Genomic DNA, 144,179 nt, shown 5'->3' on the forward strand with positions numbered 1-144,179 from the left:
CGGAGTAAATTGCTCCTCCTCTAGTCTATCAGAGCATTTCCACAGCCGGCACATCAGTCCAGCAACGGTGCACGCCTGGACCAACACTTCGCTCCACTTCGTTCGAGATACACTGCAGGTCTATTTTCAGCGCCAGCTGATGCCAGACTGCATTAATACCCGTCGATCAGAAAGCTCCAGAAGAGAAAGCCACAAGCGTGGTATAGCTGGTTCTTTCAAAATACAACACAATAAAATCATCACAAGGCTATACCAACATTACGTCTCATCCTGCAGCGAGAGCAAAGAGTCACCAAGAGGTCAGTGAGTCACAGAGATACAATGGCACCACTGATGAGGAAAAGATTACATTTTTGTGTTCTTTTGCATCACTCTTAGCTGTTTAAAGGGTGACTGATTTTTCCGTACAGTGGCTGCAGCTGCCCTCTGCCTCACTCACACTGAAACGCAACGTTAGACACCTACATGATTTTATGTGGCTATGAAGAATTAAAGATAAAGGCCAAAGTTCGTACTTACGGCCATCACTGAATTGGAAAGTTGTGCTCCATCTCTCCAACTTGGCATAATGACGTGTGAACTGGTGCCATTTGGAGCTCTCCGCCAGTATGGATGGACACAGTGTTTTTTCAGGGAATGAAAGAGGGACGAATTTATCTTCACTGCTTTTCTCTCTTGCAAGTACGAAACCATGTGCTACCTTCTACAAATTTTGCTGTGAATTTAAACAAAACTCATCAGACTCTGTGAAGCATGATTTTTAAATCAGATTACCTCCCCTATACATGCGTATGTGAGCAATGTCCATAAATCTGTTCAGTTTATTGTTATCCAGTTTGTTGTTGTTTGGAATATGTTTTTGGGTAATTACTAAGACAAACAGTTGGTCTGTTTGGGATTTCAGAATAGCCAAATGCGCTAAGCTAACTTGTCTTGTCATTCAAATGTGTTTCAAAGGACCTGTTTAAATACATTTCAAACCACCAAGACAATTTGACAGCACTCCAGATCAACGGATGAATCACACCGTTTCATATCAAAGTGGTTAAACTGACTGCATTTAATATCCAGCCAATGAATCTGATGCAACATCTGTTAGCTAGATAGCAGCTTGTATGCTAGCACACTGCCATATGATCACAAAATATTATGGAGGGGAGGGGTTTTACAGGCATGTCGGATATCACGGATATTCCTGTAGGAATGAATAGAAATCTGGTTGACTTGCATCCGTAACCATTCATATGCGGACAACAAGGCGTACGGAGTTGAAAAACACATGCAAAAATGATGTGCAAAGACCTTTAGTCTTCAGGTCAAAAAATTCTTAAATTTTAGTCACATTTTAGCCTCTTTAACCTTTAAAGTTTTGGTCTAGCTTTAGTCAAAGAAAATTCAGAAACATTCTAGCCTAGTTTTAGTCGATAAAAGTCCTTACGTTTTAGTCTTTAGTTTTAGTAACAGCTTTTATCATTTGATTTAACATCATGAACCAAATTGTAATGCACTCTTAATACTTAGATTATTTTAAGATATACCGATGAAAGAGCTGACATACATTATATAGCAGAGGTATATCATGATTTTGAATGTTTGTCCAGCACTAACATTTCTATTATCTATTTCAGTCTCGTCATCCTTATAGGAAAAGGGTGTGACTAACATTTTAGTCAGTTTTGGATAGGTGGGATGCTGAGTTTCATTGACCCACCTTGACCAAACAAGATAAACTTTGGAAATCCATCTTTTTATTCATGGAAATGTCCTGATAAGTTGCATTTTCATTTGTGCTGAAGGGGACAAAAACAGTCTTTAATGTAGGACAATAAAGGGTATAAAATGTAAAGTCATTGCTTCATTTTTCTTGAACTGTGATGCTTTGGTTGAGAAGTGTTCTGCTGTTGCACTCAACTTCCCCAAACTGGAGCAGACAGAAGTATTGACAGCATGCAGAGTTATTGATTTTGACAATTTTCTTGTGTTTTCTTTCATTTCCTTTCAGTGGCTGAATAAACATTCAGCTTTTACGTGTGGACTGAGGATTTATGTTGGTACAGACACAAATATGAGCTTGGCAATGAAACCTACAGTAAACATGAGGTGTGTGTGCTTGGTTAACACGCACTCTTAGCTCTGGACCGCCATGTGGAGTGTCTGTGCGAGAGGTGGCGTTGCTAGGAGCACCAGGTTGTGTGCAGCAGACAGCGGTAACAGAGTAGAGACGGTGGCGGTGGCGGCTTCAGCAGCAGCAGGCTGGCAGTGGAGAAGAAAGGAGTGGAGCAATGCCAAGAAGATTCCCCCTGAGAGAGTGTAGGACGGGGGAGAGAGAGACAGACAGACACAGGGAGAGGGCACGCTCATGATCATGTGTCCCATAGAATCGTACAGGAACAATTTAACAACACAGACTTGGACATAACTCTGAAATGGTCATTAAAAGAGAGGGATAGTCTGACATGGATGCTGGTGATGGAACAGCAGGAGGGGGGAGGAAGAGAAAGAAAGAGATGGAGTCAATCTGTTGGGGCTCATGTCACCCATCCGTCAGATAAACTGTTACCCTATCTTCAACTGGCCCCAACGTCACTTCCTCACCTCAGCACGTCACCCCGCTGCGCCTCACCCTTATCTTTCCATCTGATGTCTCCTCTCTTCCATGCTCTCCTTCTTCCCTTATTCTGTCTTTAAAAACGGGGCGTCGTGTGAACACGCTATGCAAATGAGATGGTTATTACCCCACTGCTCATCAAGCCGCGCAGAGGAGACATTAATAGGCTGATGAATATGCATGTGAATTTGTTAATTAAGTTAATTATTCTGCTGAAAATGCATTCGTCTTCCAAGGACATCTTCCCCAGGATTTCAACCTGCTCCACTCATTAGTCATGCGATATTTCATACACAGAGTGAAGAAGAAGAGAAAGAGGGAGACAGTGGGAGGGAGAATGAAGGGAGGAGGGGGTGTAATGCCGTTTTTGGAAAGTGGGTGCCATGAACAGTTGGGGCTGTTAAAGTGCGGGGTAAAAATAATGTATTTTAATGTCATCAGTGCTCACAATGGGATGCAAAGTAACAACCCATAATAGCAAACCACATCCTGCTTTCCAGATATGGCACATTATTCCCAAAGTGCTGCACTTTCAGAGTTTCCTGCATCTTTTTTTTTTTTTTTTTTTTTTATTTGTGCTCGCTTCTACCTCACTGGTTACTTCCCCCTAATTGCTTATTAAAACCCTCTTAAATGAACTTTTTGTGCCAACTTTCCAACACATTAATTAATTGTTGTAGCCAATTAAGTGCCGTTGTGCAAATGAGCCTCATCACAAATGGTCCTATAGGGCCGACCCCTCCTTTCTCTCTCTCTCTCTCTCTCCCTCCACCACCCTCCCAGCTAGTCTTCCCAGCTGCCCTTGCACTTCAAGGCACTCGGCTGCCAAAGAAGCAGAAACTGTGTCCTGATAATGCTTCACTGTTTTTCTGGACCGCTTCCAGCCTACGGGCTCACTGATCTCAAACTTGTATGAGAGGTGAAAAGCAAAAAAAAACAAAAAAACAAAAAAAAACCCTCCATCTTTTCCTTTTGTTTTGGCACATTTCACAAGACTCGGCATTAGAAAAAAATAGCTTGTAAATCAACCGCACAAACCATATAGCAAATCTGTGATTTGTATTGCCTTTTTAATTCGTCTAGCAGTCGTGGATTGCCAAGGAGGCATGTATGCATCAAATAGGCTCTCTTTATTCACAGCAGGTAAAATGTGAGTTCACCTAGAGAGATGGTGAAAAAAGGAGGGTAGTTGACTTCAAAGCGCGCAATAAGGTTGCCAAGCTGTTCGCACACCTCCATCCCCCGTGTTAAAACTGAAAACATGCAGAGGAAATCAAATACATTTGTGGACATTTTATAGTTATCTTCAACTCAATGTGATTTTGACAATAGAAGAAAGGTTGGAAAAGGGATTAGAATGAAAAGATTTCTCTGTCATGTGCAGTAATGTCTATCTGCAGAATCAAGCTGAGTGCAAGGTATATTATCCCCATTGTGAATCATTGTTGTTGTAATATTTCCTCCATGTCTGCCATCTAAAATGAAAAAAGAGAATTACATAAGTTGATCTGCTCCTTTGGGTGAGTTTGGAATTGGGCTGTCAGCAATAAAATCTCTCAGTTGCAATTAATCTCAGAATTTCTAGAGTCAAACTCAACTAATCCCCATTTCAGTTGCATTTTAAGATTCCACTGTTGTGCATTTGAACAATCTGTTTTATTTTGGATTTTTGTACTGTCCTAAACTAAAGGTAAGTTGATTCTTGTTTGAATACAGACCTGCTTTTATTTTGAAAAAAAAAAAAACAAAAACACAACTTCAGGTAGATTTAAGATGATGGCATTCATTTAACAGTGTAAAAAGTAACTTGCTAATTAAAAAGAGAATAAGGGAACTGAAAATGTGACTTGTTTGACATGGACATGTAAGGCGTGGACTTATTTTACATCTCTGACTGCAGGAAGATGTTGCTGTGGCTTAACCAAAATGTGCTGAAAGGCACAATAAAGCATGTGAATAATGCAATATAGAAAAACAATGCTCTACTTATGGACCTTAACCACATCATGGTTAATGCAGACAGCCCTAGCTTAGAATCAAAAACCTGTGGAGAGTCAGTCCTCCTTATAGAGGAAGTACAAGTCAGGAAAAAATAATGGGACTCTATGCATAGAGCCATGTAGACATACCCATAATTCACATTATAAAAATCCTTCAATGTTAAACATCTTGTCCTGTTCAGAATTTGTGACAGCAGAGGGTGAAGTGAAAAGTCAACCAACTTACTTTTATGATTAGATCATTCTCTTCAGAAGTTATAAATGACATTTTGATGATTGTTGTCAATTTTTGCCGAAACTACATGTGTGTTGAAGTGTTTAAAAGTTGGCATTGTTATTGATGAAAAGTGTAGTTAATTCTAAGGAATGACAATCAGAGAATTAAACCAAATGTGGTGACATTCTGCCTCTGACTTTTAGAGATACTTACAAGAAGCAGAAGGTATCCCTTTAGAAGAAGCCTTCATTTAAACTATTTTGATAAAACCCAGACATGTTAGAGTTACATCAATGTATAGCTGTGTTTTGTTCTACCGCGGGTAGAGGTATTACAATTTCTGGGGGTCCCAAGTTCCTCCACTGATGGTGTATTATGTCTTTATGGAAACATGTTGAGCTAGAGAAAAAGTCCATTTAATAGTAGGGATGTGAAAATACCTTGTGACACAATAACAAATCAGCACATTTATGAACCATTTAAATTGATGAGCAAAAATCTGCAACTTTTTTGCTGAAAAAAAAGGGGAAGTTATATACAGCTGGCTTCTCTTGAATGATACACGTTATATTTGTGCAACATGTATTTCTACGATTTAGAATGGGTTTTAAAATTCCTTAAATATAAAACTAAAGTTCCCCTTCGAAAACAGTTATTTTGTAAGTTATGACGAATGTCATTTTTTATGAGGAAAAATAAGCAGTAACTTTCATTAACTTCTTAACCTAAAATGTAAAAAGTAGACTTATATTTCTATTTGTAAATAAATAAAAGAAATTGATATTTAGGATTTTTTTGAAAGGGAATTGCAATAAAAGAATCATATTTATTCATGAACTGACTTCAGTTTCAAGTCTTTAAAAAAATGTGCCAATCACGATACAGTTATATGGCGAACCCAATATCGTGATACGTACCGTACAGTGAGATGAGTGTATTTTCACATCCCTGTATTCTAATCATCTATTCATGACAATATCTTAAAACGATATTCAGACATTCCATATAAATCTGATAAATGCATAAAGCAATATTCAGTAAATGTGTTTTTTGTAGAAAGATGTAGCTATATAAGTTGTATCATTTTATGGTATTGATGGCATGAGAAAAGAGAATTGTCTCATATAGTTCAAGTGGATTATTGCGATGTAACTCCAGTGTTTCCTATTTGCAGACAATACTTGGATGCCACTCAGGTATACTTACAGCCACCCAAGTATATCTGCTTACCATTTTGTCTTAAAAAAAAAAAAAAAAACACCACCATCTGCACATGCAAGACAGACATCCACTGGTACTTCCCTCCCTTAAATGTACCAACTGATGTGTGATGTCTCGTGTTAAAAAATAACTTTTTCTTCAGCTTCTTGCTGCCCATACTCTGTACTCATTTCCAGAGGTTAGGGATGTTTTGAGTATACAGTGTACTATTAATGCATGCATTTAAAGTAGAAAAACAACGAAATTAAACATTCAGAGCATACAGGATGGCCATCCCAATAATCAAGTACAGTGTCATTCTGTGGGAAATGCTGAACTCCAAACTGGAGCTGACAGAAGCATCAACAGCAGGCAGTGTAACTGATTTTTGTTGCTTCTTATATTTCATTTCAAAGTCAGCAGAATAAACAGTCAGCTTATGCTTGGACCAAGACGAGCTAGACAAAGAAGTTCAAATGTATTTCTTAAACATTAATGTAGTTACTGTAATTACGCAGTGCTGTTTGTATCATTTGAATGTTGCTTTGTGTATGGATGGTAGATGCAAGTATGCACGTTCCTACTTAAAAATCACTAGTTTATTCAAATTCTGAACAGGCGTAAATATGACACAAATGTGCTTCTTTTTTGAAATCAAGCCACACACACAGTCAGTGTGCTAAGTATTAGGGACAAAATAGAAAAAAAAAACATGCAAATCCAAATACTACAGATTAATCAGCATGGGTTGCCATTTTAAAAATACTTCCCTTGATTACCTAAGAAGAGCTGGAAGTTTTTGAAAGTCTTGGGGAGCTTCATAGTGCTGCGGCACAAACATTTGAAAATAGATTGTGGACTGAGGTGGGGGCAGGGCAACCACTCGCCTGCTGTGCAATAGTTGTAATATACAGAGCAGGTACAGGCTTAATATTATGTGCAAAACTGCATTTTATTTAACTTTTAATATTTTAGAATATATATTTTGTGTAGGTATTATGTGCATTTTTATTCGTATTGGATTTAGCATTTTATGCCTCCTCTCACATCTCATTGTGCTTTACCACTTTGCTTTAGTATCATGTGGAACTGTGTTTATTATTATTATAATATTACAGAGCAATACAAAGTGTACTGGCATAGTCACTACAAAGAGCCAACAAACAGGGCCGTGGTCCGTGTCTGAAATGCCAAAAACACCATCTGTAATTATATGTTGTACTATTTTACTCCGTCTTACCCTTTTAAGGTATGGTCTCTTTGAATTTAACCCTCATCAACTTTATATTTCCGTGTACCTCTGTTGCCTCTTCTTTTATTCTGTCACAGTCACTTTTCTTCTAGCCACTTGACAATTAGGCAATGTTTGAAAAACTTCAAATTATTTTTAGAAAACCCTGATTAAATATTTATTTTTCTGCAAAATTTTCTGGATTTTTTTTTTTCCAAAAGAGAAATATGAATGGAAGTTTTATTTAGTAAGTGAAAAGCTGTGGCAAGTTTCAGTTCATTTCTGTACTTAGTTGAAATAATACAAACATTTACAGGCATAGCGATGTTAACAACAGGCCCTGACACCGTTCTGAGAACAGGGAGCTGAACTTTCTTTTCTTTCCCTCGTGTCTGGCTCCGTCAACTCTCCTGCCATTCGGACGTGGCACTGATACACCCACCAGGAGGATTAGGGAAGGTTTAGCAAGTGTGCCAGCCTCGCTCCCTGTGCCACCCCTTCCCTCGGCACAGAGGGGGGTCCCGCTTGGCATGGCAAGGTGAACTAGCCTCTGATTGATGGGCATGGTTTCAGCCCCGCTACTGTGCTCCCAAAGGCCCGTGCCTCCCTTTCCCTTTCTCCGACTGCTGTCTTGGCAGCGGTGCCCACCTCCTCTTCCATGCCAGGCAGCCAGCTAAAGCTCCTGGTGGGCACATCAATTACATAGCGGCACCTCCCCTCTTTTCTCATGTCTATCTGTGGGTCTGTCTACTGTCTCAGACGATGCCAATCTGGTTCCTCTCCATCTCCTCTGCTGTCTATAGCTATCTCCTGTGTGTTAATGGTCCGTGTGTGTTTCTGTGTGTGGTTTTATGCCTCTGTTCTCAAATATATCTTTGCATATGCACAAACGCACATGTATTCATGCACACACGCTCCTGCTCTCTCTCTCAGGCAGGTCATAATGGTTGGTGGGAAAATCCTCCCCAGAGAGCCCTCATTGCCACAGGCTCAGCTGTACAAAAGGCTCAGGTGTGCGTGTATACATGTGAGTTAGTGTGTTTGGCTGTGCAGGCGCATGACTGCATTTGCTGCTTAAAATGTCTTAATCTACTGCTTCATTATCCATTGTTTTGTAAAACTGAATTATAAATAAGGGTGTGGAAGGTAAAAATAGAAGGGAAGGCACAATCATCGTGTCAAGACTAAAGATTGTTCTGTTTCTGTAGTCGATTAACATGAATATTTCAACCTTCCTTTGGATTTTGGCTGTCAGCTGCTCTTGGCAAACCATGAATCATTTACTCGTGGCGATTGTACGCCATCTGGAGTCTCTATCAGACATTGTTTTTTATTTTGAACTGAAGAGTCGAGGGATTTCGATTGATTTTGAGGCAAAAAATACACTGGAATTTTCTTGTTAAATCATGCGAGTAAAATCCCATTAATTAAGGTAGGAACAACACAAAGTGGCACATCAAACCGGTCAAAACCACACTTTTATCCTTAAAATGCCTGTCCTGCTGACTTTTTTTGCAAAGGTTAATATAGAGAACGAAAATAAAACACAAGCAGAAGACAACTCATATGCAAAAAGTAAAGAACTGGGCGCAAAAACAGGGAAACACAAAAGCTTTTGTCACTTACCGGCTTACTGTGTACAGTGAGTACGGAAGCCTGGATGGTGAAGCGGAGAAGTCGAAGCGCGGAAACTGAAACAGCAACCGGGGGGACAATGGCGGCGGGGCCTGGTGTTTCCGTGCAGAGCAGCAGCCCTGCGAGGGAACTTTCTCTCTCTGTTCAACCAGGGGGGAACCAGTCTCATGGGGACCGACTCAAGCCCGAGGAGGTTACAGGTAGGGATGTGCCCCGGGATTTAGTTAAAACTATTTTTCATGTTTCATTGTTGTTACTGTCTGGCTCTCCGGACACGAAGGCTTAAGCTAACCGCGGCTAATTGCTAACATACTGTACAGCACAGCCGCTAAGCAAAGTTTTTCGCTTATGTCGTACTAACTTGGTAATTTAAAGGCACCTTTAATACCTTCACAGTGTTAATAGTATTTATTTGTGTTTTAGGAGCTAGGCACGGTGTTCTGTCTGTCTGTTTGAGGCAGCAGCTGGCTAGCTCCTTACTGATAAACGGCTACTGTTAGCATTTCGCCAACTTTATTTAAACAGTCCAAACTTACATAAACGGTCACTCAAAAGTCACTTAAAAAAAGTAACAAAAAAAAAACCTTGCCTTTGTTTTAACAACTGTTTCCAATATCAGTGGAAATTGGAAACTCACCGTTTTAAAGTATGAAGCAGCGGGACTGTTAAGATTGTTATGCTTGATGATGTTATCAAAACATCTGTTCGCGTGCCAGTAACACCGTTTGACCAAACGGACACCGACACAGGTGGACCTCATTTATACTATAACATGATGTCACGTGATCTGGTTGAACGACGTTTTAATTTTTTAACCCTCCATTTGTTGTTTAGCCTATGCTTTGACCAACCTCACTGATAGGAAACTTCCTTAAAAGGCAAATACTTCTGAGCATAGGTCAATTACGTTTTGTGATTTGTGACTAAAATGTGAATGAATACCTGTCACATATCACTTTAAATCACATCTGATCTTACCAGCTGACCAGTGTACAACATTTTAGACAAAATAATATCTCAAACATTCTAGCTCTCAGTTTCTTTGACCATTTTTATTATCACTGTGACAGAGTAACATATTTACTTTTGGACACAACTTTTGTCTTCACAAAAATCTGTACTGCACTGAATTCTATTTTCATGATATTTCTAGTGTAGTGTACGATGTTATTTATTTTAATGACTTGTTGACTCTACTCGTTTATCTTTTGAAACCTGCAGTTTGCAGCATGTTGAACAAAATGACAACTAGGCATGCAGCAATGCATCAGTATAACATTGTTTTCAGCCAGGGATGCACAACATTTGATTTTTGCCCATATCCAATCTAGAGGTACAAATAGATTTTAGCTGATATTGATACCGATCTTTAAATGTAGTTCACACCTAAAACTTAAGTCCTCACAACACAAAATTTAAAGTTTTAGGATGAACAAATTAACAAATTGCAGTCCTTAAAACTCACTTTAGAAATGTAAGGAATGATGACGGGAAAAAAAGATTAGAATTCCACAAACTTAATTGTCCATACAGCCAAAATTTACAGCTGATGTAGGTAGATACTTATAGCCTGAATATCAGTACAGATTTTTATCTCTGTTGATATGATAAAGCATTTTTTAAGATTATTTTTCAGGGATTTTTGTCTTTATTCAGATAGGATAGCTGAAGAGAGACAGGAAGGCGACCAGGACTACCGCCTCTGAATATGGGTACCTGCTCTAGCAACTGAGCTAAACCAGCCCACAACATTTTGCACCTTTAACAGATGAATTAGAAAAACATTATTATTGGTCAGAAGATGTGACCTATTGGAAAAACTCTGATTTTTTATAATGGTCAGGCATCACAGAGATGCAGCCAGACTTTCTTGTGCAGGAGTGCCACACCAACAGAAGTAATTTTAAACAACATTGGCTTTTGCCTTTGACCAAATAGTTAAATATCAGTATCAGCCCTGATTTTTACAACCTGTGCATCTTAAATGACAGTCTGTCTGCAGCTGAGAATGAAAGTAAACAAAAAATATCTTAATGTCATATATTGTTAAATGTTGCAATCCTGTTTACTTTTTCAGTTATGTGGGTCCTGTGGTTGAGAAAGGATGTTTATGTGATACAACTGTGTTGCTGTAATCAGATTAGATTTTCTCATATTTGAAACTTGTGACAGTCAAATGATGATTTGCTGTTTTGGCACAGTGCTGTATCAGTGAGAAAGAGAGACAGAGCAAACAGACTGTTGGGAAAATAACAGAGGGCATGGAATAGCTGTCATGAGGCTGTGAAAATCTTTTACAGCTACCAACAATACATTTCCCCTACTTTCATAATGTTTAACTGTCATATATCATCATTTTATAGAAGCCGAGAAGCAGAGTCGCATGGCTGCTCTGCTGGAGAGGCTTCATGCCAAACACAATGCTTCACGGCCATGGCAAGAGACCTCCAAGGTTGTGCGTCAGGCCATGGTAAGACAGTAATGTTTTTTCTGCATAAATATTCATATATGTACCTGTTTAAACCAGTGATTTCCTAAAGGTCTGCAACTTCTAGACATGGATCTATACTTCTGGTGTTGCCCTAGTTAGATGAGGTTAAGTTTAAGGAAACAATAGGCAGGATATGACTGTTGTAGTCAGAGGCTTTCAAAGGGCAAGTTTGCAGAGGAAGCTTTTTTATCGTATTTTTACATAAGCAATAAGATTCACTCAAAAATTTCTACTGAATGACCATTCTCACTCAACCATTAGTGAGAGGCCAGATGCATTTCAACATTCGGTCATCTTCAATTCTGCGCAAAGGCTGAAGTTACAGGAACCTTTTCATGATAGCCCTTAACCTGCTGTGAAAATGATGCTTCAGTATTTTAGCTTTTAGTTCAGGGATACTTTTAAACTTGGAATCCTAAAAACTCAACAAAAGTACATATAATCTAGAATGACACAGTACTGTCAGCCGTAAATCTTACAAAGTATATTAGAGGATCCCTCATCTGATCACTCTGCAGTTCCAACAACTAAAACCAGGGTCAGAAAAAAACGATCTCTTTGTTACAGTAGTCACTGTGTTATATTCTGTACTCACAGAGCCATGACTTTGGGCCATGATTTGACTGACAGGGGGGTGCATGATTAATAATGACAACCAATATGATGGCATTGGAAGGAAGAGGGGTTAGACAACAATATGAAAGAAGACTGTAAATAAACATGTATTTACTTCATCTATCCAGACACTATGACGAATGGCATAATAGCTTAATGCTAAAGCTAATAACGGTTACTCACCAGGTTGATGAAGTACATCCCCTATTTCTCGCCAGTGTTTCTGTCTTCAGTCTGTCATGACAGTCCCTCTATGACACATCATGCAGACATGGATGTTTTTGCCAGAGCTTGACAAACTCCCACTGTCTCAGAGATCCATTTCACTTTGCCATTTGGTTTCCTCACAATTGTGACTTTTGCATTTGCAGAGCTCTCTGTGCTCTCACTGGTCATCACTGCTTTGATGGAAAGACTTTATGTCTAAAGGTTGTGAAATATCCCAGGCATAGTCTTGATTGTCATTTACCATGACACACTACATGAGATAAATCATTGATTCTAAGGGATGACTGGTCCCAAAGCCTTACAACTGCTGGACTGGGCTATAATCAAGCTTAGAATATGTCATCTGTCCTAGACTTTGGATAAACTCCCAGCTTGCCTTTAGCAGATTTATTGCAATTAATTCATTTTTTCACTGATTTTTTTCTACCTAAATAACTTAAGCAAAAGTACAGTAGTGACCTTTAAATGTCAAAAACATTTGTGCACACTAAGCAAGCTAAATAACAAACCTGAAAGTCAAATCTTGTGGATAAAGCACTTTATCTGTTTGCTTCTATTGTCTTATTCTTGTTTTCCTTCATGCTGTGTCCCAGGAGAAACGCGGTGTGATGAACGCAGCAGGTCACCAGCTCCTGCTCTCCTGCTTAGAGACCCTGCAGAGAGCGCTGAAAGGTGAGACTGTAAATGTGAAGGACAGGAACACAAGAGACAGCAGGGCAGCATTTTCCATTACAGATTGCCATTTTTCTATCACCTAGACTAAAAATTAACTGTTGAATATTCTAGTTTATGTTAATCAAAATGCTAGGGAAGGGCAAACTTAAAGTAAACATTTATACTCTTCTAACTGCGCCATCTTTGATTGCACTTCATTTGACTTTTGCTTTAATGTTATACAGATATGATGTGTGCTAACAGAAGCTGCACTTGGCAACTTTTTGAAAACAGAGCTTTATTATTACTTATTTAAAAATTTCACCTATCCTCTGTCTTTTTTCAGTCTCATCCTTGCCCTCTATGACAGACCGCCTGGAATCCATTGCTCGGCAAAACATGTAAGTTCTTAATCCCTTTTGCTTGCATTTTGTCACTTAGCATCCACCAACTATGACTGATTAAGAGACTTTCACTGGCTGCAAGTAGAAGCCTATAGAGAGTGTAAGGAGGTCAAGTTGAGGATTTGATGATGACTTTTTTCCCTAGCAGAAAAGGCGTACTTTCCCTCTACTTCAGTTATGGGTTTCTATAGCTTCATTCTTCAATGTGATTAGCCCATTTTTCAGTGTGACTAACATTTTATTTTCTGTTGTCTCGATTTGTCTGAACAGGCTGGGCTCACACCTCAGCCCATCAGGGACAGAGTGTTACATCACATCTGACATGTTTTATGTGGAGGTGCAGCTGGACACCAGTGGGCAGCTAGTGGATGTCAAGGTGGCTCACCAGAGAGAAAACCCAACGGTTAGTTTGACTTCAAGAAGTTTGGCCAAAGAGGAGTAAAGTTGATCATTGTGTAGTAGGACTTTTATGACTGTATAGGCATTAACACAGATCCATTTCAGTCAGGATCACTTTGCCAAGAAATGCACTCGGCACACGGTTTATGAATTATAAGGAAAACCTGAGGAAGAGAGAGAAGCAGCAGTAAACCCAGAGCAGGCATTAATGACAACAGAACGACATTGATTAAGTCAGATAAAGCATAAAGGAGGAGCTGGGATGGAGCGGAGTTGCAAAAAGCAGCTTGCAGAAGGAGCCCCAAAGCATAGCTAGGCTACAGCAGTTTAAATATGGCAGCATGAGTGCAATTAGCCAAAAGTGTGCGTGGAGCAAATCAGCTGGTTGTCAGCTGACGAGGAGCCAGCTGATCTCAAATATATGGTGGCACTCAATTATGTGGCCTGCTGGAACTAACGCCATACACTCAATTTTTGGCACTTGGATGCCAAGCTGATAACCTTTATACTTTGTGTGGTTGCACCTCTGTGAAGATGATTTCAATTCCAGTAGCTTAGACTGTACACAGAGGTGGTCTAGGATGTCTTCCTCACTCATACTGTCCTGGATTGTAGCTATTAAGGGTACATTGAAGACTGTTCTGTTCTACAGTTTTCCAACTTGTTCACAGTGATGGGAATTCTGGTGCTTTTTGGAAATCCGGGTTACTTGGCTCAGCTCATTAATCAAAGCTGGCCTTGTAGCTGCCATATGATATTTTTATATAGTACCATTTTGGTTTCTATTATGTTCTACTACAAAAAAGAAGAGAAAAAGGAGAAGAGCAAAATGTGACGACGCACCATGACTTGCTCGTAACTTGTCATCTTAAATTTAATGGTCATGTTTATCAAATCATTACCCCACAAGGTTAAATTGCTAAATAATATTTTAAAATTTCTTCTAAAAGCATGTTTATGACAAAACGGAGGGGAAAGCTGTTAAAAAATAGCTGGTAGCCACTTAACACATGGCTAATTCACCCCTAGTAATTTCTGTTGTCCCTAGCCTGAATACATATAGTATTCAGTGTCACCTTCATCAGGGATGTATAGACTGTTGTTTGCAAAAGAGGCAGAAAGAGAAGTCTGATTGACAGTCGTCACTGAAAACGGGTTTGAAGGTTAATGCATTGCATGGCGGTATGTACTAGGTGCAATCAACTTGGTATCTTAATGCAACTGTACCTGAATAGACAGTGCTTAACTAATTTATTAGACCACCACCCAAAGTAAGGGTTTATGCCACAGTTGCTCTAATTTAACTGCATCGGTAATTACCAAAATCATTTTTTATGTTTCTGCAATGGTTAATACACCAATATGAAGAAGCTCTTTAACCCAAATGATATTCTAAATGCTAAAATGTAATTATTGTTGTTATCCATTAATTTTCAAATTGACTGATTTACAAACAAACTGAAAAAATAGTAAAGCACATTATTATTTCTTGATTGATATGTCAAATTTTAGTTATTTACTTGCATTCCTGAACAGAAGAATGAGTTTTAGTGGTTGAATGTTATGCTTGATTAATTTCTGACTTCTCAGAGAAGACCAGTGAACCAGCTCAAATTTGGGTATAAAAAGGTGGATTCAGTTTGAAATTCCTCATTCCTGTTCAAAATGGTAAAATTGTTTTAGTTTTAGTTTTTGGTTTTAAACAAGTCTTTGAGAGATTTCTAAAATATTTATGTTTTCCCGTTTTTATGACAGGGGGTCTAATAAATTTGTTAAGCACTGTATATCCGCTGAATGTAGTAAAGCTTACTACCTGTTCCTCTATTTAGTTCTGCTCTTTGAATTTGAAGGAGGCAATGCCATAGAAGTTTTTGTGATGTTTTTTTGATTTTTTTGTTACAGAGTTGTCCTGAGCTGATTCAGCATCTGAGGTAAGAAGAATCCACATATGTCACTATGTACTCCCACGTGTTGCTATAATGAAGGGTTTTGTTTTTTAGAATGAGGCAGATGCTTATGAGAAATATTGTTTTACTCTGAAAGCCGTTTAAACCACCTCTCTGCTGTTTCACACCAGGGAGAAGAACTTTGAAGAGTTTTCCAAGCATCTGAGAGGATTGGTTGAACTTTACAAGCTCCCTGGAGACAAGTGAGTTGGATTTAGGGCATAGGGATTTTACTGAGCTAAAATTGCGAAGAATTGCTCTGACTTTTTTCCTCCCACAAATTCCAATGGAAGCCACTCTTGCTTCTGTGTTTTGAAGCCAAATCCTTCTTCTGTTCTAGATATTGAGTTCTCTGAGGCATCTGTTAAACTCAAAACAGTACATTTCAGTTTTGATTTGACTGAAGTTAGTGCTACAAATAGCTCAGATTCTTTCAAACAATTTCCCCAAATCTAAGCATTTCAAAGGACACACATGCCCCATTGACTTCTTTTTTTTTTTTTTTTTTTTGATCAGCCTTCTCATATAACTTTAATTTCTCTGTTCCAGTAAGCTTAAAACCAAGACGTATCTTGCGCTGCAGTCTTTGGAGCTGGACCTTACCAAGATGATGCACATGTTCAAGTAAGTTAATTTGCACACATACATACTAGCTTTGGGCTGCAAATTTATGAGCAAAAAGTAGGTGGTAATTCCATTCATACTTTGGGGAAATGAGGTCCATGGACATTATTTAAGAATCCTTTTGCATTGCAATTGCTGGAACGCAGTTGTAGAAATAGTATGTCATCTGTATTTTTTCATTTAAATTCTTTTTTTGTGTCTTTTAGATTAGCAACCAGTGCTACTGCAGTGGAGACTATCCTCCATGGCAGTGTGGGCTTGCTGACAGCAAGAAGTGGTGGCCATCTTGTTACTCTGCAGTGTTATGTGTCCCCTTATGACGTATTTGAGGAGGGGGTGGGCTCACAGCTCAACTTAACAGACAATGGTAAGATTAGAGAAAGCTTTTGTATCTGTCTAAAGGTGATTCATTATTTGTTAAAAAAAGAAAGAAAGAAACCTTGACCATTGCTGTCTGACTGCTTTCTCCTTTCTCCTTGTGTGAACACTGACAATATCCTTAGTCCCACGCTCTCTGGGTGTGAGTGTGTCGGTGACAATCGAGGGAACCTCTGCAGTGCACAAGCTTCCAATTGCTCCACTCATCACTGGATCCCACCCAGTGGACAACAAGGGGTAAGAAAATTGTAGCTCTCTTTTCAAGGTTCCTGACCAAGTCCTGCATAAAGAGGATAATCGAGATTCATCAAATAAGCATTCTTGGCTGTGTCCTTAATTAAAATGGACATTTATCTGATGGTTCTCCTGGTTTAAGAATAGAGAAAGCTGATGACTTCTTTTCTGGGATGATTTTCAGGACACCCTCTTTTTCCAGTGTGACCAACTCCAACTGTGTGGACCTGCCAGCATGTTTTTTCCTCAAGATGAACCGGCCCATGCCTTTCTCTCTGTCCTTTATTCAGAGGATGAGCAATGCCACTTGTGAGTTTAATTCATTCATAATCTATGCTGAAGTCAGAAACTTTTACTTAGAGGATTATGCTTGTTTTGTTTGATAGTTTTGACTAAACTTTTTTCTGCCTTTTTACAGCCATCCCAGTGTTTGAAACTCCCCCAAATCTCTCACCTCTTTACCAGCTGATTGTTCAAAGCCAGCGGCAGCTTCTGGAGGAGGACAGCTCTGTGCCACCGCCACCACACAACATGCACTTCTATTCTGTAGGTGGAAAAATACAAAACATAAATGCTGACTTTCTCTAGTTGTATTCACTTTGTAACTACATGCAAGTACTAAGTGCATTCTGTTGTATTGTTTTATCATAGTTGTATAATAGGTCAAAGAAGGTCACCTACTGTAGTGTAAACCGGCTGAATTGTCTGGCTTATTGTGAGCCATTTTAATTGTTGTTTAAGATGGCTTCATTCATCTTACATTTTTCTAAAGGAAAGGGGAAACAATTAAAAAGTGGCAGTACCAGTGTTTTGTCATTACTGCTTTTGGTATAAGACTCCCAGTATGCCAACATTTTCTGTCATGTCTGACTACGATGACAGATCACAGTTTGTCTAACATCTTATTCCCTATAAAAGTCTCTCATATTGTCCAGCAGCTAGATATACCAGATGTCTGCATGGAATTGATTGGAAACCACAAATTAACATTGAAATCTGTTCATGCCACATCATGAAGCCGATGGACTATGTTTGTAGACCAGGCCAATATCAACTAATACTGTTGCTAAGCCAATTTGTGTATCTCAAAATAAGATAGAAGAAGTAGGTTCTAAACCACGCATTACCAAAGTCAGGACTCACAGTTGGATCGCAGGACATGTATTTTTTGGGGTTGCCAAATGAGTTCTCAGAATTTCTTTGCCATAGTAGTAACTGTGATATTTATGTTTGCAGTACACATTATAGCCACATGGGGGGGGGGGGGGGGGCTCCCTATAACACTCCCCTGCCTTACCATAATAAAAACACAAAACAAGACTCTACCAGCCACTGGATGACAGAATGGCTATCATCACATTTATTACTGATAAAAAAGTTTCAGACCAGACAGACAGTGAAGGCCCATGGGGAAAGCCTATGTAATGGAGGTGAAGTGACTTCTTCCAGGCTTGTAGAACAGAAGGCACCAGGTCAGAGCCAAAGTGAGTCTGGGATTAACGTTAGCTAGTACCAGTCATCAGTTCAACCAGTTAGCCAGGACAGCACAGAAGACAGACTTCATAAGCAATAACCTACGGAAAACAAAGTTGTTGGGTCGCAATGGCCTGTATCTTGTAAAAAAGTGGGACAAGAGTATATAAAAATGTTTGGTAAACACTGGACTAAACAACACTTATTTTAAATACTGCTGTCTTTATGCGTCGACAGGTATTGCCTGATCAGCAGCACTGCTACTTTCTGAATGGTGATGCCCCTGTCCAGGACGGTCGTTCTCTTCAAGGAGCATTAGTATCCAAGATTCCCTTCCGTCACCCAGCGCAAGTGCCAACCCTTTTGGACATAATTCGGCATCAAGCAGCTTATAACACCTTGATTGGCAGCTGTGTGAAACAGACTTCTATCAAAGAAGGTAAGTATCTGGTTTCTGATTGACTGTGTTTGTAAACCTTTTTTTTTTTGTAGACAAATTTTAAGTGTACTTTTTTTGCCTTTGTTTATTCAGACACAGCAGGCCTTCTGCAGTTTGAAGTATGTCCTTTGACTGACTCAAGTTTCAGCGTCTCATTCCAGCATCCAGTCAATGAGTCATTAGTCTGTGGTGAGCACTTTGATTTTGTAAAACTTAACATTTCATCATATGGTGTGATTGATTAGAATGATTCTTGAGCAAAAGTCATTAAACCATATTTTGGAATCAGTTGCAATATCTATCCTTGACTGACCTGAGTCTTTTCTTCACTCTGGCCTCCTTCCCTTAGTGGTAATGGAGGTGATTGACTCCAGACAGGTATCCTGTAAATTGTACAAAGGACTGTCAGATGCTCTGATCTGTACTGATGAGTTTATAACTAAAGTGGTCCAGAGGTAGGATTTTTAATTCCTCCTGAATGCATTACTTACTTTTGGCTGTGCTGATACTATATTAAAGCAATTTCTCCACTTCCCAGATGCATGTCGATCCCAGTAACCATGCGGGCCATTCGAAGGAAAGCAGAGACCATCCAGGCAGACACTCCAGCCTTGTCATTAATTGCACAGACTGTGGAAATTATGGTGAAGAATAACCTGCCTCCCTCTGGCAGTCCCACCTACAACATGCCTGCAGGTGAAGGAGCTAACCCTATGGGATTACCTGGGCTCACTGGGGGCAACACACCTACAGGAGGAGGGCCCCCTGGGGGACCAAATTTTTCAGGTCCAATTACTTCCTTATTTGGGATGTCCCGAGCTGAAAGGCAAAGTCAAGGAGAGTGTCCAACACAAGGAGGGGTGGCTGGCCAGCAACAGTTGCAGCAGCAACAGGCTGGTCAAGGCCACACAGATGACTATAACAAAGTGACCCAGAATCCAATTCTGACAAGTCTGCTACAAATAACTGGAAGTGTGGGTTCTAGTCCCAGCTCCCAGAATGCACCACAGCCCCATCAGACACCACCCCCAACATCCTCTCCTGCTAGCAACACTAAAAACCATCCTATGTTGATGAACTTATTAAAAGACAACCCCACACAAGATTTTGCAACCCTGTATGGTTCAAGTCCCTTGGAGAGGCAGAATTCATCATCTGGCTCTCCACGTACTGATAGTATGAGCGGAACCTGCCCTGGAGGTAAAGGGAAGAAAAAGCGTCTGAGAGGGGCAGAAAAAGGTGGTGTATTGCCAGGCGCAGGTGTTGGTGCTGGTGCAGGCACTGGTATGGGAATGAAACCACAACAATCATCTTCCATGCCACTGCACCACCAGCACCATCAAGTCACCCATGAGGATGACTTTCATCGTGAGCTCCTTTCTATGGATGTGGATGCATCTCAGAATTCTATCTTTGATGTAAACCTGGCTGGAGATGGGCTAGATACACCCCATAGTATCACTCCAGCACCTAGCCAATGTGGAACACCACCCTCTGGCCCTGGCATGCCTTATTCACAATCTCATTCCCAGTCACAGCAACAGCATTCACAAGGTTCTGTACCACCCCGTATAGTTCGGCTCTCTAGCTCTGATAGCATTGGACCTGATATCACTGAAATCTTGTCAGATTTGCCTGAGCAGACAGGGAAAGGCAGCCATGGGCAGCACCCAATTGGCAGTGGTGGGGATGATGGAGGCCCTCTAGGTACCCCAATCCGTGACTCCTCCAGCTCAGGTCAGGGTAGCGCAGTGTTCGACTCTGCAGACATTTTCAATACCAACAGCAATGAGAATCCTTTCACCGATGCTGCTGATCTGATAGCCGAGGCAGCTGCAACTGCCGCCACTCCCACCAGCGATTCTTCTTCCACCAACTTCTTTCCTGATGCTGCTGACTTCAACCCTGACCTTCTCACTTCAGGCCAGGGCTTCTCCCAGAACTACTTTGACGACAGCTCTCCAAGTGCAGATGGAGACATGGACTTGGTCAAAAGTTTTGGGGGGAGTAGCCAGCAGAATACCCCAACAGGAACACCTCAGAATCCAACTCCGCATGGACAGAGTACCCCAGAGCCCTCACTTAAGGACCCTTTTGATATTGGAGGGATAGTCTTTGGAGGGAACAATGGTGGTGGTAAACCACTTTTGGGGCAAGCTCCTGATTTAGGAGACACACATGGTGGAGGGTCTCAGAGCCCTCTCATTATGGGTCTTGGTGACTTCAAAAGCTCTGAACCCAAAGTAAAACAACAGGGACTCAGTCGGTCAAAGGACGAGAATGGGGGAAGTGGAGGAAGTAGTTCTGGGATAGGGATGGGAAGCAGTTCATCCGAGGGCAAACAGGTCAAACGTAGCAGGACCCCTTCCAGTGAGGGAAAGTCCAAAGAAAAGCCTCCAAAACGTAAAAAGCTGGACCCTGATGGAAAATCACCCTCTCACAGTTCAGGGGGGAGACCTTATACACCCCCTAGTGGTGGCTCAGGCTCTGGTGGAAGCATAAGTGGAGGGGGCTCCAAGTCTCCTGGCAGTTCAGGACGCTCACAAACTCCACCTGGTGGTGCAACCCCTCCCATTCCCAAAATCACTATTCACATTGAAAAGGGGACCATAACTGGGGGAAAAACATCGTCCCATAGTGGGTACACTTCTAGCAGCTCAGCCTCTAGTAGCTCAGGAGGAGCCGGGGGGACAAGCAGTAGCAAAAGCCATCACTCTCACTCATCCTCCTCTGGGAAGATCAAGTCCAAGGAAAGTTCATCAACACAAGGGGGCAGCTCCAAGCCCGGGAGTACAGGAGTAGGAGGAGGGACTTCCCAGTCTAAAGGTTCCTCCCAAGGAATGGGTGTTGGGAAACCAGGATCCTCCTCTGTTACTAAACATGGGTTGTCAGGGTCTGGAGTTAGTGGAAGTGGACTTGGAAGTAATAAGGGCAAGCCACAGGGCGGCAAGCCTCCTGGGTCTCTAATGAATCCCAACATAAAGCCAAACATATCCCCTTCTCACTCCCGCTCCAGTAGCTCTGGAGATAAATTATCCTCTCCTATGAAAATGCAACAGTCACAGGTTCCAGGAACTCCTCCTTCCTCAAAGGCTAAATCGCCAATGGGCTCCGGAGGTGGTAGCTCTGGAGGGTCCAAGTCCTCTGGTGGAGGAATGAGCTCCCAGAAGCCAATGGGTGGGGGCTCTTCTTCTGGTTCCACATCTTCATCATCCTCCAGTTCCTCCTCCTCCTCTGGTTCCATGAATGTCTCAGGAGGTTCCCAGTCTCAGTATGGAGGTGGAGGTGGAAGTGGAGGGGGAGGAGGGTCAGGAGGGGGCAGTGGAGGTGGAGGTGGAGGAGGCGGAGGTGGAGGAAGTGGGGGCGGAAGTGGTGGAGGTGGCAGTCAAAATAATGCAAATAACCCCAATGCCAAAGGGAAGTCTCCCAGTCGGAACAAGAAACCCTCCCTTACAGCAGTTATAGACAAACTGAAGAGTGTAGGTGGGGGAGGAGTGGGGGAAGATGGTTGTGAGGGAGGGCCACCAGGGGGTGGAACTGGTTCTGGATCTTCTTCTGGTGGTGCTGGTTCTGGAAATGTTTCTGGTAGTGGATCATCAAGCCAGTCCAAGCATGGCTCATCTTCCCAAAGCGGGGACTATAAGAGAGAGAAGTCTGATAAAGAGGCAAAGGCAAAGGTTTCTGTTTCTGGGGGCAACAGTGGGGATAAAAAGATGGACTCTAAATCAGGAGGAACAACTGGTCTGGCCAAAATTATCATTAGTAAACCAGATGGTGGTTCACCAAGCATCAAAGCCAAAGTGACCCTTCAGAAAGGGGAGGGATCTGGTGATTCTATGCGACCCCAGATTTCAAGCCTCAAAGCGTCCCCCCTCTTCAGTGGCTCCACCCCCAAGCATGACCGCTCCTCCCCGAGCCACAGCCGCTCTCCAGGATACACCCCACTGAACCACGACAGCGAGAGTGAGTCTGGGAGCAGCTCTGTAGCCGAGAAGTCCCACCAAAACAGCCCAAGCTCGGATGACGACCAGGCCGTTCGCCCGCTTCCCCCTCAGGACTACATGAGCTCCATTCCCCTTAGCTCAGGCGAGAAGCACAAGAAACACAAGAAGGAGAAGAAGAAGGCAAAAGAAAGGGAGCGGGAGAGGGATAGAGACCGGGACCGGGACAGAGACAAAGAGAAGAAGAAGTCCTCTATGTCTATTGGACAGTCCTCTCATCAGATAAAAGCAGACAGTTGGTCTCGGTCGCCCATCTCTGCATCAGATTCTTCTATGTCTATGCTTGGCTCAGAGCGCCCATCACGGTCCAGTCCAGTGTACATGAGAAATGAAGATGATGACCTCATGGACTCTGCATTAACTGGCAACCTTTAATTTTGTTTTGAAACATAAACAACTATTTTATTGACCCCAACCATTTTAACATGCTTTTTAACATACAAAATAACTTGTATTTATTCAACCCTAAATGCAAATTGGAACTGGATTAAAGAAATGTTTGAGTATTTTATGATCATTGACTTGTTTTGTGTATTTTAAAATCAGTGTACTGACTGGATATGTTGTATGAGACAATTTGGATGCCAATGTCATTTGTTTAACATACTGTCATGTTTTTTCATCCTAAATTGAACTTCAATGGACTTCATTAAGGACATGTCTTGTGAAAAAAGCATTTTCAGTTGCTCCAATTATGTCAAACTTTACAAATGATATTCAGTTTTTCTCTCAGTGAAGCAGTTGTTATGCCCTTCTTGTTATAACATACAGTTAACATATCATGACTGTATCTTTTCAAAATATGTATATCATCTTTTATTTAAGAAATTGGAGTATTGTAAAACAAGAAGGGTACAGTGTTGAGCTGCCTTTTTTTCCTTTTTTAAATTTTGATACATTTTAAACTGTAAAATAGTGTAGGTACAACTGACTGCAACAATAATAATGAGAATGGAGGTAAAGTAAGAGCCCGTAATTTTTTAACTGTTAGAGTGTAGAAATAAAAATATAATTTCTTGCAAAATCTGATTGTCACTTTTGGATTTTGTTGATTTAGCAGTAGTAGCAAAGATTCTCATTTTGATTAATCTTCTCTCAGCATTCACTGAATCTCAGGACCCACCACTGTCTTCTTAGAATTGCAGCCTAGGATTTTTCTTTTTTGGTAATGTTTTAACCATTCAAATCTATTTACTGAAAAAGTTTAGGAAGGGCCACTATCTGAAAATACATCAGCGTCTTTCCTGGAACAATTTGCATTACAGAATAGTGACAAATTGTTTAAAAGCATTTTTTTTTTGTGCTGTTAGGTTGGGGATTTGTTACTGATATTGACTTCTGGCTGTCAACTACTTAATGATTAAGTCCTTACCTTTACCACTAATGATATTTTCCACAGTTTGTTAGAAATGTGAGATGATCTAACATTGTTATAAAAAAGGGGTACAAACTAAGTGAAGCTTGTGTGGAGATGTTTGATATGGGCATAATTCCATTTTTAAGGAATTTGCCACAACGTTTGGGAGCACTGCCCCAAGTTTTTGTGCTTACATTAATGCCTTTAGAGTTCTGAACTCTTCAGCAGTGGAATCAGCAGTGTTGGCAACTTTTATGCAGCATGCATCTGAGAGGTTGTTGACCCCGGTTTTTATGTAGTGTTCCGCTTCATGGCTGAGTTGTTCCTAAACGCTTCCAATTTCAGATCAGATTAAGACACCTGAATTAACATGTGTGGCCAAATACCTTGCCCACATAGTGTAGCTTGGGTCACACTGATGATGGACTTTAAGTGGTTTCCCCCCAGCAAGAATTGATGTACCAGATTTTCAGATTTAAATAAAACTTACTAGCAAATAGCATGAGATCTGGAAAATATCAGAATGTGTTGGCTGATGCAGCAATTATCCATGTTTGTAATTTTTCCAATATTATGATAAGATTTATTTTCTATTTCAGGTATTGAATAAGTTAAAACAAGTCACATAGGAACTACACAAAGCAGAGTAGCTTAAGCATCACAGATTTTGAGTAAAAGTTATCTGTAAACACCACAGGTACTATAGCTTTTAGGTTCTGAAAGGAATGAGTTGAGAATCGCTGTATCTTTGTTTGAGTTGACAGCTAGTCCACAAACCAGCACTAGGTGGCAGCAGTGGATCAAGCAGCTCCATTACTGATGGCAACATTGCTTGGTTTTTCTGTACTAAGCCGCTCACTTCAAGAGGTGATGTGTAGAGGTTAAATGAAATTTCACACCTTTGTCACAGGTTTTACTGAAGTAGCATTGTGAAATTGTGCTACAGTCAGGGGAATTGGGAAACAAGCAGCCAAAGATGCTTGAAAACATCACATGATGCTGACAACGACTGAATGAAATAAGAGAAAAAATGGATTTTAAAATCTCAAAGGCCAGATGCATAATCCAGAAAACTAAACAGCATTAGATGAAATTACATGTCAAACTTAAAGCACAAAGATTATCACTACAGGAAGGTCAAGGAGTTTTGCATTTTGATACCTGACTTTCAAAATTAAGAAAGAAGGACTGCCACAGTGGCTGAGTTAAATATGATTAAAAGCAGTTATTTATGTTGACTGGAAGTGCGGAAAATAACTGAAAGTAATGTGTAAAGTCAAACCAATAAGGATACGGTGGTTGTATTTAATGGCACGGGCACTTGGTCTTTTAATCACAGAACATTTTACAACACATTTTTAGTCTTATCCAGCAAATGAGCAGATTTGAGGGGCAAAATGTCACAGAACACACAATTTGATGGAGCACGGGTCGATATTTTCAGCCTCTTCTTTCAGTTAATTACAATGTGACCTCTCTGATTTCTGATTTAAAGCATGACGCATTTTTCTATGCAAGGAAGAAAAAATGTCAGCAAGCAGTATGATTGTAAATCAATAGAAGATCTTCCCCTTTCTGGGCAAAAAATTGATACATTTCTAACCTTTTGTCCCCTTTCTGTCCCAAGTGGCACCATTCAAAACCTCAGAGCTCCCAGTCAGCTGATCTTCTGTCCAATCACCTCACTTTTCTCTATCTTCTGCTGACAGGTCTGTTTCTTTTATTATCCCAGAGGCCCTGATAAAGTGCAGAGCCCTCACAAATAAATGGAGTCTCTGTATATTAAAATGGTTTCTCATTATGGAGTGAGTTGCTCTTAAGAAACATAACACTCAGTTTAAATGGTGCAGGTGTATCGTCATCTATGCAAGCTTTAATAGGCAGGTGCTTCCTAAGGGCCGCTGTTTCATAGTTATTATGAATCTCAATGAGGTCAGGATGCTCCAGAGAACAAACATAAGGACTACAGCAAGGTCATCTGACCCTTTGTTGAGTGCATGCAACTTTTAAAGGTGTATAAAGGAAATTAGGCTTTCTTGAAAGTCATCATAACCATCAGATGCTAGGGATCATTTTATATTGAGGCAAAAATGTTCTACAATCCCAATTCCCAAAAAGTCGGGAGGCTGTGTGAATTGTAAATAGAAAACAATGCAATGATTTACTAATGTCAAACTTATATTGTTATGTATTAAAATTATAAGCTCATTTTGAATTTGATGGCAGCAACACATCTAAAAAAGTAGGGACAGGGCCATGTTTGCCATTGTGTAGCATTATGTCTCCTTTTAAACACAGTCTGTAAACGCATTGGAGGTGAAGAGGCCAGATGTTGGAGTTTTGGGAGTGGAATGTTGTTCCATTCTTGTCTGATGTAGGATGCTAGATGCTCAACAGTCTGTCTGGGCTGCAGGCAGGCCAGTTCAGCACCTGGACTCTTCTATTGTGAAGCCTTGCTATTGTGATAGATGCAGTATTTGGCCTTTCTTGAGAGAGACGTTGACTGGATTTCGCTCTAAAATCTCTATATACTTTTCAGCATTGATAGTGCCTTTCCAGATGTGCAAGCTGACCACAACAATAATGCAACCCCATACCATTAGAGATGCAGGCTTTTGAGCTGAGTGCTGATAACAGGCTGGATGGTCCCTCTCCTCTTTGGTCCACAAGCCACAGTGTCCATGGTTTCCAAAAAAGAATTTCAACTTTTGATTCAACTGACCACAGAACAGTTTTCCATTTTGCCTCAGTCCATTTTTAATGAGCTTTAACTTGCATTTGTGGATGGCACGACAAACTGTGTTGACATCCCGTTTCCTAAACTTCACATAAACACAGCCAAATGTCTACAAATGGGACATGGGTCAAACTGGCTAAGACTTCATTCTGCTGTCTCATTTACTGAAGGATCTCTGATGTTGTATTGGTAGGTAAAATATCTGCTGCACAGGAGAGGTCTCAAATTGTGTCACCAGGGCACAGAGGGAGATAAGAATGTGCTGTCCATACTGACCTAAAGTCAGAGTTATCCCACTTAACCTAAACAATCTTATGTTTATTATACTACACTTGTCTACAAATGTTTTGGACATTGAGTGATAGATTTCTTGCACCAACTTCCATATCCTCAGTGTCTTTCTTCTTGGAGAACACCCATTCCTACAACAGTCGAAGAAAAAGCCAACTAACTTGCACCAAGACCTAATTTCCAAAGTGAATCAATAATTCAGGTGAGTGTTTTAATTTGCCAGCTTCATTCAGCCACAGGAGTAGAGTGATGTGAGCTGTAGCAGCCTTAGGGGAAGAAATACACAAGACAGAGGTGCTCAAAAACATCTTTAGGCAGTTTCTTTCACTGTAGACTAGAGCATCCTGGAAAGATATTGTCTGAGTTGGGTATATTTTTCCCTTAGCCATTTAGTTTTTTGGTTTTCCAGTGAAGCATTTTTTCCCCACAAGTTCACTCATATACCTCCAACATCTCCACTACAGTTAATTTTTGCAACGCCTCTCCAACCAATTCGTCAGATTGCGGAAGAAAAGAACCCCTGAAACTGCAAGCTCCTTGGAGTGTCTTGACTCTTTTACTGTGAGCCTTTTCAAATTGCTGATCCATGCTTTTCCTCAGCATGGTTAATTTCTCTATTGTCCACTCTGCCACTCAAATGCTATGCCTGGCTTCACACTCAGTCTGATACCGCTTGGTAAATATTAACATTATTCCTCTTTCCTCATCCTTTCATCCTCTTTTATTGTTTCCCAAACTCAGTACTGAGGTCAATTGCAGGCCTGGAAAGTTACTGAACAGTTTCAGATCCGGTCTGTAGATATAAATATGGCTTTTTAATCATTTTCTTGTTGTAAGTCCTGCAGTTTTCACTGAGTTTAAATTGAAGTTCTGAAGGTTCTGACGGTTAGCTGCACAGTTCTGTTGCTCAGTTTGAAACTGCAACAACTCTGAAGGATTTTATGAAACTTTATATACATTTTAAATGCCAGACAGGGAGGTCAGTTCAGTACCCTCACTCTTTTACTGTGAAGCCATTTTGTTGTAACTTTTTTGTTGAATTTGACTTGGCATCATCAAATAAGCAGGGATTGCCCTGGAACAGACGTCACCTGGAGGAAGCAAATTGCTCCTAAACCTGGACCTTTAAGTATTACTTTTGCCTTCACAGATGTGCAAGTTACCCATGCCATGGGCACTAACACACTAACACACTAACACACCTCCACACCATCACAGATTTTGCTTTTGGACTTTGTGTTGACAACAATCTGGATGGTTCTTGTCTTTTTCACTTTAGGCTGACTGAGCCTTTCAGGAGTGCTTCTTTAACACCCAGTCAGGTGCTTTCACCAGTCACAAGTTAACCTACTTACCTTTGGAATGTTCCAGGTGTTTTCAGAGGAGTCTGGCTTCAGACCATAGGTCTCAGAAACCCCAGATGTAGACCGTTAAAGTGACACACCACATCTGTCAGAACAGAAATACATGCTAAAACTTTCAAAATAAAACCAGGTTAAATTTCTTTTAGGTTAAAGTAAGGGTTAAGGTAAAAGTTATGATACTAAGAGTTAAAAACATGAACTGAAAAGTTAAATTAAAAAAATTATTATTACCTCCGCCAAGGAGGTTATGTGATCAGTTGGGTTTGTTTGTTAGTTAGTTAGTTAGTTAGTTTGATAGTTTGTTAGCAACATAACTCAAAAAGTCATGGATGGGTTTTCATAAAATGTGAGAACTGGCATATGGAAGAAGTGATTAGATTTTGGGACTTTGGGATTTTTTAAAGGATTCTTTACTATTGGGAAATAGGGCTAATGGCGGAGGTCTGCACTGCCACAACTTTACACCAGGAGATAGCAGGCATAAGTAACTTCAATCCCAGCAACATGTTTTTGGTGTGTTTCTATTCGAAGTTTTGGAGTTTATAAAGTTTGAAAGTTGCACGCCTGGTCCAGGAGACGAGTCAGAGTGTAACAGAGAGAAAGACAGTGAATTGTAGCGAGAATACTCACCATGCTGGGAGGAACAGAGGAATATTCACCCTCTGCCATGACTGTCAGTCATCCGGTGAGACCATGGGTGCTTCCACCATGACAGTCCACACGTAGCGAAGCCAATGCTTTGCCTCACTATGTCTCCACCCATCTGGGGAGGGAGGAATCGGCGAATTAGATTTTGGGAGTGATCCTGATCACCGTCTGGATCCAGGAATGTTTTTAAAGGATTCTTCACTATTGGGAGATAGGGCTAATGGCGGAGGTCTGCGCTCTCTGAGTGCTTTTCTAGTCTAAATATGGAAATATCTTGACACGGCAAATAACGGCACTCCTGTCCAGTCAGAGATGGTGTCTCACAGCAACGGTATATAGGAGGGGGCGTCTAAGATCTATGGTCTGCAGTCTGACTGTCTTGGGTGTTTTTGAGCTTTCACAGCTTTCTAATTGGTCTTTTTGGGCCCAGTCCCAACTTTTTTGGAACTTGTTGCAGGCATCAAACTCACAGTGTGTGTATACTCAAAAACACTAAGTTTGAGCATTAATTATCTTGTCTTTGTGCTGTAATCAGTTGAAGTTAAATTAGAAATGGTTTGCAAATCCTTGTATTCTGTTGTCATTCAAAAATTAACCCAGTGTCCCAAGTTTTTTGGAATTGGGGTTTGTAGCTGAATTGGAGTGTAAAAACCGACTAATAAACAAACACTGTAGATGTTTGTTAATTTCACTATTTCTGCTGTTTGTAGAGCCATTGTGTAGAAATATCACATTAGAAGCTGTGCTGTTGTACTAAATATCAGCCAATCACAGTCATGTGGATATTTAGTATAACATTCCCTCTTGTGGTATCGCTTGAATAATGGATTTTCTTCACTTAGATCCCGTCTTATAGTCTGATCCTCGTCATTTAACAGCAGATTCTTCCTTTCCTCTCTCACATACCTTCTTCTTGTTTTACATTATCTTAGCATTATTTTCTCTTCATCTGCAGCAGCAATTTTGCAGCACATGCTGATTTTAAACTCTCTCTGTCCTCATAAGTGAAAAAGGTATGTGTTGGCGATAACAGGATGACACCACACCCATCTGCTTTGTTTTTTTTTTTGTTATAATGTTATCACTTCTACAATCACTGAGTGGTAATGGTACACATTAATTTCACTTCAGGCATGTGAGGCGTAAAAGAAGCAGTCAGTGAGTCGAGTTCTGCAAATAGCCATCCCCCCCTGCAGTGCATGTGGAAGGGCTGCAGTTCAGGACTGCTGATGAGCCTTATGGCATGGAAATAACCTCCCAGCTTATCCTGTTGATAAGCAAGCGAGTGGAGGCAGTCATTTGCCAGTTAGTTAAGCTTTATTGCTGCACAGTTAGCTCGGAAGGAAAGGGAGAGGAGAGGAGGGGAGAGAAAGAGAAGAATTTGTAAAGGCAGAAGGAGGGAGGAGGAGAGGGTTTGGATGTGTTTTCAGCCTACATCCTGACATAAGGATATTATTATCATGGCAAGAGAGTCACAGACAAACTCCAGAGATGCTCTCTGGAGAAACACAGCAGCTTACAGCATGATGGGAGTTCTGCATCTTATCTTTCCTGCAAGGGTTGCTCAAAGCAAATTCAGGTGTTCTGGCATTAGCCAGTGAAATGCAGTTGTGTCACTGTACCAGAAATGTGTGAAGAATAGCATCATGCAATGAGGAACAACTGACAAGAAACAACTAAAGCTGAGTGTACTAAATTTTCATCATCAATTAATTCATTGGAGTTGTGCTGAATTGCTTTTGATCATTCTCATTCACTCTTGTCTCAACTTTAAAGGAATACATTCTGAAAATTACATTTCCTTTCATGGATTTAAATGCTGTTGAAGCTGTGGAAGCAGTTTTATGGTTTATGAGATCCTTTAAAAATGCTGTGCTGAGGTAAGTTATCTCTCTCTGTGCTAAACTGTAAAGCTATGATGAGGTAAAGTTAAGGAAGTGGCTGTAAAACTGAAGAAAGCTTCAGCTAAAACAAATGATAAGAAATTCCTCTGCCCATGCTTCATCACTGACAGTTTCCTTTTGTATCAACACTCTGATTTTAAAACCACTTTTGGGAACAATGGCATAATGCATCACCAGATATGTGACAAATAAAGACACTACTGTGCAGAGCTAGTAATAGTAAGGTCTTGCACTAACTACAGTGGCAAAATACAGTCTGATAAATGCACTGATAAAAATCTATTTGCTATTGTCTGACTATTTCTAGAGAGGTAAACATGAGACCAAATGACCTTGACCTTTGACTTTAAAAATCTTACCAGTGCTAACCCCTGCTATCAACACTTGAAAGCATCACAAACACGTGTTGTTACAGGGTCTAGAGCATCATTATCTTCATAGGTCAATAACTTTGCTGTTGCCAAATAAGTTAAATAATTCAGTCAGTTTAAGTATTTAAAAAGACAAGTAGTCAGTCAAGTGACTTTTTTGTCTGTCGTTTCTGTCAAGTCATTTTAAGGTGGAGCTTCATGAAGAAGTCATGCAGAAATTCCTTTAGTTTTAAACTCTCTTTCTTTTTTTCAGTTTTTTTCCATCTCACAGGGGAAAATCAGAGAACGGAGCCTAAATTATAGTTACTCCATGTTCAAAGCATGTCATATCCAATCAGCAGAGATATATTTCATCTGCAGTGGGAGTGTGGTGTCCTTATAGCATGCTCCACCTAAACAGTGTCTGCAGTATAAGCTACAGTATCTACACTTGAATGAATTTCTTCATTTGGACATCGTCCTCCAATCATTTCTCCTGTAAGTAGCTGTATTTCAGCAAGGTGATGTATGTCTGTAAGGCTATCTGTAGCACTTATAAAAAAGAAACGAAAGTCCATTGTCTCTTTAATCCCTGTGGGGCCGCAGAGTGAGTCAGCAAGTGGCATTGCCAACCCCTTTTGACACATCCAACACAAACCCCAAAGTCATTCTGGCTACCTGCCCTTTTCCTCTCCATTCCCCTATCCCCTCACTCCTTCTTATAACTGCTGCTGCTTATGATCTTCTTTTACCACTGTATTTTGTATTGCTCCTGCAAATTTATAGATTTATGTATCCAGTGTGATGAATCCTCATGGGATTATGGGTTTTATCATAATTTATGGCATTTTATCAAACAAGAGATTTTTTCAGGCCTAACTTTCATGTAAAATATTTTAGCCGTTGGTGGAGCTGCCTGTAGAAATGGCAAAGCACCTTAAAGACTCAGTTAGGCCTCTCTCCATTAGTGGCTCAATAGCATAAGCCCAGGTGGGTGGATCAGCAGTGCTAAGCACCTACCTCTGGCTAACATCCCTCTCCTGGGCCTGACTTTGATCAGCTCTTGAAGCTGAAATTATGTTTTGGTGCTCAGCACCTATTATCACCTTAAAGAAAAGTTGAAATGCTCACTTTATAATAGAAGTTTTATAGATGTCTGTCACAGAGAATCAATTTTTCATATGTTGCATGGTAACACACTAAAAGGTATGTTCATCAGAGACATGATTATATGATTTCAACCTTCTAAATGTGCAAAGAGGGGAAGACTTTTGTGGATTTCACACTAGGGTCCTGGTCCCGGAGCTGAGTACACTTGAGCCCAAAGTCTTGTTCATTTTGGTCAGTGTGAATGCAAATGAATGGCACCAGGCACTGGGCCCTGGCCAAACCAGGGAGGTGGTCGTGGTTGCAATTCAAGTGGACTCTGGCATGGCTCAAATAAGGTGTAGTTCCAAAAAGTTCCAAGAACTACCTAAAATGCAAGATTTATACATGATGCTTTGTGCAACATTGTGCACTTTATCCCCCTCAAGGGAAGGTGGGGGTCCCCAGTCTCTGACGCCTTGATATTAGGGGTAAGCACAGCCCAATTGAGAACAGCAAATTCAAAACTGGTGTGTGTTTTTTATAGGGCAGGACAGCTTTAACCAACACATTCAATCTCATCACATTGATTGGACTCCAGGTTGGCTGACTCCTGGCTCCAAATAGCTCTTGGAGAAGTCACTAGCCTAGGGGTTCACATACTTTTTCCAGCCTGCACTGTGAATGTTTACATGTTTTGTTCAATAAAAACATGAAAACATATCATTTTTTGTGCAGTATTAGTTTAAGCAGACTGTGTTTGTCTATTTTTGTGAATTAGATGAAGGTCGGAACACATTTGATGACCAATTTATGCAGAAATCCAAGAAACCTCAAAGGGTTCACATACTTTTTCTAGCGACTGTATAAGGACACGTCACAGCAGCAGCTGACGCTTCTGAGGAAGACTGCAGATGACAGTCGAAACATGTCAAGGTAAAAACATCTACAATACAGTAAACTGTCTGAAAAAAAGAAACCCAAGTAGATTATTCAGAAAAAGAAGACAAAATAAACTTGCTGGATTTATTTAGAGGTCTGCGCTGTTACCACTTTACACCAGGAGGTGGAGGACATGAGTAACTTATTCAAAGATTTGGAGTTTATAGAGTTTGAAAGACGCACGCCCAGTCGAGGAGATGAGTCGGAGCGTAACAGAGAGAAAGACAGCGAATTGTGGCGAGAATACTCTCAATGAGGAATTTTAGGAAAAAAAAGCAGGACAAAAATAAGATATTGGTATTTTTAGACTCATATTTGTGAATCTGGAATATCCATCAACACACTACACTACACTGGTTATTTAAAGAGACACACCATTTAGAGTTGGTTTAATACCTTTTCTGGTGCTTGATCCATATTTGGCCAAAGCACAGCACCCACATTTGATTTCTACCACAGGGAACAGTGAAAAGAAAGGTATGCTATGTCTCCTTTTAACAGTTTGAACTGGGCTCTGCTAATGTGCGAACGTACCTTTCTTAGTGGTGCTTGGTGGATTAAGAAGTCAAACTGACAAACATTAATGGTCCACTGCCTGATGGGTCGGTTCATTGCTGTCTTTTTAATTCATTTTTCTGTTGTGCATGACTCCCTGATCTTTTTTTCCTCCTGACACCCTTTTACACACTTCTTTTTCTGATACCTCACACCTTTACTTGTTTCATAATTCACAGTCAACCTGGAGGAGAAGGTCTAAAATCAGCTATGCATGGGGACTCAGTTTTCACCTTGTCATCAGCGTCTGACATGGTGAAATATTTCTTTCTTCTTTCTTGTCATTAACTTACAAAACACCCATGAAAATTTAAATATTGGCAACATAGCTTCACCACACATGTACGAATCAAATCTACGTGGATAAAACTGGGCCATGTATTCCATTAGGAGCATGCTCACTGTGAAAAAGCCTTCAAAGTGATAAATAAAAAACAAGGCTGTCTCGCACATGAGCAAACATTTGCTTGTTACATCATGAAAGAGATTTGTCCCCTATCAGAAATTAGTAGGTTAACGTTCGACCCAGATACAGCATGAATCTGTGGATGTTCATTACATCAGACACTTTAAATTAAGCTTTCTTATTTAATTAGAATAGGATCGTTAATCGAACACTCCTTTGTTACCTAGTGGGCTTACAGCTCTTTGTGTTGTCTGGCGAGATTAGCTTTTTTCCTCCTCTCTTTCCTGTTTATTTTCTCACTTAACTTTGAATATCCAGCGTTATTATTTCCACAAGTTCACATCAAGCAAAGCCTAGAAGAGGAACGTTTTACCAGCCTTTCCTTCAGAGGATGACATCAACCCAGCACAGATCTGTCAGAGTTCAAATAATGATGACACGGACTGTGCCAAGGTTCAGTTTGGTTGCAGAAGATTTGCATCCATAATCTTGCTGCATGTGACTTGATAGCACACATCTCTTCTCAGTAACCTAAATGTTTATTTTTACAATAAAAAGCTTGAAGGGATGTTGGAAATCAGTAAGCCAGATAATGCAACCGTGATCATGAACCATGTGAAGCAAAAATATGTTAATTTTTTACATTAAAATTGCAGTTTCAGAATCGATCAGACAGAATTAAAACTTCAAACTGAGAAAATGCCCTCTATCTCATTTCCACAAAATACCGTGGTTGCCTATCCCTGTGTGGTTCTCTCACCAGAACAGCTTTTCAGCACTGGTTCACACACCGTCAGCTCAAAAGAAGCAAGTTAACCCCTGTCCATACTGTTTGATCTATTGGCTAAGGCTAAGAGAAGAGCTGAAGCCTAAAGGGGAAACTTGATATGAGGGAGAGCTAGGGAGAAACGGGAGAAAGAATTTCAAATTTACTGAGGGTGATACATTTAAATTTAACAAACCATAAACTAAGGAAAATCCCAAGAGGTTTTAGGGTTAGACAACTAAACCCTAAAGGTTAGGGGAGGGGATTAAATTAGAAATTACAACCAAAAACTAAGGAAACAACCAACAAGGGTTAGTACTTCACTTCCTGCCCCACGGTCGAGGTCGCCCCATTGTACAGGTCTGCAACAGATGAGCCCAAAACACCCCACCAACATAGAGGTCTGCAGCCTTGCCTGAGTCATGTTTGTCTGTGATATTAAAGGAGACTTGATGATTGCTTTGCCTGTGTCACCTTCATTCTTACTGTCTGCACCTGTTTATCTATAATGAAAGAATTTAAACTATAATTTTTTGTGAACTGTTTATGACCTATCTCTATTGCCTTGACGATTTGCTGTACACACCACGCATCTAGGAGTAGTCGACCCCACTTTGTGATTTTATGTGGTCTTCCACTTTGTGGCTGAGTTGCTGTTGTTCCTAAACTCTTCCACTTTCTAATAAGATCACTAACAGTTTACGGTGGAAAATCAAGCAGGGTTAAATTTCAATTCAACTGCAATTTCATTGCAAAGTTGGCATCCATCACGGTACAAAGCTTGAAGCCACTGGGCTCTTCAGAACAACTCATTTTGTATCACAAATGTTTGTAAATGGAGACTGCATGGCTAAGTGCTTGATTTTATACACCTGTGGCAACAAGTCTGATTGAAACACCTGAATACAAGAAACAACAGGTTTGCCAAAATACTTTTGTCCATTGTCCACATAATGTAACATAAGGGTAGATATTGTTGTTTTTTTTAAAATAGCTATTTTCATGCAGAAATTCCACACTGGTGACTAATGGTGACGAAATTTAACACGCTGATTCAGTCCTTTGTTTCCTCTGATGTATAAAGTTTCTTTGTTATAGCCTCTTTTGCTATATAACACTATTAGTGCCCCTGTTGTTTTTTCCGTCTTTAATGTATGAAAATAAGCATAACATCAATTACATTTATGCATTAATGTTGTTAATTCCACGGCCATAAACCACTTACACCTACAGCTTTGCAGCTTACTAATGCACTTTTTTAACTACATAAATATTACACACTGGATTCTCTGTATAACTGAGTTTAATAAAAATCTTTTGGCACCCTGCAGGGTGGATCTCTGAGCCCCGTGTCAGATGTGTACTCTTTTCTGCACTTCCCTTTGAAGCTGACGGAGATAAAATTTGATTTAGCAAGGTCATTTTCTGCTCTAATATTGTAATTATGGCCAAGATGACCCTAACAGAGGAGTGTTATCGCATACAATGAGGAAGACTAAGACTTATGGATTGTGCTGAGGCATGAGAGCAATGCAGCAATGTTAATCAAAGGATATTATGGCTTGTTTTAATTGCCCAAAGATTATGATAATGAGGAAATAAGCAGAATTTGCGTGCATAAAAAAACTAAGATAATGGATAGGAGTTACTTTTTCTATTGCATCTCAATAAACACCGCAAAAATAAGAGAATTCAGCACCTGATGGGAACCTGCCAGACACCATAAAAACCACAAACCAAGCTGAGCTGAAGCAAGCACCCTCACTGCAATAGCAAAAATCTCTGGCCACCCTGCGCTGAGAAACAGCCGACGTCAGCTGTCTCACTGGACTGCCTGCTGAGAGATGGCTCCTTTCTTTTCACTGGAAATAGATGAGAAACAAAGTTGGCTTGGTTAAGGCATGAAAGCGAGCAAACAAGGGGGATAGTAATTTTAAAACGAGAGAGGGGAAGAAGCAGGGGAAGATAGAAAGGAGGAACAGAGGGAAAAGGGTTATGCTAATTTGAGTGGATGGGGAGATTAAATAGAGTCATATCAGGTCATGTGCCTTCCAGATGCGGGACCCTAATCCTGCTTGCTTGCTCCTCGCAGCGTATTTTGTTAATACGACTTTTACAAATCTTGCATGGAAATGTGTTCCTTTTTTATGAGGCAGTGTTTATAAACTGAAAGCGTTTCTGATTTCTGTCCTTTAAACAGTTTTATTTCTCATCTCAAATGAGTCCAGGTTCAAGTTTATGTGCATATCTCTGTGCAGGGACAGAGTTAGTAGCGTATCGTAAGTAGAGCGAGAAAAAGTTCCCCTGAGCAGTTAATAAAAGATGATGCTGTAAAATGGACACCAGCTACTACTCCGACATGACATGAGAGAAAAGGATCAGACAGTTACGCCTTTCTTTCATTTGTGATCCGTGTGTTTTCTTGTGAAAGATTGATGTGGTTTGTGAATGTGTTTTCAGTGGCGGACAGTTATGAAACTTGGATGCATAATAAACAACTGGCCTAGTGAGAGGGAGAATGAAGGGGGAAAGCATTGGAGACTCAAACTGGAGTGTCTGTTTGAGTGACACAAAGTTTCAGTTAGGGGTTTTAACTTTTTATTGAGACAACTTTTGACACAAGATGGATTCAACTGTTTATTCATGAGCAGCTCTGAGACATAACTCGGGTTAGATGACTTTCTGCAGTGAACAAAGATGCTAAATATAAGAAAAAAACACAAAAAAGACACATTACCTCATTTAAGTTTGAACTTGCATCTGATTTTGAAGTTCAAAGTTCAAGACCAAAGAACCCACTGTTCATCCCTTGCTTGTGAATGTTTTATCTCAAGGTTTTGAAGGATTTTCCTCAAACTTTGCACACATATCCACTCTGACTCAAGGATTTACTGATTACATTTTAAAGGCTGAAGGTTAAGGTCATTGGGCCTAATGTTCAGAATTCTTATAAGGTTTCTACATTAGCACAGAAACTGCCCCAGCCCTGATTTTTGTCCCACCATTACCTTCACTGTTTGACAGTTGTTTACCTTGCAGAGGCTTTTGACTGCCAGGTAGCTGTTCTTAGCTCCATCTGTCAATGTCCTCTTCCATTTCCTAGTTTCAGCCAATTTAGGATGGGCTAACTGGCTTCATGGTAGCTGTACTCACTTCTCCGAAGAGAACTGCAGTCCCATGCCAAAGGTACATTGTGTTAAGGCAGCTGTGAAAATGGCTGACTTATGATAAAAAAGTTACATACTGTATCATTGCCTTGTACAATTTCTAAGGGGATATGTGTTAGAAGAAGGGGTTAACTGCATTGCCAGCATGGCCTTTGTTTACATTTTCCACTGCGAAGATGCTCAGATAGTAATAAATTTTACATAAAAAGCAGGATTATTATTAATCTATTAATTTTTCAAAACTCAAACTACTGCATGGAGTTTCTATGCCTCTTCAAGGTGAACAATTGTGACATGGTGAACAGGGCATAAACCACTTATAAACAGAGGAGGAACTAAGGGCCCAGTGACCTTGACCTTTGCCCCATGTCTTGAAGATTAAACAGTTGCATCCTTGAGTTTGGGAGGACATTTGTGCACAGCGTGAAAAAAAAAAATCCCTGAGAGAATTCTTTAGAAGCTGCATTCACAAGCAAAGGATGATGACCTTGACCTATGACCTCCAAAATCTTTCAGTTTATCCTTGGATCAGGCTGGCTGTTTATGCAAGGTTTGAAATAAATCTCTGAACAAATTATTAAGTTATTGTTTTACCAAACAGAGGATGGACATGAGGTCCAATGACATTGACTTTTGACATTCATAATCGAAAAATTTCTTTCCTTGCTTCAAAGCGGCCATCTTTGCCAAGAGTGAAGAAAATCTCTCAAAGTGTTAAGTTGTTAAGACATTATAAGCATGGGACAAAGCCTAATGAGGCTTAATGACTTTGATCTTTGACCCCCAGAACAGATCAAAGTGGTTATTTTAGCAAAGTCTGAGGAAAAGAGTTCTTAAGATGTACAGTCATCTCCCACTGTGCCACAAGCCAGGCTTGTGTGTGTTTGTGTGTGTGTGTGGTGGGGGGCTTTAGAGCATCCACAGCACAACCAGGGGCTTGTGGCAACCCTACTACCCACCCAGCCAGTACCACAAGCTGTGCTTACTCCCCACATCCACCCCTTACTGTGTCCTAAGGGTGTTGACTTCGCTATTTCTTCGACAGATTATTTTCCCCTGGTAATATGCAAAGACATCCAGAGAACAGCCTGCATTGTGCCAATACTCTTTTCTGCCCAATGGTGAACTCAGGCATGTGTATTTGCCATTACAACCCTTAAGTCAGTGCCAATTTCTGGCCTAAACATGTCTATAAGGTTTGCACAGTACTGTAGATTCATACAAAATTGCCTGGACATGTATATAGACAGACAACCCCCAAAAAGTAGTGGCTCCAGCCACAGCTATTGCCTGCATGTAAATACAGGAGCTTTAAGTTTTATTATAAAGTGATGCAAAAACAGATCTCTGACTTACAGACAAAACTAAACTACACAATTTAAGTTTTAAACATCAGCACAAGTTTGTAAATTTTAATCTGTGCAGAAATCCAGCGATGTTGAGTAGATATCTTTAATATGCAGTAAGGTCACATCTTTAATTAAAATATGAAGCTGATTCTAGCTCCGTCCCTGACACACATGAGTACACTGAGCAGCCTTTCAAGAGTTCTTATCAGCCTTTGCATGCATTTACGCAAAAATAACACGCGCTTTCATTTGCATAATTATCTGCTACACCACAACACTATGTTGTTCTTGTAAAGGAGAAGGGCAGGAGCTTTTAAGTGCACAGTCAAGCTGTGCAGAGCTGATGATTGTTGCAGACAACTGCCACTAAAAAAAACTAGGACATGGTGTACAGATGTACTCTATATCTGAGAGCATCTCTCATAGATAGATAGATAGATAGATAGATAGATTTACTCCTGCCTTTGTGGGCAATAAAAATTAATGAAATCCAGCATGATTTTAATGGACCTTCATGTATCCACTATCTGGCTCACTAATTACAGACCCACAATTGTCCTGCTAACTTTACAAATCTGCCTGAGCGAGAGGCAGAAATTATTAGTAGTCAGTGCCATTCCTTTGTTCTGAATTGTTTCTATTCTTAGCTCAGAGTGGTGGGGTAAAAAAACGCCTCATACTGTACACAGGCTGCTAATTCATAAGAGAAATTCTGTCACTGTCAGGATTAGAAATAGGACATTATTTCAGGAGCATGAAACCACGCAGTTTAACATGCAGGAAAGGCTGGTAATTGGACACACTCACACAGAGGCATGCAGGAAAGCAGAGAGGCGCTGTCCTTGGTGCTGAATCAGCCACCCAAGCTTGGCTGCCGGCGCTCTCTGTGGACTGCTGTGTCTGTCTGGTGGCCTGTGGCTCTCAGCCTTTGTGTTACACCTCAGCATTGTTAGGTTGTAATGTTTTACGGTGTGCTGCTTTCTATTTTTAGCTTTATTTCAGCTGCGGTACAGAGAGTAATATTTGTTGTGGGATTCAGTCCATGGTGTATTTAGCTCTTCAAATAGGTAGAACTGTTAACTTAGGATTATGCAGTCAGCGAAGGACTGGAAGGTAGCAGGATTTCTTTGTTCTATTGTCTGCTTGCTCGCCAATGATGAGTAAACCAGAGGCAAACAATCAAACACATGTATGGAAAATTGACTCTGTTGAATGTGCACCATTCATCATGTACATATGTGGCTTTATGAGCTATTGTGTAGTTTCGATTTTTGGTCCAAGTGCCTCTAAAAGAATGATATCCTCTTTAAAAAGACCCTCTTGAATGAATGAAGCAGATCTATTCAGTTTTGTAAGCGTGCAAAAAGAAAAAAAGTAGATACCACCCCAATTCCAAAAAAGTTGGGGCATTGTGTAAAATGTAAATAGAAACAGAATGCAATAATTTGCAAATTTAATAAACCTTAGTTTTCAACGCTCTATATACTTTTCAGTATTGATAGTGCTTTTCCAGATGTGTAAGCTGCCCATACTACAGGCACTAATGCAGCCACAGATGCAGACTTTTGAACTGTACACTGACAACAAGCTGGACGGTCCTTCACCTTTAGTGTTCCTTTTGGACACAGCATCTGGGATTTCTCCAAAATTTCAAATTCTGATTCATCTGACCACAGAACAGTTTTGCATTTTGCCTAGGTCTGTTTTAAATGAGCTTTGGCCCGGAGAATACAGCAACGTTTCTGGATTGTGTTCACATATGGCTTCTTCTTTGCATAATGCAGCTTTAAACTTGTATTTGTGGATGGAGCAACAACACTGGTGAACATCAGAACATCCTCTTGAATAAATGAAGCAGATTATTTCAATTTAAATAGCTTGTTAACAACAGAAAAAGCAAACATATCATTCCAAGTTCAAATTGTACATTTTCCTACCAGAACGTTACGTTTCCTAAGATTACATTTTCATTTATTTAAGCTGCCATTAAAATGTCTAATGTGTCATTTACATGTGTGCCGATAGAGTAGCCTAAATAATTAAAATACTTCACTTTGAAATGCATCAAGAGAGAAGCATGGTGCTGCCTGAAATAGAATCACTCACTTAAAGTAGGCTGTCTTGGAGCTAAATTGTGTTTAAGTACTGTATTAAATGCTCCACTGGATTCTGATGTTATTGAGACTTGAAAACGTGCTTCTTAGGACCCTTTAAAGGCTATTTTCCTAAATTGTTCGCCTATATCTTATTTAAAAAGAAAGGGTGTGTAATTTTGCAAATAAAGCTGATTATCATGAAAATGAGAGGTGTTTATTGTCGTTTACAGAGCTCACTGAGCACAATTAATCTCTCTTGAAACCATCTCCCACTACTTGCAGCGTCACCGCCTCTCAGCCAATCACGGTGCCTTCTATACGTCCCCGTGCCACATTTTGGAGCGCTCGACCAATCAGAGCGAGCCGAACACTTTGCCACGGCGAAATCAAAGTTGTTGTAAGAGCGCGTGTATGTGTGCGCGAGGGAAGAAGAACTGGCCGGTGGATGAGAGACAGGCGCGAGGCAGCGGAGAGAAGTGGAGAAAGAAACCCACCAACAGCAGCTACCGGATACTTTTTCTTACCGAATTTATCTTTATAGGCGTTTTCTCCTCAAGTAAAGACGAGTTAAAGGTTCTTGTCGAAGGAATATCGTGTTTGGCTTGAAGGCAGGTTTCCAGATGGATGTTTCTGTTGAAAAGATAACTTAACGTTTGCAACTACCTCTGTCTCTGTGGAAAAGACACTGTAGCGATGTTTAAACCTCTGCTAGAATAGCTTTCTTGATTCCTTTTTTCTCCGCGGACTTAAAAATTTGTTTGTTTTGCCGTTGAAGGAACATTTTCTCAGCCGAGATGACGGAAATCAGCGAAAAGGAGAATGAACCACAAAACCTGCATCGACCACAAGCGACGGTACCGAGCCAGCAGGAATCAAAGGTACAGTAACACACTTGTGTTAAGCTAATAGCTGTAATTTTCACAGTAAAATACAAAAAGTGACCTAATAATTGATTAGACAGACAGTCTCTCAAGTCCTACTGCCCTCTTAACATGTTTACAACACTTAAGAGGATTTTTGATGTCCTCATGAATACAGTACTCTGTTATTCGACTTAAAATTGTTTTAAGTTGTTTGTCTTAGCTAATTCTGTTGTAGCTGCAGGTATTGCGTAACAACTGTAAGCCGCTTTAACTCTTCTGACTACCCTAGCCTTGAAGTGAGTCAAAGGGCAGAATTGACATGCAGGTTTGCGTGTTTGTTTGCTATATGGCGTCTTACAATAAATAATTCATGAGGCAACTTTCAAGTGTTTTCCTGAACTGTAATAATTAAGTTAAAGAGAAAGGGTGCAGGGGTGAGTTACCCAAGATGCTTTGAGGTAGTGGTACCTTCAAAGGGAAACTTCTCAATACAGTATAAACTGAACAACTCCAAGCTTTACTGCGTTCAAACGTAGTAGTTGCATTAACATTATGGTGCTTTGCGCAGTTTCTCTCAGAAAATCAATGGAAACACACAGGAAACACAATCTTACCCCTTCATAAAAAATATCCTAGTCCCATCCCGTCTTCATTTATGGTGCATCTCTTTCTACATGTAGAGTGCAGTTTTTCTCTACATTCTCCACATGAATTCTACAGTTTCTCCAAATCTATTGAAGGGATATTTTTGCAAACATATCAGTTTTTGGAGTATGTAAGTTCATGTGACACTGCACACAGTCTGTCTATTTTATGTAATGAATAGACAAAATTGAACCTAAACAGACTTTGCAGAAGTTTAAATTTAGGACGGTTGTAGACTCCTAATCAGTGGCTCTGCTGCTTTTAAATGTTGGTTTGGTTTCCTGAATAGACCTCCTTCAGCAATTTGTTTGTCCAAATGGGACCAAAATGCAGATAAATTATCAGCCAACTAATAGAGTTTAAAAACTACTTTTTTTGAAAACAAAATCTGATGGTGCCAGTAGGTATGCATACTTGATAATGAATATCATTTTGTTACTGCAAAACACTTTATTCAAGCAAGTCAGAGTTACTGATACTTCTGTACTTTTTCATGTAGTCAACACATAATCTCCATTATTTTAATGATCAATAGAATATAAAAGTGCACTTCAAAAAGCAATGTATATTTTTTAGGATGCACTATATTAACGTTATGATGTTGTTACTGGCAGATATTACCATAAAATATAATTTTCTGTATTGGCTGAAATGAATACTTATGTCTATTTACAACTGATATAGGCTGTAAATACTGGCCTATAACAACTGCATTTGTTGGCCATATGTGTCATATGGGCCATAAGTGTGTTAAGTTTGAACTACATAGATATATTGGTATTCATATGTGTATTGGCTAATGTGAATTTGTAAATATCAGCATATCGATTATAAACAGAAATGCATAATTTTGCATTCCTATATTTTTCCTGAGACAGGTGCGCAGGAGTCGAATAAATCCATCAAAAATTGCAGTCAAACTCATGCATATTGTCTAAATTTCATAAATACTATGCTTCGGTAAAACTTAGACAGCGTGCAGGAGATGTTTTTGTCTCAATATAATTCATTTTTTCTAATATCATATGAGTTTTCAGATTCTGGTGTTGTGAAAATCCTATTTTCCATTAAAAAACTGTATCTCTAAAGCTTTTTAGGCCCCTGGAGTCAATGGGCCCCAAGACAGTTGTCTGATTTGTGAGCAGTCCAGAGTTTTGCAATCTTGCAGTATCTTTTGAACAGATTTTGTTGCTTGCTGATCTCTTTTGGCTAAATTGGAGCTGAACATCAAACTGCTTTCAGATAATTCACCCTCAGAAGCTTGACCGCTTTGAAATCACATGTTTTCATGTCTTCAAATAAACTTAAAGGTTGTCTCTGATTTCCACAGCAGTCATCAGTGCAGTCCACTACTGTTTCGTCATAACCATGTTTACCTGGAACAAGCCAGGCAGGACAGGTTTTGTTGTTCTTTCTATTTGACTACAAACAACACAATGGATGGTGGGCGTTGAGGTGCTGCGTGAATTTATGAGCCAATCAGCTAGCAGATGTTTGCTGTGTCTTGCTAGGGGCTGGGCCATAATTCACACAAATGGCCGTCCAGACAAAACAGAACTGGGGGGAAACAATCCTCCGAGCTGCGTCAGCCGTAGAGCTCTGTGTTTGCCAAGCTCCTGCTGGCAGCACTGTCCGCTCCACATCCTGCAGAAGAAGAATAATAAATGGGGAAAAAGACTAAATATGTGTTACAACTGGGGTCTTTTTTAGTGCATTCTGCTGGCGGGTATCTACTCTGCGTCACTTGTTTCTATTCAACGTCCTGAATCTTGTCAGTCCAGTGAATTTCTCCAACACTTTCTGCTTTCCCCCATTTCTCCCTCTCTTTCTCAGTTCCTCTTACATCTCTCTCTGAAGTCTGTCTCCTCCCCTCATCAGCTCCTCTCCTTCATCCCTCACTCTTCATTCCCTCTCCACTGTCCCTCAGCTCTCAGAGTATTTATTGCAGTGCTAAGTGGGCCCACAAGCTTTCTAGAGTGCTTCTAATAGAGGCTGTGACAGAGAAAGAATAGTTATTCCACCTCCTCCACCTACAGGCAAGGTGAAAATATTATTATTCCTCTCTAATCACCTTGGGAACATGTCATTCAAGTGTGTGTATTTACTGAGGTGCAGTAAAGTGAATAATAAGGAAAGTTAAGTGTGTAAAGAAAAAGCAGCGTTCAAAAGAAGTTATGCTTAGGTTTCAAACAAAACACAGTGCATCTCTTGAGTAAAACAGGAACTAAAGTCAGGCGTAAAACTTGCTGGAAAACTATTTGATTGAGGAAAATTTGGCTCTTCTAAACAAAATTGGGATTACAGTTGAAAAATAGATCAGATGCTCCATGTAGTTGCTGAACAGGCTTACTATTACATGCACACAATTTTGTAGTAATCATTGTATTTGATGGAAATGAAACAGTGGTTTGATTTGCATTTGGGTGTTTTGCACTCAGTCAGTTAATAAGTCAAAATCAATTTATGTTTTGAAGTAGGATTCTTTTTTTATGATCTACAGTATTAAAAAGTAATGAAGCTTTGTAAAAGTAGAGATCTCAGCTATATTTTTAACCCAAAGCAGATGGGGACAAAGAGAGACCATTTTATCTGTGCAGTTTAGACAGTGTTTGGAGTGGACATGTATATTTTGGTAATCAAGACAAGAAATACCCTGTTTGGGTGCCTGGGACTTGTATTTTTCTTGCTGTCGTATAAAAACATGTATCGATATTGTTTGATTTTTCCTAAAATTGTCCTGAAGTTTAGAAAAGCTGGTATCCTGACAATCCTGAATGATGTATATTCAAGTGTCATAAGATACAGTATTAGGGCTCTTTCTGACAGTTTGTCAGTATGCTAACGGTTAGCTGTCATCACAGAGAATTTTTTCTAAGGTTCTCAAGGAGGATTAGTCTTACATTGTGAAGCTCCCACAATTACTGAGTATATTCATGATGTCAAATGTATTTAAGGATGAGTTTGTAAAATATTTTTCCCATTTTAAAAAAGCCTAGCCTGCTTCAAAAGCAAATCCCTGCATCTTGGTGCCTATTTGATCTAAAGTGTTTGCTGCATTATGTAGTGAAATGAGTTGTGCCACCTGTTTTTTTTATTGCACTGTAAGTGAGGCCTATTTCCTAACTGCCATCTCTGCATCTGATGCCACATGGATTCTGTAATATCTATAGATGCACGTATCGGCAAGGAGTATATTACAATATATTGCCATATGATGGCCTATCACACATAATAGTTAAACTTTAGTGGTTGCTGTAGACAGATTTTGTCAGCTCTGACAAAGCTGGAGTGGAAATCTTTGTTGAATCTGAAACTTTCTATTTAAGTTACTTTCTCAAAAATCTCCGTGTCTTATTTGAGACAAAGTGTAAGGAAGGAAGCTGTTCACTAAAACTTAGCACAAAAAGTAAGGAAATTTATGTTTGGTACATTATTTGTTTGTTGTAACAGTGCTTCTTGGCAATAAATCTTATATCGTTGAAAAGCCTGTTCATTACCCTTTTAAATGGCGCCATATTTGTAAGGACCATGCATTTGTGGGATGAGCAGCAGAGCTAAGTATGTGGGTTGCACCCATGAAAAATGTGCCGAATCTTCTCTGCTAATGCCAAACAGCTGATTCTGCCATTGACTCTTGTTTGATGTTTGGTGGATTGGACAATTGAAGTTTGAAGAAACAAGACATATTGGCAATTTAACAATTTATTAATTTAACAAACAGGAGTCCCTGTAGCGTTTGGAAGAACCATACACAGCCACAACAGCCTGGCTCCTCCTCCTCACGCTGGTCACCAGCCTGGTCACACACTGCTGTGGGAGGGCATCCCATTCTTCAACCAGCATTTGTCGCAAGTCAGCCAATGTGGTTGTGTTGATCACTCTGGCATGTACAGCACACCCAAGCTGATCCCACAAGTGTTCAATGGGGTTGCTGTCAGGACTGCTGGCAGGCCATTTCATCCTCTCCACTCCCAAATTCTGGAGGTAGTCTCTGATAAACCCCGCTCTTGCCACTGGTTGCAGAATGTCATTTCGATATCTCTCTGCATTGAGATTGCCTTGATGACAAGTCTTGTTTTTCCAGTGAGGCAGATGCCGCCCCACATCATCACACCGCCTCCACCAAAAGATGTTACTCTATCAGTGCAGCAATCAGCATAGCATTCTCCGCATCAGGCAGAATCTGGACACATTGCTGAACATAACGTGCCTCCACATGTTCAGGTGGAGGAACCTGCCTGATTGGCAGCACCTGGGGGTACCATAAGATCAAAACAAGAGTCAGTAGCAACAGCAAAATCAGCTGTTTGGCATTGGCAGAGAAGATTTGGCAAATTTTTCATGGCACAACCCACATACTCAGCTCTGCTGCTCATCCCACAAATGCATGTTCCTTACAAATATGGCGCCATTTAAAAGGGTGAAAAACAGGCTTTCTATGGTATAAGATTTATTGCCAAGAAGCACTGTTACAACAAAGAAATAATGTACCAAACACAAATTTCCTTACTTTCTGTGCTAAGTTATTACTTTAAACTTTGCAATTTTCATTAGTGAAGGAACTGAGGGCTGTGCCTAGAATCAGCATCCATATAAAGTTTATATTAACTAAAGCCAGTGGGTGTAGATGCTGATAATGCAATGGTCTGCAGGTCCCCACATGGCCCACTGCACTCTCAGCAAACACAAAGACATTTTTATGAGGTGAAATGATGGCAACTGTTTCTCCCTGACTTTACCCTTCAGAATCTCTTTCTCAGCTATTGCCTCTTTTCTCCTCTTTGTCTTGCTAACTTCCTTATCTGCCTTTAAACCTAATTAATTTCTTTCTTTATGCTAAGAGTATGTATTTCATTCCCTTATGAACCGTGGCTTGTTGAAATGAAACCAAAACCTAATGTTTTCCCACCTTCACTTCACTTCTTCTCCCTTCTTAATTTTTAATTGCTCTTTCCATTACAGTGTCCACTTTTCTCCTATCTTTGTGCAGCTTCTGTGGATGGTAGCCTTTGTGCTTGGGAGGATAAGTATAGCACTGAAAGGAAATAAAGAAAAGGAAAGAAAGGGTTGAAGATTGAAGTACAGGTATGAAAAGAAAAATGATTTAAAAAAAGACAATTCAGCAGGACTGGACAGTCATATAAGGATGTTGTTGTAAACAGGGAAATGAAGCTGTATATAGTTATTTTGAACAGTTATTCCCAGTGCTGACATTTCCTCTTGGTTTACTTTAAAAAGTCCTGTGTCAGGAGTTAACTAAACTCCTTTAATGATCTTTCCTGCAGCATTTGTCTGCACCATTCTCATGATATTGTGTAGATGACATTTCTGAACAAAGCGTGTCCCGTCTCCCTGTGCTTGTTTCATCTGTGTTGCTGTTAGCAGGACGATACATCACTCAGCTGCCTGACTTCTGACAGGCCATGATGTGTGTGTGTTTTCTGCTGCCAGAATGATTGACTGCTGCTGACCTTTGAAACAAAACTAGACTCTGCACTGAAAACAGACGGCTGGGTTAGAGGGAGACAGACACTGAGGGGAAAGGCAGAAAAGAAGAATAGGACATCAAGAGTGGATGCAAGCAGTTAGGCTCATGTCTTCAATGCTCTCCCAGTTCTGTTTTGATTAATGATGAAGTCAGTGAATTACTGTCCTTGATTGAGCTCTAAAAATGCTGCTGATTCAGCAGAGTCCTGTTTGCAGTGTCAGGATGAGAGCATAGGGGAACTTTGTTTAGTCCTTTGTTTTGCTCTGACATCGGGCTCACTCTCTACAGACGGTAAACCTTTGAAGTAACTTTGTCCCTAAAAGGCAGAGCTGTTGATTTAATGGAGAGAGGAAAAATGAAGTTTTATAAATAATAGATAATTCAGCTCTTCAGTTCTGAATGGCAGACTCTCCGTGAAGAAGACAGCAACTATGATGAAACACTTTTATCAACTTTTCAAAAGTGAGCTGCATGTAAGTTTCTAGCATTGAAATACTATTAAATTATTTAGAATACATATAAGACTTTGGTTTATTAGCTGAATAATTTATTCACCGCATAGATGAATTTCTCCTGACTTTGTCTTCCCTACATAAAAGTAAATTAAGAAGACTGTGCTTCAAATACAGATGCAACAATCTTTCTGCCTATTTAAATAGCAGCACTGAGGGTTACAACAGGAATTTTATGTTTAAGTACTAATAAAGTCTAACAACTAAAAGGTACACTGTCTAAAACTGTCAAACTGAAATGCCATGTGAAAACGCTGGATGTAACGTCAGTGGCTGTTACATAAAGAAGTGAGAACTGCTAATGGAGGCTGCCTTTCTGTTGCTGAATCTTATTCATGTTTTGTACTGCGTAGGGTGGCCAAACACTAGATAATTTTCAAACAATTTTGAAATGTGGAAGACCACAGCCACACCCTAGTCCTGTGATCACACACATTTGGCACATAGACCTTGAGACCACACACTGGCCATTTGTAGAAAAAGTTTCAGAGTGGAGATTCCCCACATATGAGATCTCTAGGCTTTGGGTCAACCAAAGAAGAATCTGGTCAATTGAAACTGAGCAATTGACAGGTCGTTTGTTTGAAAACAAACAAAAAGAATAACAATGACCTTATTTACTGATCACCCTCCTGGTGGTCTAAATGAACTTGAAAATTAACATAAGCTTTTTGAAGCTTTAATTTTTAACCACATTATGGTGCACTGAAATAAAAACTGAATCAGAGCCAACCAGCATGCACCTGTCTATAAACACACTTTTCCATGATAGCACACTGGAACTATTTGAATAATGTATGAAATAATTTCAGATATTTTTTTGTCTTATTGTACAACAACAATTTAACAGGACCCACTTGTTTTAGCCCTCGCTACATCATTTACAAGCAGATACCACACATCGTGCAGTGTTTATTTGCTGAGGAAAGGGAAAAAAAGTCAGATGAGGACAGTGAAAAACTGTGGACTGAGTGGATGTGAATGAAGTCAATATTATTATCTTCTATGTCTGACAAACTATGACTGAGTTTGTGGCTCAAATTTACATCCATAACACCAAGTATAAAATAAATCAGTCACAATTGGACCCTCCTTTCTAACTTTGTTCAAACTAGAGGAAGATTCAAAGAACATAAACCAAAAAAAAAAAGTTATAATTTCTTTACTGAGCCAAAGAACCCTTCCCATAGCCCTGCATGATGTTTTCTGCTAATATATCATCTCCCACTGTGTATAAAATTCCCCTCACGCCTGCCTTGCTCCACTGTCTTAAATTTAGGAGTCTTTTTAATCAAATTAGTGCTCCACAAATCTATTTTTTAAATAGTATATCACTGTTTTCTGGCTGGTTGTGCCATAGCCTACTGAGAAAAAAAATGTTTTAAAAAGTTGGCACACACTCTAAAAGAATCAGCACCTACAAAGCAGGGACAGCTCCATGTTTCTACCTGACACGTCTTGTACTGGGGGGGGTATTATTTATCCAAACTGAGCTCTGCTGCTAAAAACTTAACTTTATATCAGCTGACTACCAGAGTAAACTTCCAGATTTACAGTGTGATCACAGGAGACTCTCATGCCTTCATGTCTTTTAATTGATAAATCTGTAAACAAGCAACACTGCCATCACATGTTATGACCACTACTGTGTGTTTTCTCCCACCTTTTGAGCTTCAGTGAAATTGCTGTCTCTCTTCTCTGCTCTGGGACTTAATGTAAGATAGCCTAGTTGCCAACCAGTGAATAAAACAGGCACAGGGGTAAAAGCTCTGTTGTTTTAAAAAAAATTTAAAAGCAAAACTGCTGTGAAAAAAATAGAAAATAACACTTTCTGCTGAGTTTACGTCCTTCTCTCTTACTAGAGTTTCCACAGCAGCATGCTCCTGTCTCTCATTTAGTGCGCTGCACATTGCACTGCTGTAGCGTGGCCCCATGCACTGCTCAGCTCCATTGCTAACTTCTTGTTTTGAATTGCAGACTCTGTTCGATAGAAACTGCACTCCATAAGGTGTTTTTACTAGAAAAAAAAATCCCCATATGATATAATCAGTTAATTTCACATAATGAGAGAGAAAAGCTTTGAAAGGGGCTTACCTGGTTTGCACTGCAAGCTGCTTAAGCACTCAGGGATCACTCTCAGCGTTAACCAGGAAGGCCACTTTGATCATTTATTCAAAACATTGGTTTGCTGTTAATTAAATACACTTAATGAAGTACTTTTTAGTGGACAGATCTTCAATTCAAAAAAGAAATTAGCAAAGGAGGTTGACAGATATTTCTACTCATTGTCTTGTTATTATTTGAAATGAGAGCGCCCTGCTATGAGAATTTATGTACTGTGCACTTTATTTACAAAATGCTCTGGCTCATTCAAATGTAAAACCACCAGGAAAACAAGATAATGTCTGCTGCATTGTCTTAGTGTTTGATAATTGTTAAATGCTGTTTCACATAAAAGATGCAGCCAATTCTTAGATCTCCCAAGTGTTTAATCGAGAAGATTGCGGTTTAATCTCCTCTCATTGTTTAGTGTAAGTTGATTAAACCACACTGGCTAATCAAAGGATAGCCAACTTTTAATGGGCACCCCAATGGGTCTTGTTGGTTTACCACTGTGTGGTAATCAATGAGCTAATGTGGCAGTCACCTAATGCTTAACGCTAAAGCTCCTTGTGGAGTTAAGCCTTTTAAACGTCTGGATTTGGAAATACAAGCTGCTTTTGTTGCACACTCGGTCTGGCAGTCATGAGCTGGCAAACACGATAGCAAGAGGATCACGGATCACTAAGAAACAGACCTTCAAATGACAGCCAGATATTTGGGAGCCACACAGTGCTGTAATTATGACGATGAGAGGGAGATAGAGGAGTGGTTCACCAAGATTCACATTTTCCTATCAAAAATTAAAATATGCTTGGCCATAAACCAGTTATTTAGGTAGATAGAACAGATTGCAGAAACACCTTTGATTCTTCACGTTTAACATCAGCAAATTCATTAAACAAATCCCTTCTGTAGCCTCAGTTTTAGCATTTTTAAAATTATAAGTAGTTGCAATAACATTGTTTTACTAAATAATACAGTTAAATTAAATGCAGTGTTATGTTTGCTAAAGATCCAGTGGACTTCCCAATCATCTTAGAACTATAAAAATGATGTGTACAGATTTCTGTACTTGACATTTGTTCCTCAATATCTATTTTACACAGACGCAGAACCAAAAATACTAAAACCTTCCCCTCAAAAAAGCATGTTTCTGATGGTGTTAATGCCTTAGAATACTTCTTAAAATCCCTTATAATCCATTTAATACATAGTGATGGAAAGAACAACTAAAGTCAGCTTTGCACCACTCTGGAAGTCCTCAGTTTGTTCCCTGCCCTGTGGCCAGCATGCAGCTTGTGCAGTGAGGCATTACAACTTTCCATTGGCACAAAAGGTCATTTTAGTAGGTGCACTTTTACCTACCAGGTTCCAGCTGGAGGGGAGCCTAATGAGGTCATCTTTAATTCAAACTTGGGTCCTTGCAAGAAGAATGCCAAACTTAATCAGGATCAGTGTGTAATACTTTGAATATCACAAGCAGGCAGAAATGTCTAGACAAGAGCAGAGCTCATCTGTGTCCTAGCTGCAGAAAAGACTGAAATTTCTAGCTTGTAAAGGTGCACTTTACTACATATTGACACGGTCCCATTTCAAATTTCAACCCTATCCCCTTAATTTTGATTGTCCCCTTGCCCCCAGAAAAGAGTTACCAAAGAGTAGTGATTAGTGCCCCGCACGGGCCTATTATCTGGGCCCGAGTCCGGCCCTGGCCCGAGGGGGAGGAGCATGAGCCAGGCCCGTGTCCGAGGTAATGATATGATCACTGGCCCGAAGCCCTCGGGCTGTCGGGCCCCTCAGGCCTAGGGCTCCAGTGCAGGGCTCTAGTAGTGATGACATCATGCTCTATAAAATTGCATGACCCCTCTGAACCCTTGATAGGTCGTTAGTTGTTGTCCAGTAAATTTACATCAACTGAAGCATGTTAGGAGAAGAGATAAATCATCTTTGCTGTCTTTGCTCTTCTTGTTACAAATAAATGTGGTCCAGTTATGGTTAAAAACTACCCCAATATTATAGCCACATCCAAATTAATCATTACACTGGTGTTAGCCATTGCTACCGCCTTCCAGTACAACTAAACCCTGACTTTAGCTACCTCCTCATTCTCAAATGATGCTGATTGGTTCGATCCGTTCTTAGACTGGCACAATTTTTTCAGGTTGCATCTTTGTGAAATGGATCTGCCCAATGACAGACATGAAATCTGGCCAATCCGCTTTGCAGGTTTAATATGAGAGCAGATGTCACAATTTCAAGAAGTTGTGAAGTCGTGTTATCTGGTGACTTTCAGCTGAACCTTTTGGTGGTTGTAATAGTTACATCACAAAAACTGAACATTTTCTGTTATGTTTAAAATATGCTTGGAAGATATGAATTTAATAAAAACCAAACAGAGAGACTCAAAGGGAAGTTTTTGGTGTCTTTTAATAAAATAACCACTTTGACATGACACATTTGATGCATAGTCACCAGTTACCATGGTTACTCATTAAACCATAACATTGGTCTTAAACATAAACCAGACAATAGATCCTGTTATTTTTGTTGTCTGTGTCGGTCAGCAGTTGCTGGCTGTTGTACTGCTTCTTCTAGCTTTGGATAATAATACAATACAAGATGAGATCAATCATCAAGATCAGATGATGGTACAAATTAGGGCTTTTGACTCATTCCTGAAGTAGACTACACTTACCATACACCAAAAGTCAGGCTTCCTCTTACCCAGGGAATTTTAGAACCCAGAGCCCATCTTCACACTTATCTTTAGGGACAAGCGGACAGGCTAACTCATTACCAACACTAGAGCTAGCGCTGCCAGTGCCAACAGGTCAGTTAAATGTCATGCTGCACCTGAATACCAGAGAAGCTGAAGACGGCACACAGAGAATATCCCAGCAGCAAGTTTTCCATGCTTAAACTGTCTGCTGATGGAAATAGATTTGGGATGGAATAAAGTATTTTTAAAAGTATGAATTTTTGGACATTTTGAATCGGAATCATAGAAATTAATATTAGCAATTCTTATGTCAGTCAATTGTTTTTCCCAAAGTCTTTAGACACCTTGCCCCGAGACATGAACATGCAAAATGTAGGGGTAGTGGTAAGTGGTGTATTGGGACTGAGCCAATGGTCATTCTTACTGCCAGATAGGCATTTATAAGGCTAACACGCAGTTGGAAACATATGGACAACATGTATAAAAAACTGTAGGTATCATATTAATATTTAAAGGGAAAGACTAGTGCATTTGATCCTCTTATGTTTCATCAATCTATAGACTTTTAGGTTCTCGGCACCAGCTTTTGCCTCCAGTGAATGAAAACACATATATATAGCTACAGCTTAAACACTTTTCAAGGACATCACTGATTCACACTAAGGATAAAACAAGAGCTTCTCATCCAAACTAGGCCTATAAAGCCAATTCAATAAGTGCTTATGTAGGCTAAAATTTTATGACTTAAAGCAATAAGTTTTATGTGTCTGCAGCCAGCTTACCAAGGACTGATTCATTGGTGGGATAAGATAAGACGTGCCAACCTCATTGCAGCTTTAACTACTAGCAGATGTGTAGAGTAGTGACAGGGCTGTTATTGTTTAAAATCATTATACTTTTATTTCAGCCATCTATTTGCATCTTATTCCTCATGCCACAGATGCATCAATACTTTTGTGTGTCCTCTTTTTGTGACATTGCTCTGATCATTTATATGTCTTTGTAAAGTACCTTTTAAAAAAACTTTTTTTTTCTTATTTTTTAATTTTTAATGGCTGTGTTTCTTCCACTATTGATTTCAAAGTCAGTCAGTGGCCTCCCACCATTAGAGGAGATTTTTATTAGTCCATTGCATAGCTCTGCTCTGACACGCATAGTGGGGCAGAAGATCACGATGAAGAACATTGTGTTCAGTTTAAGAAAGTTTAATCCTCTTTCCTGGAGCCTGCATGCTATCATGCCAGAAATACAGTCAGTGACTTAAGAATTTGTGCTACAAGCTATAACTACAAATATTACTGCAGTATTAAACTACCACATTACTGAATGTTGAAGTATTGTCTGAGGTCTTTCTGTTAATGATCATGTCCCTTCCCAGTAGCATAGTTGCATTCCTTCTGATGTTAAAAAAGACAGCATCGAAAACATCGCAGCAGGATAGATTTTGCACCTTTTACAGGCATCTCATGTGACATCCCCCTCCCCATCTTCTTAATCATTAATTTATCCAAGCATATGGTCTATTTTTAGAAACTTCCACCAAACATCTCTGTGCTCATTTTTAAAACGCCAAAGAACAAGACTGTGAAGTCTGCTCTCTCCACTGCACCTTCTGTCTGTCAAAACGTGATAGAGACAGGACGTTAAGTATCCTGATATGGCATTTTCTGTCCATCTTTTCTCTTCCTCTATTTTCCCATTCCTTCTGCTTTACCTGTTCTTCACTTTCTTTTTCTCTGCCCCAGTACTTTACTTTTATTCTTCATCTTCTTTCAAAAACAGTCTGTTCTAGTACACTACTGGCACTGTGATGAGCTAATTGCTGTCAGTAGTTCACAGTGGGATGGGTCCCCAGTTCTGTGATCCAAAAATAGACTTTTCAAAAAATGTTACACAGAGACACAAGAGTGCCATCATGAGACACAGAGATTTGCATTCTCTGGAACCGTGCTATTCTTAGGGAAGCATGTCAAGAGACATAAGAAAACACAAGATGCACCTTGTGTCACACCAGCTGCTACTCTATCATGTACTACAAAACCAGCCAACACATGTTTACAATAAATAGAATGATAACAGATCAGGCTAAGATTAGGATAAGGCATCAAACACGATACAAGCCCATGCATTTCCAGCTTGATGCCCTGCAGCTCCAACTTTAGATGCTCAAGCTGAGATAGAATACATTTTTCCTGCTGTTATTACTTTTGCATGGATGGTTAATAGATTTAAAAGTTACTATTACACTAATTAAGGGTCACTCTTATTAAAAGTGCTTTAATATTTCAAGAATAAAGTTGCTGTAGAGCTATTCAATAAAATTAAGGTACTGGTATTTAACTGGGGACTATTTGCACTGTCAATTAAAGTTAAATTAAAATCTGACTTGTTGACAGGCCTAGAGCTAACATGCAGAAACAGTCTCACTCTTGGGATGCATAACTTTATCTCCATTTCCTAGGTGAATATACTGCACAGTCACACAACGACTACAAGATACCATCAGTCACTGTGCAGGTTTACATCAGTGTTTCAGCATTAGAGCTGTGGAGAGGATGACGATGTTTAATCTAGAGTTCACGTTTGACTTTTTTGTCCTAGGCCGAATGACCTGAGACAGAAAGCCATATTCGACTAATAACCTGCTTTAAACAGCAAAAAAAACCCAAACAACACACAATAACCAAAACACTGTGATGCAGCATTATGTCTGCACTAAAGCGGGACTGGGGACACACATGTCTGTCCGAATCTGCCAACAGTAAACCAGAGTTGTTACCCTGTTATTACAGCCTCCTTGACAAATATTACAATTGACCGGACCATGGAAATGGGTGAGAAGTGACATTTTATTTATCTGTATTATATTGTTTCAGCAAATGTAATGAAAAGTGTGAGTTGTGCCTTATACACATGCAGTCATTTGCACAGTATATGCCTCCAGTTAAACACATCAACAACAAAAGATTTGCTGGCAGCCAAAAGCTGGTAAATACTGGCTAATATGAACCCTGGTCTAAAGTTAAGAAAGCATGCTGAAAAGATTTTGACATACATATACTGACATACAGTCAAGTCGCACAACTCCTTCAAGATGCCATCCATCTATTATGCAGGTTGACATCCAGGTAGTAGAGTAGAGCATTAAGACTCCAGAGAGTTAAACACTGTTTAATCATTTAGTCCTCTAATCACATTTAGTCCTATAATATATGAGATTTAACTCGTTCCATATCCCATAAATGCTTGTGAATTACCAAAACGGATTGGCTGGACATTTGTTGGAACATAAATCAGTACACCAGCCAGAGTAAATGAAATATTAGCTGCTAGATTCCTGTGTTTCCTATGGTCCTTACTTAAGGAAAGAGCTGTCTTTATTTTTCTGTCCATTTAATGTTTTACCGCTTGGCCTTTGATGGACTGTGAAAGTGCCCAGAGCTGGTGCCAAGCTTAAAAACTGTACTGCACATTTTCATCCTAGAGAACAGCCGTAAAACACTTTGTCTGGACTTTAAAGGAGTGAATAAATGGGATAGTGTAGATAAAGGAACTGCTGAATAATAGATCCACTAATAACCTATGTAAAACCACACTTAAATTTAATCAGCTCAACAAATATTTATAGTTTTCATTGATGCAGGTCTGTTGGTGAAAAGAGGGTTTTAATTAAAGTTAGTAAATACAGAATCAGAAGCTCATGAAAGTCAACTTTAAAGTATATCAAGTGTTAAACTATTCTTTTATCTTCTGATGAGCTTGGTTTTATTTCTTTGTTAAAGCACAGAGAGGTCTCTTCAGCTATTGATTTCCAGTCTTATGTTACCTACTTTGTACCCAAAAGAGATTGCTCCTTTTCGCCTGAAACCTGTGAAAAGACTTTCCTTCACCACAGCGAAGATTAACAAAGTCAGACAAGTTAGAAATCTAATAGAGGGGAACATCCATTACTGAATGGGCCACCGGTCGAGCCAAGAAAAGGCCATTAAGGAAAGCATGGACTCAGCTCCCTGTAGAAAACATTTACGAGAGGCTCTCACTAATGAGTCAATGGAGAGGACTCTTTCATCACTCAAACTAATTGGCATCTGTGAATCTGTAGCTTAAAGAGGAAAAAGAGGAACCTGCTCGATGCGATTGATCGGATTTTCTGCAAAGGAGGGAGATGGGAGATGCAGTGGATTTGGAAGCTCAATAGACACGATGGAAGATGGCACCATGTTTCATGAAAATATACAGAAAAACATTAAACAAAAGTCTTTACAACACTGAAGCTCAATCCAATTGCTAACAAAGACGGCTAATGAGCTTTGTGTAAATTGCAGTTGTACTCCTCAGTAACAGGAACCTATTAACACACTTGCCCTTGCACTCCAGACCATTCTCTTGATGTATGAGTCCATAGCGGTTATTATTTCCATATAGTGGATCCCATTGCTCCTAACTCCTTCTAATTGATTGTCATTATCAGTTCCCCCTTTGTCGGTGCCAACAGCAGTGGATTGGTTGCATACAGGAAGTGGAGGCAGACAGAGCCAAAGATAAACATGGTGTTTGCCATGCATCACTGACTGCGTGAATTGCAAAGATGCAGGCCGTTCGATAAAACTAATCAAACGTGAATTTTAAAGGGGTATTGACGAGCGGGGATTAGCCAGGGATGGCAAATTTGTGAACTAAGGAAAAGAGTGGAAAAGCTGAAGATGGAACATCAGACGGTAGTCAGACAGGGGGCAAGGTCAGTCAGAGGGTAGAGCTAACAGACTGGTGTCTAACAGACTGATTTTTTCAAATAACGCACATCACCTCCAGCTGGACGTTTCTGTTTTTGAAATTTTAAGTGCAGGGCTTTAATTTTCCGTGTCATTCTATCACACAACCACTGCAAAATTCAGTGGCTTCAGACTGCTTTTGATACTTATTTTCATTTCTGAATATGTGCCAGTGTAACCAATAACCAGTGTTAAATTCAGAGACATGAGCTGCCATGACTGCAAGCACTGAAAATTAAAGCCATTCACTGTGTATTGCAAATGCCCACTTTACTGTGCAAAGTGTTATGAGATGCATAGTAATGCAAGACAGGCATGCAGCCCAGTTTTTAACAGCTGTTGAGTTAATAGATGTTGTTGAGTGGTGGTGGTGAGCATGTCTCTAGGCAAATGGGTCAAGCACTGTGGGTCTGCATTTCACAACTATTAACATCACTGAAGGCTATGAGCTAAACTACCATACTGGTCATTAGCAGAACTCAAAACCTCATTACAATTCATAACTTGGATTGCAAAAGAGATGTTGCTACAGAGAGCTGTACAGCTGCACAGAGACTGCAGATTGTGGACTTTGCTGAACACAATACAAATCATCACACAGGATGGTAGTTTAGACCTTTTGTCCCTCTGAGACCCCAAAACAGACTTTGTATGATTTACAGGTGCAGCTTATATTCCAGGTTTTATGGTAGATTGAAAAAAGGTTGGGACAGATTTTTTTTTTCACTTCTATGCAAGAAAACAAGGTAATTTGCTTAGCTTAGTAAGCTACAGAACTGAGAAAATAGTAAGACACATTATTTCCAGCCCTTCATTCTAGGGAGGGAATACAGAAAAGCCATTAAAAGGATTTTTTAGGATACAACTTAAAAAAAACATGTTGAGTTGATAGAAAGTATTACATGGAAAAGGTGTTTTTTAGAATTCAGTCTGTCACAAAGAGTTTAGCTAAATAATTAAAATTTCACTCATGTAGAGGGTGTTAAAACAGTAACATCTCTTTCTAGGGCGGGGCATTATCTAGCATTTTTAACATATACTAATGTATTTTCAACAAGAACCTGGGTAAGACAGTGGCGTTTATATCAATATAATTTATGGTGCTTTAAAATAATGTTTTTCCTAGGGATGCACAATTTTGGATTTTTGCTGGTATCCCTAATGCTGATATGTACAAATTGATTTTAGCCATTATCAGTAATGATACAAATATATACAGTTAGTGCAGATCTAAATTTTTAGCCTTTTAACAAACTTAATGATGAACAAAGAAACAAACTTTCCAATCTAGAATGTACTTCAAAATTTTAAGACTGAGGGTGAACAAAGGGAAAGACATCAGCTGGCGTATAATGTTGGTCCTGCCAAAAAACTGCACAGGTATTTCATACATAATGCCAGTATTTATAACAGATAAATCAGTTTTCTGATCCTTAGCATCCCTAGTTTCTTCTGACTTCATCAACCCATTGAATAGTGCAATTGTTGAATGAACTGATCTGAAGAAAAGACAGATACCAGTCCTACTGCTCAGCAAAAATATGATAGTACAGTATTAACCAATTTAAATATGTATATGTTTACAATATGTATTGTACACATGATACTCTGTATAGGGTATTTTTACTAATTTGGAAATTTGTGTTTATGTAATTTGATTGAAGGATCATTTTTATTAGTGGCAAACACTCTAGCAAAGAAAAAAAACCAAAACAAAAAAAACAAAAACAAAACACCCTGAAGCTCCTGACTAATTCCAGCCACTTTTCAAAATGTTGCCAACTTATTTGTGTATTTTAGACAGTTATCTGTCTTGTTTGTTAAAAAACATGAATGGAGACCATTGGAAGATTTTAACACGTGGCATTTAAGAGTAAAGAAAATATGGGCAATTTCAACATTTTTATTTAGTTTAGACAGTATTTATAAGTTTTTATGTATTTTTTAAAATTACAAACAAAAATTGTGCATTGTTGTGTGTCTCAGACTTCTGTTTTTGTTGCCATAGTATTAAAGAGGTATTAATATTGTTTGATTTATGCTAGAGTCATGTCAGTACTTATTTTTTTGGTTTATGAAAATTGCTTTTTATTTTCTTTAAAAAAAATAAATAAGTAAAATACACATATATCCTGTATCACTATTTAGCAAAAAAATATGAAGATGTAATTTTTGGTCCAGAAAGTTCATTTCAACTGTTTGTATTAGAACACTTTCTGCTTGTTCAACATCTCTTCTTTCAGTTATTTATGTATTTATTTGTTTAATTTTGTCTTTCAGCTGCAGCGGTTGAAGCGCTCTCTGTCCTTCAAATCTGTCATGCGCAGCAAAAGCATGGACAACTTTTTCCAGCGCAGTAACGGTGATTCACGCGCTCCGGCAGCCCTCATCAGCGTACCTCCACCTCCAACGTCTCCTCCCTTCTCCGAATCCCCCCTGGCCTACGAGCGTTCTCCCCCTCAGTCGCCGTCCATCAGTCCCAACGCCTCTCTGTCGTCACACTCACCTTCCATCAGCCCCTCACTGTCGGTGACCTCCAAAGGCCAGCCAACATCTCAGGCCCAGCCGATCAAGACCCACTGTTTCCAGGAGCATGTCTTCCGTAGGCCCACCAGCTGCCAGAGGTGCAAACACATGATCCAAGGTTAGTCAGTTACTTAAAAAATGGTACTTTCATGCAAGCACATGAAGACATTTTTTAAGCAAACAAAAACAGAAGGAATGAATGGTTCATCTACTGTGCTTAGATAAATCAAGTTACTCCTCACTAATGTTGAAATAAATCCGTTAGTGGTTTTAAGGGTTAGTTCATACAAATCACAAACAGCACCTTATCCCTATAAACACTTAAGGTATGACTGTGGTTTGTGGCTCTCACAGGATTTCAGATCATTACTCAGGACGATCCACAAATCTTATTGTGGGATATTTCCACTGAGTCTATGTCTTCAGAGGGGAACTCTTTCTTTAAACTATTGACAGCATGCTCTGTGGTCCAATCTTGTCTACATCCCTCCTCTGGGAGGAGTATAGATTCACCTTTTTTTTTTTTTTTCTTTTTTTTTTCCCCACAATTCTCATCTGAATTTTTCATGTCAGCCAAGGCTGGTAAACAAGTCAGCTGTCAGAGAGTGTAGACCAAAGGTCACAATTCCCAGTACAAAATGAAAACATTTTAAAAAGCAGATTTCACATTTTAAAGATGTGATTGGACAGATACTGGTCAAGAGATAATTGTAGGAGTTTATGATATTTAGTGAAATATAGAATGGTCCTAAAACATGTATGCCAACTCAAACTAACGATGCATTTCCACTCAGTTTTTAAAGTCTCTATTCCAAGCTTTGATATGACACATGGCACAATAATGAGAATCTGCTGAATGTGTACATCTGTGAGTTCAGCCCAGCCTGTTTCAGTCCTCTGAGTGCCTGCAAATCAGGATCAATTCACAGTTGTGATGATTGAGTACCGGGGGCCCACTTGTAATCTCTGAATACTTGATTACTAGCCAAACTGTAATGTGGCCTTCTGACCGGTCTTCAGAGCAGATTGATCTGTTCAGTTCAGGGCCAGGGTGTACTCTGTGTTTAGTGTTATTGCTCATCTGATCAAAGGTGAAGTATTTTTGTGTACTTTGTGTACTTTACTCAGAAATAGAGCTACATAAATGGTTTACTTTGTGAGATACAGGCCAATTAAATTCATTTTTGCTTGATACTATAACGATTATGTTAGTCATAGTTTTTTTTTTCCACATTTGGTGATTAGGTTCAAATGTAGCACACTTGTAGAGCAGCTGTTAATTCAATAACTAATAATTATAATGATAGTGAAAACTCTTTTTAAGAGATTAACTAACCATATTGATGTAATGTATACAGAAGCTTTAATTACAAATACCTAGGGATGTACAATATTAGATTTTAACAGATATTGATAAACTGATATTTACATATTGATTGTAGTCATAACCGATATTGTATATGTATGTAGTTCACACCTAAATCTCAAAACACACATTTTTAAATTTAAAGATAAGCAAAGAAACAAACTTCAATCCTTAGAACACACTGGGAAGTTTGAGATACGGATGAATGAGGAAAAAGACTCCACAAACGTATATAACTGATATTTACAGCCAATTTATTGGCCGGAAGTATCATCAGAAATTTTTGAATATCTGACGGCTGTAGGCTGAGATAAATTATTTACATGCAGCCTGTCTATAAATAAACCAATTGAACTCAGTGATTACAGTATCTAAAACATTTTTATTAAGACCGAGGTCCAGACCTTGAAGACATCACCGCCCCTTTCTATAAAAAGACAGTAATATTAAAAGGTTTCCCTCATTATTCTGTTATTCTGACAGGTAACTCTTGTGTGAAGGAATAAAGAGGCTTGTTTAACACTGAAAGAGCAGAATAATATCGCCTGCAACTCTTACGAATGATAAGCAACACAGAGTTCCTCTTCTTTTCCTTTCTTCTCTGTTTTGTAAATTGTTTTGGACTGGTTTTCATGTGGGAAATAAACCGTGGGTCAAGCTGTGTTAAAACGTCACTGTTTTTTTCAGTAGTCTTGAATGCATCATGACAGCAGTGCGCGTAGCTGCTGCAGACTCTGGTAGATGGCTGCTGCTGAGAGGATGAGAAGACACCAACTTGCATGTTTCTGAACTCTACAGCCGACCCACAACCATGGACTTGAATGAAACCAGTCTTTATTTTTGAGTTACAGCCCAACCAAACAAAAACTGAACTCACACAAAACTTGGGCTTTCCATTCACCGCAATGCCTTAGAGAGCAAACAAGCTGACCGGTGCGCTGGTGAGCTTACCCAGCTTCTGTGTCCTGTCATGAAAACCAGGCCTGTCTTTTTTTTCTAATAAACTGGATGTTAGGGCTAGTAGATTGTAACTTTGTCTATATACCCGGGCTCAGCCCATAACTATTATAACAACAGGATTACATCTGCCTCTGCCAAACTTGCCTCCATCAACTGTGTTGCAGATTGTGAAGATAAATGTATTTTGCACCCTGACTGTTTAGAAAATCATGAAGCAGTTCACTATAGGGAAGTTGGACTAAACTAACTAAATGTTAAGGTCCATTTTTAATTCTAGCTATGAATCACCACTCCATTGGGAGGAAGAAGGGAAGGGCTGAGTCAGCATAGAGCTGCACAGTTAGAATGGGCAATAAGTCGATTTCTGTGCTTTGGCAAATCATGGATACATTCTATTTCTTCTCTAAGCTCGTCCTATTGTTTACCCCCTATAATGATTTGATATTAGTATCGGTATACTGTATAATAGCTTTAAAAGTTGATTATTGTATCTGCAGATTTTGACATTTCTGCTGATATTTAAATTTCTTAAACTTTAAGGTGTCTTCTAAGGTTTGAATTTTTCGGTACAGCTTGTTTAATATTTTGAACTTACAAAGCATGGGTTTTTTGTTTTATTTCAAGCACTTTGTCAGTTTTGTCTCAGTGAAATGCCCTGCAAAACTGTTGTTTAATTATGAGAACTAACTTTAATTTGAAAGAACAGGCTCCATAAAAGTGGGGCCCTTTTTATGTAGTGGTCTACAGAGCTCACAGTCTGTCAGAAGGTTGTTACAGAGCTGTTTGTGGCTCTCAAAGCCGGGTTTTACCAGTGCTGTTCAAAATACACGTCATTATTTTTAAAGAACACATCTGTCTTAAATTGTAGAATCAAATGTTGTTTGCCTGTTGTAATGCTTGTTTTTAACACAGACTGTGACAGTGTAACAGCTCAGTTCTTGTGCAGAACAGATTTGATTTTCTTTCCAGTAAAAAAGGTTTGTTTATCAGTATTGGCTTTAATGAATCTGGAAACAGTGGCATGTCTGATACTGCCAAAAAAACTAATGACTACTTTATGATTTTCTTTATGCTATTGCCATTCACAGAGGTCTCAACATAAAAATGTGTTATCATCCGTGTTAAGCTGACTAGCATAGCTTTGTGTCACAGTGAATTGTTTGTCATCCTTGCAGGGAACTCCAAGCAGGGGCTTCGTTGTAAAGCGTGTAAACTGGCCGCCCACCTCTGGTGCTCTTCTGAGCTCTCTCAGCAGCCTTGTAATGGCAAGGTAAGAACATGTCATTAGAAACTCTTACTTGTACACATTCTGCAACCTTTAATACACCTTAAAGCCTGCAATGAATATAAAACAAGTAGAGTCTATCTTTAAGTGTCTGGCGCTTTTTTAGCAGATGTTAAACCTCTGTACAGATAAGTGGCCATCTAATTTTAACAGAGGATGACACTTTGAAATGTTCTAACAAATTCTTACAGAAGGATCTCAGATCAGAACTTCAGCTCAGTGAGAACACAGGAAAATCAAACAAAGGAGATTGCTGAGTCAAACAAAAAATATTGGTTTATTAGTTTGCACATTTATTAGCTGTAGCACGGTAGTTGAACAATCTGCCTGCAGTGGCTGTTGTGAGACAGACTCAGCCAGTGTCTTTCTATTGCTCTTAAGTCACCTGATGTCTTAGGCTGGCTACACACTACATGGTTTTAAGCCCATTTTGAGGCCAGATTTGCCTTCCCTGACAATCGTGGGTGAACATGCTTGATATTTTATATTCTAGGCTGTAATGACAAAAAAAAACACAACAAGTAAAGAGAGTGAGCAGACGAGGTAGTGTCACCACTTGGTTGTTAGGTACTTTCACCCCACACAAACATAAACACAACTGTAGCTTCATTCCAACCAGGATCATCCGCACACACATGCCAGGACAGCCTGTGGTGAAGGGATAGTCAGCCGAGTATACTAATAGTAATCCATGTTGTTTTCTTCTGAAGTCACGCAAGATTTTCAGGAATTTCGTGTGTGGGGATCATCACTGTGAAGTCTCTAGTGGTCTGATGGTCAGGCTGAGCCATCTAGCTTGTGCGTTCAGAGGATTTAAGAGAGGGACCTGGATGCGTCGGAGGACCTCCACTTCACACAAGAAGTTGGACGAGCGTCGCCATATCTCGTCTTCTAATACCGGAAGTCACTTGAACTGAACATATTCTTGGTTGTTTTCTCCATGTGTCGCTGCCATATTAATACAGGCAAGTTCGTCACTTGTATTTCCTTACTTGGCGGACTTGCCTCTATTAACATGGCGGCAACACACGGAGAAAACAACCATGAAGACATTCAGTTCAAGTGACTTCCAGTATTAGAAGACGAGATATGGTGGCGATTTTCCAACTTCCGGTGTGAAGTGGAAGTCCTCTGATGCATCCAGGTCCCTTTCCTAAATCCTCTGAACGCACAAGCTAGATGGCTCTGCCTGACCATCAGACCACTAGACACATTAGATGCATCCAAGTACCCTTGGGATTTAGATGAAAAATCGTTGGAAATTTTCAGTAGCGTCAACTCTGCAGTATTTGACAGTGGCAGCAGCATGCATTTGCAGTGATGACAGCACTATGCCTCAGCATGTTATGCTGGTTTATTTTCAGCGTTGGTAAATGGGACCCAGACAGCTTTTTAGATGAAAAAATAGGTCTAAAAAGTGCTTCTTATACACAGGATTTTTCTGTAATGACATTTTTTCAGTTTATTTGTGACTAGAAATCCATAAACTTTCCACAAGCCAAAGACTAACCCAGAATGCATTGTGTCAGCAGAATTAAACAGCATCTGGATGCTGTAATTGTCCCTCTAAGTCAGTTGGCATAGCCTGCAGCCCTGGTAATATGCTTAGCCCTGCAGCCCCGGCCTTGTTTAAAGAGGATAAAGCCATTTTCAAACCAGCAGAGACAAAAAGGTGGAGGTTATAAAAGGAATGGGGATGGGGATTGGCCGGGGCTTCGCAAAGTAGAATAAGACACTGGGAAACGTGTGAAAGGGGAGCGGTGATAAAATAAGCTGCTAACTCTAAATGCCACAAGAGGCAAAAAGGCTGATGAGGATGGCACTGATGCTGTTAACAGTGGCCAGGTCCCAACATTTTTCCACTCAGCCTTTTTGTCCTTCCTCATTGCCTGTGCTACTCCTCTCTCCCTCTCTCTTGTCTGGATGCTACATTTCCTTCCTCCCCTCTCGACTCTGTTGGAAAATCAATATCTCCCTGTACCAGCTGGTCTGGCTAATTCACTGTGAAATTCAGTGTTTTTGAGGCGCACACAATCCCTCGAGGATATGACATGGCAGGCTCTCGCTGAAGCCTTCAGCAGTGTCCTTTTCGATCACTGCACACTCATCAGAGCAAGGATTGTGCATTTTACTGTAACAGGATCGAGTTTATGGCTGCTTCTCGTACATCTACGTAACCCAACCTAGATGTGTAATTCAAAGCTTTTCTGGAGCATTTTTCTTTTCTTCTGAGTTTTTTGAGCCTCAGTGATACACATTTCAATCAATGCATGTGTTGCAATGACTTAAATATAGAGCAGATTTTGGGTAGGAATTTCACCTTTTAGATAACCTAATACGCCTGGTGCTTGAGGGTAAAAATGTACATACAGTAGCATTCTCATACTTGAATGTCTCGAGGAAAGGCTGAGCAGCGATAAAGTTGATGCAAGGAAAGTAGAGCTAAGTGTCCTTAACAGCAGGAGCAGCAAGCCACCCAAGTGTGACTAATAATGAATACATATCAGTACATGCATGCAAGTGCTGTGTGGAGGGAACACTTTCATAAAGATAGAGGGTAACCTTGAAAACTTAAGTACTTTACCTTACTGCACTTATTTAAGGTATTCATACTTTTGCCTGGTATGTCTAGCTTACCTTACTTTATACGTACATTACATAGCATTAATTAAGATGACACTTTCATCCAAACAACCTAGATTTAGCACATTCGTCAATGTAAATACAACACAAAACACACAAGTCAGCCTGATCAAATATGATTACTAACTTCAAGTTCTTTGGTAGAAATATTTTTTTTATTACATACTTAAGGGTCCAAGGTGTAGTCTTATATTATTTTGCAGTCTGTGGTCTCTGTAGACTCTACTCTAAATTTTAGGAGGGACCCAAAAGGGTACTTAAACTGCACAGACCTCCACCACTGCACGCAGTCCACTTCTTTGCTTGTTTGTATGCCCCATGTGGTCCAGAATTTAATGGATTCATATTTTGAACCTGGTACAACAGTTGTAAAATCTAGGCCCGTTGTTTTTCGACAGTTTAGCATGCAAACAGACAAAATGCAATGACAAAGTTACCTCCTTGGAAAGGTAAACTTTGTATCATCTAGTTCAGTGGTTACCATCCTTTCTTTATGTCAATCCAAAGAAAGTAGTTGTAAACACAATTTTTTTTACCCAAAACCATTGTATGAATCTTTTCTAAGTGTTTTACCATGATTTCTTTTAATGTGCAAATCTAATTTTAACAACCTCAGGGCAGACAGAACCCCCCCCCCCACTCTCTGGCGCCCCCCTAAGGGGGTCCTGGACCCCAGGATCTAGTTCATTTAATGCAGCAGTGGTTGCTTGTGAAGTGCCTAAAAATTAACGTACTTCTTGCTTGTTTACTTTATTTAACTAACATATTTGTTTCATGACTTCTAAATGAAACCATATGCAAGTAGGTTTTTTATCTTCTTCTTGAGTGGAAGATCTTGTACTCCCCAGCCACTGGCCATTCTTAAAGATAAATACAAGAAAAAGGAGATCAGGCACTACATTTACAAACTAGTGTTACTGTAATGTAGTGAAAACTGATGCAAAAGGAATATTGACTACCACCATCCATCTGGCTCTAGTTCTCAGCCCATTTCCTGAGTGTGCCCATATGTGTCCAAAATTTAAATTATCTCCAGATTCAAGCAGCTTTAAATTACTTTGGAATCAAGACATTTTTCTTATCAGTGTTAATTGACCTTAAAGATGTATTCCTGTGTGATTAAAGAACTAGGCCTGCTGAGCACTGCAGAGAAGAGCTTCCTCTGCAGCATGGCTTTACACAAACACAGTCACACACAAAAAAAGGCAAGACTGTCCAGTCATGCTCACCTGTCAGTATTAGTCATATGTTGCTGTGATTGTAGAAAAGGTTTCTTTTGATTGGCTGTGTATTTCAGACACAGAAAAAAGTTTATCAAGATCAAATTCTGAGCACGTCTGTTTTTGGCAACTGTCAGAGGAAATGATGTAAATGTGACAGCTAACATTGCATTTGGAGACGTGATATGCAGAGAGCCTTTTCATTCTGTTTGTTTCTGTTCCCTCATTTTGGGATGCAAACTAGGACGATGTAAACAAAACTCAAACAATAGAATTACTGAAAAGACAGAATCTATGTCTGTCTGTCAATCTTGCCTTAGCTCAACTCAAGGTAACACCCTGATGTTTTGTTTTGGCCTGTACCTATTTAACACTATGTTACAAAGTTTTCCCCAGTCCTTTGTTGGTCATCAATCCTGAAATTTGACAGATTTTCCAACATTTTGCTTTTTTCCTTAATCTGATTTTTGCTATGCCTCATACATAGTTAAAGCAACAGTTGACAAATCTTCTAAGGAATTGCTTTTGAACAAAAATATAACCACATTTAGATTTTGTACTACACTATAGTTAAGCAGTCTATTATATAGTTATATACTCTGTACTGGTTTGCTAAAGCTGGCCTTCAAAGTGCAGCTGTGGCTCACTTGAAGGTCAGGGGTTAAATCCCCATCTCCTGCAGTTGCATGGCGATGTGTCCTTGTGCAAGACACTTAACCTCAAATTGCTCCCACTGCTGTGTCAGTAGTGTCTAAATGTGCTCAGTTGGGTATCAATGGCATTAGATAATACTGGTGACCACTGTGCATTGCAGCCTCTGCCACCAGTATGAGAATGTAGAGTAAGTGGGTTTGACTGGGTAGGTGTACTATGAGCAGGACTTGTAGAACATGGAATGTCATTATTGATAACTGAATTTTTGTAAAGATACAATTTTTGAGGTTCTTGGACGGACTATGACTCCAGCCAAAAGAAGTAAATATAGTGCATATTCTAACAAAACACAAAGGAATCTAGATGTCACATCAAAGAACGCATTAGCCAAACTCTATTACTGCTGTACTAATTAAACATTGTTGTGAAATGATTTCCAGACTGTTTTTGTTCATGTTATTGTATGTTTTTGTTTTGGATTGTTGGTCAGACTACAAAAGAAGTTTAAGGGCATCGTCTCAGACTGCATTTAGGTCTTGCATTAACACAAATTAACATCTGTTTTGGCATTTTTTGAATGTCGATTGGTAATCCTCAAGGCAAGGTGTGAATGTTCCTCGTTCTATACTTAGGATAGTTTGAAATTTCATAGCTCAGACTGCATTTTGAGGTGGCCTTGGATGCTTTACCTTCATTAGTGTTCATGCAAACTGTTGTTTGCCAGCTTTGGGTCATGAACTCCCTACAAAGGGACCCTCTACAACACTCTCCGTGATACATGGTCATGCAATGAGGACTGCGGTGGGACCGGTCTCCTCTCAGCTGTTTGACTCTGAGGATGTTATCTCTTGAGATTGTCAAAAGAGTTTACAAACTTTTTGCAGATTGTTCTATTAAGTGTTCCTTGCACTTTGATGATTTAGGAAAACCTGAAGCAGTTGACTTTATTAATTTGTATTAATATTTCGACTTTTTTAAAATATTAAGTTTCAGTTTCATTTTCAGTCATGAATCCCACTCGGCCCTAGCAGAAGTGGAGAGGTTGAGCAAATGCGATTCTACTGTTTTCCCAGCTTTAGCAGGTTGCCAATACATCCATTTTCTTTAATGGTCTAAGATCATCCGATTACGCACCCCTAGAAAACATATGCTCTTAGTGCAGTCAACTTCTGAAAGCCTGAAGTGGATGCCTGATGCAACTTACAGAGACTTTAAATCAACTGTTTGCCATCAGTGTTTTTAAGTAAATGGATGTGCAGGGATTCACCTTGTAATTGCATCCATCATATTAATTGAAAATATAAAATTTTTTTTTTTTTTTTTAAAGACTGTTAAGACATTGATCAGTGCAGGTTTTATGCATTTAGAGGAAGTGAAATTTGTTTTCTGTAAACAAACAGATAAAGCAAGAATTCAGGGCAAATTTTCTGACTGACAGACCTGAAAACAGCCATCACTATCCCCTAAACCTTAAAGCAAATCTCACTTTTTGATGTACTTGTAGGAAGGTCAACACGCACTGCATCTCCCAAAACGCCAGAGCAATCATCTTTATTTCCTTCCCTTTGATATTAATGTGATCTTTTACTTGATTTTTTAAGTCACTTTCATCTAAAACTTTAAAACCCTCAGTTGTTTTCATGTCATACATTTACATTAAACTGATAAATTATTGGTCTCTAATAGGGATGGGCGTTTGGAGGAAACCTGCCAACTCGAGCAACTATAATGTTAGTGATCAATTAATTGATTAATCATTATGTATGTATAAAAACATTCATACACGGGCATATATATATATATATCAATAAAGTATATATCTATCTATATTTATATATATATATATATATATATATATACAGTGCTTAACAAATTTATTAGACCACCTGTCATATTTGTCTCAGAGACCATCCAGCATCATGAAGTGCTTTAATGCGGACTCTTTCATTTTCAGTGAGCTCTCCATGTTTTACCATTTTGAACAGGAATGAGGATTTTCAGACTGAATACACTTTTGTAAACCCAAATTTGATCCGGCTCACTGGGCTTCTCTGAGAAGTCAGAAATTAATCAAGCCTAACATTCAAGCACCAAAACTATTTTTTCTGTTCAGGAATGCAAACAAATAACTATAATTCAACTTATTAATCAAGAAATAATAATGTGCTGTACTATTTTTTCAGGTTTTTTTGTAAATCAGTAAATTTGAAAATTCATGGATAACAATTATAATTATATTTTAGCATTAAAATATCATTTGGGTTAAAGAGCTTCTACATATTGGTGTATTAACCATTGCAGAAACATAAAAATGATTTTGGTTTTACCAGTTTTTAACAATGCTGTTAATTTAGGGCAGCTGTGGCATAAACCTGACTTTGGGTGGTGGTCTAATAAATTTGTTAAGCACTGTAAATGTATAACATTTCCCCTTATAACAAAAACAGGTAACTAATGAGTGTGTTTCTCAATGATTTATTTATTTTCACCCTTCGAAAGCCTCAGGCTCTTATGCATAACCAAGGCATGGTCCCACTCACAATGTCATGACGGTAGATATTGTTGTGCAGTGCAGAGTATGACTTGTTTAGTCTCTTTATTAAATGCCAACATCAGATCGACTAAATTCCCGTGATCAACCAAATTCTTAACGACCAATTAATTGATCACCGATTAATTGTTCCCATCCCTAGTCTCTAACTTGAAACATGATAAGACATTGTGTACATCTTGAAAACCAGAGATGTTTTAAGGCTTGTCCTGTATACAACGTGATGAGTTTAGCATGTTAGACTCGTTGCAAGCACAATAGTTCAAAGGTACCTCATAATAATAAGGCATAGACGTTTTCTGACAACATATTTTTTCTCTGTGTGTCACTTTCTATTAATCAGATAAAAGAGATTCGGGGATTGAAGGGTGCTCTATTTAAAAACTGTTTCTATTTGAAGAACAGCTCATCACAGCCTCTGTCAAAACAGCAGCCCTTTGTAACTGTAGTCCTTGGGCTGATGAGTCACTTACTGTAGCTAAACTTATTTCTCCTGCTAAATAAAGAAACACAAACGGATATCGAAGTTTTACAGTACTACATCTTTGTTGTCTGCCCATCATGTAGACAGAGATGAACCTTCAAAGTGCTTGAGACTACATGGAGAGATGAGCTTGAAGGCAGAAAGAAGTTACATCATATTCCTGTAGGTATACAGGAGTGTAAGGGGACATTTCTGCCGAGTTCCCCTGTTAAAACTAATGGTGAATGTAATATTGGCAACATGAGTGGGCAGTTATGGTTAGTGCAATGCAGCACTAAATAAACTTGTTGGATATTGTTCAATCTTTCTTTTTGTGATAAATTAGGATTTTTTTGATTACACATTGCAATTAAATAGACTACACAGCCCAAGTACATGTTTTGTCTTTTATCGATGCAGATTATGTTTCTTCTCTCAAAATATGTGTGATTTGAAAAACGTCCGCATCAAGGTTAATTGTAGGAGTTATCAGGCTGAGAGGACACAAACATTGGTACTTCGACATGTTCAGACGCTCAGGTTTCATTGCACATACCACAGGTCTACCTTTCCCTCGTGAAAGCACTAAAGTATTGTCTTACAGCCAATATCACAGTCATTTTTTAGTCTCAAGTAACGTTTCTCCTTCCCCTGTCCTTCCTCTCCTTGTCTCCTTGTCTGTTGGCCTCTCAGACGGGGGCATTCAAGAGAAACTTCAGCTCTCCTCTGCTCACCTCTGATCAGCTGGGTGTGGTCAGAAAAACTCCTGCTGCCAAGGGTGAGTGATGAAAACAGCGGCTGATTTGTAATAACACCAAACAACTGTAATCTCAGGATGACTGATGACCATGTTCGTAGCCTTCAGTCCTTGATGCCTGACAGGCCACTTGTATGTGCAGATTCATGTGTGTGCCGGTGGATTGTGAGCTATAAAACAGCATGTGTGTTGCTTTGTTCTGTCTTGTCTGGCTGTGTGCAGAGGCAGATAATAGCATTGTTGACCCTGTGTATGAGGCGCTGCGCTATGGGACGTCGCTGGCTCAGATGAGCCGCTCCAGCTTCGGCAGTATCTCAGAGTCACCGTGTCACGAGGTATAAAAACACACATGCAACACACAGACAGCCCTTGTCACTCAGATAAATTTATGTTGACATAAATCATACCAGGAATGCCTCTGACTTTGCTGTCTGCATTGTTGTCTTTGTTACAGGGGGAAAAACATCAAGACAAACTAGAAAACCAGCCGATAGCTGAAGAGGAACAAATCCCAGGAAGTAAGCAATACAATTTGCCTGAAGTTGCTCCTGATATTTGATTCTTTGGCGGATTTAAAGATGGTTATTTTGAATATTTAAAGCAACATTTTTGGGACATTCTTTGGTTAGGTGAGCTGTTGCATTCACCAAATGTCTCTAAGTGCAACTGCACATGCGTCTGCCCCTTTTAGTTGGTATGCATTTGTTGACAAATGCCAGCAAAGACATTGTCTGCAGCTCAAAAATGTATGCAAACCTGAGACATAACCAACAAGACTACGATAAACCCCAACATTAAGTCACAATCTGATCAGAATAATATTTTCAGTGATGTACATTCTGCCTTTCAATTATTACATTCCCATTATCCATGGGGCAGATCATGCTGGGTAGTAGTTTTACCAGTTTGCAACCATCTAACAGTTACATAGCCAGCTCAGCGTCAGACTTGCAGCCTACTGTTTCATGAAGCTCTCGCCAGTATGTAAAGTCCCGTCCAGTATTTACTCCAGTCTGGCTTCTTGCTCAGTCGTTCTCTTTTTTCCTCTTTGTAGCTTCATCCATCACCGTCTGCTTCCATCTCTAAGCCCCAGCTATTGTATCAAACAGTTGAAGTCTGATGCTGAAGTGTAGGACCATAGAGCCATAAGAACATCCTGTTAGAGAACTGCAGCCTGCTTTCATTACTAGATAATGCTGAAAAAAGGCAACTGAGGAGCTCTGCACCACTCCCCCGGCTGATGGGGACTACACTGTCCAGTTTGACTTTTAAACTACCATTTAGGTGGAAAAGATACATACTGCTGCTTGAAAGCAGTGCTTCGCAAAGTTTGGGTTGTTGCTGATGAGGCCCGGAGGCAAAGGTGACTTAGGACCTTTTAGAAACTGTTCTCTTGTCACAGCCACCCTGGTATGAACTCCGTTCGATGTCACCGATCAAGCTCCCTTGGTTAAGCTGGAGGGTTTAAATACAGCATCCAGCTTTGGGACAAACTCCCCTCACTGACTGTCCTGGAAACCTGAACTTTCTATAGGATGATTTTACGTCACTAAAATAATACGTTGGCTAGGCTACATGTTTGGTGGCATTTTAAGCATTTCATAATTCCAATCTAATTCTATTAAATAATTTGTTTATGAAGTCCCTGTAAACAAAACACAGTTTTCAAGGTTTTAAGGCTAGAGAATGGAAGTAATGTTAACTATTTGATATTTTAAATCTGCACTAACACTTATTCAGTAAGCCAGCATTGCTGCACCTGCTGATGGAGGGTTGAACTACCATCTCTGCATTTTGAGGTTTTGTGGTGGAAAAGGAGTGCAAGGACGGGGTGGAGGTGTGTAAGGGGAGAGTTGGGGGAATAGTTTCAAAAAGGCCCTTAATATCACTTTAGGCCCATGACTTACAGACATTTAGGAGGACCTGCTCCCATGGAAAAAACTGAATTGAATAAAGAATGTAGGGTTTAGCTTATCATGATTTAATCAGTTTTTTTATTATAATGCAGAGTTTTTTTTTTATTATAATTATACCATTGGTGAGGTGGCAGTTGCATCATGTATAACTCATACATTACATTACAACTCTTTAGAATGAGTGCTGGCTCAGGTATTGAGGCCTTGGGCTAAAGACCCAGCTAGCCCATGAACTGTGGCGCCATTGCTTGGAGTTACTGCAGGTAGGCCATTAAAGGTCATTTACAACAAATCAAAACCATAAAAATAAATTTTAATGCTGAAATTTCTTATTAATTGATCATTTGATACTTGATTTTATGTATAACTATTATTATATGTAACTAAAAAGAGAAAACTTATCAGCTTATCATTTGTTTTGTCTAATGTACAGAAGCAGTGTCATGGTTTAACTGGTGTTAGATTAAGTAGCGACACTCCAGTAAACATTCTACCACACTGCTGGCTTCCCACTGTAAGAATTTATCAGGGCCCATGTTGCAGATTTGTTTTCACACTTTGCTGGTCTTTTTTTCCTCTACCTCTGTGCGCGATGGTGTATATCCGCTCTCTTTTCCTCCCTTCCTTAAAGGTTGCTTTAGAAATTATATCTATAAACTGTTATCAGACTGGAGCTCTGTCAACATTAGAAACAGCACTGAGTAACACAGTAGCAGCAGGAAACAGTAAGTGATGTTGTACATGCCCTGTGTCACTGCCACCCAGGCCTCAGTGTTGATTGGCTAGTAGTCATGTGACATCAGATACAGATAGTGTTGTGGAGAGGAGCCAAAATAGCACATCTTTGAATAAATGCAGATTATCGGTAAAATAAAATGCTAACACAGATAATCGGTTAAAAGCCAAGAATTGGCATTAATAATCGGCCTGGGTAAATATCGGCCTGCTCTTTTGTAAAGAGATGTCCTGTGTGCTTTTTAACAGATAAAGAAAGGCCATTAATATTTTTTTAGCGTTTTACAATGGTGAACTCTGTTCAGGCACTAGTTCACCCTGCTGGAAGCTTACAAAAAGTTGCTGATAACTTTAGCACTGACAATGGCCAACAACTTCATCCACATATCCCATGAAAAGGGTTAAGACAAGCTTAAACTTTCTAAATATACTGTTGTGCTTTTAATTGTTCCTGATGTAGCTAACATTCAAAACCCGAAATCTGACTATTTCAAATGCTAGACATGTTATTGCTGCAAAAATGTCCCAGTATATTTGATTTTATTCTTTAGGTTTATTAAGTGAAAATGCTATCGTTCTTCTAAAATGTGCCTTACATGAAGCAAAGAGAAAAGTCAAGGTTACAGTCAGGATTTTAAAGGCATACATTACCATGAGATACAGTATCCTATAGGGGAGCTCTGTGTGCTCTCTCTGCAGTACTTTAACCTCTCTGTCTTTAGTCCCAGGAGAAGGGATCATCTCTGTTTGTACTGCTGCCACTTTACAGTCAATGACCTTGGCTTCAGCCTTCCTTCTGTTTGCTGCAAAGTGACAGGACCTCTCTCTCTCTCTCTCTCTCTCTTTATCACCCAAACTTTTTCTCCATCTTACACATGACCCTTCCCTCTTGTCTGTTCATGTTTCTGTGTCTGTCTCTCTAGTGCTCACCCCTCCTGAAAGCGAGAAGGCTGATTCAGAAGACAGGGTCAGCCTGAAGGTGTGTAGTCAGCATTCCTCTCTTCTTTCATTTTTCTTGGTGAAAATACACTTTGTCAGCCTCCTTCAAACGTCATATTCTTTCTTTCACTTTTGACTTTCACATGAGCGCCATAGAGATAAAAACCTCATCTTTCTTATCTTTCTTTTTTTCCTCCCTGCTTTCTCAGACTCCTAAGAGGGTGGAGGTTCACTCCATCCACACCTACGTTGCTCTCTACAAGTTTTTGCCTCAGGAGAAAAACGACTTGGAGCTACAGTGAGTCAGTTTTCTTTATTCATGTACAAATATGTAAATGAGAGATTGAATGATAGTGGAGAGGTAATGTACCTGGACAAAACACTGTTACATTCACGCACCATCTGCCTCCTCAGCAGGATGATGGTAGGGGGTTTCATTCCTTTTTTATGGGGAAGGGGCATGCTGGGGAGCTGGACAGGATAGACAGCTACTTTCCTTTGTAACTTTTTTTTTTTTTTTTTTTTCAAAAATGAAGGCACAGCAACTTCTGATAGCCATAAGACACCCACCAAGCAAACAAAAAAAGCTACTTAATTACAGTATTTTGAGTAAATGCAGTTACTTTTCATACCTGGTTAACGTGCAAACCAAAATGAAAATCATTAGCTCTACTTTCAGTCTAAAACAGGCTTATAAAGATATCACAACTCTCATGTCCTTTACTTGATTAAAGTGAGAGTGTACGCCATGTGATTTTGTTTAGCATTAAGACTGAAAACAAGGGAATCAGCTTGTCTATGCATTCTAGACTGCTATATTTTTTTCTTTATCAAAAGGTGTGAAATAGTTCAAAAAGCCCAGAGACTTGGGCACTGTTAGCGTAGTTAGCTGTTTGGGCACAGTTAGCTGTTTGCACGCTTCATGTACAGAGACTGTTGCCCTCAGGGCAGGTGGCTCCTGAAGCTCCTATCCTGTATGCCATTACCCAGTCTCTCTTCCTGGTTCCTGACTCAGCTATCTCAATTGAAAGTACACATATAGTCCTTGCAATTGACTTTACCAGAGGAGGAATAATGGGTACTGTGGGTACTGTTTGATACTCTTCTCCAGTTCTCCACATGTCAAAACGTCCTTGGGCAAAACAGAGTTCCCCTTATTGCTCCCAGTGGTTGGCTGGTGCCCTGTTAGAAGCCTCAGTGTATGCATTAATGGATGAATGAGCTGCAAAAACCTTGTAAAGCACTTTAGGTAAAAGCGTTACCTAACTATATACCATTTAATAAATAATTGTATTTCTCCTCCAGGCCTGGAGACAGAGTTCAAGTTACAGATGACTCCAATGAGGACTGGTGGAAGGTGAGCTGCTCTGATGGGACTATTAAACATTTTGAAAATTATCACTCTTCTCTCTATCCAGAGCTCAGAGAGAAGACATCTATCATTACAAATATCCAGATTGCCCTTGAAAAGATATCACAGTAGCACACAAAGAAAAGTCAGTAAGATTCAAGGGCTGCTGGATGTGCTTAAAGACAGCAGGTGTGGTTTTTAGCATAGATTTGATAGCATGAATGCGAAAAAGGAAGAAGACAGATTGCAGAGTGGGTTTAATGAGACAGCTGAAGATTTTAAGCTTCACCTGCTGAAGGACAGAGGAAAAGGAAAAGTATCAGTACCACTTTAAGTGAATGGTGGCAGAGATTTCATGCCACTATAGCTTATAGGTTGCATTTTTAACCATAACACATATAAAGCCTCAAAAGACAATTGAATCAGAGCGACAGCACGAAATGAGATAGCAGACAGGCACAGCACCAGTACTAACCCGAGCTGTACAGGCTCGTGCTGCTGTTGTATAAGAATGGTTTTTCGGTGGCAAAAATTCCTGCAGAAGCCTAATGGGAGATGTGTGAAAACTTCTCTGCAAAGAGAAGCTTTCATTAAGACTTTTTGCTCTTGTGCTAATTAAATATGGTTGAGGTATGATTAAGCTAGTCTGACTTTTGCTTTTCTACAGCAACATCCAAACTAATTGCTACATCGGTAGCAGCCATTGTATATATGGGCTTACAGTACAACTAAACCCCGCCCTTAACGATTGAAAACTCATGCCAAAGCAGGTCAGGAGAAGCAGGATGTAGCTAGGGATTTGAGAAAGTAAATAACGATAAATGTTTAATATTTTTAATTTGATAGGTTTCCTGTTTTAATTAGTAATACATGTAATATGGAAAGATTAAATGTAATTTTATTATTTCCTTCACATTAGTTTGTATTTATAAGCCTCTTCTTGCTCTCTCTCCCTCCTTCTTTCCTCTTCTATCCTTATTGATCTCTGCTTTGCTTTCCTCTGTCACCTTTATCTTGCTCTCTGTTCCTGCTTTCTATGTCTCCGTCATCTTCATCTTGCTCTCTGTTCCTGCTTACTTCACCTACACCACCCACATCTTATCCTGCCCCTGCTTTCTTTACCTCCATCTTCCACATTTTCTTTCCCCCTGTCTTCTACAAGGACAGGACCTTTTACAAGCATAAAGCACACAGGATTGATATTAGCCTCTTGTTTAATTGTAGCCTAACATACAGTAAAACAGGCTCGTGAGGCTACATGATGCCTGTGATGCTACGAAGCTAACAACTTTAACCTTTAAAAATTGCATCACCTAATTTGTTATAGTAATGCATCCAAAAATAAAGTGTCTAGTTGCTAGTTTATTCTTAAACTGTGTTTAATCCTAAACATGGTTTAAGACTAAGTTAATCTTAAACCACACTGCATTTCAGGAAAACATGACAGTTAAACCCCTCATAGCTGCCACTTTTACCTTAAACCTGCCTTTTTTTAATGTCAGCATCCAGACACGAGCCAACTGATGGTTCTTCTTTATTACTCACATTGTTTATCAGTTAACAGAAGGCTTTGTGAGTATTTTTATGCTTGTAGTAGCGATTATTGAATCCTGTATAAATGTGATGTGTATTTAGGCAACTGGTCAAGTAAACAACACAAAACACAAAAGGATCTAATTGGATATGCTCAGCCAAGGACTCTGAAGGACTGTATCGGAAGCTGACTGTTGGATTTACTGTTTGTGTTGAATCGTCAGCAGGCCTATGATTGAAATGCGGTTGTTTGTTTTTTTTGGCAATCAGGCAGCAAATTGTGGATGCATTGAGGAGAAATTTTTACTCAAAACAAGAGGAGTCAGCATCATAGATTTTTTTCTACTACAAGCAATTCAAGCTGCCTCAGAACAGGACATGAAATATCTATTTTTATCTTCCAAAGACCAACAGACTGTTTGTGTTTACCAGGGGAAAAGCAGAGACAAGGTGGGATTGTTCCCAGCCAACTTTGTGCAGCGGGTCCGTCCTGGTGAGCGGGTGTGGAAGGTCACCGCCGGTTTCCATGGCAACCGAGACAAAGGCCAGATGACTGTGAAAGAGGCCCAGGTGAACACACACATAATTACACACATTTTTCTCTCTCTCTCCCACACTCATATGCTCACACAGTTTGAATAAATGAATGTAAATACATGCAAAAAAGTGCTGAGATTACAGAGGACAGCCTGTTATGGTCTCGGATGCTGCTCACTATTTTTGCCTAACAGCACTGAATGTCACCCGTCCCTCTTGCCTTACCTCACCCCCTCCCTCCCTCCTTCACCCACCCTCCCACTGCAGATCTGTGTGGGTAAAAATGAAGACATTGATGGTTTCCTCCGGCTGAGCAGCGGGAAGAAGAGGGGCTTGGTCCCTGTGAAGTGTCTGCTTGAAATATGATGGCGGCTCTCTTCACCTCCAACCACAGTTTAAGAAAGAAGTTCACGATGACGGAGGAACACTCAGGAGTGTTAACGCAACACCTCACTGACCGCCAACCACCCACCTCCACCCCTCCAAAAAGTGGCAGTAAATTAACAGCTTGAATGGACAACAAACCCACGACTTTGCTTCTCACTGTGGAAGATTTGAAAGGTGAAAGGAAGGACAGGAGGGGCTTCTTCAGAGTTTTTTAGAGCTACTTTTTGTAGCAAAACTTGACTTTGTGTGGTTTTTATACACATTATTAACAGTTATGTAGCATCACAAAGAGGAAGGAAGTCTGGCTACCTCACTAGCCATTTCCACTGGCCATTTGTTTGTGAAAAATGAGGACTACTTTACTATGATGTCAAGGCCTGTAAAGGGACTTTATGTGCAAAATTTTTTCATTTTATTATTCGTGTAGCAAAAACAAGACATAAAAGATTGTGAAAGATTGTAGCTGATTGTTGCAGTGGCCTCTGTGACCTTCTGATTTGGCTAAACTAAGATGATCCAGCTCATAATGGGCACTTTAATTAACATTCATGATGTACATCCTTGTCCTTCCTGCTCTTACTAGGAAGGATTCAGGTATAACATTGCTTGTATGTATAAAAGTTTAAATTCTTCCATATTGGTCAAAAGAAAGTCAGAACACACGTACTAACGGGGTATTATGGTGCATTTGTGCTCTTCACAGCTCTGATGTGACAAATGCTTTGTGTGCACCTGAGGGAGCCGCTTTCTCAGTACTCCCTTCAATCCCACTCCCTTTACACACGCTAACACATCGATTTTATATTTATAGCCAACTTTGTTCCATGTTACTGTAAAATTAACCGCTTGGATCTACTTCCTGTCTTTATCTTCTCTTTATTGTTTGTTATCTGTATGCTATGTCCTGTAATATTTGCTGTCATGTCTGGTCATGCACTAAAGTATGTCTCGACTTTGCTGATGTTCTTGCTTTTCTCACATGGAAGAGCAAACACTGTCATCGAGGATGATGGGTAAAACAAAAAAGAAACATTCTGAAAGTTGTCTAACTGTTTTCCAAACTTCAGCTGTCAAAAATAGCCAGAATCTTTGATAAAAGACTGTTTCTCCCAGCAAACGATTTGCTTTAACTCACTCTGACACACAGTTAATAATTGTTTCAGACGATAACAGGCAAATTTAGCTCACACTATTTGATTTATTACAGTCATTATAAACTATACGGCAGTGACAAACTGCATTTGTTGTGGCAATAAATGTAAATAAACTTGACAGAAGTTGTAAATAGCCTTATAAATATAGTGTATATACTGGCTCTGAATAGCATTCTGACCTAGAGGTTTGCAGCTGTCCAGGAGCAATCTAAGGGCATTAACTTAACAGCAAGAGATTATTATTTATTACCCCACTTACTGATGTATGCATCCCTCTGCTCAATTAACACTTAGCCCTGTCAGCACAAATCTTTTTAAGTACTATGCACAACAGTTCTAGTCACTTCATATTATTTTATACTCAGCTTATTTTCCAGCGTAGCCACTCACACAAACACACAGTCCAATGCAAGCCTGTGCTTTTGCTAAGATTTGAATTTAAACTCCAGCTCTGGGACTCTCTTGTCATCCATCTTGGATCAGTCTGCACCATCCCAAACATCCCCTTCACTGACTAGAATCAAGGCTGGCTCAGGATCAGTATTACCCAGGTGAACTATCTCTCACCCCTTAATGCACACGGCCAGGCTAGTTCTCTGCATGGCTAGCTGCCCTCACATCTCCCAATAAAGTCTGATGAACTGTCAGAACGTGTTGTCATTTATTTGAAAATGATTCCTTCTTTGTCCTCAGTTGTATCCTTTGATTTACTTGTTATTGATGCTTAAAGTCAGTGCCACTGTTATGTCATGGTTGAATCATTTTCACCAAGGATAAAACTAATATCCTTTTTCTTTCTCAGCAGCACTCCTGTTTATCTCTGTAGATGAGTGGTTCCCAATATTTTCTTGCTAGGTTGTTGAAATATTTTGAACCCCATGACTCATTTTTGTTTACACATTAACATCCATTATATCAATGCTAGCAAATTCCTATATTTTTAGACCCTATCTCAAACGTCTGCAAAAAGTCCTGAAAAAAATGCATTATGAAACTTCCAAGTTAAGACTGCTTCTCTCAGCTCACTAGCAATGTCCAGCTTAAATCTTCATTTTGTCCATTTTGCTCTGATTCTTACAAAATGTGCCATGCATTGGTAGCAGTGCTAAATGTTGTGTGTTGACTTTATTTTGCCTTGTCATGCCCTCTTGTCATAACTCCAGGTCCCAATTTGGTAATCACTGCTGTAGCTCATTATAACGTTAAAAAAAAGTCAGGAGTATGGTATTATCTCGGTATTGTCAGGTATTAGCTTAAAATGCTAAGTATCGGCATCTGCAGATATTAAATTTCTGAAATTGATATATCTGCTGTAAATATCAGTCATATTTACAGGTAAATGTGGGAGTTTTAGGTTGCACCAACAAACGTAGGTTTACTGAAGTGTTTTTCTTTGTTCATCCTCATTCCTTAAAGTTTAAAATGGTTTTAAGGACTGAAGTTTTAGATCTGGAAAACATTTACATATCAATATCAGTATCTGATAAAACTCATTTGTAAGTATCAGTTTATTGATTATCAGGAAAATTTTAAATATTGTGCATCCCTAGAAAAAAAGCTCTTCTATTGCTTTAATTTTGTGAAGACAACCAAGTAGATAAAACTTCAATTTTAATAGATTAACACAAGAATTATTTAAGAGACAATGGTGGAATAAGTAGTTTTTCATTTAGTAAAGTAGCAATATCACAGGCCTTTAAAGGTTGAGATTCTGCAACTATGTTATGCCACCTAAGTCAGGGGTTCCTGACATTTCAGTCAGCAACCTCCAAAATTACTGCTCCAGAGACTAGAGACTCCTTCTGTCCATGGAGGTGGTTAAAACAATTAATATTGCACATAGCCATTAAGTTGCACTTTGGTCAGCTCATGCTGTGCTATAAATGAATTTCATTTGACTTGACTAATGGGCCTTTCCTACAATGGCAGAGACATAAAATAACACAGCAACCTAAAAATATATTATTAAGTGTAGTAATTTAGTGCAAGAAAGCCTAAATTTAAAGGCTTAAATTAAATAGCCCACAGTAATGTCTGTGTGCAACTTAAACGAGCAGCAGACCCCTAAATTATCGCTGTCATGTGCAAATTATCTTTTAAGAGTTTTAATTTTAATAAGGAGAGACTTCACTATCGGAGAACAATTACTTATTTCACAGGTTTGGAAAGGAGAAAGGTGAAATATCTCAACTGTGATATCTTTATGTACTCTAAGGGGCAGGCCAACAACAGGATGGGATGCCCCTGATGGAGTCTGGGTGCCGATGGTGGTAAAAGGATGAAAGATGAGGAGGGGTGGCATTCTGAGAAGCTCGACCTGGAAGCTGATTAGATGGAATGGAGGTAGCTGGGGTGGAGGAAGGTCCCAGGTATAGCACTGAAATGATGCAGCAGAGGAGAGGAGAGCAGACTTTAAAATACAACCACAGCAGGGTCACTGGTCAAGAGAGGTTGTGGTAGAATAGGATTGGTTTAGAATCTAAGTAAGTAAACACCCATAACCAGCTGATTGCCAGAGCAGGAAAATAGAGAGTGCAAGAGAAATAAGTAAAAGGATAAATGAAAATGAAATTGTCTCCCTGCTTGAACTGCTAAGCCTAATTCCTTTCAATCCAGCATAAACTTCTCGATATCTATAGATATATAGAAAATGTAATCATGTATGTATATATTTTAACAATGGCTAATTTACATTTTCCTTGTTTTTTGGAAGACCTATTCAACCCACCTGTTTGACCTTTCATACAAATTATGTAATAGAGCAGTATTTGTAAACCAGTGAGTTATTTCCCAATGGGTTAAAGCTTTGCAGAGGCTTGAGGGGCACGGAGTTTTAGCACAGCAGGAACTTACATTCACCCACATATATTTATGCATGCAGTCACACTACACTGTTAGCTCTGACTTTACACCCCCCATGACTCCCATCAATAATGGTGGGGTAAGAATGGATTCTCCCCACCGTTCAGCTTTGTATTACACATTACAGACAAGGTATAACGGGAGCATAAATGCCTTCAACTGGCACATATGACTCTTGACATGCTGTCAGAAGAAGTATACAGTAGCATAGCTGTAATCCTAAGTATACCAAGTGACCATCCACAACTCTATGAAACAGTTATTGTGAAATCACTCTGGTTTGGGTAAGCTAGCCACTGCCACTTGTACCTCTCATATGGTTAAACTACATTCTGTCCAGTCACCAATCAGTTCCACTGTGACACTAATCAGACAGTGACCCTGACATAATTAGTAACACTGTCACCCACACTTCTTTATGAGCTGATATGATTCATGACAGGAGGATTGGCAAACATATTTCATTATTTAATCAGTCTGTTGAAGGCTTGAACCTAGACGGTGACCTCACAGTGAAGGCCATTTTACCAAAGCAACTGGCAAATTACCAGAAACAACAACTTCAACAGTAGCAGCTCTGGGAGGCTGTATGTAGAGCTTTAGACCTCATTCAGAGAAATATGTAGAAATAGAAAAAAATACAACTCAGACAAGTCCATATGCTTCTAGTTGTTGTGAAGGAAAGGATTCAGTCTTCATTCACTTTGTCTAACATAATCTTCCAAGCAATATGATGTTTCTGAGTCTACCAGTGCTTTCTTTGTTTTAAACATTAGTCCAAACTGTTGATATGGCCAGTCGTAATGTTTTTGCGATTTGTCTGATAGATTTGTTTAGTTTTTTTTTTAGCCTAATCATGGTTTTCTTCGCTTGCAGTATTGACCTCATTTTAAAAGCTCAAGTCAAACTGCTACCAAATGTCAGTTCAACACTTGGCATTATTTCTACACCTTTATTTGTTTCAGCTGTTTTGAAGTAAGAGACCACACTTGCCCATTGCACTACATGGTATTTCACAATATACAAAATACTTTTGAACTCCTAATAATGGAATCACTCTGAATAAAATGGTTTTGGTTCCTGAATGGTAAATGCCATTTTATTGTGACACATTAAAGCTGAAAGTCTACAGTTTAGTCACACCTGAATTATTATCTCAGACCACTCCTGTCAGTGACAACAGAGACATTTAGACAACACAACCAAACACAAACAAAACAACCATGTATACACAGCCAAATAAGGAAATTATAAAAATATTAATAGACAAAACAACAAACAAACTATATAATACAACTGAACACAGATGTGACAATAGCAGCAAAAACCAATATGCAACCCAAAGTTTCAACTCAACCAAGTCAAGAGCACGGCCATACAGCTCCAATACAGCTGAAAGCAATGACACAAAGCAAGACAACCAACAAAAAACCCAACATAAATGTTTTATGACTACACATTCAAATACAGAGCACTATCACAAATACTCTATATGGACAAAAGTATTTGGCTGCCTGGCCATTACACCAACAGAGACTGCAATGGCATAGTATTCAAATGAATGTAGTTTAATATAGTTTACCCCCCTTTTGCAGTCTCCACTCTTCTTGGAAGACTCTCAACAAGATTTTGGGAAATTGTGCCCATTCATTCTGTAGAGCATTTATGAGGTCAGGCACTGATGTTAGACGAGAAAGCCTGGCTCGCAATCTCCATTCCAATTCATCCCAAAGGGGCTCGACAGGGTTGAGGTCAGGGCTCTGCGAAGGCCAGTCGAGTTCCTCCATACCAAAATCATCATAACCATGTCTTTATAGTCCTTGCTTTGAGCACTGGGGCACAGTCATGCTGGAATAGAAAGGGGCCTTCCCTAAGCCGTTGCCACAAAGTTGGAAGCATAGCATTGTCCAAAATGTCTTGGTCTGCTGAAGCATTAAGATTGTACTTCAGAGGAGATAAGGGCCTAACCCAAACCCTGACAACAGCACCATATATTATCCCTCCTCCACCAAACTTCACAGTTTGTACAGTGCAGTCAGGCAGGCAGTGTTCTCCTGGAATCCACAAACTTGCTCAACATGTTTCCACTGCTACAAAGTTTGGTGTTGGTGTGCTTTACACCACTCTATCTGATGCTCAAATGAGATACAAAAAATATGAATGTTAAATTTTATGGAAATTTGGATTTTTTGGATTTCAGTAGATAATTGAACAATAATTTCAGTCCCCAAAATTAGAATTTTCTGACAATAATTTGTGTTTTCAGGCTTTAATGGATTAATGCCAGTGGAACTCTTCAGCTATGGAATCAGAAGAGCGTTGGCAACATTTTCACATCATGCACCTTAGCAGTTGTTGATCTGCTTTGTGATTTTACATGGTCATCCGCTTCGTGGCTGAGTTGCTGTTGTTCCTAAACACTTCCACTTTCCAGTAACATCACTCACAGCTGTCTGTGAAATATCCGGCAGGGATGAAATTTCACAAACCCAGAATGACCCAGTTTGCAAACGGAGCCAGCACGGCTAGGTGCTTAAATTTTAGACACCTGTGGCAATGGATCCGACTGAAACACCTGAATTCAATAATTACCAGGTGTTGCCAAATACTTTTGTCCATATAGTGTATATAATGCAATCAGATCCTTACATTGCCCCAAAGAGAGTATTAGTCCAAGCTCTGGTTATAATTTCATTGTCTCTGGAAAACAAATCCGTTGTTGTCTCTGCCACTTGCAGCATGTTTCTGTTTGTGGTTGTGTTTTCAGCATTTGTTGTTGTCAGTAATTCATAAAAATTTTACTGAATCCAACAAAATGTCTCCTCCCTTTGCCACAGAGTTACACTGAGATCTTTCATTCTAGTCGACAGTGAAGAGTCTGAGAGGACTTCTTGTTCTTAATGACCATAAATAATGGGATTAACTCCAAATCAAATTAATTGGCAATGGAGGAGCTGCTGGCAGGCCATGGACTAAGCTGGCAATGACAGTTTCTCTGTGTGCTTGTGTGCATGTGTGTATGTGAGCGTGTAGTGTAGTGTGTCCCTGCTGTGGTGTGAGGAACATTTCTCAAATCATGACCCAGTTCTGTTATCAAATTGGATCAAATGTGATTTTCCACTCTGTAGAGAGAGAGACAGACAGAAATGTGTTCAGCTGGCAGTACATCAAGCTACTTGTACGTTTTATAAAAGTGCTGACTTTGGTGCTCAAGGCGACTCCATTTACTCTACAACTTAGCTCTTTACGTGTCACGAAAAAGAGCAGAGGACGTTAAACTCCTCTGAACCTCTTTCTGTGGCTCAAACACTGGTGATGAGTGGAAAATGTAATGCTGAGTAACCGTCTCTCCCTCAGAAAATCACTTTCACTCCTCTTTCACGCCACATCCATCAACATCACGAAGAGACGCTTAAGTGTTTAGTTTGGGGCAACAAATCCCTACAGAGTATCAAAGAGACTGGTCCATGAGCCTATCATGCCGGCTGCAGAAAATGAAGTAAAATGGCTCATTAAATGTGTGATTTGTGGCGCAATCATCCTATAATGTTCACACTCACTTCTCTGCTTCTTCTGAAGCTGATCTGCAGCTGCTGGACGGACTCACAGTATAGGTGGTGTCTGCAGTAAAGGGGTGCTAACAGACAGCAGGAATACAGCAAAATATGCTAATTATCCAAGAAAAGCCACTCTCAAAATAGCCCCTGATTACACAGGCAGACAAAAGTAAAGGAAAGCACCATTAGAGGAAACTGAAGACGACAAAATGAGAATAATATGTAACAAACCCCATGTGTCAAAACACAAATCGTCTTCTATTACTCCCCTCTTATTACCTGCTTAGTTCAGTGTACATTGGAGGATATCGACACATGTCTGTGCAAGGTGTGAAAAAGCAGTTTGTGCTATTCACACTTTAATATCACAGCTTTATTTTAAGGATATATAGAGTTGATATTTATTTTGTGGGCTTCATAAGTGGAACAAATACACAAAGCTCAGCAATGAAATGGGTGTACAGGTTGCACAGCATGGGGCCTAGAGAGATGGCAGATTCAGGATGTTTGAGGGGCAAGGGAGAAAATTAAAAAAGCACCTGCGGTATGCATTGGGGCACCTGCAGGCAAAAAGTTGTCATACATTGTGAAATAGCTTGAAAGCCTTGGTTAAGATCATATGCTTTCTATTGTGATTAAACCTACACTTACTGTAAAGAAGAAAAAAATTTAGAGGACTTATTAACAATTTAACCATATATTTAACAAAGATACACAAGTAAAGGATGTACTCCTTAGGTTTTGCCTATTGGAAGGGCACCGTACATGGCATTTTATCAAGTTTTTGTCTGCTGAAAGGGCACCCAAGAGGGTACTCAACCATTCTTTTTAACTTTATAATGCTTTGTCCATTGGAAGGGCACCCTACAGATCACTTGACCATGTTTTTTTGCTTTGAAAGAGAACTCTTGAGGCACTCTGGAGGACACTCTGGGTCTTTGCCCACTGAAAGGGCATCTTTGAGGGCTCTTTGCCATGTTTAATTCACATGGAAGGGCATCCTGGAAGGCCTTTCCTCGTGCTTTATGTACCAAAGAGTCATCTGAGAGGGTGCGCTTGAGAAGTTTTATCCAATGTCAAGACAGTTGTCCCATGGATGTTAAAGAAACATAAACATGGATGTTAAAGAAAGGCAGCAATAGTCCAAGAAGGAGATGAGCAGCTGATCTAGACATGGTCAGCTATCGCCCACCTGTAGCCACACTGCATGACTAGCAAGCCACAGCAAAACCAATCAGCAACTCAAAATCAGAATTGGCTTCAACACTTGCAGTGTATGCCCAGCTTTAGACCAAAGGCTAATCACAATGTAGTCCATTATTATGATTCTACCCGTTACTGTGCCCTCTTAGGGGTTATTTACTTAGGTGCTGTTTATTTAGAGCTTTTTAAATGCATCAGACCAAGTCAAGGTTGCAAGTCATCCCAGAAAAACTATAAATATTCATTTTATCAAACAAATATCAACACCTCATGCTCCAGCTAGTCTCTGATGAGCACACCTGAAGTTTGGGTCTTTTCCTCCGCCCTGTCTTATGTTGTCACCATCCTCAGATTTTGGTTGTTTTTACCATCTTTCACACACCTCGCCAACTGGACCATTAAAAATGAAGAAGGTACACAGAAATGGCATGTTTAATGCATGGTCTCATCTCCTGACACAAAGGCTATCTATACCTCTACTGGCTCAGGATGCTACTTTAAAAAATACACTCCCTGTGACAGGAATGAGCACCACAGAGCAGCGAAGTGAGTCCAGAAGTAAGGTTTGGTACACTGCGTTCCAGGGCTTTGAGCCTGGATAATGAGAAGTCTGTGCATATCCTCTGAGCTGATCTTAGAGGTTGAACAGGACACAGAAACTAGGCCCTAGGGTTGGCACATGAAAGCTGTCTTTGAAGCATGCTACACTGGGAATGATAGATTTGAGGGAGTGCATATGCTTCTTTGCCTCTGTTGAATCAGTATTTTAGGGGAGGCCTGGGGGTGATTTAGTGTTTTTACTAACACAATATAAGGAGATCAAGAGAGTTTTATTTATGAGGATGGATTTGCCCCAAACCATTGTCAACTAAACACTTTCCAAAGGAGTATTTATGTCATAAAAAGCATTGTCCAAAGGATAAAACATTTGTGAGGATGTATGCATTGCAATTAACAGGAAAAATGGACCTATGCTGGATCCCATTAAGCTCTTTATTCTCCTTGAGTTAAGTTCATATTAAAATAATAAACAACCAAGCTGAAAAACGACGCCAACACAGAAGTACTGCTGCTGCAGTTCTCACAATAGCCACTTGAGCCTGGCCCCAAAATTGAGCCAATCCCCATAAACAGACAACTATGCTGTTTCTAGATTGTGACCCTAGAGTGTTGCTGTATCCAGCATTAAGCCTTGTGAGATTTAGTATAAACAAACATGGCTTCAAATTAGGGTTGAACGATATATCAGTTCACAACCTCGATGGTGATGTGTGCATGCACAATAGTCGCATCTCAGAACATGCAATGTTAGTCACATGTCACACTGCCACCTCCGTGTTGTTGGTTGTAAACCAAAATGAGAGGTTTTCTCGTTTCCATGACTTATACTTACTCACTAATAGACTGTGTAATACTACCATCAGCAGAGAACTGGGCTGAGTACTTGCAGAGTCTGTGTCCCCTGCATTTAGGATATGCTGCTGACATCATAGATACACTGTCATAATGCTGGAGGCAGATGCTCAGCTATGTGAGATCAGTCTTAAATAGATCCCGTTATCAGCAGCATCTTGTCCGTTTGCTTGTCGACTCTTGACAGCACAAACACGCAGTTTGTCCATGTTAGAGTTCCAGGTGGTGTTGGCATTTACCAACGGTCTCTGAATGCAACTGCACTATCATCAAACACATAGCGCTGTTATCTCCCCCTCAAAGGTAACTGCTGTTTGCAAAATATTTGCACATGAAGTGTGTTTATAAATTCAGTTGTTGCCATGATATCTATAGTCATTGGCGAAATGGCTGCACTTGAGATAGTAATTTATCACAAACTACTTTGGACAACTTTGTAATGTTACAAAACAACAAATTGAAGAGATTTGCCATATAGAAGTACAGCTTTTGAGTGTAAAATGGTAAGCCTGAGAGAACTTTCTGTTCCCAGTAAATGGACTAAACATGTGACAATGGCACTGATGCATTGCAGTTTGCAGGGATGTACACTTTGTCATTGGATTGTTGCTTTTCCATCAGCCTGCTTGCTGGGAAGTTGTTAAACCATCTTGCAATGCAACGATGTACGCAGTCGCCACCGACGTCTGGTCCAGCCCTGTATCCAGCGGCTGATCCTTCCCATCCCTGCTCTGCTGTGCTCCTCAACGTTTGACACAGTCTTGCCAACAAACCCAAAAATGTGCCAAAGAGAAGTTGTCACAAAGCAGTCCAGGCAGTGCCTCTGGCCATCAGTCAGAGTCAGGCCTAGTAAGACCGGGGGACCAAGGACTGAAAGACTCTGACTTTCATCTGTATGCTCAGATACTAGGAGCATCACACTGCCTTGCCTGGAGGACTCACTGCCCCATGCACAGGTCAAAGGCTGCAGTAGTTGACCAGTTCTCAAAAGGGTGGAGCCATATACCCAGGTCTGGCCTCCGGTTCTGTTGCTTTTTCTCTTTTCTGCTTCATCCATCACTATCCTCCTCTATCCAGCCTCAGCCATGGTATCAAACAGCTGAAGGCTGAAGCTGAAGCTGACAGCTGGTATGTGAAATCCTGTTGTTAAACCATTTGCCAACTGTCAAAGTTACACAGTGCTAAAAGCAGGTGATCAGTGCACTTTGTGGAAATGGAATAGACACCATTCTCCTTGTTGAAAGCCATTATATTTTATTTTATTTAACAGTCACTTTGATTAGTGTTATTTCTGGGTGATTGCTCTTGAGCATGTCCTTTACTCTAATTAGTACAAAATCATGGGTCCAATCAGTGGCTGTTGACCTTAAAGAGACTCTTTAGATCCCCAAAGTAGACTGAAATGATCTTCTTGACATTTAGGCAGACATCTTCATTGTGTAATGCAAACACTAGGAATAGAAGCACTATGTTTTGTTTGTCAGTGGCCCCTGAGAAAGTCGCTATAGTTTCATTTATATAAAAAGACAAAGTAGCAAAATACTAGTTGTATCTCTGAATCTTGTCCTTAAAACTGGGGACAATGTCTTCACAGGAACCTGTCCAGATGGTTGGGCATTGGTAAATACAGATGTTTCTTTGGATTAGGCCCATGGCATCTTGTGAAAACATAACACCAGGTTCCAGTCTTGCAGATCAGCCCCACCTCCACACCTGCTCATAGTACTTTCACTTCACACTTTAAAAGGAATTAACGCAACAACATTTCACAGAGCCCAGCCTTTAATCAGAATCCGCCGCTTACATATTTTCCTCTTCATCTCTAACCTTTCACCATTATGAAGCCTTGATGTTACAAGGGCCTCTTGACTCTGCCTCAAAAGGAAAATGAAGGAAGGTTGAGCCGCACAGTTACAGCACGGGGTCATGAGGATGTGGCTCATGGGTGTAGAGGAGCATGGTCTTAATGGTGATCCCAGATGGCTTTTATTCATCGCTTTTGGTCAGCTTTTTAAAAAGGTTAGTTCGCATCTGTGTTAGTGCCTCTTAATGACAGGAGGCCCGCCGGGGCTTTAGCTCCATGCTACACTAAAAGATAGTTTCCATTTCCTTAATTACTGAGTAAACACACTTTTTGTCACATTAGCATCCTGGTTCCTTAGTTACGTACTTCTTTGTTATTACACATTGACTTCCTCTGGCATTTAATACTTCACCAGCCTCTTAGAATGTGCCTCTGTAGCATAAAGCCAAAGTGATCAAGATTATGAAGGATGCTGATTGTCTGAAAACAGTTGAGAGAAAACTAGAACTTGATAAAATAAAAATGTGCTTCATTTGGCTGGTTAGCCAAATGTTAAAATATCTTTTTCTTCTATTTTGTTAAGTTAAAGCTAATGACTCATAATTTCCAACAGTTCTCCATACAGCTTATCCTGTTTGGAGCTGATCACAGCTGTCGTAGGATGAGAGGCAGGGAACACCTTGGACTGGTCACAGGGCTGCACAACATTTGGTTTAGCTAAAGAAAGCCAGGTTCTCTCGCTTTGAACCTTTGTGACTACAACACTGTGCTACCTACTCTTTGGTCTTGTCCACATGTAGGCAGGTATTTTTTTGAAAATGGAGGGTTTGCCATGCGTTTGACCTACCATATACATGCAAGCAGTGTTTTAGGTCACTGAAACTCCTTCAACTGAACTTTGACATGCTCACTACGCTAATGGTATCCTTGATTTTGCAGTACTACGGTGACAGAAGCGTCTCTTTACCGTTGTGAATGTGTGAAGGTTTCAAACAATAGGTCTGTAGAGCAAAAAGTGTAGTTTTGTTTTTTTAGTGGAGCAAAATGAAGGGAAGTGGGAACTTCAGTAAATTCAGCCCTTGTGTACCCATCATCCTTTGCATACCACCCGCTGGCTTGATCTAACAGCACGAAAAAGGTGGGTGCTATGAGTGGCAACGGAGAACTGAGTGAGATTGTGGAGGCTCATGGGACTTTTAAATCAGATGTGTGGAAGCATTCTGGTTTCATGGTGTCAAGAAATGAGGAAAGAGAAAAAGTGATGGACACCGCCAGACAGGAATGACAAACTTGATGGGGAATATGAGTAACATAAGGAGCCACCTGGCAAATCATCAAGATTTGCAAAGATGTGATGAGCAGAATCCAGCTAGGCCAAAAGACTCTTAAGAAAGCGTTCACAATCCCACTTCCCAACAACAGGGCGAGGGCTCAGCAGATCACTAGTTGTATCAGTGAATATATCGCCAAAGAGCTACAGCTATTTTCAGTGGTGGACAACAGAGGTTTTACAAGGTTAGTAAACATGTTGGCACCAAAGTATAAGTATCTACTGTAAGCCTAATGCACCCCTAGGGTACTTTTTGCACATATTGTAATATTAATAGTGCAGTTGTTGTTTAATAAATGCCAACATCTCCTTTTTCCAAGTCTTCATTTGTTGTTCTAGGGAGATATTTGATGTCACATTAAATACTAGTACTGTACCATGGACTTGTTAAGGAGGTAGTATTGTAGCGTGAGCTTTTAATATGTTACATCCCTAATGCTTACACATGGAAGTCCAGTTGCTCCCCTACTTTGTTGAGGAATAGACATCTGAATGGACTATGGAGGTCATTGCTGCTTCATACAACACTCCAAAGGTACAAACCTTGTTGCCAACAACAGCGCTTCTGGACAGGACCCCTTTGGATTGGTGGGACAACTCTGAAAATGAAAAGGTCATTACAGAGGAACAGCAGGAAAAATTTCTCATCAAGGAGACTGTTGTTGTCTCTAAGTGAGATAGACTTTTTATAGAGACAAATAAATCCCAACAGAATACCACCTCTGTGGACTTGGTATTTTTGCATTTTCAAATAGACTAAGTTGTTTTTGAGAATTTAACGGTCATGAACAGAATTGTTTTTGAAAAAGGGGGATGAAGACATACCCACATATGTGTGGAGAAGACCTTCACTTGGATGTGAAAGTCTTTCCCCCCAAAGATGGTGGCAAAGTTGGGCAGCAACAACTCTCCATCATCCCTACGCTCAAACCTTATCAATGTCCAATTGACAAATATCTTATCCTAGTAAAGACCTGGCAGAAAAGGTTTGGGAACCACTGCTCCAACCTTTAAAGGACTGAAAATCCATCTCCAGCCCCCTTTCTGTCATTTTTTGCTGATGCCTCCAAAAAAATAGGCAAGTTTTGACCCTCACTTTTGACCTAAGGGAAGAGTTTGGGCTTTCTAGGAATAAGTCTGAAATACACTGAGGTCAACTAAAAACATTCCTATACAATAAGAGTATGTGCCACTTGTCTTCTTTACAATATCAGCTCTTTCTGTCTTTGTAAAAATTTCAAATGCAACTGGCTCTAAAATCTTTAAAAGCACACTTTTAAATCTAAGAAAAGGTAAATCCAGTGTTTCTTTGCACTCTCTCTCACACCACAGCTCATACTATGATGCTTTTATGGATTGCAAGTCATTAATTTTTCAGCTGCTCAACTCCGGCTCTTTTTTCTGCTCACGTATGAAATTATACTGTATATATTTAGATACACGCACACAGTTCACATTCCAGGGATCTATTGTGATAGCCTCCTATCAGTGAAGTCCTAAATTCAGTCATTTTCCCACAAAGGCCTTTTGAAAATGTCCTGATACCAAGATGTTGGAAAAACCTAATCTATTCAATTTGAGTTGTGTCAAAGACTTTGGGGTTTCTGCCTCTGAGGCGCAGGGATTAGAGGATAATTGTGGCTGTTCAGTTTTGCTAAAGATGCTTTGCTTGTTATCAGCTGAAGCTACTTTTTCCCTCTTGCCGCCCAAGTCAAGAACTCTGTCATGAAAACAGAGAGATGAAACAGGCGAATTACTCAGTATGCTGAAGAATCAGCAAGACAGAGGAGAGAGTTTGCAGTAAGCCTTGCCTTTCTGTATGTTTTCACAAAGAAAAGTGCAAGCTTTTGAGAAAAAGGGGTAGAGGAGGACAGGAAGAGATAAAGACAGTTTCAAATGCCAGAGGGGAAAATCTCTCTTCTCCAGGTGTTATTGATAAAACTGTCAGCACTGCATAAATTGAAACAACAAAATGCCTAAACAACTGGCAGAATGTGACTTGAATTACAGGTTAGAGGAGACATTCATCTCACATACAGACTTGATATCTTTTCTAGACATCCTTTAAAATGCAGCCATACTGTTGATATTTTTTCATTTTTTTCATTTTAAGTTTTGATGCTTCCACCTCAGCTGAGAGTGTTGCTGTTCAGTGTAAAGCTCAATTTAAACTATAGATAGTGTATTAAGATGGATGCCAGGGGGCTCTCAAAACAATAACAAAAGATGACAAGTAGAGACAGGTTGCAAAGCATTCTGGGATTGCTTCTAGCATTTATCAGGAACCAGGCAAAGTCACTGATACTGCCGAGCAGGATCTGTGATCCGCTGCTCCAACACAGCCGGCCTGAACAGTTCGGCTTGCACCAAACAGGTCTCCAGTAGACCGCATCCTGGCACTTCCTCAGTCCTCACAGCACTTTTGGGGATTCAGTAGCTGTAAGAGTCCATGATCTGTAATGGTCTAAATGGCTTTCTTTCATTAATGAGACATCAAATAGGCTATTACTTGGTTCAGTGGTTCCCAACCTTTTTTACATTGAGCCCCCCTTCACATTTCTAAGAAGAGCTGCACCCCCCCAGGACCCACATGGAAAAAAAGGTGACATATTGTTGATAAAAATACACTTACATTTAAATTGTTTTCATCATTAAAGCCAAACACAACAGCCTAAAACATAAGTGTTATTAGCAAAAGACCTTGGTATGAACTCTTCATATGGATTTTACTGTGAGAGCAGACAAGCCATTCCCACTCCCCCCGAAATCTCTAGTGCTCGCCCCCCCAAGGGGATCCCGGACCCCAGGTTGGGAGCCAAGGACTTAAACTGCGTTCCATTTGCCATCGTAACTCGTATTCCGACTTGTTTCTCCTACTTCCGTCCAGAAGTAGCAAATGGAGCCTCTCTCCAAGTCGTATTTATAACTCGTGAACTTGTTCTTTCACAGAGCACCCCGACTTCAACGACACAACATGGTGGCACAAAGCATTAAGTGTAGTAAAAGCTGTGATGTTGACCTGTTTTCATTCATTCATCGATGCATTTTTAGAAGTTGTAAACACATCACTTCCCTGTGGTTGTATGTAATGTGCAGCAACAGTCTTTAGATGCATGAAGTACTGCACAATGTGTTGTTTTAAAGGCTCATCGCTAGCAACTGGTCAATGTTGCTAAAAACAATGACTGGCTAATGCTAGGACAGCATCCATTGTTTTTTGGTTGTGATAAAAATAAATAACTGGGTAAAGATAAATAACTGGGTAATCCATTTTTTCAGACAGATGTGATGCCATTCCCAGTTCCGACATCCAACTGAAACTCAGCTTCAGTTTATTCAGATGGCCTTCAGTGAGTCAGGTTGTTAAGGTAAGCCATCTGGCCTTCAAGCTGAACTGACTTGTATTAGGTTAATATTCGTGTATTGATACATGCACATATCACACATTTTAACGTATTTCAAGTTTGTAAATGAAATATTTTTCACTGTAAACAGAAAATAAACAATAAATTCAAAAAAAGAATGCCTTTCAAAATAAACTTTCCATGCAGATGATCAATAATACTTCTTTTCAAATAATTTGATTTCATAATCAAAGAGAACGTTATTTATGACAGAAAGTTTGACGTACTTCAGCTGGACTTTTCTTCAACTTTTGCTTACTCCCACACTCTCGAGGCTTTTGTCTTTCCATCCGTGCGCTCTGATTTTAAACTGCTCTGATTGTTGTTTTCTTGCATAAAATGAATACAAATGAAGTTTCTCTGAGCATTCGCCCTTTTTCATCTGTCAACAGGTATGTGCCTGAATAAAAGGTTAAAAGTTGAGCATCGGTTAATGCAGAGCAACACCACTAGAAACAGTTTAATTCCTGCAGCACTTGTCATCCAAACACTGCATGCATTAATTACATCTCACATTCATCTTGCAGAAAAAGTGACAAAATGAGTCATCATCTGATCATGCTGTAGAAAACTGATTAATTTACCATGTTAATGGCTTATTGATGAATGAATATCTCTGACTCATTCATTATAAAATGAAGTGTTTAGTTCACTGCTGTATCTAACTCTTTAACTCCTCATAAAAGCTTCAAAGCGCTGGCATTTTGCCTGGGATACTTCTGGTCTTTTGTGCTCCCACTGGAAGCTGAGGGGGTTCAAATAAAAATGTAACTGAGGAATTGTATTTTTACACCTTTAGCAGGTTTTTAGGATTGAAATCAAAAATAACTGCGGCTTAAACAAATCGGGTGTTTCTTATCGAGACAGACAGGTTGCATACAATAAACTAGGGTTACTTTATTTGGACTGGTAGGTAGATTTGTTTCACAGTGAGAGTCAGCCTTCATTACAAATGAGCAGCTCACAGTGATTATAATGTTCATGAGTGCAAAGGTAACTCTTAAAATAAGATAACAGTAAGGCATGAGTAAAACAAGGGGATTTAGAATAAGTTAGGAAGAGATAACACGTTGAATGTGCCATCACTCAAAAGAAGATAAAGGGAACAAAAACTACTGTCTTAATGTTAGATCCTATTTGAAATACTATCTCCAAAATATTCTGGCCAAATATCCCCTCATTTAAAGCAGTAGCAGTAAACCTTTTATGATGTCTTTCATTTTAGATGTGTTTAAGCGCTGAGTGGTATCTGGGTGCAGATGGTACTGGAAGGGTGTCAAACTGTAAAGACACACAAGCTGCTTTTATGAGGACAAGGCTGGGGCTTTATCTGGATGTCTGATCTGACTGTGCTGTCTTTTTGACTGATCTGAGATCTGTATCACTGAGAGCTAGTAATCCTCCTGCCAATCATCCCTGGTAGAAGAAACAAACATTAGAGAAAACTTTACTTGAATCTTCTGGTGCTATACCTCTGTATTCCAAATTATTATGCAAATTGGATTTTAATGTTATAAACAATCAATTTTTTGTTTTTCAATTAAATTCATGGATGGTATTGTGTTTCAGGGCTCTTTGAAATCAATCTCAGACACCTGTGATAATAAGTTTGCCAGGTGAACCAAATTAAAGGAAAACCACTTAAGAAGGTGTTCCATATTATTAAGTAGACCACAGGTTTCAAGCAGTATAGGAAATAAAAAGGATCTCGCTGCTGCCGAAAAGCATCAAATAGTGTAATGCCTTGGACAAGGTATGAAAACATCAGGTGTTTCACAAAAACTTAAATGTGATCATCATACTGTGAAGAAATTTGTGGCTGATTCAGAACACAGATAAAGGCATAATGAGGTAGGTTTCTGCCAGACAAATTCATCAGATTAAAAGAGAAGCTGCTAAAATGCCATTACAGAGCAGCAAACAGGTATTTGAAGTTGCTGATGCCTCTGGAGTCCCACCAACCTCAGGGTGTAGGATCCTCCAGAGGCTTACAGTCGTGCTTAAATCTACTATTCAACCACCCCTAACCAATGCTCACAAGCAGAAACGGTTGCAGTGGGCCCAGAAATACATGAAGACTCATTTTCAAACTGTCTTTTTTACTGTTGAGTGCTGTAGAACCCTGGATGGTCCAGATGGAGGAGGAGTGGATGGTTGGTGGATGGCTAACATGTCCCAACAAGGCTGTGACATCAGCAAGGAGGTGGCGGAGTAATGTTTTGGTCCAGAATCATGGGGAGAGAGCTGGTAGGCCCCTTTAGGGTCCCTGAAGGTGGGAAAATGACCTCAGCAAAGTATATAGAGTTTCTGACTGACCACTTTCTTCCATGGTACAAAAAGAAGAACAGTGCCTTCCGTAGCAAAATTATCTTCATGCATGACAATGCTCCATCTCATGCTGCAAAGAATCCCTCTGTGTCATTGGCTGCTATGGGCATAAAAGGAGAGAAACTCATGGTGTGGCCCACATTTTCCCTTGAACTCAACCCTATTGAGAACCTTTGGAGCATCCTCAAGCAAAAGATCTATGAGGGTGGGAGGCAGTTCACATCAAAACAGCAGCTCTGGGAGGATATTCTGACATCTTGCAAACAAATTCTAGCAGAAACTCTCCAAAAACTCACAAGTTCAATGGATGCAAGAATTGTGAAGATGATATCAAAAAAGGGCTCCTATGTTAACATGGAACTTGGCCAGTTAAGATGTTTATGATTATAAAAAGGTTTGCTTTCAGTAAATATGACCTCCTAATGCTGCAAATTCATCAAATAACCATTTTCAGTTCTTTACAACCTATAAAATGTTTTGAAACGCTGTTGTGCAAAATAATTTGGAACAGTGCATTTTGAGTTTTGTAGCTAGAACCTTCTCATTTTGACTTTTATCTTATAGGGTTTTTTCCTAATCATGATGCTTTTTAAATGTATAAGTGCAAAACTTCCCCCTAAATATACTAATGTGAAAGTGAAATTACTGATTTTAAATTGTACTCAAAAAATGCAAGTACAAAAAAAAGCTGCTTTATTATAGTAATTTGAGTAAATGTAGTTGCTTTCCACCCCTTTTAATAACCTTCAGTTTTGATCTCCAAAATTAAATCAGTAGAGACAGAGATGGTATTCGTGCAAAATTTGAAGAAAATCCCTATGATGTTCCTAAACTGTGCCACTCACAAGTAGTGATTAACATGAAGTTTAGTGACCTTGCAAATGACCTAAAATATCTTGGCATTTCATCCTTGAGCGAATGTGAACATTTGTGCAAAGTTTGAAGAAAATCCCTTCAAGTATTCGAGATATCCAAAACACATGAAACATGTGGAAATAAGGCCCAACCACCTTGAGATTTAAGAATAAGGTAACCCTTGAGTCAGAATGGACATTTGTGTTTAGTCTGAAGGTAGTCTTTTAAAACTGTGTTGAGATATAATGTTCACAAGCAATGGATGAACATCAGGCCAAATGACTTTGACCTTTGACCTCCAAACTCTAGGTAGTTTAGTTAGAGTGGACATTTTTACAAAGTGTGAAGAAAACCCCTCAAAGGATTCTTGAGATTTCACATTCACAAGACTGGCCCGGACAACAGATGGACAGACTGACAATTGGAAAGTATAATACCTCTCACCTGTGCATACATTGGTGCAGAGGTTTAAAAAGCACAGTAAATACAAGGTGAGAATTTTCCATCACTCACAAACCCTCAACAGAACAGGCATGAATGACAACATATGACATTGATTAAGTCAGAAGCAGAATAAAAGAAGAGCTGGGGTGGAGGAGGGTTGTAATGTAGCTTGAAAAGGAAGCAGCAAAGCATAGCCTAGCTAGAGCAGTTTAAACACGGTAGATCTAATGCCATATGCTTGATTTTTCATACATGCTGCATGGAACTTATCCACATTTGTAGAGGAAAATAAATTCATGTCTGATAACACATTGAAGACACAAGAAAAACTGTTTATTATCTCACTTTAGGGCTTAAAATCTGCACATCTTGTCTGCACTTTTCTAACGTTTCATTCTAATGATTCTTAACCTCTCACTCCTACTCTTTTTAATTTCAAAGCTGTCTTTTATCATGTTTTATTATTCTGTACAAGACACTGGTCTGTGTCAGTGTATTAGGTGCAGTGCATAAATAAAGCTATCTTACTTACCTGGTAAAATCAAAGATAGTAGCTGGTGGACAGTGACAGCTCCATGCAGAATGTGGAAGTGGAGACTGCTGAGTGTGGGTTAAATCCTTCACATGTTAGATAACTGTTTACATGTTTAAAAAAAACCCTCCTTAATTACCTCCATCACCTCATCTTGATTGTTATTATAGCTGCCCTGAACTCTTGAACGTGCTCCATTTGTTTCCCTGGGTTGAAGGCCAACTGTAATAAAAGGCGCTGCTTGGTTTCATCTCATATTCCCCTCCTTATCTAATCCCATTAAGGCTCACGCTTCAGGAAATAGGAGTGCCTCCTGGTAATGAAGAAATACATTAAGCCCAGCTCCAAAATGGCCTCGCTCCACAAAGCCTGTTTTCTCCTTCAGCCATCCTTACCACATCTCTCTGTAGACGTCACATTTATCTGTGTGGATGGTTTCACTTTCTATATTTATATATAGAAGATCATTCTGTCTAATTGCTTACAGTTAGAGTGCATTTTTGTAGAAGTAAGTGGAGCTAGAGTGTATCAACATTAAAACAGTATGTCAAGGTAAGCAGATGCATCATGCTGCCTTATTCCAGCTCCTCAAGGCCTTTGAAACCCAGATTTTAAACACAAGGGTTCTACACTGGCAGCCTCTGAAGCTTGGGTGTGCTATTGTTTATGCATGGTGGAGCACAATCCTCTGAAAGAAGCTGCTACAACCAGGACTTTAAACAGTAAAACATCTGCCAGTGAAGGGAGTGAGCTCGCTTTGAAGCAAGCTGCTGGAGAAAATTTACCCAGGAGTTTTTTAATCTAAGAAGTCAGCTGCATTTCTAGATTACTGAATTCATTACAATCTGTCTGTAGTGAAATCTATAGCTGATTAAAACACCACTCACATTCAGACACAATGTAAAATCTTTAAACAGCTCTGGATCAAACCTAAGAAGAATCCCCTTAAATCTCATGTCTTAGATCTACAAACACATGTCAAACGCAAGCTTGTCCGTTCACGTTAGCAACGTCTGCATCTGCAAACACTTCAGTCACACCTTCTCCAGGGAGCGTAACAGACGGGATCCTTCAAGGCCTTAGCGAGAAGTGAGAATGACTGGATGACTGAGACATCAGCAGTGCAGGTTTGATGTGTCTGACAGCGGTTGTAAGCTGCAGCAGGGCCGGTGTTTGTGCCAAGGTGTGATATTTGTGGCTTTTGTTGCTTCAGGAAAAGCAGGGTAGAGAAAATATTTTATGAGGAGAATTATTTATTAATAGCAGAATCATTTATTCATAAAACTCTAGCTTTAAATCATAATTGTTTGGGGTTCATCTGTGTGTCAGGAAGGGACAAAGAATGTAGCATTCTTGTTTTACCTCAATCAGCACAAGATGGGCTTGATGCCAAATGACTGCACGGTTAGGTGAATTCAGTGGTAAGTCGAGGATAAAATGCACTCTTGAAAAATTAAAAAACTCACAGCACCATAACAAAAACTCTTGGAAATCAAAGGAAAGAAGAGGCATTCGAGGAAATGTTTCAATCATACAGAGCTGGGATATGCTAAAGTTTTACAAGATTTTGCAACATGAGAGGCCCTTTACCAGTTTTAACCAAATCCTTCATATTGTAAGAGATACACATCAGCCCTCACTATTGTTCATATCACCCCTGACTGAGGCTACCATCTTTTTAAAGGGGGGTTAGAAACGATGTTTCAGAGGTGAAAAGTGCAGATCCAAAATAAGGTATTAAATATAAATTCACTTTTCTTTAAACTTCAGAACTCCCTACCTCAGCAGAGGAGCAAGCATTATATTTATGGATGTTTTTGAAAGTGCATCATAAAAAATGCATTTCAACACAGCAGCAAAACAGCTGCTATTAAGCCCTTGCTATACACAGGAGCTCTATACAGAACAAGATAAACAACTAAGTTTTCCAGAGGCAGAATAAGTTCAAAGAAATTGATTTAGAACAAAATAATGAATCACCTGTGTCTGTTTTTGTCAAACCTGCTCCTTTGTGTTCACGGCGTCTTTGAGTGAGGGAGCAGTTTAATGTGTACTTACAGAGCTAAAAATGAAATCGAGCATGGTCGATGAGACCAATTTAGCCTCTGGGATTAGGGAAAACAGATTATTAGATTAATTATTAAATAGGGCAGTTTGAACATCTGCTTGACTGAAATGAATGCAGAAGTCTGATGTGGTTAAGTTTGATTCTGGCTCTATGCTGCCACCTGTTGGATATTTGAGAAAGAGGAATGGAGAAGCTTTCAGCTGTGGGGAAAAAATTACAAGGCTTAAGTTTCTCTGAGCTAGTGTCTAAATATACCATCAGAACAAAACCATTTGGGCTGGGGAAGGCCAATTCCTTCTGTGCTTTGAGATTTCAAAACAAAATAAAACAAAGCACTACACTATATCATGAGACCCCTCAGCATGTGTAAAGTTCTCAAGGGGTGCACAAGACTAAATATACTTCTCAACCACAGGACCTTTCCTCGGGAACTAGAGGATTTGAGGAACTGGGGTCTAAATTTAATTTTGGGGCAGAAAACCCACCCCTTGAACAACCTTAACCACTAAGTCCAGTTAGACTAATACAGAGGTAGGGGAACTTCTATTGAAGGTTCAGTTTTTGCCCAGGACCCTTTCCAGGAAGACAGTCTGGAGCTGCAAAACATCAAACCGTACAACTTTACACAGCCTTGCAAGTCTTCATCAACATGTGTAGAACAGTGATACTCAACGTGTGGCTTTGGAGCCACATGTGGCTGTTTTGTGATCATTTGTGGCTCTTTTATGTCTTCATTTGAAATATTATAGCCCCAGAAAACCTTAGAAAAGGGAAACTTTGACCTCAGAGTTTAATCAAATTAAACAGTTTGTTTCCCAGGCTTACACAGAAGGCTTTATGTCAAACATAATCTTCCCATTTTTTTCCCACATTTATCCCATTGTTGCCCTTTTTCACCATTTTGTGCCACTTCTCACCCATTTAAGATACCTTTTGGCATTAAAAACCACTTGTTTCCTATTTTTTGCAACTTCTTTTAGACACTTTTGTCCCATTTCTGCCCATTTTCACCATTTTTTGCCCATTTAAGCCACCTTTTGCCATTAAATACCACTTGTTTCCTTATTTTTGCATTATTTTACCACTCTTGACTGCTTTTGCCCATTTTAGTCACTTTCTCTCCTTTTTTGCCACATTTTTTACCATTTTTGCCCCTTTGAACTTATGTTTATTGCTACTTCAAGCTGTTTTGCCACTTAGTTTGTGGCTCTTGCAAAGGTATTTTTCAACAATTTGGCTCTTTGGTTGAGTAACACTGGTATAGACGTATGGTATTAAACCATTCACCAAAGTTTTACTTTTTTCTGAGTCGTTATTTCACTCTTTATTGGCATTTCCATACCAGTTAAAAGATTTTGTTGGATTTATAGATCAAGAACTACAGTAACATACATTTGTTTTTTATTGGCAAGTGTCACTATCAGCAAATTATAAGCCTATTATTTAAATCAATTGCCATCAAGATGGTGCCTTGCCACAAGCACTGACTAATAAACTTTAACCAATGCTCGGTCAATAAATATTGTAATTGTAGCCACAGAGAGCCACTGGAATGGGGCAAAAGGACCAGGAGCAGCTCTGGAACTGTGGGTTCTGAACACTAGCTCCTTGGCATCTAATTCTTCATAGTAAATGAGCTGACTGTGCATAAAAAAGTAGTGATTTGGATTTATCCAGAAATTAGGCTGCATCAAGAGATAGTCTTCTTGGGACTTAAGACCCTGAAGGAAATGCAGACAACAGTGGACCACAGGAACTATAATGTTCTGGGAGCTTTTGGTCAAGAGAGCCAAAAGTGTTTTGGCAACAATGGTAACCCTTCTTTTCCAGGTGGGTCTTGTAATAAAAAAAAGTTGGGACCCACTGCACTACATGATGGACAATTACAAGTACTTAGCGGACATCATGAAAGAATAAATCAGCAAACATTGACAGTCTCTTCCATCCAATTTTATTAACAAGACCAAGGAAAATATCTGAAGAAAAAATGTGATTTTAGATTCACTTCTTTGCAGTTTCTTCCTCCTTTGACAGATTCTTGATGAGCTCTTCTTTCTTGGCCAAGAGACGCTCCTCCCTGCGTTTGCGGGCCTCCTTCGTCTTTGAGCGGCGAGCCTCAGCCTGGTCACTACACAAGGAAAGGAGAGTGACAGAAGACAATTCAACAGACGCCCAGCCATGTTTAGTTAAAATGTAAGGTAAATTTTAAAAAGAATCAAGGAAATCTACAAATAGAAAAAAACATACGCAAGAAGCTTCTTGCGAGCCTTGTCTGCCTTCAGTTTGTGGATGTGCTCCATCAGGATACGTTTGTTTTTGAAGACATTACCCTTCGCCCTCAGGTAGAGACTGTGATACCTGACGAAGACAAAACAACCCACATACTTGATGCTTCCTCCTGAAAATTGTATTAAATCTAAGTGGCTTATTTCCCACTAACACAAACTTACATGTGCCTGTCGATTTTCTTGGACTCCCTGTAGCGTCTCAGAAGACGACGCAGGATTCTCATGCGACGCATCCATGACAGCTTCTCTGGCATACGAGCATTGGCTGTACCCTTTCTCTTACCTGGGCAGGAGGAGAACGATGAAAAAACATTAATGAATTTTGCTATTTATGCACTCTTCAAACTGATTTTATAAGCCAGTTAAAGACACCCGATTAGATAGGCATTCAGGTAACTGTGCATTGTAATGTTTACAGTATCTTGGAAACGTTGTTGTATGCTTATGTGTGGCTCATGCGACAGTCTCCCTTTATTTTTGTAATTGTTTTCTATCTGGTCGCTATTGTGGTGACTGCATTATTAGTCCCTGCTTTTATCCTACATATATTGTCTTTGTAAGCACTTTATGACTCATGTCAATGAAAAGCACTAGATAAATCAACTTTACCTTACCAGTTAAGTCCACATTAATGTATTTTAACTATGTATGGTCATTAGTAGTAAGTCAAACTCACCATAGCCCATGTGACGCCCTTTGCGACGTGCCAAAGTGTTCTTGCGGCAACGAGCACGGGAATGAACAGTCACTGGTTTTCTGATGATCAACCCATCCTTCACCAGTTTTCGGATCTGCTGACCTGTGGATCAAGCACAATGCAATCGTGATGTTCAGTTATGGAGCCAAGCTCCCATTAATCCACATGACAGAGATGGAGAGAGATCTCTCTAAAGTAAACAACTCACGAGAGTTGGCGTTGGCAATCTCATTAGTTTCATTTGGATCCAACCACACCTTCTTCTTGCCACAGCGCAAGACGCTGGACGCCAAGCGCTTCTGGAGCCTGAGCATGCTGGATTAACAGGAAAGAAAAATATTACTTTGGCATGATGTGAGAATCGTAGCACCTTGAAGCCTCTGAAATTTTGTAGACTCTCAATGCAAAAATGATTCTTATTTAATGTTAGAGTGTATAAATTAAATGCTTTCGAGAACCTGCAATCCTCAGACAAGTGCATATAAATGCAGAATGCATCTGTAAGGATATAACAGGCAATCCAGAATCAGTCTTTTAATACCCCCTTGCACTTTTACAAGGCCTTCTTGTAAGCTGGGCTGGAAGTAAATGTTTTTACAATGACCTGCTAACTAGGGCTCTGAAATGTCATCTGATCTGTTATGTGGCTGTGACAGAATGCTGAAATGACTGCCAGTAAGAGTTCAGAGGTTTTAATAGACTATATCAATTCACAGAATTTTACATGACTGTTTGATAATATCCGAAAGCAGTAATCACGTCTACTTAAAGCTACGTTCACATGAAAGAAGGAAAGTGCGTGACAGAAACACAAACGCAATCTTTCAACTCGATACTGAAGACCCACTGAAACACCATAATAACATAACCGAATATAATTTCTACAACATGGATATTCCTGTTCATAAGATTGCTTGATTAACACTGAAAATCACGCTTTAAGCGGTGTTGATACCGGATGTCTAAACGCGAAGACCGGTGGTGCCAGTCTAACGTAAGCATGTTGTGACATGTCTCGGTGAAGTTAGCAAAGTTAGCTTACCAACACAGGCCCCCCGCACACTATATTACAGAAATAAGCCACTTCAATCGAAGTACAACGTTCTTACTAATCTTCCTTCGTTTAAGTAACAAACACAAAATACGGCTGTATGTATAGAGCTCCAAAATAAAGATTAATTTTCGTATTAAACCCGTAGTCAACCCACCTCATGGCTGCCGCTAGCTTGATAGACTCGAAGGAAATAGAAAGTCTGAAGCCCTACCATTATACCTATCGTCATGGGTGAGTCCACTTGAGCCGTCTGAAGAATAATGTCAATATTATTGCACAGTTAGAGGTACCAGTGCTTCGTTAGAAGGTTGTTTGAAATTGGTGATCTTATGTAGTATTATTCCATTTGTTTGGTCGTAAATTTTATACTTACTGTATCAACTGGTTTTCCCCACGGTAGCAAAATGGTACGCTCTGATTATATTGTACCGTAATTGTACAGTCACAAGAGGGCGCACTGCAGCCACGGTTCAGGCACTGTCATTTTAAAACGATTTTGCAGGTTTCCGTGTAGTAATATGCAAAGAACTGGGCTGCATTGTTTTAATGTGCTGAAATAAGAATGATGTTGAAATGAGAGTTGGTTCTCCTTTAAAACAGCATATCAAGCCATATTTCCTTTGCTTTCGTTAAATGCATTAGAGACGATATCCCGTCTTGTTTTGTGACATGAAAGATATTGCCTTAGGTAAAAAAAAAAATGAATAAAGGTAACAGCAGTGGTACACCCAAGGTGTTTGAGGCGCAGGGGCAAAATTATAAAAATGGGCACGAGCTATATGTGGTAGGTCACCAGTGCAAAAAACAAACAAAAAACTAAACTAAACTAAAAAAGCACTCAGAGAGCACAAACCTTTGCCATCAGCCCTATCTCCCAATAGTGAAGAATCCTTTAAAAACATTCCTGGATCCAGACGGTGATCCAGATCACTTCCACAATCTAATTCGCCCTTTACTCCCTCCCTGGTGGAGTGGAGACACAGTGAGGCAAAGCATTGGCTTCGTTACGTGTAGACTGTCATGGCGGAAGCACCCATGGTCCCACCAGACGACTGAAAGTCATGGCAGAGGGTGAATATTCCTCTGTTCCTCCCAGCATTGTGAGTATTCTTGCTACAATTGGCTGTCTTTCTCTCTGTTACGCTCTGACTCGTGTCCTCGGCGTCTTTCAGACTCTATCAACTCCAAAACTTTGAATAGAAACACATCAAAAAATGCTGCTGGGATTGAAGTTACTCATGTCCACCATCTCCTGGTGTAAAGTGGTAAAAGCGCAGACCTCCACCGTTAGCCCTATCTCCCAATAGTGAAGAATCTTTTAAAAAATTCCTGGATCCAAACGGTGATCTGGATCAGTCCCAAAATCTAATCAGTTCTTCCTCATGCCATTTCTGACATTTCCTGAAATTTTCATGAAATCCATCCATGACTTTTTGAGTTATGTTGCTAACAAACTAACAAACCCACCCGATCAAATAACCTTGGCGGAGGTAACAATAATAGAAAAATATATTTAGTGAAATAAATAATCCTGGTTAAGATTGCATGTTTTTACTATGTGATTAAAACTACAACACCACAATAATTAAAGGACAAGGAAAAATAAACTAATTAACTATTTATTTCAAAAAGGGGATGTCAGTGAAAATATACTGAAAGAGCTTGTGACACTTTGTTGCATTTTCTCTGCTATTGGACATGTGGCAATTTTTTCAACTATCCAAAGGGGCCAAAGAGGACACACTGTCATTTTTCTTTCACTTACAAGACACCTTCATTATTTTTATCATTTTAAAGGCGTAAAAAGGCACATTGTCAGGTGTTGCCACTAACAGGGCAAAAAATTGGACATATAATCAAATTTTTGACCATTTGAAGGCACCAAAGAGGGCACATAGTCAAGTTTGTCACTTATGGGATACCAAAGAGGGCACAGTCAACTTTTCAACCATTTAAAGGACATCAGAAATGCACATTATCAGATTTGTCACTTGCAGAGCAAAGTCGGGCACTTTGTCAATTGAGCCAATTTAAAAGGCACCAAAAAAAAAAAAAAAAAAAAAAAAAAGGCACATTGTCAAGTGTGTCACAAGAAGGAACAGAGGAGGGCAATTAGTCCATTTTACCCATTTAAAAGGCACCAAAAAAGGACATTGCCAAGTTGTGTCTCTTACAAGACACCAAAGAGGGAACTTCATCAGAAACTGTACCATTTTAGAGGAACCAAAAAAGGTACTGTGTCAAATTTTGTCACATACATGTAACCAAAGAGGGGACCAAGGTTATTTTGTCCATTTAAAATGCACCAAAGAGGGCACTTCATCATATTTTGTCCATTAAAAGGCACGATAGAGGGCACTTAGTTAATCTGGCCAATTTAAAAGGCACCAAATTGAGCATTTTGTCAAGTTTTGTCTCTTACACGCCACCAAAGAGAGCATTTTATGAAATTTTTACTGTTTACAAGGCATCAAAGAGCGAAATTTGGGTAATCGTATTTATTCAGGGCATAGAGGGAAAGAAAAATATTTCCTTCAATTAAAGGGCGCTAAAGATGGTACTTAGTTTAATTCTGTCCATTTAGAGGGCACAAAATTGGGCATTTTATCAAATTCAGTCCACAATTGGGCACAAAAGAGAGTACTTAGTCAATTTAGCCCGTTCAAAAGGCACCAAAGAGGGCACTTCATCAAATCTTGAACCATTTAAAAAGCATCAAAGAGGGGTGTCGTGACTTTAGCAGTGGGAAACAGGTAAATTGATCCATGCAGAAATATCATAACAGGATAAGAAGTCATAACTTTGGAGTTAGAGTTGCAGAGCTGTCAGACTACACTGGCACAGTGCTGCCCTCCTCTGGCTGCCGGCTGAATAGTGTTGGCAGCTCTCCGCTACACCAAAACAACAGTCCTTCTGCCTCCTGTCACACATTTTCCCTGACAGAGCAGCACCGTCTCCGCCTCTGCGGAGAGTGGACCTTTGTAGGGAGACACGAGGGCACCGTGGGACCCAAATGCTTTCTTGTAGTTTTGTCGACGAGTTGATTTTGAGATATGAGTCAGCGTATTAACACAGCATTCAAGGTAAGGAAGATTTTGTTCTCGCGAGCCAGCCTGGCTAGCAAGCTACTGCTAGCTACATCGCCAACATTGAAGTATCTCCTGCTAACGCCGCGCGTGTACTATTGTCATGGAAACAATAACTGTAATGTAACAGCGGCATACACGACGCCGTTAACATATTTGAGCTTGGTTAACGTTTAAACGCATGAAATCCGATTTTTACGACAAAACCTTTAAAAAGCCGGTTAACTTTCCACTGTCATTGAGTTTCAGAGACCGCTGCACTATTTTTACATCTAACCTTGACTCGCCATGTCTGTCTCGGTAATGCTAATAAATGTAACGGTAACCGTTGATCATTATCGTCAAGCTAAATGGACTCCACATTTCACGAGCTCCTAAGCCCCGAACGTCGGGTTTGCATCATGAGGCTCAGCAGCATGACATGCGGTGCACCAGAGATGGTCACAGAGACTTTAAAAGTCATGGATAAATATAACTGAACACAACTGTAACTATATAACCGGATGATAGTGAGAGGGTACTACAGCCTTAACCGAAGAAGACGGCGTTACTCTCTAATAAAGGCAGACGTCAGGCTGTCCGGTTTGAGCCATTGTTGTCTGCACTGCTAGTTAACTACACAGTCCATCTGTCACACAGAGACCGCTCCTGTTTGACCTGCTTATTGCAGACAGATTGAAGCGTGTGAGACGGATTAACCTAGTGCTGTGTGTGAACAGGACTGTTTTGCCATAATACACAAATAAAATATGATTTAGCAGGCTATTATACAAGAATTAAACGTTAATGCTTTATTTGTACAATGCAATTCGACAATTAAGAGAATGTAGCATTGCTGATTGTTTTCTTTAGCGCATCTTTTGATGAACGGACTAAATCTTTATGTGGAGATACATGGTCCGATTTACTACACTCAATAGCTCCATATTGTTATCAAAATTTTTCCAGATACATTTTGACTTAAAGGCATAAAAAGTAACATATAAGGTACTCCTCTGCGTTCATCAGTATAATAGCTTTCATGGAAACTTTCATTATGGCTACTATCACCTGTTACCTAATCCCCCAAGCTCCTCATTCTTCAACATCTTTGTTTTGCTTCCAACAATTTCAGCCCATCAAGGGGAGTACTCCCGGTCATTGACCCCCTTTAAAAACCAGTTCTCCTCATCAGTGTGCATATCACCTACACCACCAACACTACAACAAATCAATGGCCAGAGGTGCACTCATCTATGGCTGGTAGTTAGACAGGATTCTTTTTGCCAAGAGTTTTAACATGCCTGCCATCTACGTCAGACCTCTTAATCATAAAAATGTGGATCTGCCCTTTCTATGACACATATGTATTCTACTGCAGTGGTTCTCAACTGGTGGTTTGGGACTCAAAGCTGGGTCACAGAGGTGTTTTCAGTGGGTAGTGGATGTTATATGGACAGAAAATGTTGGTAAAAATGTATAAGTGGATATGCATCCTTATCTCATTTATTCTGATTCTCATGATAGTAGCACATGAAGTACATCAGGTTTGTTTTCTCTCAGCATTGACTTATTTTTCTTATTAATATATATTAATATCTTAACTAGAATGTATGTGTTATTATGGGAAAGTAATGTGACTGGCCAGATAGACAATATCCATTGTAAAGGACAATGGTTCTCAAACTTTTTTGACCAAGGCACACCAAAAAGCAAGCCGACGTCTCAAGGCACCACCATATTAATGTCCTTGCAAAATAGCCTCTTTAGCACGTGTAGCAAGTTGCAACATGTCCCAGTCCCAACTGCATGCAGTGTGAGCAAGTGCCAGCTACATCAGTTTGATTACAGAGTTTCCTTTTGTAGCATCCTGACACTCTGCAAGTGATGCACTGCAGCTCCCCAGGTTTATCCCCAGTCACCCGTGTATTTTCTCTCTGTCGCTCCTATTAAGATGGACAAATAACAAGGGAAGAGGTTGCACAAAGGATAAAAAGACACCAGGAGTGCCCCACCAGAGGATATTCTTAATTTTCTTCCACTTTTCTCACTCCCGAAACTTGTTAGCTTGTTTTACAAAGAGGAGTGTGTTGCATGGATATTCTCCATACCCATTTATGAATTTTTATGGTCTGACTTGTGCGAACATGGAGACAAAACTATGTGGCTCACAGCTGTTAGAGGCACCGTACCTCAGATTTTCTAAGTAAAAGCATGAGATGTCATATTTTTACATGTAAATTTACATTTGCATATTAAACAGATAACAGATGGACAGTGAGCATGCAGTTGTATATGATGCAATGCAATGTGTAACGCTTGCATTGGAAATTAGTTATAGTCTCTTTAGTTGTTGCAGAGTTGTAGTACTTGAAAAGTACATGGAAATAATAGACTATTGTCTTTTTTGTTAGTCATTTTTGTGCTCAGTTTGCAACTGGTGTAACAGAGCAAGCTTAAGGTAAATAGCAATTTACATGCGTGGTGGAAGTTCAATGCATGGGATATGTTGGTTTTAGCCTGTTTCTGCAACAACTAATCAGGGTTCAACTAACAACAGTGAAATTCAGTAATGCAGGAAAAAAAACAAACTTTGTCACCCGAGGAGTTACGTTACCAATTACCTGCTGATAAGTGGTGCTCAACACAGGAAACTACAGGCATAACTTGGCTATGTCAACATCTTTAAATCTGTTCTCCAGAACTGTTAACTTATCTCAAGGAAAAATTCAAAACTTGTCCAGCGAGGATCAGGGTAGATACCTAAGTTTGAAATCTTTCTAAGGCATTTCTAGACTGAGTCATCAGTTTTCCTCAGAGTATTACTATACCAGGGTTGTAGGAGTGGCAGAAGGCGGCAACCCACCCACCTTGTTTTGTAGGTTTTTTTGTGTGTTTCTGCTCTATTTACATTCTACAAAGACACTCAAACATGACTAACCTTTTAAAATGTTTCACATGATGTTTCATAATCTAGTCAGTTGTTTCTGTGTTTGTGTGAATGATTATTGTTGATGAGGTAGCATATCGCTGCCATAATCTGTTAGTGCAGGATAATATAGGCAGCAAGATGCTTGCAGAAAAATGTAAAATTGACAGTGGTGGAACCTCCCTTTTTAACATGAGACGTTGCCTTGGTGCCTCTTGCATGTGTGGATGGTAATTATATGGATTTTCAAAAAAAGGTAAAAAAAAAAAATTGTACTGCATTTGGGTGGCTGTAAATATACCTGGGTGGCCCACTCAAATATAGCCTGTATGTGGGAAACACTGCTCATGGGTCTGTAGTACACTACAAAGCTGTCTGATAAAATTAACTGTTTGCACAAAATTGGATAAGGAACAACCAAATGGCCTCACATTAAACTTACCTGTGTCAGATATTTATGGAAACACAGATGTGACTCATCCTTAATCTCCTCTGCTAATTGTTCAGCTTTCCCTGATAATGGTGTTTTTGAAGCAGTATAATCTGATGGAGTGTGCTGCGTATTCCCAAGAAAACATTCCCAATTGCGATGGAAATATATTGTGCTATGCATTATCTTTATATAGAATCTATTTTTATCACTTGTTTGGGGTAAACCATTGGCTCCCAACCTGGGGCCTGGGACTCACAAGGGAGGCACCAAAGATCTTAGGGCGGTGCGAGGCTTTGTCTGCTTTGAGGCTGCCAATATTAGATTTGCAAATATTGACTAAAACCATGATAAAGCAGTTATGAAGTAGTTAATTAATTAAAGTTCTGGATTGGAAAATGTAACTTTTTTGTAAAGTAGCACTGCCAATCTCCCAAACGTCATTTGATCTCTGATGTTAGGTCATTAAATTTAGGTTGAAGATTATCATCAGTTATTTGAGCCACATTTCTGCAACCCATTAGTTCTATCCTGGGTGTTTAGAAACAATCAAAAAAATGTAACCCTCCCAAACTTACTTAGAAAATCTAGCCAAACAGGAACAATTAGGTGTGGGCTAAACCCAACTCATACTATCACGCTGATGCATTGGCACACCTTATTTTTTAGCCAATGTGGTTTATTTTACATTCCCAATAAAAGGAAAGCAGTTGGAATTATTTCCTGCTCTGCCTCATGCTCTGAAAATGCTGAACAGAGGCAGATGTTGCGACATCTGGAGAACAATGTGAATATTTACAGCACCAATGATTACATCTCATAAAGCTGGGACATGACAGCAGAGTATTTCCTTTTAGTTTAAGGCTGCTTATTTTCTTCAGCTCTATATTATACTAACATTTAAGCACTTTGCTAATTTCAGACTGTCCTTTTGTAGATTAAGAATGCAAACTTACAGGCTGAGACTCAAAGGAATTGTAGGTTAATTGAAGAAAGAAACTGAAATTATGAGGTGCTCAACAAATAATTGTAAGTAAAGAATAAGTTCCAGAGTTCAGTTTGGTCTGCAATCAGTGAATTATCTTTCAGTCGTTTCCTGATAAAATAATTCTCTGTTCTGGTAGAAGATCTAGTCTCTTTGTATTTTTAGAAATGAAAGCTTGAATGTTGCCAGGCGGATGGCTGGATTTAAATGATTTTTTTTTTTTACTATCTCCTGACAGCGTGCCAGCTAGTGCTGCGTGATCTGGAGGGAGAGTAAAAGACAGCAGAGACTATGGAGGTGTCAGATGGATTACTGCTGCAGGTCAACAATGGAGAGCAGTGGTGTAACCGCTGGAAACATCCTAATGAGGATTTGGTAAGCCACAAACTCAGATCAACAATCATCTCTGTAATTCAATTATACAGTCGGATCACCAATATGCTTCTCATCAGATTTATTTTCTTTTATCTTGTCTAAGCATATATTTAACCCTTTGATTTGCATAATGTAATTCCTTCACCTTTTAATGATTTTGTTTGTGAATGTCTCCTAAGGACCGCAGCACAAGCCCTTCAGTTCTGCGCTGTGTTGCCAGCACGTGGAAGGAGGGTCTGCTCAACAGAAAGAGGCCCTTTGTGGGCCGCTGCTGTCACTCCTGTACACCACAGAGCTGGGTAATATTACACTGCAACACAGCTAATTAACTCTAACATGAGTTCATCTGTTAGACTCTTGTCAGGTCCAGGCTATTAGTTCTTCTAACAGAGACCTTTATTACTGAAAAATAAAGGGACATATGCTGTTGGAGGAAACAAAGAGTTCAGAAGATTGACATTAAAATTGGTAGAGTTTTGTAAAACTACACTAGTTAGTCTTTTCTGTAGTCTCAATGAACAGCCATAGAAGTCTTTCATTTGTCAAATGTTTTGTAAGGCTTACAAGTAAGTTAAACGTTGTGCTACAAGCCTTTGAAACTGCAGCATTAGAGACATTTTCCATCCAGTGTATGCTTTAGAAGTAATTTATTTTCTTGAATTCTTTCCCAGTCTTGCTTGACCAAAAGTGCAGGGTTTCAGCTGTCATATTTTGTGCTTCATAGTGTGCCATACATTTCCAATGGGAGACAGGACTGCATGCAGGCCAGTTTAGTACCCACATTCTGTTATTGTGAAGCCATGCTGTTGTAACCTCTGAAAAAGGCATTGTCTGGATGAAAGCATATGTTGTTCCAAAACCTGAAAGTATCTCTAAGGATCATCCGTGCCCTCACAGATGTGCAAGTAACCCACGCTATATGCACTAATACACCCTCACACCATCACAGATGCTGGCTTTGAACTTTGCATGAATAACAGTTTGAAATGATCATTTTCCTCTTTAGCCTGAAGGACATGGCAGCCATTATTTCTAAAATGAATTTGAAATTTGAACTTGTCAGACCACAGAACAGTTTTCCACTTGAGGTCAATCCTCTTAAGATGAGCTCAAGCCGAGAGAACTCAGCTTCATTTCTGGATGTGGTTAATATATGGCTTTTGCTTTGCATGGTGGAGTCTTAACTCCCATTTATAGATACAGTATTAACTGAAAATGGTTTTCTGAAGTGTTCTCAAGCCCACATTGTAATATCCATCACAGATTGATGCAGATTTTTAATGCAGTGCCACTTGAGGGGTTGAAGGTCTTGGCATTCATTGGTGGTTTTCAGCCTTACCCCTTATATGCAGAGATTTCTTAAGATTCTCTGAATCTTCTGATGATATTATGGACTGTAGACGGTGAAATCTCTGAATTCCTTGTGATTTTACATTGAGGAACAGTGTTGATAAACTGCTGGAAGAAGTCTTTATTTATTGTGCTCCTATTATACTCAGTCAGTTCTCTTACCTGTTTCCAGTTAACCTACTCACCTGTGGAATGTTCCAGATGTTTCTGAGCATTCCACGACCTCCCCAGTCTTGCTCCTTTCCTAACTTTTTTGGAATATTTTGAAGGCATCAAATTCAGAATGCATGTTTATTTAAGGAAAAGAAAAAAAGTGTATGTGTTAGAAACCATTAGATATTGTGTCTTTGTGCTGTATTTAATCAAATACATGTTGAAAATGATATGCGAATCATTATTTTCTGTTTCTATGTTACATTTTTTGCTTTGCTTTCTTACCAGGAGAGACTGTTCAACCCCAGTATTCCATCTCTGGGACTGAGAAATGTTATCTACATCAATGAGACCCACACCAGGTAAACAAAGCAACATCTTCCTTTGTGTAGTATCACTTTCTTCCTCAGTCATTTGTTTTGATCAATCCGCTAACCCTTTCATGAAACTGACATAACACATCAAGCTGATTGGCTTTCACATGTTTCTTTGGCTTGTGATGACCCTTGAACTGTTGCCTCCAACAACAGCACAAGCTTTATCCTTTCCTACAGAGCACAATCACTACAGTGCAGACATGTGCTGGTCTTCTTAAGAACCTGTGTATAATAAATGGCTCAAGAGGAGCAGTCTTGAACACAGTGGAAAGATAGACGGATGAATAATTGAAAGTGTTTGTCATTGGACACCTGGCTCTTGCATACTGTTACTGACCGTAGAAGCAAGAAACCTTAATACTTTAACCCCCAACAAAATAAACATGAGTGTGGTCTAAATTATTATGCTAACCTTTAAAAAAGCTATTTGCCATCATGTTTCAACTTAACTGAATATTAACATCTTGTTTTGTCAGAGCATGTAGATAAAGATATCCCTGAGTTCAGATGGGCTAAAGCCATGATTGACATGTTAGTATTGATAAATTTATCTAGCACAGTCAGTATTGTGTCATGTGGAGGCTCAGCAAAGGGGAAGACTGTAACAGAGATTTTTTTAGTTGTTTGTATGTTTCATTGAATGCTTTAATGGAAAAGTTAAATGACATCTTCTAGTGTGTTCTTTTGTGGTATGAGCTAGGGCTGGGCAATTCATCGCAAATAAGATTAAATTACAATGTGGCCTGCTGCAATTTTCAAATCACAGAAGGTGCAATGTTTTTTTAACCTAAAATTTGTGTCAAAATACCAGTTTTAGATGCTTTTTGCAGGAGAGACATTATGCATTACATATCATGCAGTCATTTTAGTGGCATATTTTTGGAATAGTGTACCAAAAAATCATATTTTCTTAATTTATATGTTTTCTTATAAGAATTATCCCTTTAATACAACAGGTCATATCCAATTTGATCACAATTAGATATTTTTTCAAAATTGTTCAAGAAATAATCGCATATTAAATCGCAATGGCAATATTGGGTAAAAAAAAAAATCACAGATTATTTTCCCAAATCTTTCAGCCCTAGTATGAACATGCATGTATGAGAGGTAATTTTGATATTAATTAAAATCATTGATGTAATCATACAAACAGAATATTTGGGAATGTCAGCCCACACACACGTGAGCATTTTTTTTGTGTGCTTGTGCAGACAGCGAGGATGGCTTGCACGCCGGCTGAGTTACGTGCTGTTTGTCATGGAGAGAGATGTCAACAAGGACATGTTCACCAGGAACGTGGTTGATAATGTGCTCAACAACAGCAGGTAAGATTCAGCTTAAGATATATGCAGGAATGTGCCAACAAACTAAACAACTAAACATGACTAGGCTTTAAACTCTATTTTTTCTACTCCAGGGTTGAAAATGCTATCATGACAGTAGCCACAGAATCGGAGGCTGTGACCAACAAGCCCGGCCAGGAGCACAAAGCTGTCAGCAAGGTGAAGCAGAAGGCCAGAGCATTCCTTCAGGAGATGGTGGCTAACATTTCACCAGCCTTTATAAGGTACAGACTGTATAGAACAAATCTCATCTTAAAGATTTAAATCAGTAATAGGAATAGTTTGGTAAAAACCCTGCAAGAACACACCCTCAGTCAGTCATTTTAAAGAAGAGAGGCGCATCCAGTGTTTTCTGTAACAGATTTCTCACAACATAACTCGTCATTTTTTCAGGCTGACAGGCTGGGTCCTCCTGAGGCTTTTCAATGGTTTCTTCTGGAGCATCCAGATCCACAAGGGCCAGCTGGAAATGGTCAAGAAAGCTGCTACAGAGGTCAGAATTAAAAATACACATAAATGTATTGATTGGATGATCAGATGTGTATATTTGTGACAGCAATAGAGGGTTTAAAATTAATGCAGTACTGCAGACTTACACAGTAAGATGCAAACAGATTTTCACGTAGGTTATCAGCGCTGTCTTAAATAATGAAAACTACATGCAGGGTAAATTGATGCTGCATTCACTACATATCAAATATTGTGCACAGTTTAACTCCAACAGTACAACTCCACCTGCACCAAGAAACTGTTTATTTAAACATCTTTTCTGTCTCATCTTTGCAGCAAAATGTGCCCATGGTGTTCCTGCCTGTTCACAAATCCCACATCGACTACCTGCTCATCACCTTGATCCTGTTCTGTCACAACATCAAAGCCCCACACATTGCTGCCGGGAACAACCTAAGCATCCCTATCCTCAGGTAAAAAGCATACCGTCAAGTTTGATCTGGAAAGGAGGTCTATTTCTGCTCTCCCCACGCTAAAACACAAAAATTTGGTTTGATATCAGAAGAAAGGAAACTCCTCTGATATGAATCAGAGAGGAATGAAAGCTGAACTAAAGAGTCAGACTTAACTATCAGGGATTTTTTCTTTAAGGGGATTTAAGTTGACAGGCAGAAGGCCTAACAACAGGTTATGAACCTGTTAAAGTATCTCATGTTCTAAAGCTGCATTTTAATGCCCGAATCATCTTCTCTATAATGGGAAAAATTTATTCACTTAGTTATGCTTTCTGAGATGTGATGCATATGCATGCAGATATTATGAATTATGAGACACAAGATAAAATATCTAAAACAAAATATTTGCCAAAATCAATCACATTTGTAATGTAATCAGACTAAACAGTTGTGTCCATCTCCAAGTTGTTTAACTTCCTTCTGAAAGCATCCAATGAAAGCAGATCATTTAGTTTTAAGTATTTTGAAATTTCTTCCCAGCAAAGAAAGCATCAAACTTCAGTGTTTTTTCCTAGTTCAGTTCTGAACTTTGGAACAGACAGCAAGAAAATATCTGGGATTGAAAGTTGTAAGTTCCTGTGCTCTTTTGACTGATGTAGGTTAGAAAGTAGGAAGCAAGCAGCCCAAGAATAGATTAGTAGATAAGAATACACCAGTGTTTCAGTCTATGTGTAGACAAAGAAGACCATCCCACATGTTTAGACAACAAACAGTGATGTGTGCAGGCTTTAAAATTAGTGTTGAACCTCAGAGCTCCATGATACACTGTTCAAATCATGTAAGCTCTGAGCTGAGGCGTACATCACTGACGTACAACACAGGCATAAAAGAATCTCTCTGGACTCAAATAAAGGCAAAATTTGATTCTTAAACAAAACTCCAGTCTCAGTACTAACCTTTTAACCAGCTGCTGGACGTGAGGTATAAAAGAGAGATTAATAAATGAAAACACCAAGATATCTGTACCTGTAGCTTTTAATTCATCCAGGTCAGACGACTGCACCTGATTGAGGTTATCCTCTTTTAAGTCCTAGCCTGGGATTGTAGAATCCACAGTGAGTCTTAAAACTTTTTTTGTCAAACCAGGACAGGCTGAGTAACTCACAGTTCCATAGGCAGTGCAGACAGTTCATCAGTATGTCAGACACAGTAATGTAAACATGGCAGACGCTGAGAGCTAGCACTGCTTATGCTAGCTGCAGAGAGTCAAACATTCCCCTGCGGCTGAGACAGCACACAGAGGAAAATACCAGCAGTTCATCTGATGTTGAAAATGCACGTAGGGTGTGATAGAGTATGTTTAAGAATACCTGTTCTTAGAAATTTTTAATTGATTCACAATCGTAGAAATTAATGTATGCGTAGTGTGGTGAATCAATCTGGTATTTAACACACCTAACAGCTGTTTAGAAAGAGTGTTTTACTGGACAAAAGATGTAACCTGGAGGACAAACTCTGATCTATTTTCGTGGTCAAAAATTAGAGAAATTTGTGGCTTTTTTTGAATCAGTCTCAGTCCTGATTTTTATAATCTGCATCTGAAAGCAACTTTGAGTGCTTAGGTTCAACATTTAAAAACACCACAATTCTTGTTCGTTGGTGTTTTATTCAAGTTTTGAATCACAGAAATTTGCAGAGGTTTTAAAAGCCAGTTGTAGCTAGGAGAGAGCTACACTGTAATCCAAATGACTGAACTCTAGTAATTACTTGACTATCACTGCATTTGTTTACTGTAGTTTACAGAGTATCCGTGCAGCCAGAAGAAAATTATAAGGCTGTGCTGCAGCGTTGAAAAATTAAATCTGGAAGCTACTTGACCAAACTCTTTGTTTGTTTTCAGCACTCTTATCCGTAAACTTGGAGGCTTCTTCATACGACGGAAAATGGAGGAGACGGGGGATGGGAAGAAAGACATTCTGTACAGATCACTGTTACAAGCAGTAAGTCTCAAGAGTCTATTTATCGTCTGCAGGAAAGACTGGTTTAACATACTGTTCCTATATTCTGTTGATGTCTGTGCATGCTTCTGGAGTGTTGTTTTTTTTTTTTTTACATAGCATGAGTTATTATGTAACTGCAGGTTGTCTTGGAGCTTCTTTGCTGTCTGCACTCTTTTCATTCTTGAGTGAAGCTGAGTTAAAAGACTTCCTTACATAACAGTCATGCTCTTTTTTTCTTTTCTTCTCTTCCTTCTTACCATGCAATCACCGTTTTTGCACTGATTTATGATTCAGCTTTGCATTTTACCTTTTTGATTTGTTTTTTTTTTTTGCATGTCTGAGCAATTCAGATAAACTCTAAACCTGCTGCTGTTGTAGCAGGATGTTCTGTTCTGACCTACAAACACCTTGCAAGACAATGTTAGCTGCCAAATTCACTGTAGTGGGATCATAGGAAGATTCACACAAAACATCTTAACCAAAGGGCCCAAAGACTGCAAGATTGTAGCCCATGCATGGGCATATTTATGACAGCATAATAATCCAAATATCACTAAGAATTTCTTAAAAAATGAAAAGGTTTATCATATTTGTAAGCAAATGTGAGCAGATCCTTTCAGATGTGACATTTTTAGAAATGTTTTTCCACTCAGATGTGTTAAATTTGCATCTCAATAATCGCTCTGCTGATGCAAAAGCATTTCGAATCAACTGAATAAGAAATTAGAGACTCATTAAAACTGTAATCTGAGACTTGTGCTCAGCTCTTGTATTTGGATAATGTGGCCTAACAAGCTTCTGCTAATGAGGAAACCTGAATTTATGTTAATGACTACTTATCTTAATATTATTGCTTTGTCATCACAAGCAACTTGTAGCGTGACGTCTCTACAGAGAACGTGCTTGCTACAAAACAGCTTAGTGGATTTACCTAATTATGCATGCCAAAAAGAGTTTAGAATCGCTGTTGATTTGTGTGTTTGGAGTTTGTATTAGAGTATTGAGAGCAAGAGAAGCAACAAAGGCTGCCTATTGTGCCTTTTAGATTAGCGTGTCTGGTGGCTCTAAGATAAGAGCTATCAGCCGAGTACAGGAGCAACTGTTGGAAATGACAACTTAAATTTGATCCAATAACACCTCCAGTATTTTATCACACATCCCACTAGGCATAGAAGCAGTTGTAGTACACAAGTTTGCAACTAAAAAATGTTGAAGTGGGCTGATTTCATACAGCAGAAGATAAGATTTGAATCTGGTCTGCCTGCATTGCTCACAGACATTTATTGGACAAACTCCCTCATAGGCAGAAATGCAAGCATGAAAAAACCATGGCTGTCTAATTTCAGTTCTCTTCTGAAAGCTGAGCCTGAGTGTCTGTCCTTTTCACAGCTTACTCTGTACGCCACAGTCGAGTGTCCATTTCAGGACAAAGCTTCTCCTCTCAAAAGTGTCTACATAGCAAGAGTCAGCTGTGTGCTCTGTACTCCACAGGGCCGCTTTGGCACGTGCCCAGTGTCCTGCCGAGTGTTTGAGGGTCAAATTGTTCTGAACGTTTATAACTCATATTCAGGCTGCATGCACAGCAGCTGAATACTGTCAGTGTACCATGTAGAAGACTTTTCATGCAAATCACATTATAGTATTATGAACTTTATTTACCTTTTGCATTTGGCTGTCTCGCCCAAGCACGGATAGTAAAAGGGGCATGGCAGTTACTGAATGCCAGAGCTATATGAATACTCTTGTTAACAAATTTGTTGAGGTAGTGCACATTTTGTACAAGGAAAGCTTAGAACTATTTAAATGTTAGTCACCTGAAAATAATTTTATGAAATGTAAAGCCGCATACTCCATAGCAATGTCTCATTTGCAACACAAACACTAATGTCAGCTAAGACTGAAACGTGACCCTTTGGATGCTATCTTTGAACCGAGTGAGATGTTTCAATCAGAGCATTCTCAGTCATGCCTCTTTGTGGGGTTATGAATTAAATGCATGTCTCATGGGAATATTTTGACATTTTCATGAAAAACGAGATAAAAAAGTATTCATGAGGACAGCTACATAGGAATCAAAGCTTTTGTATGCTATGCAAAGTTCACTGCTTGTGTAGGGAGAAGGCCTCTTTCAATCCACACAAGGCATCTAAACCCAATGTAAGCACCAGCAATGAGAATGTTACAAAAAATGCTTACTTTGACATCAAGTTCTGACTTACTCAACTAGCATTTAAGGTGCTGCACCTGCAGAGATGGTTTCAACATAGGCTTTAGTTAACTTAACTTGGGGCCCAAGACAAATTTCCCTATGAGGACAACTAAGTGTGTCATATCATATTCATATCATTTTTTTTATATCATATCGTAACATCAATCTTACACCTTCTTCCTTGTAGATAGAATGTTCTCTTTAAAGGCAAGGCAAGACATGTTTATTTGTATAGCACATTCAACACTGGCAATTCAAAGTGATTCACAAAAGATACCAAAGCACAACAAAGAGAGAAGGAAACACACCAGACAGCTACCTGACCTCGTCTCAATTTAAAAGTTCAGGACTCACATGAGATTTAATTATTGCCTTAAAATGTCTTTCCCCAGAGATGTGTTTTTCTTCCCAGGTAAGAAGGCCAAATCAGGTATTAAGGTTAACACTTGGCCCCACTAATGTCAATAGATAACAGCCCCAAAATTCAATTTATGATAGGAATTCAGCATTAATGCTTGACCTTGTCAAAGAGTGGCAGATAGCTGCCAGTAATGAGAGGAACACAGGGACATCAATTTTTTGAGATAGAAATCTTATGATTTTAGATTCCGACCATTGGAGACTTCACATCTAAAAATCAGAGTTCTCAGAGTTTAGAAATCCAACTTGTCAGCAAATATCTTTACTCTTTAATTGTCATGGTAATAGCTGTGAAAGGTGGGCTAACTTTGAGGATGATGAAGAGCTGGAAATTAGCTGAGACCTTTCGGGGTTGGTAGGATGTTCTCTGTGATTGATTACGTCCTTCAAAAATGTACGATGACTTTCATGAGGCTCACGCTTTAGTTTATCATAGATTAAGATAATTTTTACCATAAATAATAAAGCACCGTTTAATTATGTCATGTTATTGTTGATTTCACCACTGTCATGTTGGTGAAATCATAACTCTTGTTGTTGGACACTGGGTGTAGATTTAGGCTTTAATTATCACTTCATTGCAGTGCTTATCCAATTAATCCTCAAACTATCACAATTTAAAGATTAACTGCAGTTAACAGAAATTATTTTTAGCTGTTTGTCTCATTAGAGACAGCCAGGCAGGAGAGTTAGAGCTGTAACACACTGCAAAATACTTTTAACTGATTGGTCAAATGAAGTGAAAATCATACCTCCAACAATATTTAGGTAAGTTTAGGCATCACATTCTACTATTTATGATGAGCTTTAACAACTCTGTGGGGAAGCCAGACAGTGACACAACTTCATTTAAAACTGAACTAGTTTTGATGTAGGACTAGTGTGGAGTTTATGCCATAACTTAAGACATAACTTCTGCATAGCTGGTGCCAAATGCCACTGTACTACTGCTGTTCATTGTTGTGAGTGATGCCATTGTAGTCATGTATCTGCAGCTGGCCAACACACAGTAATAATTTGTCTTTTTACAGTCATTTAAATTTTTATCAATGAACTTTATTTCTGATCTTCCGCATTTCTCTCTGTTTTTTAAATCTTCCTTCAGTACACAGAGGAGTTATTGCGCCAGCAGCAGTTTCTTGAGGTCTACCTGGAGGGTACCCGCTCCCGCAGCGGTAAGCCGTCCACAGCACGTGCAGGCATGCTGTCTATCGTGGTAGACACGCTGTGCACTGGGTCAATCCCAGATGTACTGGTGGTGCCAGTTGGCATCTCTTATGATCGTATTATTGAGGGCAACTACAATAGTGAGCAGCTGGTAAGTGCCTCAGTTATGTGGGATTTTTTGTGTCCTTTTGTTTAGCAACAAAGATTTTTTCTTTATTCCTCAAAAGACCTGAAACATGATTTGGAATTTATGTTAATTGTAGTATTTGGTTTCTGAAACTTTACCCTTTTATTGTAATTGTAGTGATAATCAGGTTTTTATTGTAACAATCTGAACTTTTTATTCAATCAGGGCAAACCTAAGAAGAATGAGAGTTTGTGGGGGATAGCATGTGGAGTTTTCAGGATGCTGAGGAAGAATTATGGATGTGTACGAGTTGATTTCAACCAGCCCTTCTCCCTAAAGGTAACTGAAGCAGATTAACATCAACTTAAAAAAACCTGCATGATTGTTGGTGTCACTTGGTTTAGAAGCTACCACAAGCACAGAATTTGGATTGTCACTCTTGATTTAAAAGTTCTGATAAGTGAGCATAAAAAATTGAGGAGTATTACACTGAATCTTTCTGCCTGAGTTTATATTTCCTCTAAACACTTCTCTGTCAAATGTAGGAGTACCTGGACTGCCAGAGAACTCGCCATATTCCACCACCTGTGTCTCTGGAACACACCTTGATGCCGACCATTATATCTGCACAGTAAGAGCCAACATGGACACTTCCCGCTCTGACAAACAGCTGTATTTGATCTGGCCAGTGTTACAAGCAGCCCTGCAGTCCACGTGTCATATCATAACCCCCTGTGACACAAACTTGACTTCTCCCTCCTGCCGCTTCACAGCAGGGTCAGTTATCCAAGCACTTGAGTTTACACAGGCAGGGGCCACTTCAGTTCACTGCTGTCTCTCCTTAATAATGTTGATGCAGTGATATAGTCTGTCCTAAAAGGACAGCAAAATCTGTGATACCAGGGTTGAAGTTGGGAGTTTAGATCTTGTGTTATTAGAGCATAAAGTACTACTTTAAAATATTATGTACACCATCTTTTAAGCTAAATTGTGGCCTATCTTCTCTTCCAAAAGTAGTAAAGCAAACCTAATAACAGCTGGTGCAGACGTGATGGTAAATCATTAAGTTTTGGCTGGACTAAAAGCTCAGATAAGTGTGTATTAAGGAAGCAAGGAGCCGTTTATTCACACAATAAAGCTACTGTGTAAGTAGCGCAGAGGGTAGGCTCAAGCCTTTGTGGGGCCTTTCTATTGATGCCTAAAATATCATCCTAAAATTGTTTATTGGTTGTGTTCAGTCATTTTTATAGTGCCTGTGGTGGTCTTAGAGCAGAATCAACTATCAGGTAGCATATCTACCTAAGTATAAACCCCTGCTCAACAGAGAAGGAAGCTGTTTTCTTTTAAAATTATGCATAACATGTCAAGCTGACACACTTAGATCATTATCTAACTTTTTACACATAAATGTGTTTTCTTCCAGGCCGGATGCTCAGCTGTTTGGAGGGCAGGAGGAAGAGCAGCTGAACAGAGAGCTGCCCGATGACATTTTCAGACGACAAGTCATTAACAACCTGGCCAAGCACGTCCTCTTCAGTAAGTAATCCACACATCCACACAGCATGTTCATTTAGCACACCAATATTTCCGCATTTTTATTTGATATTAAGTAGTTATTCTTAGACTCATAAAATCTTGAAAAGAGCGTAGCTCATCACTCTACTGAAGTTTCCTGCTTTGCCAAACATTTCTCCTTTACCTCCCAAATCTCTGCACACGTGTCTCATTATCACACTTTTCTAAAGGTGCACCTGCTCTTTAAAGAGTATGCAGCGCTCCTGAAATGCTATCCATCATTCTGCCTTCATTAATGAAATCCAACACAGCACAGCATCAGTCCATCCGCTTCACATCACTCAGGGCCTTCGCCCTGGGGTAGCACTGCAGAAACCGGTTCTCCCCAGCTCATTCAACTGCATTCTCCTACGCTAGCCCTATTTGGTTCTCAGCTCCAGCCAATCAGGAAGTCTCCAGCTGGATGGCATGTTGTTTTTAGCCAATGGGATGAAGGGGAGGATAGAGAAGCAGGAGAGGGGAAGAATGCAGTACCAGTGCTCGCACATGCTTAACACCTCCTCTGAGCCACGTTAAAGATGACCACTAGTAACCTTTATGTGAAGACATGCACACAAAATCGCACACAATTTTTTCTCTGTTGTGTTTCTTATGTTGTGAGATGGTTGTAATGGCTGATTTTTAATCCTGGAAAACAATGTAAATGTCAGACTTAATTACAAAAAAAAAAAAAAAAAAGATTGAGAAATTAATTTTTAGACACTTCAATTCCAGGCTTTGAAGATTAATTACCATTAACTCTAATGATACAAAATAGAAGTTATGACATAAAGTAAGTCATACCTTAAGTTTTTAACAACCATCAATGGCAGACATCAGGCAGATTCCTATATTTTTGGTCTTAAAATTAAAATTCTTTCCTTTTTTTTTTTTTTTTTTTTTTTTAAGGTTTGCTGATTTGGAGTCACACAATGTTGCTACTTAGACATGCTTGTCATTTCAGGGAGTCTCTGATTTAATACTGCTTTCTTCTTTCTTTATTAGAATCCCAATTTTTCACCTGCATAAGCATCAGCTACTCTTCTTAGAGTCTGACACCCATGTAGTCATATACACTGAAAGCACAATACAACAGGATCAAAACAGGAGCAAGAACAAGAACAGCTCTTCTCAGTGAATTAACAAATACACAAAGCAAAATGGCCATTCATTTAAAAGACATTATGCAAAAAACATCATAGGAGCAGGTCCTCAACTTTCATGCCATACATGATTTCATTCTACCATATGAGGATGTGTTATGCATAGACATATGAACATATTCTCTATATGGACAAAAGTATTTGGCTGCCTAACCATTACACCAACAGGGACCGTAATTATATTGTGTTCAAATACATGTACTTTGAAGTCGAGTTGGCCCCCTTTTTAGTCTCCACTGTCTTTGTAAGGCTTTCCAAAAGATTCTGGAGTGTTTCTGTAGGAATTTTGTACCCATTCGCACTGTAGAGCATTTATGGTGTCAGGCACAGATCTTGGATGAGGAGGCCTAACTCGTGATCTCTGTTCCAGTTCTCCCAAAGGTGCTCAGTGGGGTTGAGGTCAGGGCTTTGTGCAGGCCAGTCAAGCTCTTCCATACCAAATTTATCAAACCATCTCTTTATAGTCCTTTCTTTGTGCACTGGACCAGATTCATGTTGGAATAGAAAAGGGCCTTCCCCAAACTGTTGCCACATAGTTAGAAGCAAAGCATTGTCCAAAATGTCTTGGTCTGCTAAAGCGTTAAGAGGTAAGGGGCCTAGCCCAAACCCTGAAAAACAGCCCCATACCATTATTCCTACTCCACCAAACTTCTCAGTGCTTTACACCACTCCTTCTGACACTTTGTGATGTAAGGCTTGCATGCAGCTGCTCAACCATGGAAACCCATTCCATGAATCTCCAGCCACAAAATTTTTGTGCTTACATTAATACCAGTGGCAGTTCAGAACTCTTCAGCTGTGGAATCAGCAGAACGCTGGCAACTTTTACACACTGTGTGCTTTAGCAGTCATTGACCCAGCTCTGTGATTTCATGTGGTCTTCCGCTTTGCAGCTGAGTTGCTCTTGTTCCTAAACGCTTTTACTTTCAAATAATATCACTAACAGTTTACTGTGGAATATCTAGCAGGGGTGACATTTCATAAACTGCCTTATTGTAAAGGTGCATCCATCACAGTACCAATCTTGAAGTCCCGGAGCTCTTCAGAACCCATTTAATATAAAAATGTTTGCAAAGGCAGACTGCATGGCTAGGTGCTTGATTTTATACACGTGTGGCAGCGTGTCTGATTAAACACCTGAGTTCAATAATTAACAGTTTTGGCGAAATACTTTTGTATATATGGTGTGTATTCATGCATTATAGAATAATTAATGGTCTGAATGACCTTTAATAATTACATCTCTAACCTTGCTCTATTTACACACAATCCCCAAGAAAGGGATAACAAAATACATCTCACACTTTGCAAGACATGTATATTTTTCCTTCTTTCATATTTAAACCATTATACCTCAGCAATACAATAAACACTGTTGTGTGTTGTCCAAACATTCTGTTTATCTTGCTTTCAAGAATTTACAACTTGCTTTAATGCTCTTCAAGAATAACCCTAAACGTATTTTAAATGTAAGTAAAACATAGTTTATGTTGTTCTCCAGAGCCAGAAACACTGATTGTGAAACTAGGAATGTAAAGATTTACTGAATATAAATACATGGGCATATGGTTCAATAAGGACTTATCAGTAAATTACCAAATCAATACTCTTGTCTCCAAAGTGTGACAGAAAGTTGGTTTTCTGTAAAACGAATCCATTTGAGAGTTGTTGAAGCTGTGTTGTTATCAGTTATGGATTATGGTGATGTGAGTTAGAGGCATGCTGCAGTTTCAGCTCCTAATTCCTTTGGACATTGTCCATCACTCTGCCCTCAGATTTATAACTGGTGACAGATAGCCCACTCATCATTTTGTCCTCTATGAAAGGTTAGTTGGCCTTATCTTGAAAAAGGTTACCTCAGACATTGTTTTTTACACATTTCCAAGCCTCTCATTGGAAAACTCTCTCCTTAAAACTCAGTCTTGCTAGAGTGAAACCTCAAATATCCATGATGTGCTCTGCTGATTTGTTACTTCTCAAAAGTTCCTCAAGCTTGTTCCGAACTCAGTTAAACAGAGTTTTTTTTTGATGCCCCATGCTCATGGAACGCCCTCAAACAAACTCTAAAGTCAAACTCTTGCAGAGGTCAGGACTTAAATTTCTAGCCACAGAGAAACTGTTTCACTTGATTCCATTTCTCCATTTTTGTGAGAAAAGCATTGACTTTGTGTTATGTCCTCTTTCGATTGTTTCAATGTACTTTGTTTATTATGTTGCTGTTGTAATGAGCTTGTAATTCCGACAGCTCTGGAAATGAAACCTCGATCTCCTACCAAGAATAAAGATTTGAAAATATTCTTTTCCTCTCCCCTTACAGCGGCTAATAAGACCTCAGCGATTATGTCCACCCACATTGTAGCCTGTCTGCTGCTCTACAGACACAGACAGGTAAGCTAGCTGTCTCTCATGTCCCTTCTTTAACCTCCTCTCTCCTAGTGTAAACTACACCCTCTCTTTTTTCCTCCTTTTCTCTCTGTTCCTCAGATTTCTGCTCTCTTTTGTTTCTCCTCTCCTACTTTTCATCCACCTCTCACCCATCACACTCCCTCCCTTACACCAAGGTGATCTAAATGTCAGAGCAGTGTGCATGCTAGTAATAAATGTCTCTCTCTGTTAGAGATCTCACTCCTCCTGCATCCTCTCTCACCTCCCCTGTACATTAGTGGTGACTCTCTGCCCTCTGCAGGCATTTTGATGTAAGTGGGTAAAAGCAGATAACAATCACTGAAGCAGTCTTTCTGTCCTGATGAATTGGTCTGTGCTGCAGATTACAGACTCAAGTCAGGATCTAAATGTGACATCAAGAGTTTATTAATATGATCCATGTTTCAGCTCTTGTTTACTTCTTTTTCCACACAGGGAGTTGTGCTGTCTAAGCTGGTGGAAGACTTCTTCAACATGAAGGAGGAGATCCTGTCCCGGGACTTTGACCTGGGCTTTTCAGGGAACTCAGAGGACGTGGTCATGCACGCCCTCCATCTGCTGGAAAACTGCGTAAATGTGACCAGCAGCTCAAACCGCAACGGGGAGTTCACAATCGCACCCTGTCCAACTGTACCCGCTCTTTTTGAGCTCAACTTCTACAGCAACGGCCTTTTCCACGTCTTCATTTCTGATGCAATCATTGGTAATTTGTTTCTGTGTTCAGTCTCACTCTGGTGTTTAAGTTAAAGTTTCACTTCACTAAATTCCCTTTTGATTTCTCTTCAGCTTGCAGCATCCTGTCACTGCAGCGAGAGCTTGCTGTGGAATCAGAGACTGATAATGAGCCCGGTGGTCTTAACAGTCTCCCTCTCAGTCAGGAAAGACTCATCCGCAAGGCTGCTGGGCTCTCCTACTTCCTTGTCAATGAGGTCTCAGTGGCACCAGTAAGTTCTGTCCATTTCTCCAAACATCCAAAACAATTTAATCTTCTATATACAGTGAGTCTAGCAGGTATGAAAAGGACATCTTAAGCCTGATTTTTCTCCAGTATTGAATTAATGCTACACCATAAGTCTGTGTAGGCCTGAACCCTAACAGAGGCAATTAACCATCAAAACAAGACAGACCACAAGGCATGTGATAGGTCAACAGGGTAGCATTGAGTATTAGTATAATTATGTGGCTGAATAGGTGCAAAACCTCATCCTCTGCCTAAGCTGACTTAGCAGCAGGACTTTCCATTTCCTCAAATATCTCCTCTCTTTTCTTCTTTGCGTTAACTTCAATATAATCAATACCAACATAGCTACAACTCAAACATAAAATGCCCAGTTTAAGTTGCAAAGGTTTCTTGTACACAAACAAGCAGGAAATGTGGTAGTGGGACTGGGAACGAGCATAAAAATTGCACCATGATCTTAAGCAGCACCTATCTTTGCCCTTTAGAAGCAACAGCAAATGCAAATTCCTCTGTGATTAATCAGTTTAAAGTTTTAAAAATCTTTTACTGATGATCACATTCTCAGGTATGGTATCAGCTTTAGCTCTTGTTCCCTTTTGAGGATTTTAGCATATTTTATACTAAATTCCATGTCTCTCTGCCTCTCCTCTTTGTCTCACAGCCCTGTCAGACGATTTACCAGGTGTTTCACGATGCTGTGACCCGGCTGATCCAGTACGGAGTTCTCTATGTGGCAGAGGTTGGTGCACTTATGTGAACATCACTGCTGGTGGACAAAAAAAATAACAACCACTCTGATTAAGTCTGGAAGTCTTGGTTAACTTCTTTGGCTGAGCTGCTAGCTGTATTACTGTGTAATATGTGGTGGGATTTTCCTCTGAGAAGATGGTTTAATGCTGCTTTATGTGTCAGGAGGACCAGGAAGAGCTAAGCCCAAGCCCCACTGATGAACCCTGGCCCAAAAAGTTCCCTGAGCCACTCTCCTGGAGAAGTGATGAGGAAGATGAGGACAGTGACTTTGGAGAGGAGCAGAGAGATCGCTACCTAAAGGTGAGTTATATGTATATATATGAAACGTAATTTAATTCATAGATTCATCACACTTGCGCTTAAGTCGCACAGACTTGAGACTTGACTCGGACCTGTGGTTTGGGACCTGGCACAATCTTCGTTTTTTAACTTTTCCACAATTCTCCTGTCCCCCATCACTCTATTCCCCCATCGTCCCTTTCCCTTTCACCATTTGTTTTTTTTGCAGCACCAAAAGCTGCTTTCCTCCCATCCTCGTCCTCTTTCAGGCTGCATAACATTGAGACATACATATGTGACGCTCACGCGCATACCTACTCTGAAACGCAATAAGCAGTTTTTATGTTGTTGACAGGGGATTTAAATATCTGTTGTTTTGACGAGACGGAGAATTAAAATGCCCAAGGCTGCAGCTCCATGCAGGGCTCTTTTTAGCCCTCTAGCCCTTCGCACTAGTTACATGACTGAAAGTTATAACCTGGTTTCTTGAAACCATTTTCAATAAGTGCCTTCAGTTGAGTGTGTTCAGATGACATCCATTTGTTGAGTTTACTATTTGTTTTGTGTTGTCAATCAGGTGAGCGTTGCCGCAGAACACCAGGAGTTCTTCATCTTCCTCCAGAGACTGCTCAGTCCAGTCTTGGAGGCCTACAGTGGAGCCGCAATCTTCGTCCACAGTCTGAGTCAGCCAATGGCTGAGTCTGACTACACCCAGAGGCTCTTCAGATACCTTCTCACTCGCACCGAGAGAGGAGTGGCTGCTTATGGTAAACCTGCGGTATTTCCCATACACTGTAAATTTTACAAGCAGGTTTAATAAATATTAAAATCCCTTTGTGTTTCTTATTTTTTTCCAGGTGAAAGTGCAACTCATTACTTGGTGAAGAACACAGTGAGGACATTCAAAGAGCTCGGGGTAATATTGTGTTTCATTTGACTTCTGGGTTTATTTTATCAACTTTATAAAACCCTATGAAACAGCATATAATTGTTGTTTGACTTCTCTGCAGGTTCTGAAGGAGAGAAGAGAGAACCGGGTGACAACTTTGGAGCTGAGCAGCACCTTTCTACCTCAGGCCAATCGGAACAAACTCCTGCAGTACATCCTAGGTTTCACCTTGCTGTGACCCCTTTCAGCCCAGCTCAGACCCCAAGCTCCTTCCAGCAAAAGGGCTTCAACTGGTTACTTCTAAACAATCCCAGGTGCTACTCTGTGGAAAGCTTTACCAGGAAGTGCCTTCACATAACAGCCGCTAACAGTTAGGTGTTAGCCGGAAGAGACTTGAAGCCAGTCTTCCCCTCTTGCCGCAGTTTAAGACTCCCTGTCTTTTAACTGTGCTGCTGATAAACCCATGTATCCATATTTGATGAGGTACCTCTAAGAATCATCCTCTCTTTGGGACCTTTTAAGTTTAATACACTCAAAATTTTGAACTATCTCAAAATATACCCAAGCAGGTTAGTAAATATAAATAACTTTTATAGCAGTAACAACAAAGCAAGCTGCCTTTTCTCTATACAATTGAACAAATTATGCATAGAAAATAACATTAAATATTACCAAAAACATCAAGGCATTTTAGTGTTTCTGCAGGTTTGTAAACCTGCTTTTTTCTCCCCAATGTGCGCTCCACTGTCACAGTAGAAATCATGAAAAAATGTAGTTTGATGCAAGACTGCGAACTAACAAGACTTTGTAAATAATCCTCAAAAACAATCATTCAAGTGCATTTGGATTTATGCACTGTTCATCAGACTCAATGATAGGGAGGCTTTAGGTAGAAAAATCTGTTCCTGCAGAATGCAAACATATCCATGTTTTTACTTTCAAAAGAACTGACAGAAACAGATGTACATGTAGACAGCTTGGACAGGTGTACTACAGTTACAGGTTTATTATCCGAATATGAGCAGCCAATCTTTGCAAGGTATCTACTAGGCAAACACAATTTGTACATTTTGAATGCTGGCACAGTTAAAGCCTCAAATCACAAGCATCTACAGTTAAGTGCATTCAAACCACTAGTATCTAAGTGCATTCATTTTCTCTTTTCATGACAATGAAAAGCGACTTAGACCTCTGTTTGCTTAGATTTTTTTTTTCTTTTTTATGAATGTTACATAGCACAGCACTTAAAGTCTTTCATACCAGCCATCAAATCTACTTGAGTTCAGCTGCAGAGAGCTCAGACACTCTTCAGTCATGCCTTTCAGGGAGAGCAGACGTTTGGGAGTCGTACCTTTTTTTCATGTATGATATGAACTGTATAAAAGTTGGTGTGGCGTCAATGCTGAGAGAGCAGCGTTGCTCCATATGTTGGAGTGTAATACAAAATAAACGGTACATATCCTTTGTATAATTCATCTGAACAACCCTTAACAGATTGTTCATCTGAACAATCTGTTAGAGGTGTGAGAACAAGACAGTTTTTCCGTTGTACTGTAGAGAAGGATAGAAGTGTTAAAGAAAGGAGAGGATGTCCTTTCTTGTTTACTTTTAAAAGCTGCGAGGAGCGCTGATGTCTCAAAATGTTACAAAACCTTCAGGTTTATCCGTTCATTTTCTCCTTATAAATCTTTCAAAGAAATCAGTCTTATAATAGAGTTGATTTTAAGTGTTTTTTTTTTAAATCAGACAGGTAGGTAGGACATAAAGTGATGAAAATCACAAACAAACCGTTCAGACTTTAATGCACCGTGAAATGTTTTGACAAGACTTAGTCCTTAGATGATACTCTGTGTTATCATTACAGTGAACTCTTTTTGTGAACAAGTTAATCTCGGCATACAAAGCAGATAGAAAAAGAAGTGAGAGCTTGTTTAAAAGGGCAGAGGAAGTTTGAGGAATTGTCCCTATCACTGGAGAAGAACTGAAATCCCAGATTTTTAATGTGAAAACAAGCAGTGTGAATGTTGGAAATTAACATTCTTAATCTGTCGGGGCAATAAAACAATTTCCCACTACACCTTTAAAGAATATTTAAATCAGAAGACAAGTCTGCAACACTGCTTGTTACAATTACTTTGAAGCTTTTTCAGCATTCTGCCTATTTATTATTAAAATCCTGCATATTTTCCTGCAGTTTTTCAAATATATGTAATGAAATGCCCATTAAAAACTTACTGAGGGACTTGATGAATGAAACCCATAGCATGTGGAAGAAGAGCAAAGTAAGTTATTTAAATGGGAGTGAGATCAGAGAAGCATTTCTGAGCCCATACTCTGTAAACGTCCCCCCACAGTGAGGGGAAATCCTCCGCCAAGATAAAACCACTCCACGTACTGTACTGCATGTTTTCTCTGGTCGCCTTCAATTATCAACACTCCAATGTGAACTCTTCTTAACCTGAATTGTATAATACAGCCTAGTGTGTGGATTATGTTGCAGAGAATGATAGTTGTGTGCGTAGGAGATGAAATGTGTTACCTCTTGAATGTATCTCATCTGTCCCCCACTAAAAGGTTAATGTGATATCAAGCACTCAATGGTGTTGTTACGTTTTTTTATGAAAGGATTCAACGCTGGAGCTACATTTACAACATCCCTGTACAACTATGTAACTTTGTAGGATAAAAGAAGAAATGCCTGTACCTGGGGAGCAGGTGCCTTTGTAATGCACTGTAATGTTATTATTAGGTTGTGTTATTTTATTTTGTTTTTGTGCATGTTAACAGGTTATTTTGTGTGAGAATCCAAATGAACACTGTAGATCGTAAATTAAGGAAAACAACACAAGAGCAGAGATCTTGTGGTTACTCTAAGGATCACCAGCTACTAAATGAAAGTGTCACTTTTTTTCTTGCTTTCTCAGAGAAAAGCACAATTGGCATTAATAGATTTTGTTTTTAAATAAATTAATGATAGATTAACAATTGTTTCCTGTCTGAATCTTTTTTTTTTATATTTCTTACACATTTAAAAATTGACCAGCCAATTTAAACCTGTATATATTTTCAGCAAACAATTATCAATTTTTCTCAGCATTTTCTGCTTGTTCAGCATTTTCAACATTAATGTTCCTTTACAGGATTATTGTTTCACTGTAATCTCTGAGGTTATAAGCAGTTTCAGCGCCAACATTACCTTCATTTTCAGCCTGACCATTTTCAGCATCACTTTTTCAGTCATCTCTGTAGTTTTCAGCATCAAAATCATTTTTATTTTTAGCATAGTAATTTCACTTTCATCCCCATAGGTTTCAGCATTTTGAGTTTCTTCTGCATTTTTAGCATTATCTTTAAATTCAGCTGGACATTTTCAGCTTAATTGTTTCATTTTCATTTCAAAAGTTTTCAGTCTAAATTTTCAGTCTAACCATTTTAGCAACATAATTTTTTTCAGCCTCATCCCCATTGTTTTCAGCATTTTCAGCATCGACATTATCTTTCTCTATAGTGGGGCATTTTCAGCATCCTTATTTTATTTTCATCTTCATAGATTTAAGCATTTTGAGCTTCTGCATTTTCAGAATTATCTTCACATTCAGCATGGACATTTTCAGCTTCATTGTATATTTTCGGCCCCAAAGTTTTCAGCATTTCTACGTTTTCCTAATTTTCAGCCTAGCCATTTTAGCATCATTATTTTTTTCAGTTTCATCCCCATTGTTTTCAGCATTTTCAGCATCAACATTATCTTTATCTTCAGCATGGCCATTTTCAGCATCATTATTTCATTTTCATCTCCATAGATTTCACTATTTTGAGCTTCTGAATTTTCAGCATTATCTTCATATTCAGTCCATAAGTTTCAGCATTTTTACATTATCCAAATTTTCAGCCTCACCATTTTTAGCATCATAATTTCAGTTTCATCCCCACTGTTTTCAGCATTTTCAGCATCAATATTATCTTCATTGTCAGCATCATTTCAGTTTCATCTCCATTGTTTTAGCCTCTTGCATTTTCAACACTATCTTCAGTTTCAACACAGCAATTTCAGCATTATTATTTCCGTTTTATTTATAATGTTCAGTATCTGCAGCATTTTCAGCATCCTCGTAATTTTCAACACCACCTTTTCTACCAGCATTATAGTTATTTTAAATATTTTCTTCAGCATCATCTTTAAGATCTTTATTGTTTTGTTTATCCATCATTATCGGCTTCATCTTTCAGTTTTAAAAAACATCTATCATCTATTCAGATTCATCCTAATCATTTTCAGAATTATCATCTACATTGTCAGTATCAACTTCAGTGTTTTAGTTATTTTATGAGTTATCTTCAACATCATCCCTATCATTTTCAGTATTTTGTGTATTTTTCACTATCATCTACAGTTTCGGGATCATCTTTAGCATCACCACCATTATCAGCATCAGGTCATCATTTTCAGCATCATCATTATTTTCAGCAACACAGAGCTTTTTTAGTTTGTGTATTCCTGATTTTACACCATTCAACCAGGCAGCCTACGCTTTAAACAGCTTGTAAGATTGAGTTTAAAATATTTCAGCATTTTCAGCAGTGTTCTGCACCGCATCTGGAAATCTAACTACAATAGATTTTTGTACAATTTGTGATTTTAATCAGCATTTTTCTTTTTTCAATTTCTATTAAGCGTCTCAATTTTCAAGCAGAATAGTGTCTGCAGCTGGTCTAATGGAAAGTATTTTGAGTTTTTCAAGCCACAAGTGTCTGAAGTCATTAAATGTCAGGCTGAGGAGGGAGGGTTAATTGTAGTTGTTGGCCCACAAGAGGACAGGAGGAGGGTATAAAGAGTTCTGACAGACAGAAGCTTCAGTGGCCATGAAGACAAGACAGAAACGACAAGTATGCATCTTACTACCAAACAAGCAGCACCTGGACTGCACTGTTGGAGTGAGTGGTCCTTATTTCACTTTCTTCTATTTTATATTTTATGCTGTTTGAATGTATTGCAGCAAAAAGGGCCCAGATTTAATGTGAAGATTAAAAGATATTCTGTCATAATAACACATGGCGTGGCTTTAACAGGAAGGATTCTAAACATTTTGAATCTTTCTTTCTGATGTTTTTAATGTAATAAAAAATAACCAAATCCTGAATTATAAGCTCCGTAAAACCTCTTACAGATTTTAATGGTATGATGAACTTCTGCATTAAGTCCTCAACTTTTTCATTCAGTAATGAATCTGAATTTCATGATTTGCACTTTGGGATACATTTTACATTTTAAAGGATGTGTAATTTTTCAGCCAGTTCCACCATTATTTCATAGTTAAACAACCAAAGTGTTGAAGCCATCTGGACTCCGCTGGACCCCTTATTGAGCTTTTCGACTTTTTCTTGTTCTCTGTGCATGTCTGTGTTTGTTTTATGTGTTTTCAGGTGAGCTCCAGAGGCCACGAGGTGTTAAAATGTGTGTTGAAGCAGCTCACCGTCAGTGATCTCCAGGTCTTTGGTCTGGCTGTTCTCAGAGGTCAGTCAGAGGGTTTGTGGGAGTAGTAGGAGAAATATTTTCTTTTAATTTAATACCGGAGGCTAAAAAGTTGGAAAGGTATTTACTGGAGTAACTGTTGGTAAAGAAAAGTGTACTAATTACTTACATGCTGCTTGTCATGGCTGGGTTTCTTTTCTTTCTTATGTGGATACATGTTGATTTACAGATAATGAATACCTTTTTCTTGATTTGGAGAAAAGGCTGAGCAAGTACTTTGGGAAAACATGGAGCAGGGGATCTTTAATGGTGAGTTTTTTCTTTTTTTTGTAACAAAGCGCTGACTGTTTTTCTACTTGAATGTCTTTTGTGTTGAACTTGAGCTTCTGTGATAGTAAGCTTCATGGAAATCAAATTAGCAAGGGATGAATATGAGGTCCAGTGACCTTAACTTTCACATCCAAAATCGAATTGGTTAATCCTTTAGCTATAATGACTGTTTTTGCAGGCTGGCCATTCCCGGGAATGTTCACCACTATTCCAAGTTTTTCCCATTTGTGGATAATGGCTCTAAATATAGTTCCCTGGAGACCCAAAGCCCTAGAAATGTCTTTCCCTTCCAGACTGATGTCAGTGTCCTTGAGTTGCTGTTCAAAGGCAAGAGATGAACATGAGGACTTTGACCTCCAAAACCTAAGTAGATCATCCTTGAACAGAAGACTATCACCAGCATGGAGGCATAAAACTTTTTTTTGTGAACTCATTTTGTCCAATCTTTGTTATATACTACTTCCTGTTGTTTTGTGTTCACTGTCAGCCCTATGTTAATTGAAAAATTCAAAGTTAGTTATCCTTCCCTCTGTCTCTACATTACCAGGTACAATTCATCTTGTTTTTGAGGGTTCAGCATTACGTAGAGAATGGGCTGCTGTTGTTGTAAGTGTATCTCTATGTTTGCTTTGCACATTCACAAACAAAAAATGACCTGCAAACAATGCTGCTTCATGCCTGTCATGAAATAATGATGTAATTGATGTTACTCCAAAAATCTCTGACTTTGTGTCTTTTTTTGGTTGTTAAAGCAGCAGCAAAGTGCAGCAGCTCTATTACGCTGAGTTGAGGCAGAAAGTTCTGCGGTCACAGAGTCGACATCAGGAGGCGCTGTTCTTCCAGCTGGCGGCTTCTGCACTTCAAGCTGAGGTTGGAGATCTGGAGCAGAGAGAGTCCAATGATGAGGAGAAGAATAGACAGGAGAGAAAGCATTGCTTTCTACCAGAGGATTACTTCCCCTCCTGGGTAAATTAAAGGAAACATAGATCTGTGAAGAGAAGACTTAAATGTTTGGATGTGCTGATGTAAAATGCTCCAGACAAAGACCTACACAAGGCCCTTTCTCATTGAGCAAAAAACATGCAATATTTTGAAGCATCTCTTTTTCAGGTAACAAAGCCAGAGAACCAGACACAAATAACCAGCAATACTTCCTCATCACATCCAAGAACAGATTCATATTTCAAAATCACCATATGGAAATATTCTATCCATCCACCCATCTCCGCCACCGCTTATCCCGTTAGCGGTCACGGGGGGCTGGAGCCTCATATGAGAGTCTGGTTTATTTATTTATTCATTTCTTTATTTATTGTAGCCATAGACTATTTTCCATCTGTAGTCCCTGGCAAGGTTTGGTTGAATCTTAAGGTCCCTTGAAGCACAAGGCCCCAGACAATTACCTAACCTTGTATAATGGTGAACCGTCCACTTCTGTGCCTGTTCCCTCCACAGCTGATTAAACGTCGTGGACGAGACTTCCTGCTCCAGCACACCCCTGTGTTACACACTGAGCTGAGAGGTTTGTCCCATCGTCAAGCCGTCCTGCAGTTTATAAAAGAGACAAACAGCCTGCAGGACGGAGCTTCCACCTTCTACAGGATGAGAGAGGTCAGTCACATGAGGACGTAAAGTTTCAATGCATCAATGTGTCTAGCAATCTCAGAAAGCATTGCTTTATTTCCGCAAACCTTTAGTACAACAAGAAAATAACAACTGCAAGAATAATCTCTCTTTGAAATCCTGCTTTATGGACTTTTGGTACATTTTAATTCTGTTTCTTTGTTCTCTTCTGTGCAGGGGAAAAATGAGCAAAGGAGTTCAATCCTTCTTGGAGTTTTATTGAGAGGAGTCCAAATTTATCAGGTGGATCATCAACACTTGTTAAAAAAATGCTTAGAATATCTGATTAAAGTAAACTCTTCAGGACTTGCATAATAAATTTACTAGCATTATAAACATATATTCTTTTGTCTTCAGGAGATTGAGGGGAAGCTGTGTCTGCTGTATGATTTCTCCTGGACTGATATTGATCGTCTCACTTTCCAGGTTAGCCCTAAAGACCTAATACCTGAAAGGTTAAAAAAATAAACTAGTAAAACTAGTAAACTGAATTTGCATTCAGCAGTTTAAATGTTTAGAATCAGTAGTTTTGGAGTTTATATCTTCATACACTTTGCATTTTATTGCCCTATTTTTGCTTGATGTTGTTCGTAATACTCTGTTTTAACCACATATAGCAGTATCTCTATGTATAAATGGTGCTAGACAAACTTACCTGGCCTTATCCTGACACTTTAACAGTTTTTTCCCCGTGTGTTAGTAGTACCTATACGTAAGTTCACGATCTTTATATGTCCCAGAACCGTTCTGTGTTTTTTATCAAGTACCTTATGTTCCCTCTTTCTCCAGGGCAACAGGTTTGAAATCTCTGCAGTGGGCTCACTGTGTCTCCCAAAGCTGCTCTATTACTCTCCGTCTCCGTTTCACTCCAAACACATCCTGAAGCACCTCAGCGACAGTCACCGCTTCCACATCAGCACCAGAGCTGCACTTAGCTACATCCAACAGCTGGAAGAAATGCAGGGTCAGCAATCCTACGTTAAAGCCATTCTTAATTAGAACATGTACAATGCTGTGTAATAGTATTTCCCCCTTCCTGGTTTCTTAGTTTTTTTGCATATTTGTCACTTGTAAATGCTTCATAATACAAACTTGAATTTCAGTCAGAGATAATCCTAGTAAATACTTAGTGTAGTTTTTAAACAATGATTTCATTTATTAAGGGGAAAGGCCCTCCAAACCTACCTGGCCCTATGTGAGAGAGTAATTGCCCCCTAAACCTAACAACTGGTTGTGCCACCCTGGATGGCAACACCTGTAAGCCAGTGCTTGTGGAGGAATTTTGGCCCACTCTTCTTTGCAGAATTCTTTTAATTCAGCCACATTGGAGGGTTTTTCAAGCCTTTCTGAGGTCATGCCACAACATCTCACTTGGATTTAAGTCTGGACTTTGACTTGTCCACTCCAAACCATTTATTTTTTAAGACATTCAGAGGTGGGCTTGCCGGTGTGTTTTGGATCATTATCCTGCTGCTTAACCAAAGAGCACTTGGGCTTGAGGTCACAAACTGATGGCCGGACATTCTCCTTCAGGATTTTCTGGTAGCTGACAGAATTCATGGTTCCATCAATTATGGCAAGTCATCCAGGTCCTGAAGCAGCAAAGCGGCCCCAGACCATCACACTACCACCCCCATGTTTGACTGTTGGTATGATGTTCTTTTTATGAAATTCTGTTAGTTTTACTCCAGATGTAACTGGACACCACCTTCCAAAAAGTTAAACTTTTTCCTCATAAGTCCTCAGAATTTTTCACAAAAGTCTTGGGAATCATCATGATGGTTTTTGTGGCAAATGTGAGATGAGCCTTGGTGTTATTTTTGGTCTGCAGTGGTTTTCACCTTAGAACTCTCCAATGGATGCCATTTTTGCCTCTTCTCCTTGTTATTGTTGAATCATGAACATTGACCCATATATATAAAAAAAAGAGAAACGAGGAAGGGAGCAAATAATATTTCACAGCATTGTAAATACTGATAAATTTTAGATCTGTCATTTATCTTTAAATATATCCATTAGTCATTCATTTATCTTTCTGTTAAGTAATAGCTCCCTTATTTCTACTTCTAGATTATACATTGCAATACAATCTCTTCATCAACTTCTTAAAGTACCATTTTGCTCTGAGGTTTTATTTCAAGAAGAACAACTTGGGTTTTGCAGATTTTTCCAAAACTAATACCAGTCCTCTCCTTTTCTTATTCAAAAATGTTGTGCTAAGATTCATGACTCTTTGAGTGTTTCCAGACTCTGAAAAAACTACTTGCTGTTTCATGGCAAACAAAAAAATCACCAAAACTCTTTTGATGCTGCTTAAATTTAAGCTGACTTGACTTGGAAAAGGCTACACCAAACAATGGCCACGACTTTCATTTTTCATGTTTACATTACATCTGTGGACAGACAGTGATTTTTTACCTTCCCACAAACACAATAAAATCCTGCAAATGTAATAGTTATTAGGTTTGCAGTAGGCAACTGCTGTTACATTTGTGGAATTATGACATCAAAAGCTTCAGATTTGTATTAAGTTTGTGGTTTATTACATTAGTGGGAAGTTATTACGTTTGCAGAGTTACAGTCCCATTCTTTTTCTTTGTTGCTCTGCAGCTGGTCAGCTCTACAAAGAGGCCTACATATGCGACACAACACGCCTTACACAGAGACTCCAATTCAACAACAGCCTCACATCCTCTATGTCTGACTGCAGTGTTACAGAGGAAATAAGCACAGCCTGGTCGAAAGCAGAGGTGGAAGAAGTGCCCTATGCAGGTGATAGACACCTCGTGTTGTAAATTAGCTACTAAATGGGCCTTTTATGTTTGTAAAATGTACCTCACTTCCAGCCTCATGGGGGTTATCAAGGCTGGAATTGAGGTATCTGTTGTGTTGTCACAAATTAGAATTATACATTAGAAATCTCTATATTTGATATTGTTGCAGAGTTTGAGATGTGCGTTGACGACCCAGAGGAGTTTCTAGTTGATGATCCAACTGAGGTGTCATGGCTGGCTGAGCTGCTCCCTGGTGCATCTGTTGATTCATCTTTACAGTTTCCCTCTGCTTACTGGGCAGGTTGGTCCAAATAAAAGACATGCCAGTATCAAAATTACTCTTTTGTTTTACTAAATGTCCAGCTTGTTATTTCTTGCGCTTTCATTCTCAGCTGTGACCATGGAAAT

General features: G+C 39.5%; 5 protein-coding genes across 5 annotated transcripts; 4 read left to right on the forward strand and 1 right to left on the reverse strand.

The window, feature by feature from the left end:
• Positions 1-8,926: 8,926 nt before the first annotated feature.
• On the forward strand, positions 8,927-24,033 carry med1 (mediator complex subunit 1). Its single transcript, XM_041815782.1, has 16 exons — positions 8,927-9,091; positions 11,255-11,361; positions 12,819-12,897; positions 13,226-13,280; positions 13,554-13,686; positions 15,585-15,613; positions 15,760-15,831; positions 16,178-16,252; positions 16,459-16,619; positions 16,756-16,867; positions 17,049-17,173; positions 17,283-17,410; positions 18,575-18,776; positions 18,870-18,965; positions 19,126-19,231; positions 19,315-24,033. The coding sequence occupies exons 1-16, from the start codon at positions 8,971-8,973 to the stop codon at positions 23,150-23,152; spliced, it is 5,439 nt and encodes a 1,812-aa protein (XP_041671716.1). The 5' UTR covers positions 8,927-8,970; the 3' UTR covers positions 23,153-24,033.
• Positions 24,034-42,544: 18,511 nt separating this feature from the next.
• LOC121528784 (SH3 and cysteine-rich domain-containing protein 2-like) lies at positions 42,545-80,795 on the forward strand. The gene is made up of 11 exons (XM_041816375.1): positions 42,545-42,673; positions 61,178-61,541; positions 64,925-65,019; positions 73,259-73,343; positions 73,545-73,657; positions 73,777-73,840; positions 76,897-76,952; positions 77,122-77,210; positions 78,218-78,269; positions 80,229-80,366; positions 80,601-80,795. Exons 1-11 carry the CDS (start codon positions 42,590-42,592, stop codon positions 80,697-80,699), a joined length of 1,239 nt encoding a protein of 412 aa, XP_041672309.1. The 5' UTR covers positions 42,545-42,589; the 3' UTR covers positions 80,700-80,795.
• A 24,813-nt stretch (positions 80,796-105,608) lies between these two features.
• Positions 105,609-107,954, reverse strand: LOC121528358 (60S ribosomal protein L19-like). The gene is made up of 6 exons (XM_041815787.1): positions 107,868-107,954; positions 106,868-106,974; positions 106,639-106,761; positions 106,125-106,245; positions 105,922-106,032; positions 105,609-105,802 (listed from the first exon to the last, which is right to left on the reverse strand). Exons 1-6 carry the CDS (start codon positions 107,870-107,872, stop codon positions 105,676-105,678), a joined length of 594 nt encoding a protein of 197 aa, XP_041671721.1. The 5' UTR covers positions 107,873-107,954; the 3' UTR covers positions 105,609-105,675.
• Positions 107,955-110,618: 2,664 nt separating this feature from the next.
• gpam (glycerol-3-phosphate acyltransferase, mitochondrial) lies at positions 110,619-136,532 on the forward strand. The gene is made up of 21 exons (XM_041816207.1): positions 110,619-110,796; positions 115,361-115,497; positions 115,677-115,796; positions 117,289-117,362; positions 118,592-118,705; positions 118,798-118,947; positions 119,117-119,216; positions 119,510-119,646; positions 121,529-121,628; positions 125,363-125,575; positions 125,777-125,890; positions 126,097-126,182; positions 126,975-127,087; positions 130,586-130,656; positions 131,128-131,395; positions 131,479-131,636; positions 132,315-132,392; positions 132,566-132,703; positions 133,260-133,449; positions 133,540-133,598; positions 133,693-136,532. Exons 2-21 carry the CDS (start codon positions 115,414-115,416, stop codon positions 133,807-133,809), a joined length of 2,484 nt encoding a protein of 827 aa, XP_041672141.1. The 5' UTR covers positions 110,619-110,796; positions 115,361-115,413; the 3' UTR covers positions 133,810-136,532.
• Positions 136,533-138,434: 1,902 nt separating this feature from the next.
• Positions 138,435-141,996, forward strand: LOC121528624 (FERM domain-containing protein 6-like). Its single transcript, XM_041816139.1, is given in 9 exon segments — positions 138,435-138,506; positions 138,996-139,086; positions 139,274-139,353; positions 139,922-139,980; positions 140,127-140,340; positions 140,830-141,048; positions 141,175-141,240; positions 141,355-141,423; positions 141,787-141,996. Coding segments are annotated over 9 exon segments (1,080 nt in total).
• Positions 141,997-144,179: the final 2,183 nt, after the last annotated feature.

This window comes from Cheilinus undulatus, linkage group 20 (assembly GCF_018320785.1).
Source record: "Cheilinus undulatus linkage group 20, ASM1832078v1, whole genome shotgun sequence".
Taxonomy (NCBI): domain Eukaryota; kingdom Metazoa; phylum Chordata; class Actinopteri; order Labriformes; family Labridae; genus Cheilinus; species Cheilinus undulatus.

What these genes read in the sequence shown, in the direction of transcription:
- med1 (XM_041815782.1), top strand. Translation starts at nt 8,971, where the DNA reads ATGGCGGCGGGGCCTGGTGTTTCCGTGCAGAGCAGCAGCCCTGCGAGG. An exon ending in CAAGCCCGAGGAGGTTACAG is followed by an intron (nt 9,092 to 11,254) that starts GTAGGGATGTGC and finishes ATCATTTTATAG; the next exon opens with AAGCCGAGAAGCAGAGTCGC. An exon ending in GAGCTGATTCAGCATCTGAG is followed by an intron (nt 15,614 to 15,759) that starts GTAAGAAGAATC and finishes GTTTCACACCAG; the next exon opens with GGAGAAGAACTTTGAAGAGT.
- LOC121528784 (XM_041816375.1), top strand. Translation starts at nt 42,590, where the DNA reads ATGACGGAAATCAGCGAAAAGGAGAATGAACCACAAAACCTGCATCGA. An exon ending in CGAGCCAGCAGGAATCAAAG is followed by an intron (nt 42,674 to 61,177) that starts GTACAGTAACAC and finishes TTTGTCTTTCAG; the next exon opens with CTGCAGCGGTTGAAGCGCTC. An exon ending in CCAATGAGGACTGGTGGAAG is followed by an intron (nt 78,270 to 80,228) that starts GTGAGCTGCTCT and finishes TGTGTTTACCAG; the next exon opens with GGGAAAAGCAGAGACAAGGT.
- LOC121528358 (XM_041815787.1), bottom strand. An exon ending in AGGGCGTCACATGGGCTATG is followed by an intron (nt 106,246 to 106,638) that starts GTGAGTTTGACT and finishes CCTCCTGCCCAG; the next exon opens with GTAAGAGAAAGGGTACAGCC. An exon ending in AAGAAAATCGACAGGCACAT is followed by an intron (nt 106,033 to 106,124) that starts GTAAGTTTGTGT and finishes TGTCTTCGTCAG; the next exon opens with GTATCACAGTCTCTACCTGA.
- gpam (XM_041816207.1), top strand. Translation starts at nt 115,414, where the DNA reads ATGGAGGTGTCAGATGGATTACTGCTGCAGGTCAACAATGGAGAGCAG. An exon ending in GGCCAAGCACGTCCTCTTCA is followed by an intron (nt 127,088 to 130,585) that starts GTAAGTAATCCA and finishes CTCCCCTTACAG; the next exon opens with CGGCTAATAAGACCTCAGCG. An exon ending in GAGAGGAGTGGCTGCTTATG is followed by an intron (nt 133,450 to 133,539) that starts GTAAACCTGCGG and finishes ATTTTTTTCCAG; the next exon opens with GTGAAAGTGCAACTCATTAC.